Below are 141,118 nucleotides of genomic sequence, written 5' to 3' on the forward strand. Positions count from 1 at the left end.
TCCTTGTTATGAAGAATTTTGTGTATTCCTTTAAAATGATACTTTTAGAAACATAGAAACATAGAAGTCTGACCGCAGAAAAAGACCTCATGGTCCATCTAGTCTGCCCTTATACTATTTTCTGTATTTTATCTTAGGATGGATATATGTTTATCCCAGGCATGTTTAAATTCAGTTACTGTGGATTTATCTACCACGTCTGCTGGATGTTTGTTCCAAGGATCTACTACTCTTTCAGTAAAATAATATTTTCTCATGTTGCTTTTGATCTTTCCCCCAACTAACTTCAGATTGTGTCCCCTTGTTCTTGTGTTTTGCAAAGACCTCCAGCCTTGTGCTTTCCTAAGTGATTCCTTCTCTTCAAATTATTAGAGAAGTAGCTCAGGCTGAACCTTGAACATCAAAATTTATCAGTCATGTGGTAGAAACGAAGTGCTTTTTTTTTTTTTTTAATCCTCTTTACATCAAACCTGCTCATTTATCCGAAAATATGCCGGAAGGAGCATTTATTGCAAACCTCAAATGCTTAAAAAATAATAATTAAAAGACAGCGAGGTAAATCTGCTTTAAGATATTCCTAGAGGAGGAAGCAGCCAAAATATAGAACCATCATAAATATGTTCTTAATGAAGGGTTGGCCTCTCCCTCTATAAGGCGGGCGAATTATGCAGGTTGAAGGATCTTCTCCAAGCCGACCCGACCCTGCAATGTTCGATTGGCTGAGAGGAGAGTTTCATCCAGGAAACGTGGCACGGAGGCATCCCAGAGACCATTTTCATCTCCGGAGCCAAGATCTATTACGACCGTTGCCTTTTTGGGAATTTGGGCTCCTGCGCCTGCAGTTCGCGTTCCAGGCGCAATTCTGTCTCTTGGGAAGGGCGTCTTTGGCTTTGTGACTCCTTGGCCCACCGCTGCAGGGGCAGAATCCAAAAGAACCTGTCCTCTTTCCGAGCCCCCTCATCCTGGATCAAGGCGCAAGGCTCTTCCAAGGCTTGGGAATCCGGCGCGTCTCAACCCCGCGAGGTGAAGGCGAACCGGCCGCGAATCGGCGCAACAGCTGAGAAGCCCCCCACCCCTCGCCTCGGGGCGCGCAGCTGCCTCTGCCAAGCTCTCTTCCCCGCCTCGCGCAAGCGCCCACAAGCCGCGACTCCGACCGGGAGCGCTGCGGGGAGGATGCTCCTCCGCGCCCGGTAGCTGTGCGCCTTGCGGCTCCGCGGGCCGGGGGCGCATTTACGCGCGCCGCCAACGCCATGCGCCAAGCTTTGGCTCCGCCACGGTCCAGCGCCATCCCACTCTCCACCTCGGCCGGTGAGTGGCTGGCAGGGCGGTCAGGGACGGGAAAACAGAAGGGCGGCCGGGCTTGGAGGACGGGGCGAGTCCCGCGGGCCTTCCCCGGCGAGCAGAGCGCGCCCGGGCGTCGTGCGTAATTGGAGAGGTCTGCCTAGGCGCAGCCTTGGGGGTTCCCCGGTCAGCTGGAGAGGTGGGGTGATGGCTGCAGGGGAAGGGTGGCCCCGTTTCAGCCTCTCCCCTTTCTCTTCTCTCCCCCCACCCAATATAGAATTTTTATTTATTTATATATATATATATATATATATTGGCCGTGTGATTGGACACACCAGGTGGTCGTGGTGCATATGCTCTCAGCGTACATAAAAGAAAAAGATACATTTGTCAAGAATCATGTGGTACAACATTTAATGATTGTCAGAGCAATGAAGAAACAATCAATATTCATAAAAATCCAAGAGACCCGCTTCCCTTCTCCCACTCCAAATAGGGAGAGGATTAGATCTCTGGATTCAGAGCAGCCGGCCTGAACTCTGAGTCGGGGTGGCAACGGATCTCTTACACAGTGGAGTAGGGGAGAAAAGATGATGGGGGCAAGCCCCCTCTGTGCCCCTTAGAGCTTTTCCTGGAAATTAAAGGATAGTGCCAAAAAAAATAAGCATTTCAAAGAAAGGGGGGGGCGAAGCTGGCCTGCAAAATTGAAAGCACCATAATAATAATAATAATAATAATAATAATAATAATAATAATAATAATAATAATAATAATTTATTTTAGTTCTTCCCTCTGTGTAAATTTCTAGGGTCTTTCAACAGAAGGAAGCGAAATTCCCTCTACGTCACCGTGAGTCTCCTAATCGTCTCGCTCCTCATTCTGACAGTGGGCCTGGCTGCGACCACGCGGACTCAAAATGTGACTGTTGGGGGCTACTACCCAGGAGCCATTGTGAGTATAGAACTCCTAGGCAGAGGGGGGAAATGCGGATTCTTGCCTTGAAACACTAATATTGTTTCAAGACATAATATTGCTCTCCTATATCGCCTATACCTTTCTTTATTTTCTTTATTTTATTTATTTATTTTGTCCAATACACAATACATATTGAAGAGGATAGACATGAAGTATTATATATAAAGAAAAGATATAAAAGTAGAGGAGAAGATATATGAAAGGAAGGAAAGATATATGAGATATGAGATAAGGAGAGACAATTGGACAGGGGACGAAAGGCAGGCTAGTGCACTGATGTACGCCCCTTACTGACCTCTTAGAATAAGAATAGAAGAAGAGATATAGGAATAGAAGAAAGGAATAGGAGATATAGGAGAGCAATAGGACAGGGGACAGAAGGCACTCTAGTGCACTTGTACTCGCCCCTTACTGACCTCTTAGGAATCTGGAGAGGTCAACTGTAGATAGTCTAAGGGAGAAATGCTGGGGGGTAGGGGTTGACACTACTGAGTCCGGTAATGAGTTCCAAGCTTCGACAACTCGATTGGTAAAGTCATATCTTTTACAGTCAAGCTTGGAGCGATTAATATTAAGTTTGAATTTGTTGCATGCTCTTGTGTTGTTGCGGTTGAAGCTGAAGTAGTCATTGACAGGTAGGACATTGCAGCATATGATTTTGTGGGCAATACTTAGATCGTGTTTTAGGTGTCGTAGTTCTAAGCTTTCTAGGCCTAGGATTGATAGTCTGCTTTCGTAGGGCATTCTGTTTCGAGTGGAGGAGTGAAGGGCTCTTCTGGTGAAGTATCTTTGGACATTTTCTAGGGTGTTGATGTCCGAGATGTGTTATGGGTTCCAGACAGATGGACTGTATTCAAGGATTGGTCTGGCAAAAGTTTTCTATTCCTATGTCTCTTCTTCTATTCTTTCATTGATATATTTTATTCCTATATCTTCTCTTCCATTCTTTCTTAGATATATTTTACTATGAGTATCTCCTCTATAACCTTCATCATGTATTTTATTATGTGTATACCCACTAAAACCCTCGTTGTATAATGGACAAAATCAATTTAAAAAATCAATTAAAAAAATAAAAATAAAATAAAAACTTACAAGCCATTAATGATGGTTTAACCCTGCTGTTCTCTTCGTAAAGACTACAGACTTGTTGTCCTCTGGGTCCTTTTAGACCCGGAGTAAAAAAAGGTTGGTTTGAGCTACTGGAAATGATATATTGACTGCATGGATGAGCAGATTTGAACAGGGTCTGTTCCAGGGTCCCATAACACACATACAGATGCCTCCCTGCAATTCCAAAAATAAAAGATATAATTTGGAACTGGAAGGCTAATCTATATATAAAGTGCAATAATTACACACAGCCGGTATGGGGGGGGGGGGAGGCCCTATTCTGAAAAAAATAAACAAATAAGCATTAATTTTTTTCATTTCATTTTTCATTTCATTGTGTTCAGAAATGTTCAAATTAGTATAGTAGCGAAAAAAGTATTCAAAAAAAACACTTCCAGTAGCTAAATGTTCGGAAACTTCAGATCGTGCAGAATGCAGCTGTGAGAGCAATCATGGACTTCCCTAAATATGCCCATGTCACACCAACACTCCACAGTCTGCATTGGTTGCCGATCAGTTTCCGATCACAATTCAAAGTGTTGGTTATGATCTATAAAGCCCTTCATGGCACCGGACCAATTATCTCAGGGACCGCCTTCTGCTGCACGAATCCCAGCGACCAGTTAGGTCCCACAGAGTGGGTCTTCTCTGGGTCCCATCAACTAAACAATGTCGCTTGGCGGGACCCAGGGGAAGAGCCTTCTCTGTGGTGGCCCCGGCCCTCTGGAACCAACTCCCCCCCAGAGATTAGAATTGCCCCCACCCTCCTTGCCTTTCCTAAGCTACTTAAAACCCACCTCTGCCGTCAGGCATGGGGGAATTGAGATCCTCTTTCCCCCTAGGCCTTTACAATTCTATGCATGGTATATCTGTATGTATGTCTGGTTTTTATATTAATGGGTTTTTAATCGTTTTTAGTATTAGATTACTATGGTACACTGTTTTATTGTTGCTGTTAGCCGCTCCGAGTCTCCGCAGAGGGGCGGCATACAAATCCAATAGATAGATAGATAGATAGATAGATAGATAGATAGATAGATAGATAGATAGATAGATAGATAGATAGATAGATAGATTAGTTTAGATTAGATTAGATTAGATTAAATTAGATTAAATTAAATTAAATTAAATTAAATTAAATTAAATTAAATTAAATTAAATTAAATTAAATTAAATTAAATTAAATTAAATTAAATTAAATTAAATTAAATTAAATTAAATTAATTAAATTAAATTAAATTAAATTAAATTAAATTAAATTATTAAATCAAATCAACCAACCTTTTTTACTCCAGGTCTAAAAGGACCCAGAAGACATCAAGTGTGTAGTCATTTCGCCCAGCAAAAACTAAACCAACCCCCCCCCCCCTTAGAAAGAACCTCTCAAATGAGGCAAAGTTGTGTAATTTCAAGTTTCAGATATGCAGGGAAAATTTTTTACAAGGTCTCAAATTTCTTTTCAGGTCTAAAAGGACCCGAAGAGAAGAGGAGGGGGGAAATCTACTTACTGTCCCTACCAGTTCAGAACTCTGCGATTTTATTTATTTATTTTATTTATTCATTTGTCCAATACATAAATACATAGGAAGAAAAATAGACATGTAGTAATATATATAAGGGTAAAAGTGAACTTATAGGAGAGGATATATGAAAGGAAGAAAATATATATGAAAAGCGAGAGAAAGGAAAGGAAATTGGAGAGGGGACGAAAGGCACACCGGTGCACTTATGTACTAGCCTCTTAGGAACCTGGAGAGGTCAATCGTGGAGAGTCTAAGGGAGAAATGTTGGGGGTTAGGGGTTGAGACGATTGAGTCCGGTAATGAGTTCCACGCTTCGATAACTCGATTGTTGAAATCATATTTTTTACAGTCAAGTTTGGAGCGGTTGGTATTAAGTTTGAATCTGTTGCGTGCTCTTGTGTTGTTGCGGTTGAAGCTGAAGTAGTCATTGACCGGTAGGACATTGCAGCATATGATCTTGTGGGCAATACTCAAGTCGTGTTTTAGGCGTCGTAGTTCTAGGCTTTCTAGGCCCAGGATTGTTAGTCTATTTTCGTAGGATATTCTGTTTCGAGTGGAGGAGTGAAGGGCTCTTCTGGTGAAAAACCTTTGGACATTTTCAAGGGTGTTGATGTCTGAGATGTGGTATGGGTTCCAGACAGATGAGCAGTAGTCCAGGATGGGCCTGGCAAAAGTTTTGTAGGCTCTTGTGAGTAGTGGAACATGCAGTTTTTCATGGTTTGCGCATGCCTACATGAAGATGTGGGCTGCTAAGGTGGAACAGTGACGTGTACTCGCCCCCGTGACTCTGAGTGCTAGCGGAGTCCAGCGCAATTCTGCTACTGCAACTGGGCAGGTTAAATGCTGAGTCATAGGGTGTAACCTGCAACCTGATTGGGCCAGAGCATTATAAAATGCAAAGCAACTTTACAATGGGGGTGGTTTGTTGGTGGTGGTTTTGGTGGTGGTTGTTAGCTGACTGGCTGAAATAGTTTGAGCATGAGTTAAGCAGTGAGTTAGAGCTGTAGTGTTCGATACAGAGAAACCTGGATTGGTTTAGTATCTGCATATAGCTAAAGTTTGTTCCTGTAAATAGAAGACTAATACAGAAGATATTTTGTTCGCGCTGTGTTCTGTCGGGCTCTCTGGTAGAATCCTCCCAAAAATTCAGAGGTACAAATTTCAGACACACACACGTTTGAAAATTCAAAACAATGTTCTTTATAATGAAAATTCACTTAAACTAAGCCCTCTTGTGGTATAGCAAAGAGCACTCGTCTCCAAACAAACTGGTAATTTGTACAAGTCCCTTATCAGTTCTGAGATACTTAGCTTGCAGCTGTGAGGCAATTCACAGTCCTTCTTCTTCCACAAAAGGGAAACACACTTGGCTCTGGTTTAGTTTCAAAGCAGGGAAAAATCAGCACACCAAGGTCAAAGTCAGCAAAGCAGTCACGAAACACAACGATCAGATAATCCTCCACAATGGCCAAACCCACAGGCTGCTATTTATAGCAGCCTCACTAATTACCACAGCCCCACCCAACCACTGGTGGCCTCATTTTCTTTGATAATAATCTCTCAGTTGTTGTTGCCTATGCATCGCTCTCCGCATGCGTGGCTGTATCATTAACTCTTGTTCTGAATCCAAGGAGGAGCTAGATAATTGATCTCCTTCTGAGCTGTCTGCCACACTCTCCTCCTCCCTGCCACTCATGTCTTCTTGGTCAGAGGAGCCTTCATCAGCAGATTCCACTGGGAGCAAAACAGGCCTGCAGCATGTGGATGTCTCCCCCACATCCACAGTCCTTGGGGCAAGAGCTGGGCCAGAGCTAACCACAACACACTGGAGAGTAAAAACTGTTTGCTGCTGTTTTCTACATACGTGTCTTCTTCATTTATCTGCATGGGTTCCTTAATTGGCACAGTATCTTGACAAGTCCTGTGGTGCATCTCAGTGTAGGTTCTCAACCTTTCTAATGCCATAATCCCTTAATACAGTTCCTCATGTGGTGGCCCCCAACCATAAGTCTAGCACCAATTCTCCCAACTGAGCTTTAAGCTGATTGGCAGGAAGGTCAGAGGGATGTCCTCCACTGTAAACGCCTGATTGGTCCGGTTGTAAAAATGTATTCCTAACACCATAGGGAAATTTGTTTTTCCCATGGTCTTAGGTGTCCCCTGTGAAACGGTTGTTCGACCCCCCCCCCATGCATCAGATCATGCAGAACGTGGCCGTGAGAGCCATCGTGGGGCTCCCTAGATTCGCCCACGTTTCTGCAACACTCTGTGGCCTGCACTGGTTGCCGATCGGTTTCCGGTCACAATTCAAAGTGTTGGTAATGACCTTTAAAGCCCTACATGGCATTGGACCAGAATACATCCAGAACCGCCTTCTACCGCACGAATCCCAGCGGCCGATAAGGTCCCACAGAGTTGGCCTTCTCTGGGTCCCGCCGACCGAACAATGTCGTTTGGCGGACCTCAGGGGAAGAGCCTTCTCTGTGGCGGCCCCGGCCTTCTGGAATCAACTCCCCCCAGAGATTAGAACGGCCCCCACCCTCCTTGTCTTTCGCAAATTACTCAAGACCCACCTTTATCGCCAGGCATGGGGGAACTGAGACATCTTCTTCCAGGCTTTTATATTTTATGTTTGGTATTTATGTGTTGTATGGTTTTAAATTGTTGGGGGTTTAAATATGTTTTATTTTAATATTAGATTTGTCTCACTGTTATATTGTTTTTGTATTACTGTTGTGAGCCGTCCCGAGTCTTCGGAGAGGGGCGGCATACAAATCTAATAAATAATAATAATAATAATAATAATAATAATAATTTAGAAATATTTTGTTTCCAAGTTCCTCTTTCTTACTCTTGTTTCCAAATTCGACTATGCAAAAAACCCCCACCAATTGACTGTAAATATTTTAAAATCTTTTCCCTTTTCAGCTCGGCTTTGGATCATTTCTGGGTATTATCGGATCCAATTTGATAGAAAATAAAAGACAAATGGTAAGTCCCTCCACTGGGGAAGTTATTTCTCTATTCGTGTAGGAGGAATTCTTTTTTTAAGTAGAATTTTCTTTCACTTCCCTTGCTCTCGACGCTGACATTTCTGCCTGGTTAGTCTTCCTTTCTTTTTTTGTCACTTAACTTGAAGAGCAGGAAATTCAGTAGCGGTGAGAAAAGTTTCCCCCTGCTCCTCACCACTTAATCAAAGGAATTTATAACTCAGCGGTAGACATCTGTCACAAGCCAGGATTACAGCTTAATCCGCTTGAAAATTAGAATCGTGACCCGCCGGACCATCTCAAAATGGAACTATGTGTGTTGAGTGAAGGTCCTGACATAATAAGGAGAAATTTTCTGACAGGGAGAACAATCAACTGATGGAACAGAAGTTCCCTTCAGAAGTGGTGGGAGCTTCATCCCTGGAAGCTTTCCAGAGACTGGACATGTTCGGAAACACCAGATGGTATAAAATGCAGCCGTGCGAGCAATCATGGGCCTCTCGAGATATTCCCATGTCAGTTCAGCACTCTGCGAACTGCACTGGCTACTGGTTAGTCTCCAAAGTGTTGGTTATGACCTATAAAGCCCTACATGGCATCGGACCAGATTACTTACGGGACCGTCTTCTGCCTCATACCTCCCAGCGGCTGGTCATGTCCCACAGAGTTGGCCTTCTCCAGGTCCCATCAGTCAAACAATGTCATCTGCCAGGGCTTAGGGGAAGAGCCTTATCTGTGGTGGCCCCAGCCCTCTGGAACAAGCTCCCCCCCCCCACTCTCCCTGCCTTCCATAAAGTTTTCAAGACCCATCTCTGCCAGCAGAGGGCCATTTAAATTTTAATACCTTGCCCCACCCAATAAATGAGCTGGGGTGGCGTAGCAGGTAGAATGCAGTACTGCAGGCCCCTGAAGCTGACTGTAGATCTGTAGGTCAGCAGTTCAAATCTTATCACTGGCTCAAGGTTGATTCAGCTTTCCATCCTTCCGAGGTGGGTAAAATGAAGACCCAGATTGTGAGGGCAATATGCTGGCTCTGTTAAAAAAGTGCTATTGCTAACATGCTGTAAGCTGCCCTGAGTCTAAGGAGAAGGGCGGCATAACAATCAAATGAATAGATAGATAGATAGATAGATAGATAGATAGATGGATGGATGGATGGATGGATGGATGGATGGATGGATGGATGGATGGATGGATGGATGGATGGATGGATAGATTAGATAAGATAAGATAGATAAATAGACAGACAGACAGACAGACAGACAGTTAGATAGATAGATTAGATAGATAGATAGATAGATAGATAGATAGATAGATAGATAGATAGATTAGTTAGATAGATAGATAGATAGATAGATAGATAGATAGATAGATTAGATAGATAGATAGATAGATAGATAGATAGAAAGATAGATTAGATAGATAGATAGATAGATAGATAGATAGATAGATAGATAGATAGATAGATAGATAGATAGATAGATAGATGATAGATATGTCTGATATGTTTGGATCTGTTGGTTGCTTTTTACCTATGGGGATTTTTAGTTGTAATTTTATATAGATTTCTACCATGTTTATATTATCTGTTGTAAGTTGCCGGGAGTCTCAGGAGAAGGGCGGCATAAATATCAATCAATCAATCAAATAAATAAATAATGTTGAGACTCTAGGAAGAGTGCAGAGAAGAGCAACCAAGAGGATTTAGGGGACTGGAGGCGCAAACATACGATGAACGGTTGCAGGAACTGGGCTTGGGTAGTCTAGCGAAGAGAAGGACCAGGGGAGAGAGGATGGCAGCCTTCTAATATTTGAGGAGCTACCGCAGAGACGAAGGAGCTCAAGCTATTTTCCAAGGCTAGACAAGGAATAAGGGATGGAAATTGATCAAGGAGAGATTCAATCTGGAAATAAGGAGGATTTTTTTGACAGCGAGAACAAGGTTTATGTATGGTATGATTGGGTTGTGTGGTTATTTTAATGATAAGGGTTTTTAGATAGTGTTTTAAGTATTGGATTTGTTTCTATTGTTCACTATTGTTGTGAGTTGCCCCGAGTCTTCAGAGAGGGGCGGCATACAAATCTAATAAATTATTATTATTATTATGTATAATGTACAACACAGCAAATGAGATCACTATGCTGGATTTCATATTTCATCATCAGTCGGGCGCTTCCCAAGCACTTAGGACTGCGTGATGTAGTGGTGAATTATGTTTGCCGATCCCAGCGGCCTTTTGCAATGGAGATTTTGTCAATTCCGAAGGTTTTCAAATATCCGCTGAGATCCTTTGGCACTGCGCCCAGCGTGCCAAGTACCACTGGGACCACTTTCACGGGCTTATGCCAGAGTCGTTGCAGCTCGATTTTTAGATCTTCGTATTTCACTAATTTCTCTAGCTGCTTCTCCTCAATTCCGCTGTCTCCTGGGATTGCGATGTCGATGATCCATGCTTTCTTTTTCTCCACAATCAGGATGTCTGGTGTGTTATGCTTCAGAATTTGGTCAGTCTGAAGTCGGAAGTCCCACAGTAGTTTTGCTTGCTCATTTTCGACCACTTTTTGGGGCTTATGATCCCACCAGTTCTTTGCCAGTGGTAAATGGTAGTTCCGGCACAAGTTCCAGTGGATCATCTGTGCCACAGCATCATGTCTATGCTTGTAGTCAGTCTGTGCGATCTTTTTGCAGCAGCTGAGTATGTGATCGATTGTTTCATCTGTTTCTTTATAGAGTCTGCACTTTGGATCGTCTGTTGATTTTTCAATTCTGGCTTTGACAGCATTTGTTCTAATGGCCTGTTCTTGTGTCGCCAGTATTAGTCCTTCTGTCTCCTTTTTGAGTGTTCCACTTGTAAGCCATGACCAGGTCTTTTCTTTATCCACTTTGCCTTCAATCTTCTCCAAGAACTGGCCATGCAATGCTTTGTTCCGCCAACTGTCCATATGGCATTGAGTTACAGTTTTTCTGTACTGGTCCTTAGTTTGCTTCACCTTGAGAAGCTTCCTATTGTTGACCTCCAACAATGCTGACTCTTTGCTCCCCTTCACATAGTCATTATTATTATTATTATTATTATTATTATTATTATTATTATTATTATTATTATTCCATTATGGGACCTACATCACTGGAGGCTTCCAATGGAAGATTGGACTGCCATTTGTCGGGGATGTTGCAGGGTCTTCTGCTTGGGCATGGGGTAAGGGTTTGGATTAGATGACCCTCAAGGTCCCTTCCAACTCTAGGAATCACGTGAACTTCAACACGCCTAGCGTGGCCCAAGATTTCAGCCACAGTTCACAGTGTTTGCCCCTGTTCATGCAGAACCCAGAAGTTGGCTTGAGACAGAAGCAAGGAAGTTAAGCGGTTAAGTTAAGCAGGAAGTAAGATTGGGTTACAACAACCCCTCCTTGTTCCATCAGAATTCCCATCTCAGTTGACCAGTGATCTTAGAATGACCCCTTCTCCTTCCCTTCCTTTAAACCTCCCCCCCCCCCTTCAAAACAGAGATTGAGACTGGCTAACCTAATTAAGCAACGATGCAATATGATAACACCTATGGGTTAATACTCTATTTTTAACAAAAACGGAAGCTAACGAGAGGAGTGTTGAACTAATTAATTAACCAGTGCTCATGACGTCTTCCAACTATTTTTTTCACAGAGTAATTATTTTTATTTTTTCTTCCACATCATATAATGCAAAAAGCCATATACTGTACCTTCTCTTTTGTTATAATAAAATAGTTTTGGATTAGTACATCTTATATAGTCAAATTGTACATTCTTAAGTCCCATCTATTTAATTTAGGTTATCATCACACCCCTCTTATTCCTTTAAATAACATTTAAACTGTATATTAAAGGGTTAAATAAGGTCCAGGAGGGAAGTGTTTTTAATAGGAAAGTGAACATAAGAACAAGGGGACACAATCTGAAGTTAGTTGGGGGAAAGATCAAAAGCAACATGAGAAAATATTATTTTACTGAAAGAGTAGTAGATCCTTGGAACAAACTTCCAGCAGACGTGGTAGATAAATCCACAGTAACTGAATTTAAACATGCCTGGGATAAACATATATCCATCCTAAGATAAAATACAGAAAATAGTATAAGGGCAGACTAGATGGACCATGAGGTCTTTTTCTGCCGTCAGACTTCTATCTTTCTATTCCTTTTTTTCTAATTTTATCATCCAGATTAAGTCTCCATTAATGTCTAATTAAGCCCATCATTAATATTCCTTAAACAATTTGTAAAACCAATATCCTTCAGATCTTATAATCTTAATGTCAAAGCTGTAGTGCCTTCTTCCCCCTTAGTAAAAATCTCAAAACAGGCTAAAAATCCTTATATCTAAATTTTATCAGTATAAAAATTATATACTTTATCAATTTAAGAAACAAACAAATACAAACATTTAAATTCATTACTTATTATTATGCCATTATTATATTTCATCAAACCCCTCTTGATAAACTGAAATTAAGCCATAAAAACAAATACTTTGATTTTCAAATCTATTTAAACCCCATTTAACACACTAGTCCAAATTAAACAATCCTTAGAAGTCGTCTTCCAGCTATTTTTGATCTCTATAAGCAGAAGGAGGACCTTTCTTGGCTGACATCAACCCTGGCCAGATATTTCAAACCCTGCCTAGCGAAGCCTATTTTTGAAGGGATGTTCTTCTGAAGAATGCCACCTGATTCCCGACAGAGGAAGAGATGAGTCAGAGAGTTAACCCTAAGCCTTCGGAGGACTTTCTGCCTAATGTCTTTGCTTTGAATCAAAGCCCCTGAGTGCAAAAAACAACACAATGGGCAAACCGGAAGTGCTTTTCCCAAGCTTCCGGTTTGCCCATTGTGCTGTTTTCGACACTCCGAGCTTCAGGAAGCTTCCCTGAACAAAAAACCCCAGCACAACGGCAAACCAGAAGTGTGTTTTCCTGAACGTCTGGTTTGTCCGTTGTGCTGTTTTTTGCCTCCGGGGCTTCAGGAAGTTTCCCTGAACCTCCCGGACAGCAAAAAACAGTATTGTGGTCTTTTGCAACTGACAAATCATGATTTTGTCAATGTTTGTTGTTTTCAAATGCCAGCTGAAGTCTTTTGGCACAGCACTCAATGTGCCGATTATTACAGTGTTCCCTCGATTTTCGCGGGGGATGTGTTCTGAGACTGCCCGCGAAAGTCGAATTTCTGCAAAGTAGAGATGCAGAAGTAAACACACCATTTTGGGCTATGGACAGTATCACAAGCCATCCCTTAACACTTTAAACCCCTAAATTACCATTTCCCACCATTTACTCACCATTATTACTGGTACTCACCATTGAATAAGACACTTAGTGATCCTGATATTTATAAACATAATTATTTATTAACAATAATAATTATTGTTAATAATAATAATAATTATTATTATTATTATTATTATTATTTTTGTTATTTATTTGCAAAAATTATTAGTTTGGCGATGACGTATGATATCATCGGGCAGGAAAAACCGTGGTATAGGGAAAAAACCACGAAGTATTTTTTAATTAATATTTTTTGAAAAACCGTGGTATAGGCTATTCGCGAAGTTTGAACCCGCGAAAATCGAGGGAACACTGTATTGGAACCACCTGTACTAGTTTATGCCAGAGTCGTCGTAGTTCGATTTTAAGATCCTGATATCGGCTAGGTTTTTGTTGTTGTTTTTCATCAATTCGACTGTTCCCTGGTATGGCGACAACAATGATCCACCCTTTTCCCTTTTCCACAGTCGTGAGGTCCGGTGTACAGTGGTACCTCTACTTAAGAACTTAATTCGTTCCGTGACCAGGTTCTTAAGTAGAAAAGTTTGTAAGTAGAAGCCATTTTCCCCATAGGAATCAACATAAAAGCAAATAATGTGTGCAAACCCTCTAGGAAAGAAATAAAAGCTTGGAATTTGGGTGGGAGGAGGAGGAGGAAGAAGAGGAGGAGGACAGTCGCTGCCGAAGGAAGAAGGTGAGGTGAGATGATTTAAAAAAATCCAAAACTTTAAGGCTTAAAAAAAAAAAAGAGGGACTCTGAGGCGGTGAGGAGGAACATGCGCCTCCAATATACCTGGCGCGAGGCTGCCTCCCATACACTGCGCCAGAGAGAGAAACCCAGGGGGAATGGCAGGAAACTGGCTGGGCCTTCGTGCCGCTCTCAAATTTCCTGGGAATTTTTTCCGGGCTCGGGTTCTTAATTAGAAAATGGGTCTTAAGAAGAGGGAAAAAATTCTTGAACACCTGGTTCTTATCTAGAAAAGTTCTTAAGTAGAAGCATTCTTAAGTAGAGGTACCACTGTATTGTGTTTCAAAACCTTGTCAGTTTCAATTCAAAAGTCCCAATGTTTGTTTTCAACTACTTTCTCAGGTTTATGATCCCACCAGTTCTTTACACTAGGTAGATGGTAGTTGTGGCACATCAGCATTATTATTATTACTATTACTATTATTATTGTTATTGTTGTTGTTGTGCAAATAGTATGGTTAGTATCTTTATTACATGTAAAATAATCCAAACCATGCCTTGTTCACTAAACACTTAGGGATATTATAGAAAAAGGTATTTTAAAAAAACTTGAAAAAAAGAAACCTGTAGGCCTGAAAAGTTGGTCCAAATGATCAAAACATGAATCTACTTGGCTCACCAGAAGTTGGGAAACAGGCCGTTTCCGGCTTCCAGAGGACCTCCGCAGGGTTGGGGAAGCTGTTTTCGCCCTCCCCTTGCATTGAATAATGGGTGTAGCCACTCGCGCATGTGGAGTAGTGCACGCCTACACTCTTTCGGCACCCAAGGGAAAAAAGGTTCACTATCACTGATCTAGCCACTTCCCATGGCTCCTCTCCTTGGTCCGGTTTAGGGAGGAACGGGGTGCAGATAGGTCTTGATCTATCAATTCAAGGGTTGCTTCTGTGGATTCACCTCTTTTTAATCAACTGAGTCCTCAACCCACCCATTGACCACCCCCACACCCGTTGGAAGGAACAGCCTAGAATCTGGATTATGTCATCAACTGCCGTGAACGAAGAGAGGCGGCCTGTGTTTGTTTGTTTTTTTACCCAGAGAGAAAGAAAGAAAAACCAGATCCCTGTAAACCTGGATAGACTCCGTCTTTGGGCATCATTTGAATGGCCCAAGCTACATTTTTGGGGGGGAACCTCCCTTTGAGTGGAAAAACGGAGCACCAAGAGATGGCAGTCAACCCCAAACTATTACGCGGCTTTCTTTTTGGCCCCTCTGGACAGTGCTATGGGATAATATCAACGATATCTAATAAACCACCATGAAAACAACAAGCCTCTTCAAAGGGTTTCATTTTCTCTTCTCTTTCTCCCTCTCTTTTCTCTTCCTGGACGCGATACTGAGCTATTCAGTGTTCAAAACCGCGGTTGATCACGGAAAAAGGGAAAAATATAAATGGAAACCGACATACCGTGGGGTGGACCATTAGGGGATAGTAAGACAGGTGGAACGGCTAGTATCCAGGAGGCCAATGAGGGGTGGTCAGGCAGCCAGATTCCCTGAGTGACCAGTTGACCAGGAAGTGATGTTGGGATGAACAGATCGCTATTGTTCTGCCCTGTGTTGCATTCTCAGCTGTTTCTCCAGGATTCTACTCCTTTGTGTTCTGTCTCCGAGTATCAGGACAGGTTGGTAGCATCGCCAAGGGAGGTAGGAACCATTGGAAGTAGGAACTAAAGAAGGTCTAATGATGAAGTTCTTCAAATTGTTAATAGATACTTTCTTGGGGTAAACTAATAGCAGTGATGGGCTCCTACGGGTACGATCAGGTATGCAGAACTGGTAGAAAAAATGTGGTCAGGTACGCAGAAGCTGTAGAAAAATTGTGATTCCCACCCCCCCTTCTGGGCTCTGGGTATGTTTTTCGTATCGCAGTAAATGAGGTTGAATGTGTATATAATTTTAGAAGAGCTGTGCGTGTACATACACCTACAGTATATATAGTAGATAATGTATATTTTTGTGTTCCTGTGTGTAATATGTATATACATAGTATATGGCATATGTACATAGAATTAAATTAAACTGGGCATTTGCCCAGGTTCGCCTGGTGCACCAGTTGCGACCCTATCTGGACCGGGACTCACTGCTCACAGTCACTCATGCCCTCATCACCTCGAGGTTCGACTACTGTAATGCTCTCTACATGGGGCTACCTTTGAAAAGTGTTCGGAAACTTCAGATCGTGCAGAATGCAGCTGCGAGAGCAGTCATGGGCCTACCTAGGTATGCCCATGTTTCACCAACACTCCGCAGTCTGCATTGGTTGCCGATCAACTTCCGGTCACAATTCAAAGTGTTGGTTATGACCTTTAAAGCCCTTCATGGCACTGGACCAGAATATCTCCGAGACCGCCTGCTGCCGCACGAATCCCTGCGACCGATTAGGTCCCACAGAGTGGGCCTTCTCCGGGTCCCGTCAACTAAACAATGTCGGTTGGCGGGCCCCAGGGGAAGAGCCTTCTCTGTGGCGGCCCCGACCCTCTGGAACCAACTCCCTCCGGAGATTAGAACTGCCCCTACTCTCCTTGCCTTTCGTAAGCTCCTTAAGACCCACCTGTGTCATCAGGCATGGGGGAACTGAGACATCTCCCCCGGGCATATACAATTTATGAATGGTATGTGTGTATGTATGTGTGTTTAGAAAATGGGGTTTTTAAAATGTTTTTAGTAGAAATTTAGATTTGTTATAAATTGTTTTTCACTTTGTTGTGAGCCGCCCCGAGTCTGCGGAGAGGGGCGGCATACAAATCTAAATAAATAAATAAAGTATATATTTTGGATGTTCAGTTATAGTAAAGGAAATTCTATCTCTTCAAGGCGAGGAGAGGCCAGGCACCCTAACTCAAACCCTTGACATGAGTGACATCAAGTTGGCTACCTCTAAGCCAGTCACATGACTTTTAAGCCCCCCTGGTTACATGATCGTCAAGCCACTCCCAGCTGGTCACATGGCTGGCAAGCCACACCCACAAACTAAGCCATGCCCAGTTTGGTAGTAAAAAAATTTGCAGCCCTTCACTGACTAATTGCCTTTTCACCCAAATGATAAAGAGACCGTAGGCATGCAAGACGCAAAGTCTACAGAGAGGGGCGGCATACAAATCCAATAAATAATAAATAAATAATAAAGTCCATATCCTGACCCCAAACAGACGTTTCCCTGGTTGCTAGTGATAGCTCTTAGGGTGTGCCAGGAGGCAGAGAACAGGGCTGCCCACTTTGAGATGAGGCACTTTGGAATTGACTACTTTTCTCCTTGTCCTCCCACAGCTGGTCGCCTCCATCGTGTTCATCAGTTTCGGCGTCATCGCTGCCTTCTGCTGTGCGATTGTGGATGGCGTCTTTGCCGCCAGGCATATCGTGAGTAGGGATCCAGAGGGCGGGAAACTTGGTCCAGCCTTCCCTGCTACGGATTCTTGCCTTCACGACTGTTCAAAGTGACAATAGTGTCAGGGGTCCAAATAGCATCTGAAATTAAATCAGAATCCAAGTTCTGGCATTCCTCAATTTATTACCAGAGCCATGTTGACTAAGGTGATCAGACGTCCTGCTTTTTGAGCAATTTGTCCCTCTCGTTCCACGGCATTTGTCCAGATTATTTAAAAGAGATTGCGTTGAGGCCAGAAGGACCGGCTCTTCATCGATGTAAAGTGGGGAAGGGATGAAGAAAAAAATGAAGTGGTGCCCCGAAACTTTGGCACTATTGGCTACGGGTTGCTTTGTGCATGCCCAGTAGCGAGAAAGAGAGAAATCAGCGGGTTGGAGAAGAGACCGAGCGCGCAACTCTCTGGAATGGGGGGGGGGGGGAAGAGTAGGGAAACTGCTTTCTTTGAGGTGAAGCCACACACTAACACTATTATGTGAGAAAACAAACGCTGAGGTAAAATTCTGTAGAAATGTTTCAGTCGTCCGCTCCCCGGCAATGGTGTCCCGCTTTACCGAAGTTACAATCTGGTCACTTTAATGTTGACACATCTGTGAGAAACCCACATCTGAAGTCCCCTGCCCATTTGAAAGTTCATTCCCTTCTTCCCATACCCACAAACTCACCCCAGCAACCGTCATAAGTACATGCCAGTTTCCAAGCCTCCAAATTTTGATCACATGATCACGAAGATGATACAACATTCGGTAAGTGTGAAAAAAAAGGTCGTCGGTTACCTTTTTACCGTTGTAACGTTGAACGGTCACTAAATGAATTGTTGTAAATCAAGGACTGCCTGTATTGGTCGCTACTTTTAATTTTTCAAAGTGGCCGTTTGAACTGTTTTAAAAAGCACTCTTCTTTTTACAGGACCTGAGGCCACTCTACGCAGGACGTTGTCACTACTATGCCAAAAGTACAATCCAGCCCAAAGTAAGTCCGCTTGGTTTCTTTTCCCTTCCAGAGCCAAATCTTCCTCTTCCTTTAAAAATGTAGCTGTGATTTCATTTTATTTATTTTAGTATTTTATTATTATTCTGTTCTATCCTATCCTATCCCTTATACCTTATTCCACTTCCTATTCTGTTCTCTTCTCATTCTATTCTTCATTCCAATATCCTATCCTATCCTGTTCTTATTTCCTATATTCTGTTCTATTCTATTCTATTCCATTCCATTCTACTTATTCTATTCTATTTTATTCCTATATTCTATTTTGTTCTAATTTCCTGTTCTATTCTATTCTATTCTATTCTACGTATTCTATTTTAATCCTATATTCTATTCTGTTCTAATTTCTTATACTGTATTCTATTCCATTGTACTTCTTCTATTTTATTCCAATATTCTATTCTGTTCCGATTTCCTATTTTCTGTTCTGTTCTAATTTCTATACTCTATTCTACTTATTCTATTCTATTCTTATTTCCCATATTCTATTCTGTTCTATTCTATTTTATTCTATTCTATTTTTTTCTTTCATTCCAATATCTCTTCTCTTCTCATCATTTTCTATATTCTATTCTATTCTACTTTTTCTATTCTATTCTTATTTCCTATATTCTGTTCTATTCTATTCTTACTTCCTATATACTGTTCTGTTCTATTCTATTCTAATTTCCTATATTCTAATTTCCTATATTCTATCCTGTTCTGTTCTGTTGTGTTCTGTTCTAATTTCCTATACAGTGTTCCCTCGATTTTTGCGGGTTCGAACTTCGCGAATAGCCTATACCATGGTTTTTCAAAAAATATTAATTAAAAAATACTTTGTGGGTTTTTTTCTATACCACGGTTTTTCCCACCTGATGATGTCATACATCATCGCCAAACTAATAATTTTTGCAAATAAATAACAAAACTAATAATTATTGTTAATAAATAATTATGTTTATAAATATCAGGATCACTAAGTGTCTTATTCAATGGTGAGTACCAGTAATAATGGTGAGTAAATGGTTCTTAAGGGAATGGGAAATGGTAATTTAAGGGATTAAAGTCTTAAGGGAAGGCTTGTGATACTGTCCATAGCCAAAAATGGTGTATTCACTTCCGCATCTGTACTTCGTGGAAATTCGACTTTCGTGGGTGGTCTTGGAACGCATCCCCCGCGAAAATCGAGGGAACACTGTATTCTATTCTGTTCTGTTCTTTTGTCATTGACTGGAGGAACCAAATGCTTTCCCCAGGAGTCCCATCTTACGAAAAGTGCTTTGGATTTTCTGTGAGAAAGGCCCAACACGTTGTCCTCCTTATGCTAGTTTTCTGTGTGCGGGGCTGAAGTTAAATTTCTTTGATGCGTTCCACATCAAGGTCCCCTTTGCATCCAAAAGAGAAATGATGCAAAGCTAGAAAAGGGAATTCTCTTAGTGTCCTTGTTGGGATAATGATTTGGAGGGAGGCTAAAACGTATAAAGGTTGCAAGAATTGGGTTTGTCTTGTCTGGTGAACAGAATCAGGGGAGACATGATAGCAGCCTTCCAATATCTCAGGGGTTGCCACAAAGAAGAGGGAGTCAAGCTATTCTCCAAAGCACCTGAGGGTAAAACAAGAAGCAATGGGTGGAAACTAAACAAGGAGAGAAGCAACTTAGAACTAAGGAGAAATTTCCCGACAGTGGAAAACAATTAAGCAATGGAACTTCTCCAGAAGTTGTGGGTGCTTCACCATTGGAGGTTTTTTTTTAAAAAAAGAGACTGGACAGTCACTTGTCTGAAACGGTATGGGGGTTGGATTAGAAGACCTCCAAGGTCCCATCCAACTCTGTTATTCTACATTCTACATAGTGTTGGTCATGACCTTTAAAGCCCTACATGGCATTGGACCAGATGACCTCCGGAACCGCCTGCTACCGCACGAATCCCAGCGACCGATAAGGTCCCACAGAGTTGGCCTTCTCCGGGTCCCGTCGACTAAACAATGTCGTTTGGTGGGCCCCAGGGGAAGAGCCTTCTCTGTGGCGGCCCCGGCCTTCTGGAACCAACTCCCCCCCGGAGATTAGAACTGCCCCCACCCTCCCTGTCTTTCGTAAACTACTCAAGACTCACTTGTGCCGCCAGGCATGGGGGAGTTGAGATATTCTTTCCCCCTAGGCCATTACAAGTTATGCATGGTATGTTTGTGTGTATGTTTGGTTTTATAATAAGGGTTTTTAGTTGTTTTATTAATTGGATTGTTACATGTTGTTTTTTATCATTGTTGTTAGCCGCCCCGAGTCTACGGAGAGGGGCGGCATACAAATCCAATAGATAGATAGATAGATAGATAGATAGATAGATAGATAGATAGATAGATAGATAGATGATAGATAGATAGATAGATAGATAGAAAGATAGATAGATAGATAGATAGATAGACAGACAGACAGACAGACAGACAGACAGACAGACAGACAGACAGACAGACAGACAGACAGACAGACAGATAGATAGATAGATAGATAGATAGATAGATAGATAGATAAATACCCCCAAAAAGGCCACTTTGGTGCTTCTGTCTTTTCTGCAGACCGTTTGCCACCTGCAACCTCGGAGTTCCTGCGTTCCCAAAATCAGAACCAACACCTGTTTTTGTTGTGACTTGTATCACTGTGGAAGGTGAGTGGGGCAGATGGCGCTTGAATGCCACCAGTGAAGGGCTGCACATTTTTTTTACAACCACACTAGGTAGTAAATAGAGTATTTGTACAATTCTTTCCAAATAGGTGCTCGGACTCTTTTTCAGTTGATTAAGTCACTGTATTTGAATAGCCGCAAAAAGGACAAGTGATAGACATCATTATTCGTTGAGTAGCACAGGAACATTTGAAGGTTTTGTACTGAACCCACAAGGTTCGGTATGATAACAGATTAGGCAAGCAGCTCGGTTTTCTTGAATTGCTATAAAATTCACCTCTAGATAATGATTAATATGATTAAAGCGTGTATGGGTAAAAACATACTGTTTGTTTCCTATTTTAAAAATAATTAAGGATCATACTAAGGTACTAGAGAAGGAATGATAATAAAAAAGCTATTAACTATTCAATAAAAAGTTCATACTTATTATCCCCCACTGGGTGGGGGGACTCCTCCGGTGGGGGCAGCAACCCATTACTGGTCAAGGCTAGTGACTGGATTGTTTCGTTGGTGAATGTGATTGATGACACATTCATTGTGATTGATTGGGGGAAAGGCGGAACAAGGTCAGAGCCAAGGCGTGAATTAAGAAAGGTCAGAGTTGGCTTCACTTGATCTGTGCCGACACGACGCTCCTAATAAATAACTGGATTACATTTGAAGCGTGGCTCGAGGCTCGTGATTTAATTACGGCATCAGTTGGAAGCCTGACATCTTATTTATCTCCTTTCACCAATCTTACGTGTGGTTCTCGAGTTATGACCGTGACGGAGCCTTCCCCTCATGGTTGTAAATCCAGTCACCCACGTCATCACCAGCCCGATTTTACAATCTTTTCTGTCGTAGTTTTTTTTTAAATCTAGGAGGCTGGTTGATTTAGCTTAGATACCGTTGAAAACATTTGCTTCTTTCTGTCCCTCAGGATGGAGATTTCTGGTGGCTATTATGAATTCATCGATGTCAACAGTTGCCAAGATATCGTCCATCTCTACCATCTCTTGTGGTCAGCAACAGTGTTGAATATCTTGGGTTTGGTTCTTGGCATAATCACAGCAGCTGTCCTTGGTGGCTTTAAAGATATGGTAAGTCCGAATGCTGATCGTGGAGAAAAAGAAAGTATGGATCATCAACATCGCAATCCCAGGAGACAGCAGAATTGAGGAGAAGCAGCTAGAGAAATTAGTGAAATACGAAGATCTAAAAATCGAGCTGCAACGACTCTGGCATAAGCCCGTGAAAGTGGTCTCAGTGGTACTTGGCACGCTGGGCGCAGTGCCAAAGGATCTCAGCGGACATTTGAAAACCATTGGAATTGACAAAATCTCCATCTGTCAATTGCAAAAGGCCGCTTTACTGGGATCGGCAAACATAATTCGCCGCTACATCACGCAGTCCTAGGTGCTTGGGAAGCGCCTGACTGGTGATGAAATACGAAATCCAGCATAGTGATCTCGTTTGCTGTGTTGTACTGACATAATAATAATAATAATAATAATAATAATAATAATAATAATAATAATAATAATTTATTACATTTGTATGCCACCCCTCTCCGAGGACTTAACAAGTCAGGGCATTTCAGAGACTGTCAGATAAACCACTGCGCCATGGCAGCGCAGTGGATAGAATGTAGTATTACAAGCTAATTCTGTACACTGCCAGCAGTTTGAAGCGGTCTATAAGTCTAAACACTATTGCTATTCTTCACTCTCCCTTGTTTTCAGATTCCCGCTCACCCGACTCTTACCTGTACGGTTGAAAATACCCGGCCTGCTGTGTCCTATTATTCACGGCCCCAGGTGACCTCGTACAATACCTATCACAGCACGCCTCACCTGCCGCCGTATTCAGCCTATGACTTCCAGGTACAGTACTCTGGGCAAACTTTGGTCTTCATCCCCATCCAACTGGGAGAAAACTCTCCTTCCGTTGAAAGCTTTTTTTTCTATAAGTGCAAGGCCTTTGTTTAGCGATCGCAGGGCAGAACAGAACAGGAACAGAACAGAACAGGAGCAGGACAACAGAACAGAAGAAGGGCAAATCAGGACAGGGCAACAGAACAGAAGCAGAGTGGAGTGGAACAGAGCAGGAACAGAACAGAATAACAGAACGGAAGCAGAACAGCAGAACAGGAGCAGAACAGAGGACAACAGAACAGAAGAAGAGCAAATCAGAACAGGGCAACAGAACAGAAGCAGAGTGGAGTGGAACAGAACAGAATAACAGAACGGAAGTAGAACAGCAGAACAGGAGCAGAGTAGAGCAGGACAACAGAACAGAAGAGGACCAAGGCAAAACAGGGCAACAGAACAGAACAGGAGTAGAGCAGAACAGAAGCAGAGCACAACAGAACAAAACAGAACAGAACACGATTCTTTACTGGCCAAGTATGATTGTACAAAGAAGGAATGTGGTGCCTAAGCTCTCAGTGTACATATAAATGGCACGAGGTTTCCTGCTTGAGCAAAGGGGTGAACTAGAAGACCTCTAAGGTCCCTTCTATCTCTGTTAATGTTTTCTTCTCTCTCTTTCTTTCTCTCCCTCTCCCCCCCAATCTCCCGTTCCCCTTGTAGCATTCCAGCCTCTTCGCAACCTCTAACCCATCCGGCCTACCGGAGGATCCGCTCTCATTACCGCCCTCGCCGAGTTTGGTCTGGTCCCCAACTGGTGCTCCACCTCGTTACTCCCCACCATATTTTCCACCTTCCGAAAAGCCGCCCCCATATTCGCCGTGAAGACTGAGCCAGAAGGGGAGAGGATGCAGCCCCTGGAACTGCTTGAAAATATTTTGTACTGGAAGAAGCAAACCGGCACGCCAAATTTTTCCTTGATTTCCTTTCTGTATTGGAAGACTTGCATCCGTCAGGGATCTCCAAATTTGACAATTTTTAAGGCTTGCAGACTTCCGACACCTGTGGCTGGCTGGGGCATCCTGGGAGTTGAAGTTCTCGCCAACTTTTTGGAGAGCCCTACTCAAGGGTGATCCAAAAGCGCCCTGGATCCTTGTTTGTTTTTAAATGACAGTGGGAGATTTAACTGTGGCCTGTTTTACTTTTTGAGAAGAAGTTGCTTTCTTCTCATCCTCTCTTCGAGCGAATGGCTTGTTTTAAAAAAAGCACTTGGTGATTTGGAAACTCACCTCAGCACTTCAAAAATCGGACTCCTTGGTCAAACTGTCAGATGGACCATTTCCCAATCTGGCACAGGCTCAAGAAAGTCAGGATGCCCCACGACAACCTGTGCGATCCAATCTTTTCCCCTTTTGGGGCAGTTTGTGCCCAAACGTTTTGGGCAGTTTTATGGACATAAAAAAGGAGCAGAACTTGGATCGGCCGATTGGGGCTGCCAGATTTATTTATTTCACCCAGATGACTCTTGAGAATTGGAATCCCTTCTGGTCTCCAACAAGTGTCCGACAAAGCCCATCATTGTTCACCGCGAGAGATGATGGGAACCTCATCCCTGAAGCAGAGGGCACAAAATTTCCCTGCTGTTCATTTAAAGCAGTGCTTCTCAAATAGTGGGGCAGGGCCCCCTGGGGGAGAGGCACAAAGCGATTCCAGGGGGAGCATGTGACCCCTGGGGAATGTGCTTTTTCTCTCTCCAGGGAGTAGGGTTTTTTTTTGCACCGAACAATAGCACACAGCACAGAGCAGGAGATATGAAGTGCAGATAACAAACCATTAAGAGACCCCATGAAAAACTATTTAACAGGGATGAAAAGAAAGGAGGAGAGAGACTGAGATCATGAGACAAACGTTAAGTCTCCTGAAAGCTAAGATGAGGAAATATGACGAAACAAATGTAGCGCTTGGCTTTGCTGTGATTACGGTGGGAGACGAGGAAAGACCGCTATGTTTACTGTGTCGAAAAATGTTGGCGGCGGACTCCATGAAGCCAAATAAATTAAGACATCACTTAAACACGTCGCACCGCAATCACGCTGATAAGTCGCTTGAGTTTTTTCAGTAAAAATGTGCTGAATCTTGCAAACAATCGTCCAAGTTGAGGGGGGGGGCGTGAAATGTTTACTTCTTGCTAGGGGGGGGGGGCGTAAAACAGAAAACAATTGAGAAGCACTGGTTTAAAGGAAGTCCCAGAGTCAGAGTGTATGAAGTTAATTCTGAGGAGAGTGGACAGACAACAAATTTTCAAAATGGCCGAGAATGAATTCAGGGTGGTTGAAGAGGCAGCTGTATCCTGACACGTCATGGTAGATTCATCAGTGATTCGGGGGGGGGGGGGGGAATGGATTTATTTTCTTTGAAATAAAGAAAAAAGCTATCCTGCTGTTATTCAAACTTGGCACCTTTTAAGATATCTGGACTTCAACTCCTAGAATTCCCCAGCCACTGGGAAAAAGTATACACTACTGGTGATCTTTAACTGCATGAAACAGTGTTTCGTAGGGCAACCATTTTTGAACCAAGGTACAGTGGTACCTCTATTTACAAACGCCTCTACTTACAAACTTTTCTACACAAGATTTTTTTGCCTCTTCTCAATAACCATTTTCCATTTACAAACCCAAGCCTCCAAAACTGTAACTGGAAAAGGCAGGGAGAAGCCTCCGTGGGGCCTCTCTAGGAATCTCCTGGAGAAAACAGCGCGGGAAAAGGCAGGGAGAAGCCTCCATGGGGCCTCTCTAGGAATCTCCTGGGAGGAAACAGCACAGGAAAAGGCAGGGAGAAGCCTCTGTGGGGTCTCTCTAGGAATCTCCTCCCTATGGTTTCCCCAATCGCACACATTATTTGCTTTTACATTGATTCCTATGGGAAAAATGGCTTCTTCTTACAAACCTTTCTACTTAAGAACCTGGTCACGGAATGAATTAAGTTCGTAAGTAGAGGTGCCACCCTATGTTGACTTCAACTCCCAGAATTCATCAGCCACTAGGAAAACTACACACTACTGAAATTCCTATTCTGGTGGTCTTTTAACTGGATGGAACAGTGCTTCATAGGGAAACCGTTTTTGAACCAAGGTACCTCAAATGGACTAATTGACAGGAATGTGTCTAAAATCCAGGACCCATCAACTCCTTTAGGGAATGAAATTTGGGGAGATTGCAACTGCTTCGGTTTTATCGATTGTCGCGGTCCTGCAGGGATGCTGCTGCGGTCATACGATCTTCATTTTCAAAGTGCTGTGCCAGTTTCCCAGGCAGTCTAGCAATCCCTTGGTGCCTCTGTCAGCAGCCTGGTACAGGGGGGGGGGGGGGAGAATTGGCCCCATCAACAGCTATAGCCGTTAGATCTAAATCTGAGGTTTCTTTAAAAAACAACAACCTTGGAACAGGTGCCTCTTTTATATGTTGTGTAAGTGTGCGTGTGCACACTTGGAAACTTTGCATGAATAAATGAATATTTCTACTGCTTTGCATATTCAGTTTACTTGCTGCGCACTCAAGAGGAGGGTTTTTGAAAAATTGGCTAGCACAAACTGTAACGTGGGGGGTCCAGCCCCCCTGCTCAAGCAGGAGAACCTATACCAGTGATGGCGAACCTATGGCATGGGTGCCAGAGGTGGTACGCAGAGCCATATCTGCTGGCACATGAGCCGTTGCCCTAGCTCAGATCTAACGTGCGTGTGTGTGCCAGCCAGCTGATTTTTGGCTACAGAGAGGCTCTGGGAGGGCGTTTTTGGCTTCCAGAGAGCCTCCAGGGGGATGGAGGAGGGTGTCTTTACCCTCCTCTGGCTCCAGGGAAGCCTTTGGAGCCTGGGGAGGGGGAAAAACAAGCCTACTGGGCCCAACAGAAGTTGAGAAACAGGCCGTTTCTGGCCTCCAGAGGGTGGGGGGAGGCGGTTTTCGGTCTCCCCAGGCATTGAATTATGGGGGTGGGCACTCACGCATGCGCGATAGTGCGTGCGCACGCTCTTTCTGCACCCAAGAAAGAAAAGGTTCGCCATCACTGACATATACCATTTCAGATAAATGGCTGTCTCGTCTTAAAAACCTCCAGTGATGGAGCGCCCACAATTTCTGGTGGCCAGCAGTTCCACTAGTTAATTGTCCTCACTGTTAGGAAGCTTCTGCTTCATTCCAGGTTGCTTCTCCCTTCAGTCAGTTTCCAACCATCGCTTCTTGTCCTGGGAGGAAACAAGGCCTCCACCCTCCCTCTGGTTTCCCCAATCGAATGCATTATTTGCTTTTACATTTATTCCTATGGGAAAAATTGCTTCTTACAAACTTTTCTACTTAAGAACCTGGTCACGGAACGAATTAAGTTCGTAGGTAGAGGTACCACTGTATTGGAAGACTGCTATCATGTCTCCCCTGGTTGTTTTTTCTAGAACTCACCCATAAAATTAATTAGTGAATTAAATATCTCAAGAAAGGCAACCCTTTAAAAAAGTTTCATTTCCTTCCTTCCTTCCGTGGGGCCTCTCTAGGAATCTCCTGGGAGGAAACAGAGCCGGAAAAGGCAGGGAGAAGCCTCCATGGGGCCTCTCTAGGAATCTCCTGGGAGGAAACAGGGCCTCCACCCTCCCCAATTGCACGCATTATTTGCTTTTACATTGATTCCTATGGGGAATATTGCTTCTTACAAACTTTTCTACTTAAGAACCTGCTCACGGAACGAATTAAGTTCGCAAATAGAGGTACCACTGTATTGGAAGACTGCTATCATGTCTCCCCTGGTTGTTTTTTTCTAGAACTCACCATAACATTAGTGAATTAAATATCTCAAGAAAGGTAACCCTTTATAAAGGTTTCATTTCCTTCCTTCCTTCCGTGGGGCCTCTCTAGGAATCTCCTGGGAGGAAACAGGGCCGGAAAAGGTGGGGAGAAGCCTCCATGGGGCCTCTCTAGGAATCTCTTTGGAGGAAACGGCCTCCACCCTCCCTGTGGTTTCCCCAATCGCACACATTATTTGCTTTTACATTGATTCCTATGGGAAAAATTGCTTCTTACAAACTTAAGAACCTGCTCACAGAACTAATTAAATTCATACCACTATATATCCCAACCAACGCAGTTGATTTAAGCATTGTCGCCTTTCATTTTAGCACGCAGGTCTATGCAAAAGGACAACAGGATTGATTCCAAATGATAGGGTTGTGTTTGTTGTAAAAAAAAAGAAAGAAACATTTGCACCTCCGCAGAATTGAAAGGGTTTTATTTACTTATTTATTTTGCCATACAAAGCTCTAAGGACTAAAAGTCAAGTATTGGTTAATGAAAAGCAGAACAACAAATTCCCGGAAAGGGTAATGTTAAGGGAGGAAAAAGGCTGTACAACTATATACATTACAGTACTGTATTGATAAAATTAAAAAATAATAACACCGCTCTATAAAAACCGCCGTTGAAGTAAAACCACTGCCCACTTTTCCCCCCACATCTTTCGTTTTTGCTAATAAGTGATAACGCTTCGGTAGGAAATAAATTAAACCAAGTAACTGACTTCCCCACCCCTTTATATTATTCTCATTGTCGTATACAGGAATGCACAAACGCACATTTGGCGCAAAGCCACTCTTGAAAAGAAGTTGAGCTCCTGTCCCCAATATAACAAATTCGTAACTCGGAAATATCTGCGCAAAAACACCCCCCTCCAAACGTGGTAAACTATTGGATCTATACAAACTTTAGCCAGGCACGACCATCTGAATTCTCTTGAGATGCAAGATATCTTCTCCACAACGATCCAGCAAACATGACAATGCTAAGTTTTTTTTCATCCTGTTATAGTGCATGCAAAGTTTTAAAAACGGGTGGAGTGGAACTTAAAAGAAGAAGAAAAAATAGGGATTCCTGCAGCGGTATCTCTGTTCAGGACGAGGGAACTGTGTAACACTGATACATCCAAACTCAAAACGATTTGAAAGCCAGCATGGTTGCTCCAAGCATGACATACTTCAAATGATTTAACCCGCTGTTAACTGTTTTTGTTTTAGATTTCTGCTCGAGGCTGTACTTCACATTAATCTTTTTAGTAAATTTTATTTTGGGAGGGGAAGAAGCAAGGGAAAACTTTTTCATTGAGTTATTGTCATTTAGAGGTGTTCTTTCCAGAGCCGAGTCCATGATCTTTACAAAATGGAAAACAGAGAAACTGAAAAAGGAGAGGGCATATTTCTTAAATCAGGAACTGCTAGGTGTTTGTTTTTTTTTAAAAAAATTATAGTGTCAATCAAAAACAAAACCAGATAATATTGGGTTGCTACCGGAAGCAGCGCCATTCCGCTAGTGAAAATGGAGATGTGCCCGCAGCTCCAGCTCACCAGCGGGTGGGCGCGTCAGCGTGAGATTCGGTTTCCGCGCATGCGCCGAAAGCCAAAATTCACACGAGGATGCGCGCATGAGTGAGGGCATGTGCAGAAGCCGAATCTTGCACCAACTCGTGCGGGTGCATGCCGGGGTGGCAGAGCGCCACTGGAAGCACACTGGTAGCAGTGGGGACAAGGCATCCTTGCCTGAAACCAGCATATTTCCAACGCGGTAAAGCAAAAAGACTTTACGGCTACGTGATTAGAACCCCTTAACTTCCCAACACCAAAATAAACACAGAGTGCCTTTCTAACGAGATACACAACTTTGAAACTTCATCTTTCGGTTTGCAATTTTTTTTAAAAAAAGATACTTTCAACAGGCACCGATTTAATTACTAGTTATCGGGATTTTTTGGGGGGGTGGGGAGTAGCACGTTCAAGCTGAAAGTTTGATTGACATGCAGCAACGTAGTGGGGTTTTATTTAGCAAACGTTAACACCCTTTGCTACGGGCAGCTAAATGAAGTTAAGTTTAGTTTAGTTTATAAAATGCTATGATGGACACTGGTGACTCCTGAATATGACAAATATATTGGAGTTTGACTAATAGGGTATTTTTTTTAAGAAAAAATACAGTCCCACAAATTATTCATTTAAGTATGCAATGCCAATTTTAAAAGATCGTTTCCGTTTATATAAAAGAAAAACTTCTAGCCATAATCAAACGTAGTCTCAAAATTCTACAGACAAACCGGGATACAGAATCTCTGCTTTCTCCCATTGCTAGAAACATGATCTGCTCTTGGTATCATGTTTTTCGAACATGATTCTTCTCTTTTTACTCCACAACAGAATTTCATTCAGTTCCCGGCTGAAAACACAATGTTAAAGAAAGAAAAAAGGCAAAAAAACCCAGCGTGAAATTAAGAACTAGGCACGAATACTTGGAATACAAAATAGAGACTTAGGAAAAGGAGGAGAAAAAATATAGTTAAAAGTGATGACAGCTTTTTCATGACATACCACCAATCGCTAACTAGTTTTATTCATCACAGTCCTTTTCGACCTGCTAAAACACCCACTCCAAATATTATAATTTACAAAAAAAGGAGGCAAGAGGTTATTTGACAAAGAAACCAAAACGACATGGCTCTTGACCACTTTGCTTAAATCGAGGCCCTGCACTGGAAAAGTACAGTGATACCTCGTCTTACAAACGCCTCGTCATACAAACTTTTCGAGATACAAACCCAGGGTTTCAGATTTTTTTGCCTCGTCTTACAAACTATTTTCATCTTACAAACCCACCACTACTGCTGGGATTGCCAGCGAAGCGCCCGTTTTTGCGCTGCTGGGATTCCCCTGAGGCTCCCCTCCATGGGAAACCCCACCTCCGGACTTCCATGTTTTTGTGGTGCTGCAAGGGAATCCCAGCAGCGCAAAAACGGGCGCTTCGCTGGCAACGGAAGTCCGGAGGTGGGGTTTCCCAGCGAGGGGAGCCTCAGTGAAATCGCAGCATTGCAAAAACAGAGAGGTCCGGAGGTGGGGTTTCGAGGACATCAGTGTTTTTACGATGCTGCGATTTCACTGATGCTCCCTTCGCTGGGAAACCCAACCTCCAGGCTTCCGTTGCCAGCGAAGCGCTCGTTTTTGCAATGCTGGGATTCCCCTGCAGCATCGCAAAAACACAGAAGTCCGGAGGTGGGATTTCCCATGGAGGGAAGCCTCAGGGGAATCCCAGCAGTGCAAAAACGGGCGCTTCGGCTGGCAAAAGGGGTGAATTTTGGGCTTGCACACATTAATTGCTTTTCCATTGATTCTTATGGGAAACATTGTTTCGGCTTACAAACATTTCACCTTAAGAACCTCGTCCTGGAACCAATTAGGTTTGTAAGACAAGGTATCACTGTATATTCCCAATTTGAAACCAAGGGAAAGCAGGACCACAAAAGAGAAACTTAAAAGACTATCACATCTGCCCCCGACCCAAAAACCCAAACCCCTTTTATCTGTGTGGCTGCTGTAAAAAACAAACTAACTAGTAGGCTCTCTTTTAAAAACTACCGACTCAGTTACAGAGAAACAAGAAAACACATATTATCATCATTTCCAAGGCTGCTTTGGTAGAAAGCTTCTGCTCTGGTTCAGGGCAAAACTCTAAAAAATTTAGATTTCTAAAAAAAAGATTCCCTCGCGGGGAATAAGACAGGGGGGGGGGAAAATTAAAATTCACTGCAAATGTTTAACCTGCTTCTGCTGTAGAAAAAGATCCTGATATTGTCTTCCATCTACCCTACCCAGTCAATTTAAAAAAAAGAAAAGGTGAAAAACAATGGTCCAGCCACTGAGATATCTTAATCCCTGGGATAATAAGAACGAGTGTTAATATTTTTCCTTGGAGGAAGCGTCTCCCTGCCCACACGCATTACCGACAATATACAATTGCTTACCGTGTTTTTCGCACTACAAGACGCACCCAAAAAAGTGGGTGGAAATATCTCTGGGCCTTATAGAGCTAATATTGCAAAGGGGGGGATGTTGGGTGGAGCGGCGCGATTCACTACCGCCTATCACTGCCGCCGTTTTCTGCCGCCAGAGAAAGCTGGAGCCTTTGCTGCCAAGCAGCTGATCGGCGGTTGGATCGGCCTGTCGGAATACCGCCAATCTGCTGTTTCTAGGAGGTGGAGATCACTGCTGATCGCCACTGCCAGCCGCTGCTGCAGCAACAGCAATCCCTGCCGCCTAGAACAGCTGATCGGTGGCATTCCGGGAGGCCGATCCAACCGCCAATCAGCTGTTCTAGGCAGGAGGGATTGCCGCTATAAGATGCACCCAAAAAAGTAGGTGGAAATATCTCTGGGTCTTATAGAGCTAATATTGCAGGGGGGGGATGTTGGGTGGAGCGGTGCGATTCACTACCGCCTATCACTGTCGCAGTTTTCTGCCGCCAGAGAAAGCTGGAGCCTTTGCTGCCAAGCAGCTGATCCACGGTTGGATCGGCCTGTCGGAATACCGCCGATCAGCTGTTTCTAGGAGGTGGAGATCACTGCTGATCGCCACTGCCAGCTGCTGCTGAACAGAAGCGATCGGCGGCGACAGCAATCCCTGCCGCCTAGAACAGCTGATTGGTGGCATTCCGGGAGGCTGATCCAACCACCAATCAGCTGTTCTAGGCAGGAGGGATTGCCGCCGATTGCTGCAGCAAATGCTACAGTGTTTCCCGGCGGCGGCAGCTCAACTCAGTTGACCAGTGATGGGCGCAATGGAGCAGAGCCCCCACGAGCCATATGCTGGGGCTGGGATAATGTGCTGAAGCTGAGCAGGCTATTTACTTTTTGCTGCAAGGATGATAGATGAATACCAGATAAATGCTGGGAGGCAGAGGAACATTTTTTTTGGGGGGGGGGTTATTTTTCTCCTCTAAAGCTAATATGCATCTTATGGGCCGGTGCATCTTATACCTGCGAAAAATACGGTATTTGAAAGCCAGCAAGAAATGGCTATACGGGTCTTTCACCGTACGTTTTGTTGTGCTGAGAACAAGCATGATTTGGACCCTTGTAACGTTCCGTTGCAGGAACGCACTGATTTCTATTTAAAAAGGAAATAAAAACAAAACAGATTCCCCCCCCCCGCAGCCCCCCTCCAAACAACATCTGCAAGAAAATCTAGCTGCGTGCCTGTTTTGTGGTCACAATGGAACCCCTTTTCAGCATTAAAGTGCTAACATGAAAATAAAAAGTAAGTGGTTTAAGGAAGAAATATATATTCCTGTTATTCTACACCTAACGGGGATTGGGGGTGGGTGGGTGAGTCTCAGAACAGGTAACGTTTGAGGTTTTGATCCATACAAATGAACGCCGAAAAGGCTAACTTCCTAAGCATCTTGCCACCTGTATTCAAGTATCATTTTATTTCCTGACCAATTTTTTTTTTGTTCACAAGTTCAAAGGCTATTACACATAAGTATCTAATTTTAAAACACTACCGTAGGCTAAAAGTCGAAGAAGAAGCACGTGGACGTGTTCCGTAATAGGAGAGACACTCCAGATGCTTCCGAGCGGCCCATTAAGAAAGAACTCTGTTTTTTTTTTCTTTAAAACAACCAACAACCACAAAAAACTTTCCTCCCACCTTTTGAAAACGAAACAAAACATTCCCCCCCCCCCTATTTTCGTGACACCTTCAGTAAGATTCCGGTATCACGAACTCAAATTCGGTGGTGCCGTCCGAGGGGTTTTGTTTAAAGAGGGTTTCGTTTGGTTGCGGAACGAAGATGTCATCCCAAGTCATTGGCTTCACAGGTTGGCTCGGGACCGGTTCCTGAGGGGTCTCTTTTGAAGGATTGCCAGTATAAATCAGGATATTGTCATTGACAACCGGGATATTGTTGGAATTCCCTGAAATGATACTGTTGGTATTCCCCGAAATGATATTGTTGGGATTCCCCGAAATGATATTGTTGGGATTCCCCGAAATGATATTGTTGGGATTCCCCGAAATATATGCGTAATTTCTGATCTGCAAAGACCGACACGGATGCAAACGGTACAGCTTGGATTCCCCCGAAGGATCTTGGCTGTGAACCGATCGAAGATGAGTGGCCATCACCTGATAATTGATAAAACATTGGCCGCAAGCCAAGCATTGATACCGCCGCTCCCCTGTGTGATGGATCTCGTGCTTGGTGCGGTATTCCGCCAGAGGGAAAACCTTCTCGCAGTAACGACAGGGGTATTTCTTCTCCCAGGAATGGACGTTGAAGTGTCTCCGTAAACTGGTCAGGCATACATAGGACCTCCGACACACAATGCAGATGTAATAGACTTTCCCGTCCATAATCAGCTCGTAGTGATCGTCGTGTTTGACTTTCAAGCGCTTGCGGTTGGCAGAATCGTTGCCCGAGGTGCGCGGCATGTCATCCAGCCGAATTTCTCCATCCGCCTCATTTTTCACCGGGATGACAATGTCGTAGGTGTCCTCGCCGATGTTCGCGTAGACTTTGCAGCCGGTGGACAAGCTTTCTATCTCCGACGCTTTGTCTAACGTAATGATCTTCTGCCCTTCGGTGATGTGATTCAGCGCAACGTTTGGGGGAGCATCCTTGAGGCCTCCGGAGAGAACGTCGGAGATCTGGATCTTGAATTCGTTGGGTTGGGAGACTGGTTCCGGCGGAAAGTTCACAATTGGCTTCTTCTGGACTGCTGGGCTGTCGGCCACAATGGTAGGCTTTGGAGTCGTGGGCTGCTGGACCAGAGAGCTGCTACTTGCGGAACCGGGACTAGATAAACCCAGGATGTCGTCATCGTCTTCCACATCCTCCTCTTCCTCTTCTTCCTCATCGATGACGTTGGTTTCCATGTCGGTTAAGGAATTGTTGGTGGATGGCTGCTGGTTCTCTTCAGGAATTGGCAACACCTCTATTTCGTGGGACGAACCGACTCCTGGAGCAACACCAACCTGCGATGAATTGATCACAAGGACATTTGGAGTCGTGGTCTTTGGAGCCGGGGGAGGAAGGGGGTCAAGAAGCTTTTGGTTTTCTGCCGGGTTTGGAAGAACAGTCGATGAGTCAAGCCGTGGAGGTGCAGTTGCCGCCGGTTGAGAGAGAGTATGACTGTTGGTAGAGCTGGCTACCTCAGAAGACCCAGTGGCATTCGGGATCTGAGTTATGACTTTGGTCTCCACCGAACGTTCCTTAGAAGGGACCAGCTCAGAGCAGAAAATGACATCGTCATCGTCATCATCATCAGAATCACTAATGGTGATTTTGGAGGAGTCACACGGCTCCCTGTATAGGGAAAAGGATTCCGTAATGATAGGCTTCCCAAATTTTATGGATTGGAACTCAGATGGGACCGTGGTCTTCTGGACTTTGGGCCCGTTTGCCTCCGGGATAGGTAGCTCCGAAGCACTGGCCTCCGAGGACATGTTCTTCACCTGTTCCAGAGGGACGCCCAGCTCAGCAAGGAATTTCACCCCAAGCAACTCTCCGATTTAATCAGTTCGTCGAGCAATTCCGACCGCACCCGGACAATTTTGGAACTGTAGATGTAGTTGAGGATTTCCGCGAAAACCTCCCCCCGGATGAAGTTCAGCTCCACGACTTGTCCCGCCACAGCAAAGAGCTGGTGGAAATAAGTGCTGGAAGCGGAAAGGATATTCCGGTGGGCTCGAATTTGCGGGTCCTCCACGATCACGGTGACGTCGCAGAAAAGCCCCAGGCCTCGCTGCTCGTCCAGCGCTTTCAAAAGCGTGCCGGAATATTGGTTGTCGGTAGCGGTGATAAGCTTCCTGGTCTCCATTCCTGAACCAAGAAATAGAATCAAAATTCCTTTCTATTGTAGTTAAGTTAAGCACCCACCCCTCTCCTAGAAGAATGAAATATCTTGAGAAATATTACAAAAGGTAAAATATTGCATTTCCCTGGATGGGAATCAGAGAAATACAGTTTGTTTGTTTTTCACAGGCAGGAAGCAGACTCAATCTTAATAGCCCCCACCTTTCTTTTTTTAAAAATATTTTTTATTATTTTCAAAGACAAAAGGAGACATACATACATTAAAAAAAAAAAGAACAACAAAACATGTAACACAGAAGGAGGAGATCTGATCGCTCCGCTCTTGGTTGCAGTCTCTGGTAAAAACCTTTTGTTGATTAGATCATATCAAAGAAAAAATAACATATTTCATATCTCTGTTATATACAATTTCAAGATAAAATACCACCTTTCTTAATAGCCCTCAGCAGATGACAGCACCTACGAGGTAGATATATAGATGATGGATGGATGGATGGATAGGTAGGTAGGTAGATAGATACGATAGATAGATAGATAGATAGATAGATAGATAGATAGATAGATAGATAGATAGATAGATAGATAGATCAGTGTTTTTCAACCAGTGTGCCGTGGCACACTAGTGTGCCGCGAGACATGGTCAGGTGTGCCGCGAAGAAGGAAGCTCAGGTTCCGGTCTCGCAACTTTTTCTTGAGAGAGTGAAAGTGAGAAAGAGAGAAAGAAAGAGAAAGAAAGAAAGAGAGAGAGAAAGAGAGAGAAAGCAAAGAGAGAAAGAGAGAAAAAGCAAGAGTGAGAGAGAAAGAAGGCAAGAGAGAGAGAAAGAGAGCAAGAGAGAGAAAAGGAGAGGAAGGGAGAGAGAGAGAAATGAGCAAAAAGGGGAGGAAAAAGAGAAATGAGAAATGATTGATACAGAGAATGAGAGGAAAGAGAGAGAAACAAAAGAGAGAGAGAAGTGACTCTTGATTTAAAGCATATGATAAAAAGCACCTAAAGAATAAGAGAGAAAAAACCCCCAGCCCTCACTTGTTTTTGAAAAGGGTTCAAAGTGTGTATACACACACACACACACACAAGGGTGGGGAGGAGACAGGGATGGATAAAGAGAGGAGAGTGTCTTAGGGTGTCATTTTGTGTCATTTTGGTTGGTGGTGTGCCCCAGGATTTTGTAAATGTAAAAAATGTGCCGCGGCTCAAAAAAGGTTGAAAATCACTGAGATAGATGATAGATCAGGGGTCCCCAAACTTTTTACACTGGGGGCCAGTTCACTGTCCCTCGGACAGTTGGAGGGCCAGACTATAAAAAAAACCTATGAACAAATCCCTATGCACAATGCACATACCTTATTTTAAAGTAAAAAACAAAATGGGAACATACTATTTAGAGGGGGGGGGAAGAAGTCTGAAATTCATATATGTTTATGTTTTGTTTTTAATTTTCTTTTGTTAACATCTGATCGGCTATACAAGGTTTTCTTGGCTTATAGAAAAATGTATAAAGAAAGAAGGAAGCACTTTGGCATAATGGTTAATAAGTTAGAAATATAATTGGTGTGCTTTTTTGAGGAGGGAATTTAATGAAAAGAAAATGAATGTAACTGGATGACAAAATTAGGGGGAAAAACTTTTGCAACTTTTTGGATGATTGATATTAGTTACTAACAAAATACCACATTTTATTCATGGAAAATTAGATGTGCTCCTGTCACTCACCCGCGGGCCGTAGTTTGGGGACCGCTGTGATAGGTAGATCTATTTATTCACAAAAGTCCAGAGGGAAAGCATTTTGAAATTCCCTGATAATTCCCTGAAACTTGCGATCTAGTTAAGACCCAATCGTAGATGAGTCATACCAAACGGCTAAGCAGTGGGGAAATATCGGTAGCTGAGGAAGCGAGTTGTTTCCACAGTTATGCTCATTTTTGCTTGACTATGCCAGGCAGCACGTTACGTTGGGGTTTTTTTACATGATTTTTCCCTGACTATTAAACATTTCAATAAATTTTGGTTTTTTCCCCCTGATTTATTCTGTCCTGTTGTAATTTTACTTACTGTGCAACAAGAAAGGAACCTGGCTGTTTATTGCCACTCTAGCATAAAAGGGCAAGATCTTTATTTATTTCGCCCATTAAAAGTAGGGATTCCTTATGGAACCGAGAGAGGAGAGAATGAGAAAATGCAACTTGGAGGACCCAAAGGTTAGCAAGAGAAATGCAACTTGGAGGACCCAAAGGTTAGCAATATTAAGGCATGATGAAACCACATCCATGGTCACTCGTGCTCTCATCACCTCGAGGCTCGACTCCTGTAACGCTCTCTACATGGGGCTACCTTTGAAAAGTGTTCGGAAACTTCAGATCGTGCAGAATGCAGCTGCGAGAGCAATCATGGGCTCCCCCAGGTATGCCCATGTTACTCCAACACTCCGCCGTCTGCATTGGTTGCCGATCAGTTTCCGCTCACAATTCAAAGTTTTGGTTATGACCTATAAAGCCCTTCATGGCACCGGACCAGAATATCTCCAGGACCGCCTTCTGCTGCACGAATCCCAGCGACCAGTTAGGTCCCACAGAGTGGGTCTTATCCGGGTCCCGTCAACCAAACAATGTCGCTTGGTGGGACCCAGAGGAAGAGCCTTCTCTGTGGTGGCCCCGACCCTCTGGAACCAACTCCCCCCAGAGATTAGAATTGCCCCCACCCTTCTTGCCTTTCGTAAGCTGCTTAAAACCCACCTCTGCCGCCAGGCATGGGGGCACTGAGATACACTTCCCCCTAGGCCTTTACAATTTTATGTATGGTATGTTTGTATGTATGATTGGTTTTTTATATAATGGGTTTTTAACTGTTTTTTAGTATTGGATTTTGTTGTACTGTTTTACTGCTGTTGTTAGCCGCCCCAAGTCTGCAGAGAGGGGCGGCATACAAATCCAATAAATAATAATAATAATAATAATGGATGAACATACTCAAAACGGGGCTAGAAATAGGCTGCACATATTTCTTCGCTGTTATTTCTCAACAGATGCTAATGTCTTGGCCTCACTAGTTGTAGGTGGCGTGTGCCAGGTTGAATTTTGATCATGTGACCATAGGGTGGAGGGGGGCATTAAGTGTGACAGCAATCACGAATCGCTTTTTGGAGGGCTGTAGTAACTTTGAAACAGTCCCTAAACAAACTGTCATAACTCAAGGACCACCGTCAAACGATGCTGAGTTTTTAATCTAGGCATAATCTACGTACGTAAAAGCCAAATACCGCTCACTCCTTGCGAAATCTCTGGAACTTGGCAAAAAAAATACTTGCCTGAAAATATTAAAACTATGTTCAATGATGCTACTCTCTATCTAGCTGATGCTAGGCTGCCTCTCATCTGCCTGTTCCCCTTGGGAACATCCCTTGGCCATGTCTTCCAAGGTGATTCCCATATGGACCATTAGATGATGCAAGAGTTGGTACCTATTCTTTCTGCTTCCGCTCCACTCGGGACTGCAAAAGCTTGGGAATATACACTGCTCAAAAAAAAATAAAGGGAGCACTTAAACATCAGAATATAACTGCAAGTAAATCAAACTTCTGCGAAATCAAACTGTCCCACTAAGGAAGCAACACTGATTGACAATCAATTTCACATGCTGTTGTGCACATTCAACTTTGTACAGAACAAAGTATTCAATGAGAATATTTCATTCATTTAGATCTAGGATGTGTTGAGTGTTCCCTTCATTTTTTTGAGCAGTATGTATGTATGTATGTGTATGTATGTATGTATTTGAAGTCCTCGGAGAGTCCTTGGAGAGGGGGCGGCATACAAATCTAATAAATTATTATTATTATTATTATTAATAATAATAATAATTAGGGTGTTCAGGTTTTTTTCCCCATGTATCGATAGTGTTTTTGCGACGTTTTGATGAGATCACACTCGTCATCATCAGGCTGGTATCCTGGGCTTTGCGCTGTTGCGAACCAAGTGAGGTTGGAGCTGCTGTTTTTTTAAAATAAATAGTGGTGCTGGGTTTTTATAGAAAGAGATGGCAGTCCCAAAATCACTTTGTTCACAACAGCGCAAAGCCCTGGATACCAGCCTGATGATTGGCAAGTGTGATCTCATCGAAACGTCGCAAAAACACTATTGATACACGTAAAAAAAAACCCAAACATACCAAATACATACCTATACATTGGTTGCGGATCAGTTTCCGATCACAATTCAAAGTGTTGGTTATGACCTATAAAGCCCTTCATGGCATCGGGCCAGAATATCTCCGGGACCGCCTTCTGCCGCACGAATCCCAGCGATCGATTAGGTCCCACAGTTGGCCTTCTCCGGGGTCCCGTCAACTAAACAATGCCATTTGGCGGGACCCAGGGGAAGAGCCTTCTCTGTGGCGGCCCCAACCCTCTGGAACCAGCTCCCCCAGAGATTAGAACTGCCCCCACCCTCCTCGCCTTTCGTAAACTCCTTAAAACCCAACTTTGCCGTCAGGCATGGGGGAATTGAAACATCTCCCCCGGGCCTATACAGTTATGTATGGTATGTTTGTGTGTATGTTTGCTTTTAATAATGGGGCTTTTAGTGTTTCTTTTAAATTATTAGATTTGTTATATATTGTTTATTATTGCTTTGAGCCACCCCGAGTCTATGGAGAGGGGCGGCATACAAATCTAATAAATAAATAAATAAAATAAATACCCATGAAAATAATAATAATAATAATAATAATAATAATAATAATAATAATCAAACAAACAAAAACAACAAAGTTGGAAGGGAACTTGGAGGTCTTTCAGTATAACCCCCTGCTTAGGCAGGAAACCCTAACTACTTCAGACAAATGGTTATCCAACATCTGCTTAAAAACCTCCAGTGTTGGGGCATTCACAACTTCTGGAGGCAAGCTGTTCCACTGATCAACCGTTCTGACTATCAGGAAATTTCTCCTTAGTTCTAAGTTGCTTCTCTCCTTGTTTAGTTTCCACCCATTGCTTCTTGTTCTACCTTCAGGTGCTTTGGAGAATAGAACATGGAGGGATAGAATCAAGATCATGTGAAGGCTTAATACCACTTTATAAGGTCTTGGTAAGGCCACATTTGGAATACTGCATTCAGTTTTGGTTGCCACGATGCAAAAAGGATGTTGAGACTCTAGAAAAAGTGCAGAGAAGAGGAACAAAGATAATTAGGGGACCGGAGGCTGAAAATGAAGAACAGTTGCAGGAACTGGGCATGGCTAGTTTAGTGAAAAGAAGGACCAGGGGAGACATGATAGCAGGGTTCCAATATCTCAGGGGTTGCCACAAAGAAGAAGGAGTCACGCTATTCTACTCTACTCTCTAATTTTGATTAAGTGAATCACTGCTGTTGAGATGTTAGTAATCCAGATTGTTAGGTGAATCGGGTTTCCCCTTTGCTTTTGCTTGTCAGAAGGTCACAAAAACAAACCTTGGGACATAGCAACAGTCATAAATATGAACCAGTTGCCCAAGCAACCTCCTCGATCCACAGCTCACATTAGAGAAACACCTTTCAGCTGTGGCGAGGGGGGCGTTTGCCCAGGTTCACCTGGTGCACCAGTTGCGGGCCTATCTGTACTGGGAGTCACTGCTCACAGTCACTCATGCCCTCATCACCTCGAGGCTCAACTACTGCAATGCTCTCTACATGGGGCTACCTTTGAAAAGTGTTCGGAAACTTCAGATCGTGCAGAATGCAGCTGCGAGAGCAGTTATGGGCTTCCCCAGGTATTCCTATGTTACACCAACACTCCGCCGTCTGCATTGGTTGCCGATCAGTTTCTGGTCACAATTCAAAGTGTTGCTTATGACCTATAAAGCCCTTCATGGCACCGGACCAGATTATCTCCGGGACCGCCTTCTGCCTCACGAATCCCAGCGACCAGTTAGGTCCCACAGAGTGGGTCTTCTCCGGGTCCCATCAACCAAACAATGTCGCTTGGCGGGACCCAGAGGAAGAGCCTTCTCTGTGGCGGCCCCGGCCCTCTGGAATCAACTCCCCCCAGAGATTAGAATTGCCCCCATCCTCCTTGCCTTTCGAAAGCTGCTTAAAACCCACCTCTGCCGCCAGGCATGGGGGCACTGAGATACACTTCCCCCTAGGCCTTTACAATTTTATGCATGGTATGTCTGTATGTATGATTGGTTTTTATATAATGGGTTTTTAACTGTTTTTAGTATTGGATTTTGTTATATAATGTTTTATTGCTGTTGTTAGCCGCCCCGAGTCTGCGGAGAGGGGCGGCATACAAATCCAGTAAATAAATAAATAAATAAATGAATGAATCAATAAATAAATAAATAAGCATTTGAATTTAGATCAAGTGATCATCGGGGTGCCGCAAAGGTCATCACTATTAAAAAACCGGTCACATTTTGTAACTCTGAACCGTCACTAAATGAGACGTTGTAACTTGGGGACTATCTGCATTATGGTAATAATAGCAAGGCCAGCATCTGCAGCAGAGAAATAGAAAAGAGGAACAATAAAAGAAGAAATACGGCATTTATAGATCCTGTCAACCAGGAAGAAGAGCCTAGTTCCACAATGAAGGCTCTTAAGTTTGGGGTTATTAAATTCGCCCCCCTAGCCGTTGAATGTATAGTGTGTTTGTTGATTGAATGGTTATGAATGTATTTGGTGTTGGTCATCACCTATAAAGCCCTTCATGGCACTGGACCAGGGTATCTACGAGACCGCCTTCTGCAGCACGAATCCCAGCAACCGATTAGGTCCCACAGAGTTGGTCTCCTCCGGGTCCCGTCGACTAAACAATGTCGTTTGGCGGGCCCCAGGGGAAGAGCCTTCTCTGTGGCGGCTCCGACCCTCTGGAATCAGCCCCCTCCAGAGATTAGAATTGCCCCCACCCTCCTTGCCTTTCGTAAACTTAAAACCCACCTCTGTTGTCAAGCGTGGGGGAACTGAAACATCTCCCCCTGCCTATGTAGTTTTCTGTGTATAATATGACTGTATGTATGTTTTTATATATTGGGGTTTCTTGTTTTTTAGACTTTTTTAATGTATTATTGTTATTTTAGACTCTAACTATTAGATTTGTCATTATATATTGTTTTTATCATTGCTGTAAGCCATCCAGAGTCTACGGAGAGGGGCGGCATACAAATCTAATTAATAATGATAATAATAATAATAATTTTAATTGGTTCTTTAGTTTTTTAAGTTGTAACTGAATTTTAATTATTTGCATTTCGATATACAGTGCTCAACACCCCCCCCTCAAATAACGCATCCTAGATCTGAATGAATGAAATATTGAATACAGTGATCCCTCGATTTTCGCGGCTTCAAACTTCGCGAAACGCTATACCACGGTTTTTCAAAAAATATTAATTAAAAAATACTCCATGGTTTTTTTTTCTATACCACGGTTTTTCCCACCCGATGACATCATACGTCATCACCAAGAATCACTTCTCTGTCTCTTTCTCTTTCTTTCCTATCATTCTCTGCTTCAATCATTTTCTCATTTCTCTTTTTTTCTCCCCTTTTTTCTATCATTTCTCTCTCTCTTCCTTCCACTCTTCTCTCTCTCTCTCTTTCTTCCTCTCTCTCACTCTCTTCCTCCCTCTCTCATCTCTTTCTTTCTTTCCTTCTCTCTTTCTCTATCTCTCCCCCTCTTGCTCTCTCTCTTTTTCTCATTTTCCCTCTCTTGTTTTCTTTCTCTCACTCTTTCTCTCTCTCTTGCTATCTCTTGCTCTCCCCCCTCTTTCTCTCTCACTCTCTTTCTCACTTTCTCTGCCAGCCCGCCCGCCCGGAACATTCAAAATAAGAAAACACTTCGCTCTGTTCCAGGCGGGCGCGCAGGCAGGGAGATGGGAAGAGCGCGCGCCGGCCCGTGCACCCACCAGCCTCCGGAGAATGCCTGTCCCGCCTCTCTTGCAGCAGAGGAGAAAGAGAGGTGGAGCGGGCGGCGAGCAGGCGAGCGGGGCGAACGGCCGGCGGGCGGGCGAACGGCAGGCGGGCGGGTGCCTAAGGGGAACGGTGGCCGCCAGCGCTGCTGCAGGAGGACCCGTGTCTGAAGAAAGCCGGTGAGAGGGGTAGTTTTTGGCTGTCCATAGCCAAAAATGGTGTTTTTACTTCCGCACCGCTACTTCGCGGAAAATCGACTTTCGCGGGAGGTCTTGGAACGTAACCCCTGCGAAAATCGAGGGAACACTGGTATTTCATTTGCACAACTACAGTGTTCCCTCGATTTTTGCGGGTTCAAACTTCGCGAAAAGTCTATACTGTACCACGGTTTTTCAAAAATATTAATTAAAAAATACTTCGCGGGTTTTTCCCCTATACCACGGTTTTTCCCACCCGATGACGTCATATGTCATTGCCAAACTTTCGTCCGCCTTTAATAATTTTTTTTAAAATAAACTTTAATAAATAAACATGGTGAGTAATAATCTAAATGGTTGCTAAGGGAATGGGAAATTGTAATTTAGGGGTTTTAAGTGTTAAGGTAAAGCTTGTGATATTGTTCATAGCCAAAGATAGTGTATTTACTTCCGCATCTCTACTTCGTGGAAATTCGACTTTCGCGGGTGGTCTCGGAACTCATCCCCCGTGAAAATCGAGGGAACACTGTATTCCATTTGCACGACAGCATGTGAAATTGACTGTCAATCAGTGTTGCTTCCCAAGTGGGCGGTTTGTTTTCACAGAAGTTTGACTTACTTGAAGTTATATTCTGTTATTTTAAGTGTTCCTTTTATTTTTTTTTTTGAGCAGTGTATATTTTCTTTTTTTATATGGTGTAAGCCGCCCCGAGTCCTCGGAGAGAGGCGGCATATAAATCCAGTAAACTTAAACTTAATTATGTTAAAATATATGCTAATTTCTGTTTCTTAAGCAAGTGGATATTCAGGCCCAGGTGGCTGGATTTTCCCCTCGAGTTTTGCAAATTCGGGTTATTTCTGCTTGAAATTCCCTGTCCTTGTGGGAAGTTCCAGAAACCGATTGCACTGCAAAGTAAGCCTGGATTGAGTACTGTACTATCTGAGTTCTCAGGGTGTGTGTTTTTTTCAACCTGGGCCTCTCTGAAGCAGCCCCAAAACCCAGGCCAGGTTCTGATACAGTGGTACCTCTACTTACGAACTTAATTCGTTCAATGACCAGGTTCTTAAGTAGAAAAGTTTGTAAGAAAAAGCCATTTTTCCCGTAGGAATCAATGTAAAAGCAAATAATGCGTGCGATTGGGGAAACCACAGGGAGGGTGGAGGCCCTGTTTCCTCCAAGGAGATTCCTGGAGAGGCCCCATTGAGGCTTCCCCCCACCTTTTCCGGCCCTGTTTCTTCACAGGAGATTCCTAGAGAGGCCCCACAGAGGCTTCTTCCTGCCTTTTCCGGTACTGTTTCCTTCCAGATTCCTAGAGAAGCCCCACGGAGGCTTCCCCCCGCTGTTTCCTCCCAGGAGATTCCTGGAGAGGCCCCACGGAGCCTTCTTCCTGCCTTTTCCGGCCCTGTTTCCTCCCAGATTCCTAGAGAAGCCCCACGGAAGCTTCTCCCTGCTTTTTCCGGTCCTGTTTCTTCCCAGGAGATTCCTAGAGAGGCCCCACGGAGGCTTCTCCCCACCTTTGCCGGCCCTGTTTCCTCCCAGGAGATTGCTAGAGAGGCCCCACAGAGGCTTCTTTCCGCTTTTCCAGTTAGTTTCGGAGGCTTGGATTTGTAAGTGGAACATGGTTCTTGAGAAGAGGCAAAAAAAATCTGAAACATCTGGTTCTTATCTAGAAAAGTTCATAAGTAGAGGTGTTTGTAGGTTGAGGTACCACTGTATAAGAATCAGTCCAGATTTTTATCAGTCCAGAGAAGCAAGCTGCGGGCGTGTTTGTTCCTCACGTGACCAAATTCAAGAAAAGACTGCTCGGTCAGGTCTAAACAAGCCAGTTCTTCTCCGATTCAGCTGATTCGGTGCCCTGTCTGTCAGCCCCACCAGTTTTCCAGTTGTGATGGGACTCCAAATCCCATTGCTGGCCGCACAGGATAGAAATCGTAAGCCAAAAGGACTGGGAAGGTTGCAAGTTAAAATACAATGCTCAAAAAAATAAAGGGAACACTTAAACAACACAATATAACTCCAAGTAAATCAAACTTAGAAACATAGAAACATAGAAGACTGACGGCAGAAAAAGACCTCATGGTCCATCTAGTCTGCCCTTATACTATTTCCTGTATTTTATCTTACAATGGATATATGTTTATCCCAGGCATGTTTAAATTCAGTTACTGTGGATTTATCTACCACGTCTGCTGGAAGTTTGTTCCAAGGATTTACTATTCTTTCAGTAAAATAATATTTTCTCATGTTGCTTTTGATCTTTCCCCCAACTAACTTCAGACTGTGTCCCCTTGTTGTTGGGTTCACTTTCCTATTAAAAACACTTCCCTCCTGAACCTTATTTAACCCTTTAACGTATTTAAATGTTTCGATCATGTCCCCCCTTTTCCTTCTGTCCTCCAGACCAGTGATTTTCAACCTTTTTTGAGCTGCGGCACATTTTTTACATGTACAAAACCATGGGGCACATTGAGGGGGGGCTAAAAAAAGTTTGAACAAAAAAATTATCTCTTCCTTTCGCTCTATTTCTCCCTTCCTCTTTCTCTCCCTTCCTCTTTTTCTCTCTCATTCTCTCTCCATCCCTTTCTTTCTCTCTTCCTTCTTTCCTCTTTTTTGCTCTATTTCTCTCTCGCTCCCTACCTCCCTCTATGTCTTTCTCTCTCCCACCTTCCCTCCCTCTTTCTCTCTCTCTCTTGCTTTCTTTCTTGTTCTCTTGCTTTCTCTCTCTTGCTTTCTTTCTTTCTCTGTCTTTCTTTCTCTCTTGTTTTCTTTCTCTCTCTCTTTCTCTTTCTCTCTCTCTCTCTCTTTCTTTCTTTCTCTCTCTGAGCTTCGCGGCACACCTGACCATGTCTCGCGGCACACTAGTGTGCCACGGCACACTGGTTGAAAAACACTGCTCCAGACTATACAGATTGAGTTCATTAAGTCTTTCCTGATACGTTTTATGCTTAGGAAAGACTTAATGAACTCAATCTGTATAGTCTGGAGGATAGAAGGAAAAGGGGGGACACGATCAAAACATTTAAATATGCTAAAGGGTTAAATAAGGTTCAGGAGGGAAGTGTTTGATTTACTAGGTTTACTAGGCTTACAAGAGGAAACTTCTGTTTGATTTACTAGGTTCGCCATCCCTGACCTAGAGTCTAACAGCCGCCATCTTGTTTCTCTTGCCTTTCTCCTCTCAGCCCTTAAAGCTGCTGTCCGCCCATATACAGGGGTAGGCAAAGTTGGCTCTTCTATGACATGTGGACTTCAACTCCCAGAATTCCCGAGCTAGCGTGATTGTGAAATCAAACTTCTGTGAAATCAAACTATCCACTTAGGAAGCAACACTGATTGACAATCAATTTCACGTTCTGTTGTGCACATTCAACTTTGTACAGAATGAAAGTATTCAATGAGAATACAGTGTTCCCTCGATTTTCGCGGGGGATGCGTTCCGAGACCGCCCGCGAAAGTCGAATTTCCGTGAAGTAGAGATGCGGAAGTAAATACACTATTTTTGGCTAGGAACAATATCACAAGCCTTCCCTTAACACTTAAAACCCCTAAATTACAATTTCCCATTCCCTTAGCAACCATTTAGATTATTACTCACCATGTTTATTTATTAAAGTTTATTTAAAAAAATATTTATTAAAGGCAGACGAAAGTTTGGTGATGACATATGACATCATCGGGCGGGAAAAACCGTGGTATAGGGGGGGAACCACAAAGTATTTTTTAATTAATATTTTTGAAAAACCATGGTATAGACTTTTCGCAAAGTCTGAACCCGCAAAAATCGAGGGAACACTGTATTTCATTCATTCAGATCTAGGGTGGGTTCTTTGAGTGTTCCCTTTATTTTTTTTGAGCAGTGTATTTCCTCCCACTAACGTCAGCTCTGATAGAACCAGGCTGTCCAATAAATAATCTTCTGTTGTTTTGGGGATACACCTCCCTAAACCATGCTGGCTGGGGATGATAGGAGTGGGAACCTATCCAGAATCCAGCCAATGGAAGTTAGGGGTGGGGAGGTCAAAAGAGCTGCCAATCCATTTCCTCAACTTTTAAGATGCCAACTTTCCTTCTCTCTATCCCAAGCTAGTCCTTAAAACAATTCCCTTGCCCTGCTGGCAGGGGGTGATGGTTATTGTAGTCACGATGCACCCAAGTTGTCAAGCTGGGAAGAGAAGGGAAACAAGGAGAGATCATTCCGGATCTCCTCCTTTAAATAAGCTTGCCACTTCTCCAATCCTTCCCTTGCTGGGAAGCATGGGAGTCAGAATCCAGGCTGATAACTTTGGGAGAGAGGGGGAGAGAGAAAAGAGAGAGAGAGAGGAGAGAGAGAGAGAAAAGAGAGAGGAGAGAAAATGAGAAAAAGGGAAAGAGAGGAGAAAAGGGGAAAGGGAAAGAAGAGTGAAAGGGGGAGAAAGAAAAGAGAAAACGAAAGGAAAAAGAGGGGAAAGAGAGAAAAAGTAGAAAAGAGAGAGAAGAGAGGAGAGAGAGAAAAGAGAAAAGAAAGGAGAAAAAGAAAAGTTGGGGAGATAAAAGGGAAAGTGAAAAAGAGAGAGAATAGAGAAGAGGATGAAGAGAAAGAGGAGAGAGAGAGAAGAGGAGAGATAAAGAGACGAAAGAGAGAGCAGAGAAAAGAAGGGAGAAAAAGAGGAGGAAAGAGAGGGGGCAGAGAAAAGGGGAAAAGGAGAGAAAGAAGAAAGAGGGTGAAGACAGAGAGAGAGAGAAAAGAGAAAAAGAGAAGACGGGAGAAAAAAGGGAGAGAAAGTGACAAGGGAGAGAGAAAGAGAAGAAAGGGTGGAGGGAGAAAGAGAAGAGTGAGAGACGAGAGAAAAAAGGGAAGAAAGAGAAGAAAAAAAGAAAGAGGGTAAGAAAAGTCTCTTGGGGCAGCCAACAGAAGGCGAACTCAGCCCGTGTCGATGGGTGAGGATTCAATGGGGGGGGGCTCCTCCCAAGAGGTCAGAGGATGGGTATTGTAGTCCCCATGCAACTGCAGGATCAGCTCACCCACCGAGGAGGGAGGGGCCCGGCTGACCCCAAAGCCTGGTCCTCTCCGACACCGGTTAAAAAAACCCCAATCAGGCCGGCTCTCCGTACCTCCGCTCCGCCCCGCGTCGCCGGCTCTCTCCTCCCGCAGCCAACCAGCCCCGCGTCCTTCCGCTCGCCGCTCGTCGCAACGCTTCCCAGCCCCTGCGCGGCCCTCGGCTCTTTCCGGAGCCGCTCGCCTCGCCCTCGTGCTCGGCCCGAACGCCGCTCGGAGGGACCTTCGCGCCTGCCCGAACGCCGGCGAGGAGCCATGGGGGCGGAGTCGCGAGCCCGAAGGCGCTCGGCCCCCGGGAAGGGAGGGGGTGAAAAAAGGCTTCGGGGATTTTCGGCTTCGGAGCGCTCCCGGGCTGAAAGCCGAGCGGCGTAGCAAAGGCTTATTCTCTTCCCCCACACGCACGCACGCACGCCGCCCCGCGCGCGCCTATTCTTGCGGCTGGGTGGCATCCCGTGCAAAAAGCATCTTCGTGCAAATGCCCCAGACACGTCGACCTCGGGGCTGGCTGGGCTCCAGGCCGACCTCCGGGGTCTCTTTCGGAGGAATGGGGTGGGGGGTGGCTGCAATAAGTTTGCCCCGAGGTGCCCGGTGAAAACCTGCAAAACTCTCTTGCAAGAGTCAACACCCCTGCAGCCCGATAGGTAGCTAGCCAGGGAAAATAGGTAGATGATATACAGTACATACATTATATACGTGTTTGTGTGTATGTGTATGGATGATAGGTAGGTAGGTAGGTAGGAGTCTACGGAGAGGGGCGGCATACAAATCTAATAAATAATAATAATAATAATAATAATAATAATAATAATAGGTAGGTAGGTAAGTAGATAATATACAGTACATACATTATATACATGTGTCCATGTGTGTTTGTATAGATAGATAGATACATACAGATAGGTAGGAAGGTAGATGAGATACATTATATACATGTGTATGCGTGTTTGTGGATACATACATATATACAGGTAGGTAGGTAGATGATATACATACATTATATACGTGTGTATGTGTGTGAATGGATAGATAGATAGATAGATAGATAGACAGACAGACAGACAGACATAGATATACATATATAGATGTATATGAATAAATAAAATGGGAGGTTGGATGTTTCTTGCTCTAAGCGCCAGCTCTGCTACTGAACAATCGGAGGAAATTCCTTTAAGATCCAGGCCAAAAGAGGATTTAGCTCCTAGGGGAGGTCCAAAGGAACCCAATTCCTGAATCTGTGATCTTTAGAGATCCCAAAAATATATATTTTAATTAACCCAAGCGTCTAAATTTGCACCCTCTGAACCCTAAATTTAAAAAAAAAAGTTTCTTTGAGCAAATCAACATCCACCTATCCAAACAACCAGATTGTGTCTTAAGGGAGAGTTAAAAAGGAAAGTTCATTAAAGCCAATTGTGTGAATTGCTTTTGGTATTCTTGAGGCCCAGAGGGCTTAGCATATCAAAAGTAAGCAAGGAACTAATCTTTAAAAGCAGCTACTGTTTGTTAAAGTACTGCAAGAGTTCTGACCTCCCTATCATGATCTATAGAAGTTTTATCAGTAGTAGTTTTATCAATACAGTACAGTAGTTTTTATCAGAAGAGGTGATGGGCATTTTTCCCCCATTTTAAAGGCTTTCTTGGTGTTTGTGTGGCCACTTCACTTTTTCAGCTTAAGCTCGCCACTAAAATTGTGATGCTTCCCCCAGAATGCGTAAGCAATATATTCTCTCCCCCTCCCAAAAGAAACTGTTTTAAACAGTTATTCTTAACCACAAACCAGCCAAGCCCTCTATTGTGTACCAACCTATGTGGATTACAACCTCAAAGAATTAGGCTAAATAATTCTACTTATATAGCACGAGACTGTGCTCTGACTTGCATTATTATTTAATACCTTCCCTCTGGGGAGGGTTAATTCATTTATGCCCCTTGCTTTTAAACTGCTTTCACAAAACGTTTTAATTGCTAGTTATATTCATGCCCAAAAACTCCTTTGGTGGTGGTGATGGGGAGATGGACAGTTATAGAAATCTGACCAATAAATAAATATAAGGTAAGCCCCCTTTTTATCTATAGGCAGTCCTCCACTTACAACCTCAACTGAGCCCAATTATTGAGACATTTGTTAAATGAGTTTCCCCCCCCCCCCCCATTTTATGACCTGGCCACTTTTTTTTAAGCAAATCCTTGCAAGTTGATCATTTTTGCAATGTAGTAGTTAGGTAAATCTTGCTTCCTTGTTGATTTTGCTTGCCGAAAGGTCACATAGGGGGAATCGCACGACCTTGAGACAAAGCAACTGTCGTTAAGCATAAACCAGCATCTGACTGTTGATCACATGATCACAGGGATGCTATGGTTGTTAATGGCCATAGGTTGTGTTTTTTCAATGCGGTTGCAACTTCAAACAGGCATTAAAGAAACTGTTGTATATTGAAGACGATCTGTATTACAGCAAAGTTTCTATCCACATATAATTATTTTAGGTTAGCATCCTGCACTCCTCTTTTGAAAACAAAAAACAAAAAACCCGCTCCCCAGATAGGTCAACCTTCTCTATGGCCCCAGCAGGTGTCAAAGGTGGAATTTCATCCCTGCTACGGATCTCCAAACCAAAGTTGATAGGATCCATCCTCTTAAGATGTTGGATAACTATTTGTCTGAAGTGGTGTAGGGTTTTCTGCCTAAGCAGGCGGTTGGGCCAGAAGACCTCCAAAGTCCCTTCCAACTTATTATTATTATTATTATTATTATTATTATTATTATTATTATTTCAACAATACAACATAGCAAATGAGATCACTATGCTGGATTTCGTATTTCATCACCAGTCGGGTGTTTCCTAAGCACTTAGGACTGCGTGATATAGCGGCGAATTATTTGTGCTGATCCCAAAAAAACAGTAATACACAGCAAACGAGATTGATATGATGATGACTAAGATGAGCAACTGGACTTTCTTGTCTTTTTTTTCCTTTTGAAGATGTTTTGCCTCCCACCCAAGAAACTTTGCAGCTCTGACTGGGGAATGGAAGGGTTGATACTCCTGGCAGAAAGAGCTGGATGTTCGCAGCCTTTTGGATGGGAAGCGAAAGATCTTCTCCCCCCCACTCCAAAAAAGACATGAAAATCCAGTTGCCTTCTGAAAACAAAAGAAAAGAAAAAGCAAATATGGAACTACCGTCATCCAGGTTCATGGTTGCAACCAGTGTTCCCTCTAATTTTTTTGGGGGGTGGGCGGAAAAGTATAGTGTCTGAGCGGCAGTCCCTTCGGGACTGGGCTGCACAGAAATAATAAATAAATAAATAAATAAATAAATAAATAAATAAGCAAACAAACAAATAAAAAACCCACCCTGTTTTGCCTCAGAGAATTTCAAAATAAAATACTGTACTGTGTGTCTATAACAGTGAGCTCATAATAGGGCAACTCTATCAATATCAAAATGCCACTTAAATAGTTGAGCTAGTTTCAAACTAGATTTTGATTTTCTTTCTCTCTTCCTTACTCCCATTCTTTTTCTTTCTCTTTTCCTTCCTCTCTTTTTTCTATCTGTTTCTCTCTCTTCCTCTCTTCCTCTCTCTCTCCTTCCCTCTCACTCTTTCCCTCTCGGCTTCTGGGCAGGTTTGGAAAACTCTGAGTTGATGATGATTTTTAAGTGAGCGATTGCTCACTGCTCAGCTTAGAGGGAACTATGGTTGCAACTGGACTTTCTGGGTTTTTTTAAATTTCTTTTGGAGTTGTTTCACTTCTCCTTCAAGAATATTCCTCTGCTCTAACTGGATGATGTGGAATGGAAAGATTGATACTCCTTGCAGATTCATTTTGCATCCTTTTTGAGGGTCCCTGATCCTGAAGACATAGAAAAACCTCCCAAGTTGCTTCAACAATGCTCTCCAAGGATGCAAATGACCTGCTCTCTGCAAGGAATATAAATCCTTCCATTCCCCACCATTCGGTCAGAACTGAAGAAGCTTCTTGGATGAGAAGGAAAACGTCTTCAAGGGGGGGGGGGGAACCTCAAGAAAATCCAGTTGCCTCCTGAGAAAAAAAAAGCAGCTTTGGGACAACCATGACCTGGAAAGTCTCTACAGACTTTTAAAAACTTGTAGTGCTGGAGCATTCCCAACTTCTGGAGGCAAGTCGTTCCACTGATTAATTGTTCTAACTATCAGTAAATTCTTCTTTAGTTCTAAGTTGCTTCTCTCCTTGTTTAGTTTCCACCTTTTGGACTTTTTTGGAAGAATATATATATTTTTAAAAAGCACCTTTGGGAACCCCATCCTACAGGATCTTATGGCGATCCATTCGGAAGAAAAGAGGGAGGGGGTGTTTGAAATAAACGCTGCTTTTGATCCGATCTTCCAAAGGTGCCTCGGAAAAGGGTCGAGCCAGCCTTCTTCCCACCGAGGAGCCGCCGGTTGCAAGGCGCTGCACAGCAGCACCGGGGGACCGTAAGCCTTGCATGCAACCCGGGGGGAAAAAGGCCCCAAGCAAAGCAGCTTCTTTGGGATCGGCCGCCTTCTTCGGCCGCTTGGCTGCACGGAGGAACCAGGCATCCCCGGGCCGAACGGAGCTAAAGCGGGAAGCCGCGAGCCAAGCCCGGGCCCGGCCACGCGTCCGCCGCCTTCCCGCGAACAAGGCCGGGCGGACATCGACTTAGCCCAGCCGGGTCCCCCGCCCCACCGGCCTTCTCCCGTTCCCGTGCTCCGGCTCGAAGGCCGAGGACGGCGGTTCTTACCCGCAGCCATGCCGCCCGCCTCGTTCATGGCGCCCGGCTCCATCGCGTCTCTCACCGGCGGCAGCAGCAGCCCATCCGAGCACAAAGGAACCGCCTTGCGGAACCCTAGCCGAGCCGCTGACGGGAGCCGGACGGACGGGAAGAGGGAGCGCACCGACCGGAAGTGGCGGGCGGGAGCGGGGTTTCTCCCGCGGACGGAGGCTCCGGGAGGTCGCCAAGGCGTCTGCACGGCTTTGTGAGGAAGATTTCGAAAGGGCTGATGGGAAGGTCGAACGGCGGGGCGCGGATCACGGGGCCGGAAGTGAGGCACGGGGGAAGGAGAAACGGACGGATCGTTTCTTTTGTTGTTGTTGTTCCCTGACGTGTGCTGGTTCCGAAGTGCTCCGGACGGCCCTTGTAAAGAGATCCTGGCTACAGTCAACCGGGTCTCCCTCAGAAAAGCTGCCCGACAGCGCTTAAGCACTACCCGAGATCAAATCGAAGCGGCGCAGGAAGTCAAGGGTGCGCGCGCCTCTTCTACTTTCGTGCCTCTAGGGCCAGAAGTGACTCTTCCTTTAATAAAAAATAATAAAAAATAAATCGGCGCATATGGCGCTTTCCGGACATGACGTCAGAACACCGGAACTCGCGATGTTGGGGCCTAGAGGAGCCGCCGCGGCCTGGTGGCCTCAGCAGCCATGGGTCCGGTGTCGCGTTCGCGGAGCCCCCAGGGCTCCCCGGGGCCCCGCCGGGGACGTGAAAGCGGCTCGGCCAGCCCTTCTCCGTCCAGGCACAGCCGCAGCCGCCGTTCTCGCTCTCGGGAGCGCAACGGCTTCCGGCGCCCGCATCACTTCGGTTACCGGCACGACCCGGAGCACTACGGCAAGGAGCAAGAGGAGTCGCTGCGGCAGAGGTGAGAGACAGCGGCGGCCCGCGGGGAGGCCGGACTCGGCTCCGGGGCTTGTGGAAAACTCTGGTTCTGCTTGCTTACGGTTGGCCTCGCTGTCAGCCAGATGTTTTACTATTGCTGTCATTACTATTAATAGTATTTATTTATTTATTAATTTACTAGTAATTTATTATTAGTAAGGCATGTATGTTAGATCGATTGGATTGATTCGTAAGTTTGTACAATGGGATTTTATTGTTTATAATTTTAGTGAGTTGAATTTTAATATTGACTACTTCCTATTACATTGTATTGTTTTATATTGTTGTAAGCCGCTTTGAGTCCTAAGGGATTGGGTGGTATAGAAGTCAAACAAGGAAGTAAGGGGAGGGAAGGAAAGGAGGGAGAGGAGGAGGGAGGAAGGAGAGGGGGGTAGGAGGGAAGGAAAGGGAGGGAGGGAAGGAAGGAGAGGGAGTGGGAAGGAGAGAGGAAGGGAGGGAGGGAGGAAGAAGGGAACGAAGGGAGAGGAGAGGGAGGAAGGAGAAGGGGTAGGGAGGGAGGGAAGGAAGGAGAGGGAGGGAGTGGGAAGGAGAGAGGAAGGGAGGGAGGAAGAAGGGAATGAAGGAAGGGGAGAGGAGGAGGCAGGGTGGGAAGGAGAGAGGGAAAGAGGGAAGGAAAGGGAGGGAGGAGAGGAGAACGGAAGGAGAGAGGAAAGGAGGGAGGGTGGAAGGAGGGAAGGAAGATTTATCTGCCGCCCACTCCAATTGGACTCTGGGCGGTTCACAATAAGAATTAAAACAATCTAATAAATATGAATTGCAGTTACAGCAACAATAAAACGATATAAAAAATACATCAGCAACCCTTAAAAAAAACCATGCAATCTGTCAATCATTCCATGACTTAAAATAAAATCTTAGTAATAAGTCATCCAAACATTTTCTAAATTGGGGCAAGGCGCTTTTGGCATGCGCTTTTCAATAATTTCAATAGTAATAATAGTAACAATTACAATAATAGAATAGAATATAGAATAGAATAAAATTCTTTATTGGCCAAGTGTGATTGGACACACAAGGACTTTGTCTTGGTGCATATGCTCCAAGAACCCCTCGATGTTATTATTAGCCTCCTTCATGGTTACCTTGTGGGTAATAATAGTGAAATAGCAACAAAAATAATAATACTGTAATGGTAATAATATTATTAATAGTAGTACCCTGTTTTCCCCAAAGTAAGACCTCCTCTGATAATAAGCCCAATTGGGCTTTTGAGTGCATGGCAATAATGCCGCCCCGCGTCTACGGAGAGGGGCGGCATACAAATCTAATTAAACATAATAATAATAATAATAATAATAATAATAATAATACTGTAATGCCAAGCGCTTATTTCAGGGTTCAAAAAGAATAAAAGACAGAGTCTTATTTTGGGGAAAACACGGTACTAGCAATAAATAATTAAGCTTGGCTGTTTTCTTGCAAATGTTTCATTACCCAATTACCATAGGTAAGATCATCAAATGTTAGAAGGGTAGGTTACTCTCATTTTATTAGTCAGAGCAATGATATAAACAGCCAGCCGCGTACTCTACTAGCACTTATGGCATTACCTAGTTGCATAATGAAAAGTCTGCAAGAAAACACCCAAGCTCAGAGACCATCAAAGGACCCCACCATTCAACCCTGAGCTACAAATATTCTCCTCTTTCCATATTATTATTATTATTGTTGTTGGACATGTGGTTTTTCATAGCTGCTGGAGGGGAAGGGTGATCGCTCTGTTCCGGACAGAGAGGAAAGCAATATTGAGTCAAAGATGAAGCGACATATGTTACTACAGTGAAGGATTTTGTGATCCTTTGTAACTCTTTTGTATGTATTGTATTGTAGGAATCTGTTGATTAATAAAAGGGGAGGGGTGTTTGATAAGTAGGAAACACAAGGCAGATTTTTAATGCCATTTATTTTTAGTGTAAGTGAGGTTTTATTTTATTTGTAAAATTTGTAAAAAAAAAAATTGATAGTGATTTGATCACATTTTCTGCTCATCTCCCTAAAGAGGGAGTCGGCAATGATCAAATAAAATACTAAAATTCAAAAATAGGATATAAAATTTAAGAAGACAGTCCTATTGATTTAATTTATCGATTAAAATTCAGTGTGAAAAGTTATTTAAAAGCTAAGCAGAAGGCTTTCAGAATGCTAACCAGCCCTAGGAGGATAATTGGGTGACGATTTGCAGTCCTTTTCTTGAAAAAATATCAGGGCTTCATGCACCACTTTTCTGATTGTGTCTTTAACATTTAGGTTTGAAATGTACATGATTTCATTTTCCGGCAGTTCTGACTATTATATATACTGTGTATATTACAGACGGCTAAACGAAAGAGAACGAATAGGCGAACTTGGAGCACCTGAAATCTGGGGACTCTCACCAAAACTTCCTGAGCCAGAGTAAAAACTTGCATTTAATTTAAGTTACATTTGTATTTCATCTTGGGCACTTTAATTGATAGATTTTAAGATGATGTTCTGCTTTTAAATCTAGCTCTGATGAACATACTCCCGCAGAAGACGAAGATGGCTCTTCTAAGAAAAGCAGCACCACCAAGTCCAGTTCAGAAGGTATACCAATATGTTTAAGATGAAGCTTGACAGTAATATCTGCGGGGAACCTGTTTTACTTCCAGTTGTAAATGGCATTTCCGCAATTGTCCAAAATAATAATTTTCACCCTTATGACTGTTGCAGCATCTCCACAGTCAAGGGATCAAAATCCAGATGTTTGGCAATGAGTTCCTATTTACGACACTTGGGGTTATGTGATCTTGTTTTGCAACCTTCTGACAAGGAAATTGGGTAGTGGGAATCACTTAACAACCAGGTTGCTAACTTAATAACTGCAGAGATTCACCTAACTGTGGCAAAAGGTCATAAAATGCATTAAAAACTCGCTTAACGAATGTCTTGCTTAGCCACAGAAATGTTGGGTTCAATTGTGATCGTGTCTTGAGGACTGCCTCGAACTGGAACTGAAAAATTGGATCATATTCCATTGGAATGAATTGTTTGGAAATTGAGTCGTGGCAACGATTCAATGATTAAACAATAAATCTGTCCATTTTATTTAAAAAAATTAATCCATTCGACTTCCAGAGAATTCTGTCTGGATGACTTTAAGATTAATCTTCATCGGCATGTTAGAATGAATTCGGTTTATCTGATTACAAAGCAGACACTTTTCAAATATTTTTTTTTCCAGAGGAAGAGAAGAAAAGGAAGAAAAAGAAAAAGAAGAAAAAGGCTGCAGCACGTAAGTATCAAATTGCATGATTCTTGGGAATAATGTTCTTCCTTGATTTGGGTTACATACAGAAGAAAAATCCATATTTTTGGTGAAATGAAAAATGAATACGATGAGTTAGGTTCAATTTCACATTTGTGTCATTTTGCCTTTCTGTTTGGCTCAAAGAGTATGTCACTTGTACTTTCAAGAGTTTTACTTAATAGAGAATCAGCATATCATGCCAGCAATTCTTTATCATTACACTAATAGGGAATTAAATATTGGGGGGGAAATTATCAGAAGTACAGTGGTCCCTCTACTTACGAACTTAATTTGTTCCGTGACCAGGTTCTTAAGTAGAAAAGTTTGTAACAAGAAGCAATTTTTTCCCATAGGAATCAATGTAAAAGCAAATAATGTGTGCGATTGGGGAAACCACAGGGAGGGTGGAGGCCTAGAGAGGCCCCATGGAGGCTTCTCCCTGCCTTTTCCGGCACTGCTTCCTCCCAGGAGATTCCTAGAGAGGCCCCATGGAGGCTTCTCCCTGCCTTTTCCGGTTACAGTTTCGGAGTCTCAAGTTTGTAAGTGGAAAACGGTTCTTGAGAAGAGGCAAAAAAATCTTGAACACCCGGTCCTTATCTAGAAAAGTTCATAAGGTACCACTGTATATGTATCATATTTACTTACATAGCATGTCCATATGATTCGCTGACTACTGAAACAGCATTACTGCTCCACAGTTCCCTCTGCTTTAGAAAAAGAGATTGATTTAAGGTCATCCTTTAAGATTTGCAACAGGATTAGAGATTTGCATCTTAATCTTTTTGATTCAGTCCCCATAGTCTGATTACTCCTGTGTGCTAGTTTTTATCTCTCTTGGAAACATAATCAGGTTTTAAGATTTCCTTCTTGTGTAGCATCTCCTCCCCACCCCTTATTTTTTTCTATTTAATATTTCAGGTGAGGAGGAGAAGAAAAGAGCCAAGAAGAAGAGAAAGAAGCATAGAAAGTAAGCACCCTTTTTAGAATAACCTGAATACTTCCTGTATTGAATCTATATAGATATATAAAAGCCAACTACCAATCACTCATGAACTCTCCAGAACCATAAAGCCTACAAACTTGAAACTTGGCACGTATGTTCCTCTTAGGATTTTTTGAAATGACCATCAGATCACTAGTTATTTCTTATATTATTATTGACATGCTCTGATGCTAAGGAGTTAGACGTTCTACTCCCCCTCCCCACCTGAAAAGAACTCTGTTCCAACTGCTAGTCACCTTATATTAACACACACTGATGCTAAAGAGTTACACATTCTACATAAATTTTCAAACTTTAAGTGTCAGTGTATCAAACCTGATCATAACTACTCGTTAATTTTCAAGCTTTATCTGTCAATTTATCAAGCCCGATCACATAGTTTTGTAGCAAAGCATGGGTATCCACCTACTAGTACTACATAATTCTTCCCTTAACTGCCTAAGGACAAGTTTTCTTACTGAGATAACTCCTAAAACGTTGGTTTAACTCTCAGATTTTGTTATTGTTTAAAGAAAACAAATTCTTTAAATTAGTTTTCCTTTTCTTGACTCAAGAATTCAGTTCTTGAATTCTTTTGGTTCTTGAAATTGTTAATATCAGCAGTTAACGTTTTGGGGTAACTGTAAAGAAAAGGAATATGTACGGTCTGTTGCAGAGGTCTTCAAACATGGCAACTTTAAGCCTTGTGGTCTTCAACCTCCACAATTTCAGCATAGCTGGCGGGAGAATTCCAGCAGTTCAAGTCCACAATTCTTAAAGTGGCCAAGTTTGAAGACCTGGTCTGTTGCCTCAGCCTAAACCCCAAAGTTAAGTTCCTTTTAAATATCGTGGTGGTTTACTTCCAGATATCTCCAAGGCTGCCCAATTACAAGATTACAAAAGAAAGAAATCACATGGGATTCGCTGGATTTTGTTTAAGCTGCATGCCACATTACTCATTCTAGGCTGGTATTTTTATATTGGTACCTGGAATAAATTCCTTGTGTGTCTAATCACACTTGGCCCAAATAAAATATTTAGTTCCATTTTTTTCAAACTTTGCACCTTTAAGATGTGTGGTTTCTCAGCCCTCAGAATTCTCCAGCTGCCGTGTTGGAAGTCCACCCATCCTAAAATTGCCAAGCTTGAAAACCACCATTCTCCATGAACAAATAAAACGTAAAACCATCTGTAAGTCAGCTAGAAAGAAGACATGAAAAGCTAGCGATGCTAACTTGCTGTTGCCAATTTGCAGAGGGCTCTGTAGCCAAAGTACTTTATTCTTGGTTGTAACCTTTGGTTTGTCTCTCCCCGACCGTGGCTGTCCCAATCAATCTGCTCCCTCTTGTAATGACCAGGAAAAAGAGCAAGAAAAAGAAGAGTAAGAAGAGCAGGAAGGATTCTAGTGACTCGAGCAGCGAAGATTCTGATGAGGGAACTCTACATGGGGACGATCTGTGGATTGAAAGATCAAGTAGGTGGTCACGATTGAGGATGGGGGAACTAAAATCAAATTTATTTATTTATTTATTTGACCGTCCACCCAACGAGGCAGTGTACAAACACAGACACACAGGAGCTTGCAAAAAACAAAAGTTATTTTTCTGTACAAAAGTGGCTTAGAGCCTCAGCCACCGCAAAGGAATGTTAGTTTATGATCCGGAGGTCAGAGTTAACAGCTCAAGCCGGCAATAAAAAGTCTCTCTGGCTTGATTCTGCCAATTGCTCACTTGGCTTGAATGTCAGAATTCCAAAGCTGTCCAAAGTAAAATCTAGAAGCGTCACTGTCTCTGTTTCTCTCTCAAAACTGAACGATAATTTCCCACACCGCCTTTCGCAGCCCTTCCCTTTTTAACCCTGCTGCGGCTTCCTTGATTTCTAACAGCTGTGCCTTAGAATCTCTGTCTGCATCTGCGCAGCTGCTCCTGGTGTCCCAGCATTCTACGCACCCTGACATTTAGGATGGGATCATCCATCACCCCTTCCTCGTCTGACTCAGAGGAGGCTCTGACTACAGGTTCTTCAGGTCTCTCTGTCTCACCTTCCACATCAACCTCTCCATCCCCTTCTCTGACCTCTCATGAAGCCAGATAGGTCTTCTCTGATCTGAAGGACCCGGCTCCTCTGAGTCAAAATCAGTGTCCAAAGGAGCTGTCCGTGAGCCAACCACAACAGATATAAATACAAATAGAACAACAGGAAGAAGTCGAATGTAATATCTAAAACTATAAAACCCCTAATAAAACTCCCATTTGTTATAAAAACAGTCATAATCACTTACATATACACCATTCATACAGCTTGTCCTCATGCACTCGTCTCAGAATGTTTTAAAACTCAAGCTCTTTTTATTGGGAAGTTACTAGTTGCTTTAAAGATATTCTTGTTGTGTTTACATCCTTTTTTTTTCAGTCGTCTGGATTGTGGTTTTTTTTTATGCTTTTCATTGCATACAATTTATTTATTATTTATTTATTATTTAGATTTGTATGCCGCCCCTCTCCGCGGACTCAGGGCGGCTCACAGCAAAATATAACAATCGTAACAAATCCAAATAAATTTAAAATATTTTAAAAAGTTTTTTTTAAAAGAACCCCATTTACTAACAAGCACACACACAAACATACCATGCATAAATTGTACATGCCCGGGGGAGGTGTTTCAGTTCCCCCATGCCTGACGGCAAAGGTGGGTTTTAAGGAGTTTACGGAAGGCAGGGAGAGTAGGGGAAGTTCTAATCTCTGGGGGGAGCTGGTTCCAGAGAGTCGGGGCCGCCACAGAGAAGGTTCTTCCCCTGGGGCCCGCCAAACGACATTGTTTAGTTGACGGGACCCGGAGAAGGCCCACTCTGTGGGACCTAATCGGTCGCTGGGATTGTTTATCAGCCTTTATGGGTAAGGAATTCCCCCCCCCCTTTATTTATTGCAGAAAACACAGACGCCGTGGATTTTATTGGCCCAGAGGCTCCCATCACTCACGCTTCTCAAGACGACCGCCCTTTGAAGTGAGTGCTGTCCCCCGTGGCTGATCACAGACTAGGCGGGAGTAGAAAGGTTGTAGATACAGATCCTACATAGAGAGTGAGCTGCAACACCAGGCTGGGGGAAGCAACCTTTACTTTCTCTTTTTTTTTGTACTTGCTGTGGTTGACACCGGCATTCTCTTTCTCCCCTGAAGCTACGGTCACGCTTTGCTGCCCGGTGAAGGTGCCGCCATGGCCGAATACGTCAAGGCGGGCAAGCGGATCCCCAGGAGAGGCGAGATCGGCCTTACCAGCGAAGAAATCGCTTCCTTTGAGAAATCCGGCTATGTTATGAGTGGCAGCAGGTAAGCGACCTGGTTAAAAATGGCTGTGAGGGCCAAGAGCTAGCATATTTATTTATTTTATTATTATTTATTTATTTATTAGATTTGTATGCCGCCCCTCTCCGCAGACCCGGGGCGGCTAACAGCAGTAAAAAAGACAAATATAACAAATCTAATATAAAAAGTAATTGAAGAAACCCCAATTTAAGAGACCAATCATACATACTAGCATACCATGCATAAATTTTATAAGCCTAGGGGGAAGGGAATATCTCAATTCCCCCATGCCTGACGACAGAGGTGGGTTTTAAGGAGCTTACGAAAGGCGAGGAGGGTGGGGGCAACCCTGATATCTGGGGGGAGTTGGTTCCAGAGGGTCGGGGCCCCCACAGAGAAGGCTCTTCCACTGGGTCCCGCCAAACGACATTGTTTAGTCGATGGGACCTGGAGAAGGCCAACTCTGTGGGACCTAACCGGTCGCTGGGATTCATGCGGCAGAAGGCGGTCCCGGAGATAATCTGGTCCGATGCCATGAAGGGCTTTATAGGTCATAACCAACACTTTGAATTGTGACCGGAAACCGATCGGCAACCAATGCAGGCTGCGGAGTGTTGGTGTGACATGGGCATATTTAGGAAAGCCCATGATAGCTCTTGCAGCTGCATTCTGCATGATCTGAAGTTTCCGAACACTTTTCAAAGGTAGCCCCATGTAGAGAGCGTTACAGTAGTCGAGCCTCGAGGGGATGAGTGACTGTGAGCAATGAGTCCCGGTCCAGATATGCTTTGATTGGCCCACCCAAAAGTACCAGGGCAATCTTGGATCGAAAAAAACAGATTGGATCTTGCTTCTATTTTATACCTAATTGTCATGAAGAATACTGAATTGTATTGAATTGCACTTCATCATGATTCTTCTTTCATCTATTGAATGCCTTTGTTTCTGTCTAATCAAAAATGATTTGGCAGTAACATGTCAACCAAGAATTTCAGCCTGCGCATCTATCCTATAAGCCAGTGATGACGAACCATTTTGTCCTCGGAAGCCAAAAGAGCACGTTCACATGCTATTGCATATGTGCAACTGCCCACCACCCATAGTTCAATGCCTGGGGAGGGTGAAAACATTTTCCCCCACCGCCCAGAGGCCCTCTGGAGGCCAGGAACAGCCTGTTGCCCAACTCCTGGTGGGCCCAGGAGGCTTGTGTTTCACCCTCCCAGGTTCCAAAGGCTTCCCGGAAGCTGGGGGTGGGTAAAAACGCCCTCCCCTGTGTCCCGGAGGATCTCTGGAAGCCAAAAATGTCGTTTGGCGGGGCCCAGGGGGAATTGGAGGAAATGGAAATGGCTGAAATGTAATGAAAATTCTCTTGGCAAGAGTTGATGCCTTGAGTGTTGATATTTCACTAATGGGCACCATCTCTCTCTCTCTCTCTCTCTCTCTCTCTCTCTCTCTCTCTCTCTCTCTCTCTCTCCGCTCTCTCTCCGCTCTCTACCTCTCTCTCTCCGCTCTCTCTCTTCTCTCTCTCTTCTCTCTCTCTTCTCTCTCTCCTCTCTCTCTCCTCTCTCTCTCTCCTCCCCCCCTCTCTCTCCTCCCTCTCTCTCTCTCTCCTCTCTCTCTGTCTCTCCTCCCTCTCTCTCCTCTCTGTCTCTCCTCCGTCTCTCTCCTCTCTCTCTCCTCCCTCCCTCTCTCTCTCTCCTCCCTCTCTCTCCTCTCTCTCTCCTCTCTCTCTCTCCTCCCTCTCTCTCTCTCTCCCCTCCCTTAGGCATCGGCGAATGGAAGCGGTACGTCTGCGGAAAGAGAACCAGATCTACAGCGCGGATGAGAAGAGGGCCCTGGCGTCTTTCAACCAGGAAGAAAGGCGAAAGAGAGAAAACAAGATCCTAGCCAGCTTCCGGGAAATGGTCTACCGAAAAACAAAGGGCAAAGACGAGAAATGAACGCCACGTCCTCCCTTAGTGACAGGCAAATGGGTGGAGCCCTGACACTGGCTTGTGCTACAGGAATTCGGGGAAACAGTTCATAGGTATCCAGCTTAAGAACCCTAAATTGGTCTGGTGAGGCCTTGGAATAATTTACAGGGCCTTTCCAACTTGCAATCCAAGTCAGATTAACCAAAGCGGGCCAATCGGTTCCACCGTAATGGCAAGAAGCTACTGAGAATATTCTTGCTTCTTTGTGATTGAGAAAGTAGCACTTTAAAAAAAAAATCAGTTGGAGCAAAAATTTCCATTTTAGACTCTTTTCTGTCGACTTTGACGAGAAGAAACTATTAAGTCCTGAATGGAAAAACAAGATCTCTTATAGGATGAGTGTGTTTTGTGAAAGACAGCCACAACATACTCTGGGTCTAACTCTGTGCACCCAAAACTCAGAAATGGCTTTAATGTTGATGATTGTCCTGCCTCAAACAGACCCACAAATATGAGTGGAAAAATGTTGAAATTATGATCTTGTTTTGTGGTACAGACCGTCAAGCATTGATCCTTGTAAATAAGAATACAAAATATTCTTTCATTTTGAGGTTTGTTTGGTTTTTTTGCAAATTTAAGTCAGTTTTCATCATTTTGCAAGCAAGAATGCTTTGAGGATCGGTGAATACATTTTCTGCTCGACTAAGTATAAATTGTTTTCTTTTTTTAGCAATGCAGAGGGGAAGAATATCCGCCTGAATAAGTTTTTTAATCCTTTAGTTCCTTTAATGGCTTTATCTAAGGATAAAATATGTGGGTTGGAATTCAAAGTCCATGTGCCAACTGCCACATATTGGGAGGTTTTGAGTTTCTGTTCCCTTTTGTAAATTTTGAGTGCACCCTAAACTTCAGAAGCAAAGCTGGAGACACATTTTGAAACAAAACAGAAAAAAAATCCCAATGTGAATACACCCCAGTATTAAGGACAGTTTTATTTAATGCATTCTGGATATTACTTTTTTGCACAGTTCTGGTATGGTGCACCACTTCTAAACTGTATTTTTAAAATAAAATGCATTCCTCCCCAAGTACAAATGGCTGTGTATTTTTTCCCCCCCAGCTTTGCCTCTTTCTTATTTATTCAAGAAAGGTCTCTGTCCGGTTATATATATGCAGAGTAACGCAGGAAGACTAGATAAAGTATCAGAATATATTGTGGCAATTTAATGAACCAGATAAATAAGGACTTTTGGTTGGTAAAAAGTCAGTTTGTTTATGTCGCATTAAATAACATTTGACACGTGTAATCGCCCATCTTCTGCTGAAAATGTCCAACTTAGGAGCTTTAAACTGTTTATACCTTCAACTTGGTTAAACACAAAGATGCTTTTTTCAAAAAAAAAGGCAACTGGACTGCGTTTTTCCTTGAAGACGTTTTACTTCTCATTCAGGAAGCTTCTTCAGTTCTGACTGAATGGTGCAGGATGGAAGGATTTGCATTCCACCCTTCAGTCAAAACTGAAGAAGCTGCTTGGATGAGAAGCGAAACCTCTTCAAGGAAAAACGAAGTCCAGTTGCCTTTTGAAAAAAGCAAATTGTGGGTTTTTTGGGACTGAGAATCTCCATGAATCATTTGGTTAAAAGTTTTTCTTCCTCCACTTCATTGACATGAATGACACCGATCAAAACAAAGGTTTGATTATGGCAACTCTTGAATTTTATTACCATAAAAATAAAAGCAGGGTACCTGTAGAGATTTTAATTTCTAGCCGTTCCAGCAAAATTAAAAATCCACAGTCTCCATCATGACAATCTTACTTTCAATTACATCTTTGAGCCACTTCTCCTTAAAACGAGTTTTTCCTGGCCTGTAAATAGAAAACAGCCCTGAGTATTTTACACTCACATTTTTTTGTTTTAGCTAAACGGTAATACAAATACAACACTAATACACTGCTCAAAAAAAATAAAGGGAACCCTCAAAGAACACACCCTAAATCTGAATGAATGAAATATTCTCATTGAATACAAAGTTGGATGTGCTGACAGCAAAATGAAATTGATTGTGAATCAGTGTTGCTTCCTAAGTGGACAGTTTGATTTCACAGAAGTTTGATTTACTTGGAGTTATATTCTGTTGTTTTAAGTGTTCCCTTTATTTTTTTGAGTAGTATACACATAGCTCTTGGGTCAAAGTGGGAACCCTGAGGTATAAACCAGTCGATTGGGGTGTGTGAACTTACCTATGAATCAGCCTGTTGGTTTCCACCACAAAGAATACTTCAATTGGTAGGTTCTGTATCAGATAGAAAACCAAAAGTTAGTTTTATGAGCGAGAAGCTTCTACGCATGTGCAGAATGTCCGTGATGACGTCCAGGCAAGTGGGCGGTGTCTCCCAATGCCACTGCTACCAGTTTACCCGAACTGGGGCGAACCAGTAGAAACTATTGTAGTGACCTAGTTCCCTTCTTTTAGTGGGGAAAAATGTATTTCTTATACTCCAAAAAATACAGTATCTGTACAGGTAGCCAATAGTTTCTCTTCTCTCTGTGTGATCAGATTCTGAGAAGCAACTGATACACCAGATCAAAGAAAATATTTGTAGCTCAGGGTTGAATTGGCGGGGGTCCCCGGCGCCCTCCGAGCATCTTGTAGACGTCGCTTTACCAAGCTAGGTGACATCATCAATCCTAAAAGGCTGTGAGGTTTGCTCCCAGCAGCTTGCTTGCTCTGTTTTGGTGGGAGCGGTCTTGATGGAACCACAGTTCATGGGTTTTGGAGAGCATCCCTAACACGACTTCATCCCAGTTGAGCTTCATTGCCTGCTGTGGTTGGATTGCAGCCAGGTCCTCTGACAACAGACTTCAAGCCAGATGAATCGGGTCTGTCTGGGTATGGCCGGCCTGTGTGGCTGTCAGAGGAGTCAGACAGTGAGGAGGAGGGAGAGATTGAGTGTGGTGGGGCTTTGCCTGGGTCTGCGGAGGAAGAGGAGATGAGGGATCCTATCCTAGACGCAAGCGTGAGAAGGATGCAGGGGAGGCAAGAGCAGTTAAGCAGACTCAGAAGGAGGACTTGAGCACAGCTGTGCGCAGTCTATAATCCCAGGGTGTATACTAAGGGGAGGAATTGGGAGGTTCCCTTTGCAGAAAATCAACACTTGATCAAGAGTTTTTGCCTGTTGTTCAGACATACAGTGGTACTTCTACCTAAGAACGCCTCTACTTACAAACTTTTCTAGATAAGAACTGGGTGTTCAAGATTTTTTTGCCTCTTCTCAAGAACCATTTTCCACTTACAAACCCGAGTCTCCGAAACTGTAACCGGAAAAGGCGGGGAGAAGCCTCCGTGGGGCCTCTCTAGGAATCTCCTGGAAGGAAACAGGGCCAGAAAAGGCAGGGGGAAGCCTCCGTGGGGCCTCTCTAGGAATCTCCTGGGAGGAAACAGGGCCTCCACCCTCCCTGTGGTTTCCCAAATCGCACACATTTGCTTTAACATTGATTCCTATGGGAAAAATTGCTTCTTCTTACAAACTTTTTTACTTAAGAACCTGGACATGCAATGAATTAAATTCCCAAGTAGAGGTACCACTGTACCTTGCAGCAGTTCAGGATAATTCTAGGGTTAAAGAATCCTGTGAGTAATTTTTGGCTTTGAAACCATTTGTTTGTAAATCTAGCTTATCAGCTCTGCCTCCCCTTTGAACTTTGGCAGCGGAAAGACATTCCTTGGTTCTAATTTGTGCTTCTCAACAAACCTTATCATAAAGAGACTCTTTCGTTTCAAAACCTTGTATCTGAGCCTTAATTGGAAGTTAATTGCTGGCCGGTTGCCATGTGAGACCGAACATTGTCTCCCGAGAGGACTTCAAAATACTCACTTTGGGTTTGATTTTGGAAATCTCGATGACGAAATAGACACAGGCCGTGGCTCGAGGGATGGGTTTCCTGCATGTCGGGATGCTCCAGCGGACTCGGTAATAGTACCGGGTGCTATACTTGAGTTCCTCGTTGTTGAGATAGTTGCTCCAGTGTAGCCAACTTTCGTGAAGCTCCCATGTCTGCAATGATGAATACACTGCAAATCAGAGAGCATTCCTGTTACAAGCACTTCTTTGAAGGAAAATTAAGAATACAAGAATTAGGGAAATGAGAAGGAAAATATTACATAAGTGGTATTATACTCCTGCTCAACTCGCACACTTTCAGCAGAATGTCAGGGGGAATTGTTGGCACGGGTGTCAAGATAAAGGAGTGTTTATGCATATGTTTTGGGAATGCCTGATAGTGCAGGAATTTTGGCAAAAAGTGCAAGAGGACATTAATAGAATGTTAAACATACAATGGACAATCACTAAGGAAATGGCAGTATTGCATTTGCAAAGCAATGCAATGGGAGGATTTAGAGAAATAAAACAAGCAGCAATGGAAAGCGCTCAGGCGGTAATAGTTTTGGGTTGGAAGGATGTGACAAAATGGACAACGCAAAATTGGTACTGGTACATGGTGGACCATATTCAATTTGAAATTATGGATGAAAGGATAAATTTGGATAATGAAACTGAATTGAAACAACTGATGGAACAGTGGGACAATGTATGACAATATATGACGAGTAGAATCCAAGACCAAGCTACAAGAAATAAATTGGAATCACTCTATAATATGTAAATAGATATATTGCTCTTGGGTCAAAGTGGATTATATAAGAAACACCCCTGATTGGTGGTGGGGTATGTGTGTGTGTCGGGGTGGTGGGCACTGTTTTATGTTGTGTGTATATTAAACTTGTAAAAAATCAATTTAATTTTTTTTTTTTAAGTACCTCTTTGAAGGAAAAGAAAAAGTAGGCTGTTTTATTTCATTTTACTATTCTGGAGCTTACAGCAGTGGCGGCCAGGTGCTCCGTCCTGGTAGGAAATTGAGGAAGGCGCATGAATCTGTGCCAGATTTGGCTTCTGCACATGCACAGCAACTGAAATCTTGTGTGAGGACATGCACAGGAGCAAGATTTTGACGATTTTCGGCAATTTTTTGCTGTTGTGCAAGCAAAAATATCGTCAAAAATCAGCGAAATCTCGCTCGCATGCACTTCCTCACCAATTTAGCTTGCCAAATCTCGCACCGACAGGTGTGCCTGCATGTGCTAGATACATGCGCGCCCACAATAGCCTTGGAGGGCGCATTGGTAACGGTGAAGATGAGTGGCCTTTCACTGGCTTACAGGTAGTCTTTAACAGAATAAGAGAATATCAGTGCGTAACTGCTAGGTACATAAGTGAACGACATCAATAATGTTCAAATATTTTTTATAATTTACAACTGTAGACTCGTTTAGTGTTGTGGTTAACTCTGGCCCAGCTCCTGCCCCAAGGACTGTGGATGTGGGGGAGACATCCACATGGTACAGGCCTGTTTTGCCCCCAGTGGAATCTGCTGATGAAGGCTCCTCTGACCAAGAAAACATGAGTGACAGGGAGGAGGAGAGTATGGCAGACAGCTCAGAAGGAGATCAATTATCTAGCTCCTCCTTGGATTCAGAACAAGAGTTAATGATACAGCCACGCATGTGGAGAGCGATGCATAGGCAGCAACAACTGAGAGATTATTATCAAAGAAAATGAGGCCACCTGTGGTTGGGTGGGGCTGTGGTCATTAGTGAGGATGCTATAAATAGCAGTCTGTGGGTTTGGCCATTGTGGAGGATTGTCTGATTGTTGTGTTTCGTGACTGCTTTGCTGACTTTGACCTTTGTGTGCTGATTTTTCCCCGCTTTGAAACTAAACCAGAGCAAGGTGTGTTTCACTTTGTGAAAAAAGAAGGACTGTAAATTGCCTCACAGCTGCAAGCTAAGTATCACAGAACTGATAAGGGACTTGTACAAATTACCAGTTTGTTTGGAGACCAGTGCTCTTTGCTCTACCAAAAGAGGGCTTGGTTTAAGTGACTTTTCATTATAAAGAACATTGTTTTGAATTTTCAAACGTGTGTGTGTCTGAAATTGTATCTGTGCATTTTTGGGAGGAGTCTACCAGAGAGCTCGACAGAACAGTTTAGTATGCTGATTTCACCCTCTTAGGGCGAATTAGTAAAGAAGCACATGATTTAGTAGACCAAGAATTAGAATCTCTAACCCTAATCCAATTTCAAGAAATTTAGGCTGGCTCTGCGTTCTTGATCAAATATAGGGTGATCAGTTCCTTATTTCTCATGGACTAGAATGGTACACAGTTTGCTAATTTCACTGCACCTCTGGTATTTTCTTTTTTAAATTGTTGCAAAAGAAAACATACGCACATAAAAAACAAATTTGTTTCCCTGTTTCTATCCGAAGCTCTACCGACGATATGTACATTTTTAGATTATTTTGTTAATGTTTATGCTTGCACTTATTTATTTATTTTATTTCTTTATTTATTGGATTTGTATGCAGCCCCTCTCCAGAGACTCGGGGCAGCTAACAGCGACAATAAAACAGTGTACAATAGTAATCTGATATTAGAAATGATTAAAAATCCATTAATATAAAAACCAAACATACATACATACATACCATGCATAGAATTGTAAAAGCCTAGGGGGAAAGAGTATCTCAGTTCCACCATGCCTGGCAGCAGAGGTGGGTTTTAAGTTGCTTACGAAAGGCAAGGAGGGTGGGGGCAGTTCTAATCTCTGGGGGGAGTTGGTTCCAGAGGGCCGGTGCCGCCACAGAGAAGGCTCTTCCCCTGGGTCCCGCCAGGCGACATTGCTTAGTTGACAAGGCCCGGAGAAGATCCACTCTGTGGGACCTAACTGGTCTCTGGGATTCGTGCAGCAGAAGGCACTCCCGGAGATATTCTGGTCCGATGCCACGAAGGGCTTTATAGGTCATAACCAACACTTTGAATTGTGACCAGAAACTGATCGGCAACCAATGCAGACTGCGGAGTGTTGGTGTAACATGGGCATATTTGGGAAAGCCCATGACTGCTCTCGCAGCTGCATTCTGCATGATCTGAAGTTTCCGAACACTTTTCAAAGGTAGCCCCGTGTAGAGAGTGTTACAATAGTCAAGCCTCGAGGTGATGAGGGCATGAGTGACTGTGAGCAGCGACTCCCGGTCCAAGTAGGGTCGCAACTAGTGCACAAGGCGAACCTGGGCGAACGCCCCCCTCGCCACAGCTGAAAGATGTTTCTCTAATGTGAGCTGTGGATCGAGGAGGACGCTCAAGTTGCGAACCTTCTCTGAGGGGGCCAGTGATTCAGCCTTGTTCCAGGCCTCAGCCAGAGACTCTCCAGAGACTGTGGACGAGTGCATCTGGAAGAGCCCCAAGCGCCTTCTGAAAGCCTTCTGGATCCATCACTGCACTTAAAGTTGTTTCTGTCTGTTGTTAATCTTTTAGGCTATATTTCTATTTACAAAGGAACATGAAACTTACTTTCATATAGTCCTCGATCTGCAACAGACCTCTTCCGATGGAGAAATCGCTGCACCTCATCCAAGGAATATTTTGTATTGTGTATATGGCAGCTAAACGTGGATGAGAAGAGTACGAATCAGGGCCTAGTCGAAATCGGACGCCAGTGCCCTGACATTTTCACATCCACCTTGGAGTTACCTGCCTCTTCCTTCTTCAGGGCTATGATTTTGTCCACAGCATCTTTGATCACCCCATCAACGAACGAGGCCGCTGCCTCCTGGATGTCTTCCTCTTCCTCCTTATCCTCATCGTCCTCATCCATAATTGCTATGTATTTATCTTCCAACGACATGGTCCTTTAGGTCTTCAGCTTGTAGGAAATGGGGATAGGGAGAAGAATGGATGGAATCTGAAGAAACAGTCTTGAAAAAATTTTATATCTGGGTTGTAGGCAAAATCCTTGACCCACATGGGCTTGATTCAACCAGAGGTGGCATACAAATCCAATAAATAATAATAATAATGATTATTATTATTATTTATTGGATTTGAATAATAATAATAATAATAATAATAATTCTTATTCTTATTCTTATTATTTCTGCCAACAGTTTGCTCAAACTGATGCGAATGGGCTGAATATTATTATTATTATTATTATTATTATTATTATTATTATTATTATTATTATTCAGCCGGTTCGCATCGGTTCGAGCAAACTGTTGGCGGAAATTTGGTCAAGGTCGCCGAACTGGTAGCGATGGCCATCTGGTCACGCCCCCAAACCGATCCACCAATCACCAGTTGTCCCGCCCACCATGTTCATCACCGCCACGTTCTTTGCACAGATCCATTCCACTGCCTTGCAAGTCCAACGGGCTGGGCATATGCAAAGGACATGGCATTGCCAGTATGGCAACAGCTTTTCCCACAACTTCCGGTACTTTTCGGCAGCCTGGGAAGCTTCTCTGCCAGCCGCTTTCCTGCGGCAACTGGCTGGAGGCCACCGAAAATTCCGACCAACTGGGTGTGAGTGACGTCAAGTTGGCCCCGCCCACTCAGTCACCTGAAGGCAGAACAGGAAGCAATTGGTGGAAACTAATCAAGGAGAGAAGCAACCTAAGATGTTTCACTTCTCATCCAAGCAGCTTCTTCAGTTTTGACTGAATAGTTGAATGCAAATCCTTCCGCCCTGCACTGTCCTTGGGGAGGGGCGGCATACAAATCTAATAAATTATTATTATTATTATTATTATTATTATTATTATTATTATTAACCTAGAACTAAAGAGATATTTCCTTTTTATATATATAATATTTTTATTAAATTTTTATTACAACAAACAAACAAAAAAAAAAATCTTAAAGAAAAAGTGCCCAACACCAATAAACCCCACCACAATTTAGGGGGTTGAATTATTTACAATAAATTTCAATTTCTTCCTTGGCTCCGGTTTACATTTCTTTACATACAAAAAGTGATTGGAATTTATTTTTCACATTGTCGTCATAAATTCTACTTAAGATATAATTTTTCACCTTATTCCATCGTGCCATCAGCTTCTCCAATTTATTTTCATCAAAGTTATTTAATCTTATTTCCATAATTTCGAAGTGGATGTGGTCCACCATGTACCAGTACCAATTCTGGATTGTCCAATTATTACTATCCTTCCACCCTAGTACCACTACTGCTTGAGCGCTTTCCAAAGCTGCTGTTTTGATTTCTTTAAATTCTCGTATTTCCCCATGTTTAACTAGAGATTTCCTGACAGAACCATTAATCGGTGGAAGAACTTGCCTCCAGAATTTGTGGGTGCTCCATCATGGAGGTTTTTAAGAAAGGATTGGACAACCATTTGGCTGAAATGGTATAAAGTTTCCTGCTTGACCAGGAGGTTGGACTAGAAGACCTCCAAGGTCCCTTTCAACTCTGTTATTTTGCATGCAAACCGTGTCTTGTATCACTCTTCCATACTTCCTACATGGCAGAAATGCTGCAAAAACAACAACAATCTAAAACCTTTCCTTATTCCCACTTTCCATTTTGCAATACTTGCAATGCAACAATGCAAGGCCACTTTTTGTGTTGTCCTGGAGAAATAGCAATGCGTGGAAGGAAAACGCAACGTTGTGAACCGTTGTGTTCCTGGACCTCCCTAATTCCCTGCTTGATCCACAGCTATGAAAAGCAAGCCGCTGTTTGTAATAAATTACTCACGGACATCAAATCTGTCAGCCCGTCAAGAAGCTTTGGAATTTGGCTACCTGCCTTAAAGGAAAAAAAAATCCACGTTCTGGTTGCTTCAAAATTATCAACCCTTTTTTTTTTTTCTTCCTAGGATTCAAGTTTTAAAAGTTGAACAAGCTTCTGGTGGCAGGCTTGCAAATTGTTTGCTCACAAGTGTCACTTAGGCAACCGATGTCCAGCCAATAATTCCGTGGCATTGATGTCCAAGACATTCCATCAGGCTTAAAGGAAAAGTTGCAAAACAAGCGGGATCTCTTTGGGGACTGATCAGGGGGTGTGGAACTGTTAACAAGACAAGATTACGAGATAAATTAGGGTGGTGCTTTTCACAAAACCGAGCTGGCAGCCTCCTTAGGGGCTTCTCAATCTTCTGATAACAAATCAAGGAACATTTTTCTTACATGGCTTCTTATGTAATATCTTACTTAGCTAATCTTACGTAGCTTCTTCTCCAAAAACATTGAACTCCTAACCAGAGCTTACAAAACTTTTGTCAGACCAATTCTAGAATACAGCTCACCTGTATGGAACCCGCATTGCATATCAGACATAAATACAACCGAGAGACTCCAGAAAGATTTCAGAAGAAGAGTCCTCCACTCTTCCTCTTGCAACAAAACACCTTAATCTACCAGACTTGAAATACTGAATGATTAGGGGACTGGAGGATAAAACATATGAAGAATGGTTGCAGGAACTGGGCATGGCTAGTTTAATGAAAAGAAGGACCAGGGGAGACATGATAGCAGTGTTCCAGTAATGTTGGTAATGACATTTAAAGCCCTTCATGGCATTGGACTCTGGAACCGCCTTCTACCGCATGAATCCCAGCGGCCGATAAGGTCCCACAGAGTTGGCCTTCTCCGGGTCCCGTCGACCAAACAATGTCATTTGGTGGGCCCCAGGGGAAGAGCCTTCTCTGTGGTGGCCCCAGCCCTCTGGAATCAACTCCCCCCGGAGATTAGAACAGCCCCCACTCTCCTTGTATTTTGCAAGTTACTCAAGACCCACCTATATCGCCAGACACGGGGGAACTAAGACATCTCCCTCAGGCTTTCTCATATTTTATGTTTGGTATGTATGCGTTGTATGGTTTTTAACAGTTGGGGTTTTTTATATAATTTATAAAATTAGATTTGTTCCATTGTTATACTATTTTTATTACTGTTGTGAGCCGCCCCGAGTCTTCTGAGAGGGGCGGCATACAAATCTAATAAATTGAATTGAATTGAATCTCCTGGATTGCCACAAAGAAGTAGGAGTCAAGCTCTTCTCCAAAGCACCTGAGGGTAGAACAAGAAGCAATGGGTGGAAACTAAACAAGGAGAGAAGCAACTTAGAACTAAGGAGAAATGTCCTGACAGTTAAAACAATCAGTAGAACAGCTTGCCTCCAGAGGTTGTGAATGCTCCAATACTGGACGTTTTAAAGATATTGGATAACCATCTGTCTGAAGTAGTGTAGGGTTTCCTGCCTAAGCAGAGGTTGGACTAGAAGACCTTCAAGGTCCCTTGCAACTCTGTTGTTTGTTAAGTTGTTTCCACATTAGGAGAGAAGTCGATAACAAGTCTTAGGACAAAATGAAAGATAAAGCCAAAGGTGATTTTTTTCAAGAGGCAACTGGACTTTCTGGGGGTGGGGATGGTTCCCTTTGAAGATATTTTGCTTCTCTTCCAAGACATTTCTTCAGCTTTGAAGAAGCTCCTTGGATGAGAAGCAAAGAAGACCCAAAAAGTGCAGTTGCCTCTTGAAAAAAGCACCTTTGGGACCACCATGACACTGGATGACTGAGAATCTCCACAGATAACTCTAAAAGTTTTGTGGGATGGGTTGACGACAAAGTAAAAGTATAACTCAATAAATATAGAAGTCATCAAATTCTCAAGAAAGTAGCTAGCAAGTTCTTTTCTGTATGAAAGGACATATCTCACTTTAAGTCTGACACTAAGATTTTACCTCAGAAATTTTGGAAAATACAATGATTGTCTCTTTTTCCAAATCATTCTCTTTCAATTGCGTGAGTTGCTTAATTGTGTGTATTTTTGTGGCTGTTTTCTTCTACATTTGCCCCGAGTCACATTAAATAGGACAGCCATAAAAAAAATTAAAAACAGAATACTCATTTACCACCATTTTCCTTTTCACTCTTTCTCTCTTTTTGATTCTTGTGACAGGAAATCCAACTTTCAGATTTAATCAGTTTCCAAGCTTAAGTATGTTTTGCACTGCTTGACTGATTTTTTGAAAAAGGATATTATTTCTTCCTCTTGATTTATGCAAAAAGAAAAGAAAAAAAATGGTTCAAATCTTCTCAACAACCAACCAATTGTCTTGGGGAGACAAGCCAGATTTTATGGTGGTATTTACAAAATCAATAAAAATATTTTTTTTTAAAAAAAAAAAGCCAGATTTTAAACAGTGTGACTATTTCCACAGTTTTCTCAAGCCGTATCTCCTATAATTTCCATCTGAAACACTGCATGAATCTAGACCCCTCAGTTAGTTAATTTACTAGTGTGTGTGTGTGTTTCATCTTCATTTATTCACATTTATTTATGTATTTATGTATTTATGTATTTATGTATGTATGTATGTATGTATGTATGTATGTATTTATTTATTTATTTATTAGATTTGTATGCCGCCCCTCTCCGTAGACTCGGGGTGGCTCACAACAAAATAAAACAGTTCATGACAAATAATTTACAATTTAAAATATTTTAAAAACCCCATTATTAAGCAGACGTACATACAAACATACCATGCATAAATTATATAGGCCCGGGGGAAATATCTCAGTTCCCCCATGCCTGACGACAAAGGTGGGTTTTCAGGAGTTTACGAAAGGCAAGGAGGGTAGGGGCAGTTCTAATCTCTGGGGGGAGCTGGTTCCAGAGAGTCGGGGCCGCCACAAAGAAGGCTCTTCCCCTGGGGCCCGCCAACCGAGATTGTTTAGTAGAGGGGACCCGGAGAAGGCCCACTCTGTGGGACCTAATCGGTCGCTGGGATTCATGCAGCAGAAGGCGGTCTCGGAGATATTCTGGTCCGATGCCATGAAGGGCTTTATAGGTCATAACCAACACTTTGAATTGTGACCGGAAATTGATCGGCAACCAATGCAGACTGCGGAGTGTTGGTGTAACATGGGCATACCTGGGGAAGCCCATGACTGCCCTCGCAGCTGCGTTCTGCACGATTTGAAGTTTCCGAACACTTTTCAAAGGTAGCCCCATGTAGAGAGCGTTACAGTGTCGAACCTCGAGGTGATGAGGGCATGAGTGACTGTGAGCAGTGAGTCCCGGTCCAAATATATCTCCTATTAACACTCCATTCCATTCCAAACCAGTAGTTCCCAATGTTGGGCCCTTTCCCCATGGGGGGGGGGGGGTGCAATTTGGTTTTTAATGGTGGCAGTTCGAAAACGTGTGGTGTCTAGAGTCTCTAGACCTTAGCAACATATTTGGGGAAGGGCATCAGGTTTTTAGAGATGCTTACATGGTCATGGCCAAGAAAAGGTTGGGAAAAGACCTCGACTTTGTCTCAGATTGGTCTAACACCTGGCAACTTCAAATATCAAACAACAAATGTTCTACCCTCCACATCGGCAAAAAGAATCCTAACCTCATATATAAACTGAATAAACAAATTCTCACAGCCAACCCACACTCAGTAAAAGACCTTGGAATACTAATATCAAATGACCTAAGCGCCAAAGCCCACTGCAAACCCCGGAGAGGGGCGGCATACAAATCTAAGTAATAAAAATAAATAAAACAATATCACCAAAAAGGCTTCTAGAGTTGTTAACCTGATCCTACGTAGCTTCTCCTCTCGCAATCTCACACTACTCACAAGAGCCTACAAAACTTTTGCCAGACCCATCGTAGAATACAGCTCATCTGTCTGGAACCCATACCACATCTCGGACATCAACCCCCTTGAAAATGTCCAAAAATATTTCACCAGAAGAGCCCTTCACTCCTCCACTCAAAACAGAATACCCTACGAAAGCAGACTATCAATCCTGGGTCTAGAAAGCTTAGAACTACGATGCCTAAAACACGATTTAAATATTGCCCACAAGATCATATGCTGCAACGTCCTACCTGTCAATGACTACTTCAGTTTCAACCACAACAACACAAGAGCATGCAACAGATTCAAACTTAATATTAACCGCTACAAACTTGACTGTAAAAAATATGACATTAACAATCGAGTTGTCGAAGCGTGGAAATTACCAGACTCAATAGTGTCAACCCCTAACCACCAACATTTCTCCCTTAGACTATCCACGATTGACCTCTCCAGGTTCCTAAGTGCACTAGTGTGCCTTTCGTCCCCTGTCCGATTGTCTTTCCTTTATCTCATATATCATATATATTTTCTTCCTTTCATATATCTTCTCCTCTATTTTATATTTTTCTTTATATATATTACCTCATGTCTATTCTCTTCTTTATGTATTGTGTATTGGACAAAATAAACAAATAAAAATAAACCACTGATCTAAACTAATGGTAACCCATTTCTATCATCTATCTAGATGAAAACTCCGTTCTTCTCAGCAGACAGAGACATGTGAGTATTTCATCCTTCATGGGTAGAAAATGAATCTGTTCTGGAATTAGTGACTCACCCAAAACTCTTTTTTTCCTTTTTTAAAAATAAAAGCTTTCTTTATGAGCTTTGGAGAATTCATACTTGCTTCCGAAGACAAGAAACTGCTTTTTTCTAAACATGGCTTGTTGGAATTGCCTTTGGGGGGCCATTTTCTGGACCATACTACGTTCAAATGATGCCTTTCCAGATGGAGTTCCCATATCTGCCTGTGAGACTATGCTGCCTGTCCATACTGGAGTACAGCCTCAAAAGATTCCTAGTCCTTATGAAGTTTCGGTTAGTGCACCTTCCTTCCAAAACGGGCAGCTGCTTTATGGTAAGTTTTTATTTTGTTCATTTCAATGGAAAGGAAGGTACAGTGATACCTTGTCTTACAAACTTAATTGGTTCCGGGATGAGGTTCTTAAGGTGAAAAGTTTGTAAGACAAAACAATGTTTCCCATAGGAATCAATGGAAAAGTGATTAATGCGTGCAAGCCCAAAATTCACCCCTTTTGCCAGCCGAAGCGCCCGTTTTGGCACTGCTGGGATTCCCATGAGGCTCCCATCCACGGGAAACCCCACCTCCGGACTTCTGTGTTTTTGCAATGCTGCAGGGAAATCCCAGTAGGGGAATCCCAGCATCGCAAAAACGAGCGCTTCGCTGGCAATAGAAGTCCGTGAAATCGCAGCATCACAAAAACACCGAAGTCCTCGAAAACCCACCTCCGGACCTCTGTGTTTTTGTGATGCTGTGATTTCACTGAGGCTCCCCTCGCTGGGAAACCCCACCTCCGGACTTCCGTTGCCAGTGAAGCGCCCGTTTTTGCGCTGCTGGGATTCCTCTGCAGCATCACAAAAACACGGAAGTCTGGAGATGGGGTTTCCCATGGAGGGGAGCCTCAGGGGAATCCCAGCAGCACAAAAACGGGCACTTTGCTGTCCACGGAAGTCCGGAGTGGGGCATCCCAGCGGCGGTGGTAGGTTTGTAAGGTGAAAATAGTTTGTAAGAGGAAGCAAAAAAATCTTAAACCCCGGGTTTGTATCTCAAAAAGTTTGTATGACGAGGCGTTTGTAAGGCGAGGTATCACTGTATTGTTAAAGCTGCTAGACTACAAATCTTTCTTTTCTCTCTGTCTCTCTCTCTCTCTTTTCCAAGTAGAGTTAATGTCCATATGTTTTCTCAGCATTAATAAACCACTAGATTATTGTTACCAAGAATCAGCAGTAGCTGGATTTTGGAAGAAGCTCAGAAGCACTAAACTGAGCGAGATTAAATGAGATTATCATCAACAAATGTCAGGATTGTAAGCAATGAGAAGTGGATAAATTCCCAGAAACAAAAGATAATAATTTACTTCTACAATACTGTCAGAAAACCCCCAAAGATGTGTATCATTGAAGTCAGCAGTTGTCCTGATCATCCAAAATCCATTTTATCAAGTTTTGGCTGTGTGAATCCACTTTTGAGTTTCAGGCTTAGCAAAGTGGATGAATCCAGCCAACTTTGATCAATTCACCAGTGAAGACAATTATTGTTAACACGATACATCCATCCATTTTTTTTAGTGCTTGAGAAACAAGGTTTGCTGATTTACAGTAAAGGAAAAGAAACATTATAAGGGGATTGCCAAAAAGTAGTTTGTTTTTTCCAGTTCAGCTCCTAGGTGCTGCTTATCGGGGATTGTTGTTGGAGGCACGTTCGTTCCAGTCGGCCGCTGCCCTGGGATTTTGGCAAACTCCCCCAAACAATACCAGATATTTAAAGGTAAACACAAATACCGTATTTTTCAGAGTATAAGACGCACCGGAATATAAGATGCACCTTAGTTTTTGGGGAGGAAAATAGGGAAAAGAATCTGTTTATCAGGTATTCATCTGGCTAGCATCTTTAGTCTGGTCAGCTACAACACATTATTTTATCCCCTGGTTAAGGGCTTAATATTTTTTTTTATTCAGAGAGAGTAACAATGAAAGAGCTTGCAAGCCAGTAAGAGCTGGGAACATTGTTAGCACCTGGTTAGGGCTGGAAAGAAACTTACTCAGAGCAATTTAGAGTAATGAAAAAACTCTGCAAAGACTTGGAAAACATTCTTTGCAGAGAGAAACAATGAAAGAGCCTGCAAGGTAAGAGCTGGGAAGATCATTAGTTAGGTCTGGGGGAAAAAGTTAGAATATTTTGGACCTGTAAAACCTGTCCACATCCGGCTCAGCTGTCATGGATTTCGAAGACCAGGAAACAAATGTGAATTTGTATCCAGGGTCTGTGTTCTTGGCAACTGAGTCTGAGAGTGAGGGGGAGTTAGAGACTGGGGAACCACCAAAGACTGTAGCACCCCCAGTTATGGTATTGAGTCAGAGGAAGATGATGGAGAATCAGATAAGGCCCCCCTGTTAGATGCCAGAGTTAGGAGGACAGTGTCTAGACATGAGTTTCTGAAAAGAAGGGGTTCTTGGTGTGAATAGCTCTATGGGACACCTGGCCATGCCTTGTCAATATATAAGGGACTGTCTGAGGGAAAGTGGGTGTGGTGAACATTTGCACCATGGCGGTCGGAGAACCGAAGCCGAGAGGACTTTCTGTTTCCAGATCTTTGTCATCCCTGCCAGTTTCCTGTTTTGTAAAGCTTTATTGGTCAAACTCCCAGAAATATTTCAATAGACTGAGATTAATGACTTATTTATTTACGTTGGTACTTATTTAGTTCCTTCCTTGTTTATTTGACAGTGCTCTGGACATCCTCAAGGAGCCATTACTCATTCCAACACCAACTTAAAAATGCAACAGATCTACTCCTGGTTCCCACCTCCCTTAGGCTGTCCTTCAGTAGTTTACTTTGTGTAAGTATTCTGGGCTGTCTCAAATCCTGGCTGCTTTTCTTTTCAAATGGTCTTATTTCACGAGAACAGAAATCAGGTGAGCCAAGAAGCGGCGATTCCTGGAAAATATCTTCCCAATGTGCCTGCTTTCCACATGGGGCTACCTTCTACATGGGGCTACCTTTGAAAAGTGTTCGGAAACTCCAGATCGTGCAGAACACAGCCGCGAGAGCCATCGTGGGGCTTCCAAAATTCGGCCATGTTTCCTCAACACTCCGTGGCTTGCATTGGCTGCCAATCAGTTTCCGGTCACAATTCAAAGTGTTGGTCATGACCTTTAAAGCTCTACATGGCATTGGACCAGATTACCTCCGGAACTGCCTGCTACCGCATGAATCCCAGCAACCGATAAGGTCCCACAGAGTTGGCCTTCTCCGGGTCCCGTCGACTAAACAATGTCGTTTGGCGGGCTCCAGGGGAAGAGCCTTCTCTGTGGTGGCCCCGGACCTCTGGAACCAACTCACCCCGGAGATTAGAATTGCCCCCACCCTCCCCGTCTTTCATAAACTACTCAAGACTCATTTATACCGCCAGGCATGGGGGAGTTGAGATATTCTTTCCCCTAGGCCATTACAAGTTATGCATGGCATGTTTGTCTGTATGTTTGGTTTTATAATAAGGATTTTTAGTTGTTTTATTACTGGATTGTCACATGCTGTTTTTATTATTGTTAGCCGGAGAGGGGCGGCATAAAAATCCAATAAATTATTATTATTATTATTATTATTATTATTATTATTATTATTATTATTAATTCTGCCAGGGGAAAGGGTAGGATTTTAAAAGCATTATGGAAAATTATTGATTTCATTTCCCTCGGAAGTTAATCCGGACCTCCTCTTAACCCTTCCCATTGTGTAAACCGGAACTGTTTTATACTGTAACTTTTAGCTGATATTACAACACCAAGGAATTAACGTTCCTGGCTGGGGAATTCTGGGTAAGATGAAGTCCACACACCTTAAGAAATGACAAATGTATATTTTCTTTTATGTACACTGAGAGCATATGCACCAGAGACAAATTCCTTGTGTGTCTTATCAAATTTGGCCCATAAAGAATTCCATTCTATTCTACTCTATTCAAATGGCCCTGACTGAGAAACACTGGATTAAACCCATGGGGAGACTCTCAGCCTTACTAGGACATCCTCAAAAATTCTAACTCTAATTATTTCTCTTGCTGCTGAATCAGGGCAACCGTGGCCCAATCACACGACATCTACTGGACCCAGGTCAAATCCAAAGTGATCTGGAGAAGTGAGTATCGCCAGATTCCCTCTCTGAAGCCACTGCCCTCTTCTGAATGCCAACCCCAGGTATTCCTGCAAGATAAACTCTTTTTCTATCACTGTAGATCCTCAAGCTACATGTGGAGTGGAAACATCTGGGAGACAATTTTCCGCTGCTACAGGGATGGCCTGTTTGCTCCTAATGATTTTGCTTCTCTGATGGTTTTTAAAAAGGCGTAAACTGAAGCAATTGTGTTATCTATTTTTTACTGCCTCAAGAGTAGTGAAGTGATAAATACTTGAATAATAATTGATTATGATTTGGAATGAAATATAATTATAATATTAAGATGATTAGTGATTGAAAATTTGAAATAATGGGTTGGTTAATTTTTATATTGTTTTAAAATTGTTATAATAATAAAGTTTTGTTTTCTTTTTCTTTCTTTTTTTCTTTTCTCTTTTCTTTCCCTTGCTTTTTCGAGTTACAATTTTCCTTTTTTTTATTGTTTTAGATTGATAAAGTCTTTTTTCTTGTAAAGGTTTTGGAGAATGCATAAGAAGGCGGAGTAGGCACTATGGCATATCTGAAGTACTAAAGGAAAAGGATATTAATTTAATAAGGTTTAAAGGAAATTAAGCTTGAATTCAATTAGAAAAAAATTAGATATCTAGGTGACAAAATTACAGGTCAAGTTTGGGGGGGTTGGATTGGCACCGAAAGTAATTAAGAACTAATATTTTTTGAGAGATTAATTATAAATAATGTAGTAACTCGATACTGTTTTTGTTATAATATGAAAATATTCTAAAATGTATTGAAGACGTTTGTATGAAGAAAAGAAAAAAATTAACACCCCACCCCCCCAAAAAAGAGTAGCCTTGCTTAGAATCCTATTTTTCTTCTCCCAAGTATGTAACACAGTCACCACATGCTTGTTTTAGAAGTTGTTTTATTAACATTAAATGCTTTGATGAAATAACGGAATATCACGCCATGGCTTTAGTCGATGTTCTCCAGACCCTGAAAAATAAAACACAAGGAAAAACAAAGTTAGAGGTGTCTATGTCACAATCCAAGAAATTGAAAACTCCATCGGGTTTATTTGTCAGACTTTCTACTAAATCTGCACTTCTATTCTACTAGTTTTTCTCATCATTCCTTTCACCCATTTCCTCCCATGTTGACTGTATGACTGTAACATGTTGCCTGTATCCTAAGATTTTTATTAATATTGATTGTTTCTTCATTGCTTATTTGACCCCTATGACAATCATTAAGTGTTGTACAATATGATTCTTGACAAATGTATATTTTATTTTATGTACGCTGAGAGCATATGCACCAAGACAAATTCCTTGTGTGTCCAATCACACTTGGCCAATAAAAAATCTATTCTATTCTATTCTATTAGACAGTTATCTCATGCCATAATCCCATCAGGAAAACTGTTTCCTGAACTAAGGCAAACCGTACAATTTTTATACTTCCACACACTTTTAAGGATTACAAACCCTCTTTACAATTACAAAATTAAAAAATAGAGTTTATTATTGGCTTTGCTGATAACAGGTAATTAAGGAAGTCATAACTTTCAATTCTGAGTCTTCACGATCAATTTTTTAAAAAGAAAAGCTCCCCCATCTCCCCGTAAAAGAGGGACAGATATGAGATCCCTCAGGATTTGCCCCTTTTTACAAAGATGATACACGCCTTCTTTCAAACTAACCTTCGGTCCCTTTCCACAGACGTATTTCTCTCTTAGCAATGCTTTGTAGTCGTTTGCTGTTTTTATTATTTTTTTATTCTAAAATGGTAAGGCAGAAGTCATGTGAGAACAATGGGGGTGGGAGAAGGAAGAGATAAAAAAAAAGATACAGTCAGATGTAAAGCAAAATTGCTACAAAGAGACACTGAATTAATTAATTAATTATTATTATTATTATTTATTGGATTTGTATACCGCCCCTCTCCGTAGACTCGGGGCGGCTAACAACAATAATAAACACAACATGTACAATCCAATAATAAAAAACAACTAAAAACCCCTATTATAAAACCAAACATACACACAAACATACCATGCATAACTTGTAATGGCCTAGGGGGAAGAGCTATCTCAACTCCCCCACGCCTAGCGGTATAAATGAGTCTTGAGTAGTTTACGAAAGACAGGGAGGGTGCGAGCAGTTCTAATCTCCGGGGGGAGTTGGTTCCAGAGGGCCAGGGCTGCCACAGAGAAGGCTCTTCCCCTGGGGCCCGCCAAACAACATTGTTTAGTCGACGGGACCCGGAGAAGGCCAACTCTGTGGGACCTTATCAGTCGCTGGGATTCGTGCGGTAGCAGGCGGTTCCGGAGGTAGTCTGGTCCATTGCCATGTAGGGCTTTAAAGGTCATGACCAACACTTTGAATTGTGACCGGAAATTGATTGGCAGCCAATGCAAGCCACGGAGTGTTGAAGAAACGTGGGCGAATCTAATTTAATTAATTAGATTTCTATGCTGCCCTATTCCTCAGATTTAGGGAGGCTCACAACAAAAGTGAATACATATCACATAGAAATCTAAAATTAAAATATACTAAAAAACCCATTCCTTTAAAAAAAAATCAATCGCTCATATTCAGTCAATCACTTCATTCACTGGCTGGGTCAAGATGATGAAGTTAATGGTCCCAGAGATGGGCGAGAAGGGTGGGGGGCACTGTGAATCTCTGGAGGGATTTGATTCCAGAGGGCTGGGGTCACCACAAAAAAGGCCAAGTGACATTGTCTAGTTGGTGGGACCTAGAGAAGGCTGACTCTGTGGGACCTTACGGGACCGCCTCCTCTGTGCAGCAGAAGACAGTCCCGTAAGTAATCTAGTCCGATGCCATGTAGGGCTTTATAGGTCATAACCAACACTTTGAATTATGTCCAGAGACCAATCAGCAACCAATCAGCTCAAGAAGTGCTGGAGAGACATAGGCCCATGATTGCTCGCGCAGTTGCATTTTACACCATCTGGAGTTTCTGAACATTCTTCAAAGGTAGCCCCATGTAGAGACCATTGCAGTAGTCGAACCTCGAGGTGATAAGGGTGTGAGTGACCGTGAGAAGAAACTCCTGGTCCAAATAGGGCTGCAATTAATGCCACCATATGCTGGTTCACCTCTACTTATTCCCCAAATTAGAAACACATCCTAGATCTGAATGAATAAAATATTCTCATTGAATGCTTTGGTTTGTACAAAGTTGAATGTGCACAACAGAATGTGAAATTGAGCGTCAATCAGTGTTGCTTCCTAAATGGACAGTTTGATTTCACAGAAGTTTGATTTACTTGGAGTTATATTGTGTTGTTTAAGTGCTCCCTTTATTTTTTTTTGAGCAATGTGTATGTGTATTTATATGTGTATGTATGTATTCATGCACAAACACAGGTGTGTGTATACACAGGTATGTATGTATGTATATGTGTGGGCTTGTGTATGTGTATTATATATATGTGTGTGTATTATATATATATAATACAGCTTGAATATACAGTATATATATATATATATATATATATATATATATATATATATATATATATATATATATATATATATATATATATATAAATATGCCACCAACCCCACCGGCTCAGCTATATGGGGACTGTAGTCCAGAGGGAGTAGGATTTGTAGTCCCCCTCCTCCGCACCGCGTCCACAGCTCCTCACCTTGCCGTTGTTTTCCAATCGCTGGATGTAGAAGGTGGAGATTCCCGGGATTAGCAGTGCCACGTACATAATAGCCGCCGAGGGCAGAATTTCGTACCACATCCTGAAATATTCGGGCTTCTATTGAACTTCTGCAGCAAGACACCACCACGCATGCGCCTCGCCTCCCCAATCTGACCTTCCCGTCCTCGAGACCCCAGAATGCACCGCGCGGCGGGCTACTTCCGCTCGCCGTTGCTGTGGCAACGCCCTTCCAACGGCGGAAGGAAGAGGTTGCTTTTTTTTTTTTTAAGGGAAATACTATTATTTATTTGTTTTTAGTTTTGGGGGCCTGGGTCTCACGCTGGAGGATTATTGTAGACAGGTAATGCCGAGGTAGCTCGGGGATATTTTGGTAAGGCTTACGAAAGTATCCCGGGCCTACACCGGCATTACGTCAATAACGTGTCGCGTCAGGTTGACATTTAGCGATGTCCCGGAGCTGGGGTGGACGCGGCCTGCGCGTGACGCTTGTTGTTTTCCTTCCCCTCAGCCCCGAAGAGTTGAAAACGCACGGCATGCTGGGAAGTGGAGTCCCTGCGTGGTCGCCCTGGCAACGCGCGGCCTGGTCGAGTCGCGCCGCCTGCCTGGTCGTGAGGAGGGCGCTGTGGCGTCGCGGCTTCCCTTCGGCTCTTCCCGCGAGAGGAGCGGGCCGACTCCGCGGCCCAGGAGGCAGGGAGGCCCGCGTACGCCACCCCAACCCCACCCCCGACTCCCCAGCGCGGCGCCTGCCATGAAGGAGGACAAGGAGAACGCCAGGCCGAAGGAGAAGCGCGGAGGGCCCCTCACTCCCACCGGCCTCGGAGCAGCCATGGCCGGGGCGGACGCCAAGGCGGGCGGGGAGCCTGACCGCCTCGAGAGGCCCAAAGACAAGAAAGAGACGCTCAGCAAGGTGCGTCCGCGGGCCGGGAGGGGAGAATTGGGCGCCCCACCCCCATCCGGACCCCCGCTGGAAGGGTTAGGACTACAACTCCCATCAGCCCCAGCTCGCTGATGCCGATGGATGGGAGAAGACGTGATGCCTTTGGCAAGAGTAGCTCCTCTTTAGGCTGCTGTGCTTTTGGGGTGCTTGTCCTGTATATTAATAATTATTAAAAGGGATAATACTGATGATGATAATGAATAATGCTGCCCAAAATAATAATAATAATAATAATAATAATAATAATAATAATAATAATGATAAGTTAATAATAACAATTAGTAGCAGTAATACTAGTATTAATAAGTGATAATAATATTGATAATAAGTAAAAATATTGATAATAAGTAAAAATATTGATAATATAATATATCGATAGTAAATAGTAATGTGATAATGATAATAAATAGTAATGTGATGATGATAATAAGTAGTAATGTGATAATGATAATACAGTATTGATGAGGATAATAGAGATAATGATAACTAGTAGCAGTAATACTAGTATTAATAAATTATAATATTGATAACGATAATTGTGATTATTGATAATAAGTAAAATATTGATAATAAATAGTAATGTGATAATGATAATGAAGAGATGATAGAAGAGATAATGATAATTAGTAGCAGTAATACTAGTATTAATAATATTGGTAATAGTAATAGGATAATGATAATATTCATAATGATTGATGATGGGAATAGAAGAGATAATGATAATTGTAGTAACAATAGTATTAATAAGTGATAATATTGATAATGATAATAGTGATAAGTAATATTGATAATAAATAGTAATGTGATGGTAATATTGATAATGATAATAATAGAAGAGATCATTATAATTTTTATTTTATTTCTTATTACTCTATTAATTACATTTGTATGCCGCCCACTCACAAAGGACTCTGGTAGGCTTACAACTAAAAAACATTATAAAAACAATTTAAAACTCCATTTAATATAATCATAAATCTTCTTGTGGCCGGATCTAAAGGTGTGTAGATTGATCATTAAGTAGTAGTAAATAGTAGTAGTGGTAATGTGATAATAATATTGATAATGATAGTAGTAATAAGTAATAATATTGATAATAGTAATGTGATGATAATATTGATAATTGATGATAATAATAGAAGAGATAATGATAATTAGTGGTAGTAATAGTAGTAGTAATAAGTGATAATGATAGTAATAATAATAATTATAATAGTAATAACTGATAACAATAATGATAAAGGATAATAACAGTAGCAGCGTTTATTCTACTTCGGTTATGTCATGAGCCCAAATCTTCTTGCCCCAGCACTCCAGCCTGATGTAGCATAACTATTTATAATGATGATTCAAGCTGCACCCACTTTTAGCGAGCTGAGGATGTCAACATTGAGGGCTCCTTGGTGTTCTCTGAGCTTGGTGATTTTCTTACAGACATTTCATGACCCAACTAGGTAACATCATCAGTGCTGGAAGGAAGGGGTTATACAGAAGATATACATAGATTAAGCTATTAGATCCAGGAAGGATTCCACAGTACCCTTCTAAATAAAATGAAGAACACAACACCTCTGGATGAATATTTTTATTCAGTGGCATGTTGGCATAGAAACATAGAAGATTGACGGCAGAAAAAGACCTCATGGTCCATCTAGTCTGCCCTTATACTATTTCCTGTATTTTTTCTTAGGATGGATACATGTTTATCCCAGTCATGTTTAAATTCAGTTACTGTGTTAACTTAATTTCAGGCATCTGAAATTAATTTTTGTTGTAAATAATAGGGGGGGGGGAGGAAATAATATTTTAATTAAACTACTTGATAGTTCACTGTAATGTTTTTATTGTTATTATTTCATTTTAAAATTGCCTTTTTAAAAAAATGCTTTCTGATGTTTCACCTGTCGTGAAGGATGAAACATTTTTCTTTAAGGTAGTGATTCGACGCCTTCCTCCCAGCTTGACCAAGGAACAGCTTGAAGAACATCTCCAGCCGCTGCCAGAGCACGATTATTTTGAATTCTTTTCAAATGACTCTAGGTAATAATAATTTTTTTAAAAAAACTAGACTGTGTTGCAAGCAATGGTGGCATGTCACGTCTGTCTTTCAGTTTTTACACCCTTCTGTGTTGTGTATATTTATAATCACCACTCAGCAACGTTTTCTTAAACATTGCCATTTTTTGTCCTTCTGCAGTTTGTACCCTCACATGTTTTCCAGAGCATACATCAACTTTAAAAACCAAGAAGACATAGTTCTGTTCAGGGATCGCTTTGATGGTTATGTTTTTATTGATCACAAAGGCAAGTAAGCCTACAATTATCATATCTCTGTTGTTCATATATATCGGCAAACTTTTGTACAATAAGCATACTGTAATTCTGGAACCATCTATTTGCTTCCATGCCATAACCAAGTTAAGATTTTTAACATGTAGTTCAGAATGTGAATACAGTGATACCTCGTCTTACAAACCCCTTGTCATACAAACTTTTCAAGATACAAACCCGGGGTTTAAGATTTTTTTTGCCTCTTCTTCCAAACTATTTTCACCTTACAAACCCAAGTCGCCGCCACTGGGATGTCCCGCCTCCGGACTTCTGTTGCCAGCGAAGCGCCCATTTTTGTGCTGCTGGGATTCCCCTGAGGCTCCCCTCCATGGGAAACACCACCTCTGGACTTCCATGTTTTTGCGATGCTGTAGGGGAATCCCAGCAGCGCAAAAACGGGCGCTTCGCTGGCAACAGAAGTCCGGAAGTGGAGTTTCCCAGCGAGGGGAGCCTCAGTGAAATCGCAGCATCACAAAAACATGGAAGTCTGGAGGTGGGGTTTCGAGGACTTCCGTGTTTTTGCGATGCTGCAATTTCGCTGAGGCTTCCCTTACTGGGAAACTCCACCTCCGGACTTCCGTTGCCAGTGAAGCGTCTGTTTTTGCGATACTGGGATTACCCTGCTGGGATTCTCCTGCAGCATCATAAAAACAAGGAAGTCCGGAGGTGGGGTTTCCCATGGAAGGGAGCCTCAGGGGAATCCCAGCAGTGTAAAAACAGGTGGTGCGGCCTGCAAAAGGGGTGAGTTTTGGGCTTGCACGCATTAATCACTTTTCCATTGATTCCTATGGGAAACATTGTTTCATCTTACAAGCTTTTCACCTTACAGACCTCGTCCCAGAACCAATTAAGTTCGTAAGATGAGGTATCACTGTAGTTAACACGCCCACAACTTCATTAATCTGAGGTAGTAGAGGTTTATTTGCAGGGAAGAGCCCTTAGAATTATTAATACCTCAGTGCTCAGCACGTTTTTTTCTGAAAATATTGTATCAGATTTGGTTTCAAATAAGTAATTTTAGAATTGCAGCGTAAACTAAAATTGGATGCTTGGTTGTATAAAATGTCAATTCTAATTTGGATTAATTGTATTTTTGGAACATATAAGCTGCACAAGTGAGTATGGATTTTAGGAAGAGGTTTAAGTTGTGCTAACGTCTTATTAGGGATCCGGACTAGCCTAAAATCCCATCTGTTTAGAGACGATTTGGGGATTAATAGAGAAGTTTACAGAGTCAAATTAGTGCCCCAATTCCTTGCTCAGGATTCTATTTCAGCTTCTTTTGGTTTTAAAGGTAGATCAAGCTGACTGGCTTTACCAGTCTAGATCCTGGTGCAAAAATATAAAAAAATAAAAATTAAGGCATCATTTCAGTAATTTTGTTTTAAGATCCATACTATATGGTATTCATAGCCTTTCTGCATCTAATATAGTGGAATTGGCATAGTGGGAATATTTTTTCCTGCAATAGTTATACAGTTGAATGTCAGAAATAGTTTAGGGATTACTGTAGATCTTGAAGAAATTCTGGTGGGAGAATTACATCCGCTGCCACTGACTGGCCCTGTAGGATCATGCTACTTTTTAATTTTTTTAATTTTGCTTATTTATCATTTTTCATGCAGCCAAAATTAATTTACGAATCATTTATGTTAGGTTATAGTCATTGTTGTTCAAAAGCATTTTATTCAGTAAGCCCAAACACCCATCTATTATAAATGTATGCATTTGTATTATCTCACCACTGGCCTTTATTATATTATGAAACCATCATAAAGTAACTGGAAACATACCCGGGGGTTTTAAAGCTACTTTGCACAACATAATTCCTACCCATCTGAATTTAAGCAATCGTGCTCTGTACGATGCATTTCAGCCAGTGGAGGAGAATGGTGGATAAGATCGCTCACAGAATAAGGAATATCTAATGAGAAGTCAACTTTTATTCAACTTCCTTCGTAGCCTTCAATTCTGCAGTCACCATTCAAAGTTACAGCAGTTCTGATTGAATGTGGGTAATTAACAGCCAGTTCTCAAAATTAATAGCTGGTGCTATACCCCTTCAGGTCATGTGATCAAAATTCAGGCTTTTGGCATTTTGCACACATGACCAGAGGGGTGCTTCCTCTGCCTCTCCTCCATTTCTGCCCTTTTGCCACCAAGCACCGGGGCACTCCTTGGTGGTGGCAACGCCAGCGTTGCTGGGACTGAAGAAGAGGCCCAAGGCATTCAGGAGTCTCAGCAAGCAACTACCATAGTTCTCCAAAAATAAGACCCTGTCTTATAATTTTTTTGAACCCAGAAATAAGCATTTGGTCTTATTTTTGGGGAGGTCTTATTATTTTAGGGTGCATGAAGCGAGACGAGGCTCTTCCAGCCATCTTACCTGATTTCCAGCTCTGTCTCCCTAACCAGAGAAAATGATGGGGACTGGCTGTGCATGCGCTTAAATATTTTCGGGGAGGGTTTATTTTCAGGGGAGGGCTTACTTTGGGAGTAAGCCCTCCTAGCCCTGGTCTTGCAAAAAAGTTCCATTTCAAGCCCTGCACCACATCTAGTACCCCAGTGCAAAGGCCCAGCTGTGTTCCACAGGCCCTGCTACACCTCCCCCCCAGCTGACCTTCAATAATCTTCCTCCTATTGGTGACCAGGTGTGTCCAGCCCCTGGCCCTATGCCAGGCAGCTGTGCCAGCCCTTCGTCAGAAATCTGTTTTAACGCAACTAACAACCATTGTTTCCCTCCCTGACACAGTTCTTTTTTTTAAAAAAAAAACAAGTATTTGTACGTATAAACAGGTCTCGAATATCCCGCCATCGTGGAATTTGCTCCGTTTCAAAAAGCTGCCAAAAAGAAGAATAAGAAAAAGGATGCCAAAGCTGGAACTATCGATGATGGTTAGTAGCGATCATGCTGGCTTGTTCCTTAAAATTAATTTCAACCAAGGGAGGTTGAGAATTTCTGGTTGTACAGCCAGGTTCAAACTTTCCAGATAAGGGAATTCTCACCATCCCTTCATGGCCATGATTACTTTGATTATGTTGGTGTGTAGCAGTGATGGCGAATCTATGGCACGTATGCCTGAAATGGCGTGCGGAGCCATATCTGAGGGCACACAAGGCATTGCCCTGCGTCAGTTCCGGCGCATATACAGGCCCTGCCCAATTGATTTCCGGCTGCCTTTTTGGCTATTTTCACTCTCCTCAAGCTTCAGGAAAGCCCCCTGAATCCTGGGGATGGCGAAAAACGGCCCAATGGGCCTACCAGAAGTCCGGATGTTTCAGGGAAGAATGGGGTGCAGTGTGGGGGTTTTGCACATGCATGGGGGTGAGGCATTGCATTGTGGTGTAGGCACGGCATGCACACTATTATGCACGCATGCTCCCTTTTGGCATCTGTGCCAAAAAAAGTTTCGCCATCACTGGTGTATAGTCTTATTTATTATTTATTTATTAATCAGATTTGTATGCTGCCCCTCTCCGCAGACTCGGGGTGGCTCACAGCAATAATAATACAATGTAAACAAATCTAATATTTAAGTTAATTTAAAACCCCAATTTAGAAACCATACATACTAGCATACCATGCATAAATTTTATAAGCCTAGGGGGAGGGAAAGTATCAATTCCCCCATGCCTGACGACAGAGGTGGGTTTTAAGGAGCTTACGAAAGGCTAGGAGGGTGGGGGCAACTCTGATATCTGGGGGGAGTTGGTTCCAAAGGGTCGGGGCCGCCACAGAGAAGGCTCTTCCCCTGGGTCCCGCCAAACGACATTGTTTACTTGACGGGACCTCGAGAAGGCCAACTCTGTGGGACCTAACTGGTCGCTGGGATTCGTGCGGCAGAAGGCGGTCCCGGAGATATTCTGGTCCGGTGCCATGAAGGGCTTTATAGGTCATAACCAACACTTTGAATTGTGACCGGAAACTGATCGGCAACCAATGCAGACTGCGGAGTGTTGGTGTGACGTGGGCGTATTTAGGAAAGCCCGTGATAGCTCTCGCAGCTGCATTCTGCATGATCTGAAGTTTCCGAACACTTTTCAAAGGTAGCCCCATGTAGTCCGCTGGAAATCACCCAGAAAGGCTGTGCCCCTTTTGCTATCTACAAATTTCAGTCTCTCGCTCGTTAACCAGCAAATGAATAAATATTATCCTCCTGGAATTGCCTGATCTTGTTTCAGGAAAAGAACATTTTGCCATTGAACATTGGTAAAGGAAGCTTCGCCACATAAATTGTTTCCATGGATTATAAAACACCAAATTGTGTGACCCCAAGACAATAGAGGTCATATATCTAACATGACTGCGGGCTGGCTATTATCGTAGGCTTTATAATTTTCAATTTAAAAAAAAACAAAAACACCTGTGTCTTTATAATCTCTATGTGATGATCGTTCCTTAGATCCAGAATATAAGAAGTTTTTAGAAAGCTACAGTGCTGATGATGAAAAATTAACATCTACTCCCGAGACTTTATTAGAAGAAATAGAGGCAAGAAATAAAGAATTAATAGGTAGGTTCTTAACATATTCAACACATCTGTAACTGCTGTTCATCTTACATTCGTGGCAGTTAATCTAATATGGAAAATTAAGTTTCTAAAATCATCTTTGCAGCCACATTACAGGGACAAATGCCTTACATGCATTTATTTTGCTCACATTTTTTTGCAGTAATTTCAATTGATGCCTTTTAAAAATACAAACACCAACACTTTATTTTTCTTAACTCTAGCCAAAAAGACAACTCCTCTGTTGAACTTCCTGAAGAATAAGCAGGTGATTCCTTAGTTATAACTACTTTATGATCTATTGCTCAGTATATTTAAAGAAATGGTATCAAACCTGACTTAGTCAGGAGTGAATACTACTAATAATATTTCTTATCTTGTTTGAGGAGTTATGCTCAAGTTTTCTTTGGCTAGAAAATCCACCTCCCCACCACCACCAAAAAAAAATGTTTTGAAATTATCTTTCCTATACATGTCTGGGTTTAATCCCTCCAAATTCCTCCTTGTGCGTGTATGTTTTAAAGATAATTATTTTAGTGTTTAGGTACAATTAATGTTTCTTAATTTAGAAACAAAATACTTGTGATTAACATCAGGTGATGCTTTTGGCTGAAAAAACCTAACTTCAGGTTCTTTTGCAGAGGCTTAGAGAAGAGAAACGAGAGGAAAGGAGGAGGCGAGAACTAGAGAGGAAGAGACAAAGGGAAGAAGAAAGAAGGAAGTGGAAAGAAGAAGAAAGAAGAAAGCGAAAAGAAGCTGAAAAAACAAAGAAAGTAGAAAGGTGTCCCGAGAAGGAAAGGGACAAATCAAAGGATGAACCAAAGATTAAGGTATAACTTCTTTCCTGTTGGATAAATAACTTACAAACACCTTGTGCCTTGTGTATACCTGTAAAATATGCTAGCTAATCCTATGTAATTCAGGAGCACTATGGAACTCAATGGAGAATATCGCTTAAGTTAAAAGGCATGCTACATTTAAGTCCTTTGTAATTCATAGATATTGAAATGTCGTTAAGATTGCTATACCACATATTGCCGACTCCGAGTACTATCCATTTTTTTTAGACTAGGATCCAATCTTGATTATAGCAACTAGGTTGGCAAGTAGTGCTAAATTCTAGTGTGGTTGATTGGGTTTTAGCTTAACGTGATCCATTAGCCCAGGGGTAGGCAAAGTTGGCTCTTCTATGACATGTGGACTTCAACTCCCAGAATTCCTGAACTAACAATTGGGTCAGGAATTCTGGGAGTTGAAGTCCACATGTTATAGAAGAGCCAACTTTGCCTACCCCTGCATTGGCCAGTTATTCTAGATCTAGCTGATTTTACAAAAAAGGGATTAAGGAAAAACTGTAGTGTAGCACTGTATATGTGTCCAGCCATTGCCTTGTGGATGTAAGCAATTTAGAAGATGGGTATGAAGTGACTCAATCAAAGCCTTAAATCTCACACTGACTTGACCCGAGGAACGAGTTGTAAGGATTACACCTTCAATTGTTTTTAAGATTTCACATATGTCCTTGAGGAAGAACAGTCTATTATGGAAAGAACCGACAATTGCTCATATTCTATTTAAGAAGTCAGCCAAATTGCTAGCCTAACTTAGCGTAGAAAATCCATTTAGTAAGGAGGACTAAATTTGTTTTTTTCCTAGCTACTTAAGAAGCCAGAAAGGGATGAAAGAGATTTTGAAAAAAAGGAAAAGGCCAAGAGACCGGAGAAAGAGAATCTCAGAGAGGACAAGACCGCCAGCCCAATTGGCAACGTGCCAGCCAAGCGCTCTGATGGCGAAGCTAAAGAGGAAAAGACCAAAAAAGTCATCTACCCCCTGCAGTATGTATTCTCATTTCTCAGACCATCCACCCCCACTCCCTTAAAATGCACCTTCTGCTACTAAAACGTTTTCACTCTTTGATCTGCTTCACCATTTCAAAGTAACTTTGAAGATTGTCGAGTTAACTTACAGTGTCTGGTGATTCTCAGCCATCCAGGTCATGGTTGTCCCATATTAATATTATATATTTTTCAGAGTATAAGACACACCTTAGTTTTGGGGGAGGAAAATAGGGAAAAGAATCTGCTTACCAGGTATTCATCTGGCTAGCATCTTTAGTCTGGTCAGTTTCAGCACATTATTTTATCCCCTGGTTAGGCCTTTAAAAAAACTTTATTTGGAGAGAGTAACAATGAAAGAGCTTGCAAGCGAGTAAGAGCTGGGGACATCGTTAATACCTGGTTATGGCTGGAAAGAAACATTTGGAGCAAGCTAGACCAATGGGAAAACAAACAAACAAATATTTAGGGCTTGGAAAACATTCTTTGCAGAGAGTAACAATGAAAGAACCTGCAAGGTAAGAGCTGGGAAGATCGTTAGCAGCTAGTTAGGGCTGGGGGTGGGGAAAGCTACATTCAGAGTATAAGACGCACCCAAATTATCAGCCTCTGTTAGGGAGGAAAAGGTGTGTCTTATACTCTGAAAAATACGGTAAATCCTTCCATTCCTCACCATCCAGTCAGAGCTGAAGAAGCTTCCTGGATGAGAAAAGAAACATCTTCAAAGAAAAAACAAAGTCCAGGTGCCCCATGAAAATAGCACCTTTGGATTAATTTACAATGTGAACTTTACAGTGTGAAATTCCAAAATATAAAATCTGGATAGGAAATACACATAAATCTCATACATCGTTTTAACTTGGAAACCCATGCTGGGGGAAGCTACATAATATACGAAACTTTCAGTTAATGTCTTTTTGCATTAATCAAGAAAATTGTTGTAGAAATAGAAATATTCAGAATTCCGTGCAAAATCCAGAATGTTGAATGTAGTATTCCTTGTGTAGGTCTAAGGTCACATGGTTGGGCAAGCCCAGGTGGGATCCTAGCCATATATGGATGCTCTGTTCACGTTATGCCGTTGGCATAAGTTAGCATGAGTTTTGAACTCTAGGCTTTGCAAACACGGAGCTCTAGGAATAAAATTTTGGCTTCTTTCACTCCTACGATGGTCTCTGCTTACCTTTGAACCCTTCCCCATTCTACTACAGTTGTATGAACAAGTAAGGAGGAGGAGGCTGTCCCTCTTAATCCTCCCCCTTTATGTCTTTGTGTCAGATTCGAAGACGAGTGCGGGAAAGATTACCGCGACAGAGACTACGACCGCGACAGAGACTACGAGAGGATTCAGCGGGATAAACTCCGGCGCCAAGAGGAAGACCGTCGGCGCCAGAAAGAACGCTTTGAGAAAGAGAAAGTGTTCCGGAGGAAAGAGGACGAGGTGAAACGGGAACGAGACTCCTTGCGAGAGAAAGGGAAAAGAGCCGACTTCCTGGAGTACGTGAGCAACGCAGAGAAAACTGAGAAGGGGACCAAGGAGGACAAAAGAGACGATTTGGCCAAGAAAGACCGGATTCGGAACAAGGTGCTAGTCCTAGTTGTTCTTGTTGGTGTTGTTTAATGTATTTATTCCATTTCTTTTAGCCGTCCGTCTCAGGCAGAAGATTGATAACACCTCATTACTTCCCTGGTGTGACAAAGGTAGAAACAGCAGATAGATCATAATCTCTGTTTCTAATCAAGGGCATAGACATGCTGGGCTTCATTTATTACCATTCAGAAGAAAACGTGAATTTAACCTTCCAAAAGGTCCGTTTCATATGACCTCTTGGCGAGAATGCTAAAACTTCAAGTTGGCCATAAGGATTTCTGATTGGGTTATTTAGTACTGTAGCGTATTTCCCTGCTTTTTCTAAACCATTCCAGGCTTTAAAGAAAGAAGCTGTTAGTATTCGGACCAGAATATCTCCGAGACCGCCTTCTGCTGCACGAATCCCAGCGACTGATTAGGTCCCACAGAGTGGGCCTTCTCCGGGTCCCGTCAACTAAACAATGTTGGTTGGCGGGCCCCAGGGGAAGAGCCTTCTCTGTGGCGGCCCCGACTCTCTGGAACCAGCTCCCCCCAGAAATTAGGACTGCCCCTACCCTCCTTGCCTTTTGTAAACTCCTCAAAACCCACCTCTGTCGTCAGGCATGGGGGAACTGAGATATTTCCCCCAGGCCTATATAATTTATGTATGGTATGTTTGTATGTATGTCTGCTTAATAATGGGGTTTTTAAATTGTAAATTATTAGATTTACCATGAACTGTTTTATTGTGTTGTGAGCCGCCCCGAATCTATGGAGAGGGGCGGCATACAAATCTAGTAAATAAATAAAAAATAAATAAATAAATTCCACACTGGGCTTAAAACCAATGTTAGAATTCTAAACTTTGAAACAGAATACAGTATATATGTCAGAGGTGGTTGCTCAGCCAATAACACACACTACTAAGTGGAGTATAAATATTATTTACAATGTATAAAATAGATTAATCAGTAAACAGCTACATACATATCCAAGTCAAGCTTTCATATACAGTTCTATACATACAGCAGCTAACCATTAATATTACACAGTTCTACATAATACCATAAGTATAATACATAGACCAATATTTAGCACACAGCAATAATTTATCACACAGCAATAGCAAGCATTAGCAAGACTAACCACAATAGCCACTAACAACCAATGGAGCAACACATCAGACTCCCTTTTACATTATACTACTTCTCTTAACTGTACATTGTTGGCTTAAGTTATATATTGGCAAAACCAACTAGTCAAGTACACAGTGCTGACAGAAGCCTTAATTAAATCCATGTTCACCTAATCTACTTCATGGCTAGGTTGGGCTGCTTGAATTCAGGAACTCACTAGCACTGTTACCTAGTTTGAGTAATGAATCTTCTGCAAGAAAAGAACAAATTAGGACTATCGAGGACCCCATAGTTGTTCTCCTCCTCCTCCCTTCCTTTCCTAACCCCCACTCCTTTCTAACATTGATGATATTAACCTGGTTAATACCTTAGCTCAGAGAGCACCAAGGATACCATCAATCTGAGCATTGAGCTACAAACCTCCTGCTTTATTGAACTCTAGTGCAGCAGTTAATAATAATAATAATTTATTGGATTCTCCGCAGACTTGGGATGGCTAACAGCAATAATAAACACAACATGTACAATCCAATGATAAAAAAGAACTAAAAACCCCTATTATAAAACCAAACATACACACAAACATACCATGCATAACTTGTAATGGCCTAGGGGGAAGAGCTATCTCAACTCCCCCATGCCTGGCGGTATAAATGAGTCTTGAGTAGTTTACGAAAGACAGGGAGGGTGGGGGCAGTTCTAATCTCCGGGGGGAGTTGGTTCCAGAGGGCCGGGGCCACCACAGAGAAGGCTCTTCCCCTGGGGCCCGCCAAACAACATTGTTTAGTCGACGGGACCCGGAGAAGGCCAACTCTGTAGGACCTTATCGGTCGCTGGGATTCGTGCGATAGCAGGCGGTTCCGGAGGTAATCTGGTCCAATGCCATGTAGGGCTTTAAAGTTAATTCTTAAGTGTTGCCTCATCCCCTCAGCTGGAAGCAGACCACCCGGTCCAAATTTCTCCTTGTCGTTTCAGGACCGGCCGGCCATGCAGCTCTACCAACCTGGAGCCCGGAGTCGAAGCCGCTTATCCGCGTACGACGAGAGCTCTCCCAAGCCATACGACCAAGGAGCAGATAAAAAGCCAGAGTGCGAGGCTAGTAACTTGAAAGAAGAGGTGTGACAGCCTCACCTGTTCTCACTGAAATAGCAGCCAAAGAGGACGAACTGTACAGCCCAGAAGTGCCTTGGGGAAGAGGAGGAGGAGGAGGAGGAAGAGAGAGCAGAGAAAACTATGCTTTGGGACGTATCTGGTTTCCAAGCCATGTGCAGAGTCAAAACCCAACCTTGTGTTCGGCTGGCGCATTCTCCGTTAAGAGACCGCAGCAGTAGCCTCAGAAAAGGAAGGTGGGCTGCCCGCAGCCCAGTAACAAGTGCTGTTTTGAAATAATAAAAGCCACCAAAACAGTGTTTTGCACTTCAAATCCAGTCCTTGGGATCCGCCCCAGGGGTTATTAAGGTTGGATCGCGGCGGTCCACGAATCTGCATGATTGACTGGAGCGGGAGCAAAATGTCATAAACATTAAGTCGAGAGAGAGCCGGTCCTTTTTTATTTTCTTTTTTTTCCTTGCGCGTCTAACAAGCAAATGGCAAAAATAATATTTCTTTTTCCCCAGAGGGTAGCTTTGTGTTTTCTCCGCTTCACAGGAGGCTCGTTCAGCCTGAACGAAAGCGCTGACATTAGACGCGGGTTTTGTTTTTCGAATAGCTTTTTTTTTTTTTTAAGGCAGCCGTATCCCATCTTAATTTACCCTCGGCTTTTCCAAAAGCCACCTAGGAAAACATTTCCTTTCTGTTCCGGTTCAGATTTTCCTTTTTCAGTGCACTAAGATAGCCATCCCAGCCTTTCCCTGTCCATCTCTGTCGGGTTGCTTTTCCTGGGAAATCTGGGGAGAACAGGCTGGACGGGGAAACTGAGGAAGAACTCCTAGCAACAGACAGGGATTCTTCTTTATGCTAACCCTAAACACAGTTATTTTATATTTAATAAAACCCTGTCCGTTTATAAACGTTTTAAAGTATTGTTTTGTATGTAATGACTCCGCGAAGAAAGTGAAGTCTCCAGGATGTCCAGCAAACCTGGAAATCAGGGAATTATCAGGGAAATCGGCGGTTTGGGAAATATTAGGGAACTCGTGAAAAAAACTGAATAAATCAGTGTGGGGGAACTATTAAAATATTTAAAAGTCATATTAAAAAAAAAAGGATCGCGCTGCCTGGCAGAGTCAAGCAAAAATGAGCATAACTGTGGCAACAACTTGCTTCCTCAGCTCTCGATATTTCTCCACGGCTTAGCCGTTTGGTATGACGTCATCTACGACAGCACCTTAACTAGATCGCAAGTTACAGGGAAATGTCAGGGAAATTTATCATTCATTTATTCATTCATTCATTCATTCATTCATTCATTCATTCATTTATTGGATTTGTATGCCGCCCCTCTCTGTGGACTCGGTGCGGCTAACAACAGTGCTAAAAACAGTATGTAGCAATCCAATAATAAAACAACTAAAAAACCCTTATTATAAAAACCGGACATACATACAAACATACCATGCATAAACTATAGAGGCCCAGGGGGAAAGAATATCTCAGTTCCCCCATGCCTGACGGCAGAGGTGGGTTTTAAGGAGCTTATGAAAGGCGAGGAGGGTGGTGGCAATTCTGATCTCTGGGGGGAGTTGGTTCCAGGTTGACGGGACCCGGAGAAGGCCCACTCTGTGGGACCTAATCGGTTGCTGGGATTCGTGCGGCAGAAGGTAGTCCCGGAGATAATCTGGTCCGGTGCCATGAAGGGCTTTAACAAGGAATTTCAAAATGCTTTCCCCTGGACACCCTGAATGCCACATAAAAGGTGCACAGGCATTTGCCAGCATAACATTGCAGTCTGGTGTCAAATACCAGGATCAGAAGTTTAGTCTTACGAGCTTTCGGGATTCCTACTGGATCCCCATCCTCAGGGAACTTCTCTCTACCGGAATGTGTGCTTTGGGCTATTCCACGCTTCATATTTATGTGGTACATTCCTACTGGTTGATTGGCGTATTGATGGCTGGCGATTGGCTGTCATTTCCCCGCGCCGCCAAGCCCTTGGCTCCTAAGTACTTGATATGCTGGTGGTATATCAGCACTACTTTTGACTGAAAAGGGGCCGGTTTCCCAGGCTTCACTCGCTTTCCTGGCTGTTTTTGTCCTTTCTTGTCCAACAATCTTAGTAGCTGCAAAATTGAATGTAGACATGTCCTTGCTCGTTGCAAAGTGCAGTTGGTTTTTCTCCAGAAATGGTTTGTGAAAGGAAAATGGGAAGGGCCTGGTCTTTTTCGCCAAATGATGGTGCATACACAAAAAAAAATGCCTCGCTTTTGGCTGGTGGCATTTTTCTTTTTTCTCCACCTTAAGATAAAACATATATGAATAAAAATACAACATCAATACCTAACAGTATACATATATAAAATTTCCTTATCTAGCAAAAACGGAGCATCTTAAATTTTTATTTTCATTTAAACTCTCATAATTTCATCACTCCAACAATTAAACTAATTGATAAATAAGAATGCAAATTTTATATTTAAAATAGTATAACTCGGAAAATTACTTTAAATTTGTGTTACATCATTTGCATTTTTCAACTTGCCATTTTCGTGTTTTGTTTCTCCCACCCACTAAAGTCATTGTTCCCATCCCATATTTTTGCACTTTGCATAAAAAGACGATTTGTTTTTAAAACTGTCACCAGAAATCAACACATCTTAGATCTGAATGAATTAAATATTCTCATTGAATACTTAGTTCTGTATCCAGTTGAATGTGCACAACAGTATGTGAAATTGATCATCAATCAGTGTTGCTTCCCAAATGGACAGTTTGATTTCACAGAAGTTTGATTTACTTGGAGTTATATTGTGTTGTTTGTGTTCCCTTTATTTTTTTGAGCAGTGTATATTCCACAAGCCGTGGCATAAAACAAGGTTGCCAGCTCAGAATTATTTTGCAAAACAAAAAGTATTTTTAAAAATTGGGAGAAAGATAGCAGATTTCTTCCATGAATGGCCTTCAAATCCATTGGATTTTTGTGGCTGTTCCGTCCAAAGTACTTTGGAATAAATGGGAAATGATTTTTTTTTTTAAAATGGGAATTAACAAGAGGAGAACCAACGAAATCTTGCTCAAGCAAAGGCCTACTTCACAGACATTCTCTGTCTAATTGTGATGACAACAACAACAAAAGGTTTGATTGCACTCCTTTGATCCTGAGATGAGTGACCATATAAATATGGTACATAAATAAAATCCCTGGGGAATTTTAGGAATGGAAGCCTGCCAAATCTTCAACTTGCAAAGTCAGAAACTATGGATTACTGAGTAAAATTGAATTGGCCAAGCGTGATTGGACACACAAGGAATTTGTCTTTGGTGCATATGTTCTTGGTGTATATAAAAGAAAAGATAAATTTGTCAAGGTACAATACGGTACTTAATGATAGTTTGGGTTGCAAATACACCTGATGATCACATCCAAATGGGCTGCATGCACATGGAATAAAATAAAACAAAAACCCATGAACACGCCAGGATCCCGGCTTAATTCAATAAGGTTTTTTTTATTATTATTCTTTGCACACACAAAAATATCCTGCTATAAACCGCTTTGACCTTCGCGGCGTTGAAAATCTTGCAGCACCACCTCGGAGACGCTGAGCGGGCGGCGCTGTCGCCAAGTCGACTTTCTAGCCCTCGCAGGAAAACGACTCGCTTGTTTTTCTTTTCCCGTCATCCCATGCGCCGCTTCCCCTTGCCTTCCTCTTCGTTTGTTGCCGTGGTGGTAACCGGTAGCCGCGTCGGACGATGGTGAGTCTATCCGTCGCAATCCTCCCTCGGGGAGTCGCTTGGAAAGCCGATTCCTCGGGCCTGTTCTTCTGGGGGGCCTCCCGCGAAAAGGCCCCCGGTTCAATTTCGAAAATTGGGAACCGTAGATAAAAGCTCGGCGGAAGCCCGGTGAGAGGCCTGGCCGCCATTCGCCGCTTGAAATGGGGGACCTTGTTTGTAGGCCTCTCATTAACCATAGAGTTGCCCTTCTCTATGGCGAGTCGAAGCCTAGGAAGGGACTGAATGGGATTTAAGCAAGTCCGAGAAAAGGTTACCAGGATTCCGCCTCCCGGCTCAATTTTACGTATGAAGAGCCGGTTTGGTGTCGTGGGGAAGGTGCTGCCTTGAGAAAAAGCTGTGTGTTTCTCTCCACACACCCCGAATTGAAGAATTGCTGGCTGGGGAATTCTGGGAGTTGAAGTCCACAAGTCTTACATTCGCCAGGTATGACGCTTTAGAAGACCACATTGAGTTTTGTCTAAAAAGGTTCTCAGATAAACTCTTTTGGGAGTCCAATTGGTTTGGGGTTAGACTAGAAGACCTCCAAGGTCCCTTCCAACTCTTGTTCTCTATTCTGAATATTTTTTATTTATTTATTGGGCTTGTATGCTGCCGCTCTGCGTGGACGCAGGGCGGCTCACAACACATCAATAAAAACAATATGCAATAATATAATAATAATAATAATTTATTAGATTTGTATGCCGCCCCTCTCCGCAGACTCTGATCCAATCAGATGATGATGATTATTATTATTATTACAGTATTTATTAGATTTGTATGCCGCCTCTCTCCGAAGACTCGGGGTGGCTCACAACAGTAATAAAAACAATATAGTAGTGGAACAAATCTAATATTAAAAAACATATAAAACCCTATCATTATTTTAAAAAACCAAACAGCACATTCATATCAAACATAAAGTATAAAAAAAGCCTGGGGGAAAGGTGTCTCAACTCCCCCATGCCTGGCGGTATAAGTGAGTCTTGAGTAGTTTACGAAAGACAAGGAGGGTGAGGGCAGTTCTAATCTCTGGGGGGGGGAGTTGGTTCCAGAGGGCCGGGGCCGCCACAGAGAAGGCTCTTCCCCTGGGGCCCACCAAACGACACTGTTTAGTCGACGGGACCCGGAGAAGGCCAACTCTGTGGGACCTTATCGGCCGCTGGGATTTGTGCGGTAGTGGTAGATCCAATATCTGATCCAATTAATACAAATAGCCAGGCTAAATTAAAACATTAAAAATCATTCTTCCAGATTCAAACCACAGACATACCACACATTCATTGGCCAGAGGCTAGGATCTAGTGACCCCAAGCCTGGCGACGGAATATCCTGTGGCTATGAGTTCTAGTCCTGCATTAGCTATGAAAAACTGGGTGGTTTTGGGTCAGTACCTACCTCTCTGTGGGTCGAACCAACCTCACATGGTTGTTGTGGCAAAAAAAAAAAAAAAGGCAGGTAGGCACATTAGGCATGTTCCTTGAGCAATGGTTCTCAGCCTTTCTAGTGTCGCGGCCCCTTAATACAGTTCCTCATATTGGGGTGACCCCCAACCATAAGTCTAGCGCCAATTCTCTCAACAGAGCTTTAAGCTGATTGGCAGGAAGGTCAGAGGGACGCCCCCACTGTAAACACCTGATTGGTCGGATTGTAAAAATATGTTCCAAGGTGCCAGAATAGAAGCTTTAGTTCCTAACACCATGGGAAATTTGTCTTTTCTCATGGTCTTTGGTGACCCCTGTGAAATGGTCGCTCGACCCCCAAAGGGGTCCCGACCCACAGGTTGACAACCACTGTTCCTTGAGTGAAGTACTTTAAAAAAGGGAGTTAAAATATTAATATTAACATATTAATATTGCCTTGCAAACCTGTTGAATCCTTTTCTGGTGCCACCTGCAACTTGTGTATCTCAACAGGCTGAAATCCGTGCAGTTAGGCTTGGCGTTTTCAGATTTCACACAAAATGCAGTGGCGAGAGGTGTGTTTGTGTAACACATTTCCGTGCCAAGCAATAAGGAGTTTGGAGTTTTAAAAATCTGGAGTAACCGTTAAGTAAATGGCAATTAGACATTCTAAATTTATACTTCTACGTAACTCAGAAGGTAATTTGTTGATTCATTGGTTTATGTATCTTTTGTATGTAATGGCCCACTGGTCTCAAAACATAACTATGGTCAGCTCACAAAAAATAATAAAAACCTAAACAATGTTTTGTTTTGCTGCTTTGATGTTGCAGTGTGTATGGAGGGAGACCACACTTCCCTAGAGGGGCAAAACCAGTTTGCCCAGTTTACTTTCCTCTTTTAGCTGGGAAGCTTCAATGGGGTTCTATTCCCTGTTGTGCACAATCCAGCCACGTAGCCGTAGGTTATATGGCCTGCATCTAAATAGGTTAAATAGGAGCCAGCAATTAACAGGATCATGAGCTGGAAAAGGGATAGAGTGGTGCAGTGGCCCAGAGCTGCGAGCTCTCGTCTCACAACCAGGAGGCTGTGAGTTCGATCCTAGGTAAGAGGCAGGTATTTCTCTCTCTGGGCACAATGAGAATAGATCTGCTGAACAAAACTCCGCATTGGCGACGGGAAAGGCAATGGGCCAGTAAAATACTGCTCCGTCCAGTTGCCCAGATTCCACCCCTGTAAGTGATTATGGGGTCATTAAAAGATGGTGATGAATTGGAAAGGGACCTTGGGAGGTCCATCACCTCCCAAGTCCAGCAGCCATTGTTGGAAGCCTCTCTGTGATATTTTTGAACGCTTTATCTCAGCCACCCCTTCAGTTTTTCAATGTTCTTTCTCTTCCCTCTCTCCAGTCGTCTCACAAGACTTTCAAGATCAAGCGGTTCCTCGCTAAGAAACAGAAGCAGAACCGACCCATTCCCCAGTGGATTCGCATGAAAACTGGCAATAAGATCAGGTAAAGTTCTCACGAGTGGACTTCGGATTCCTTGACAGCTGTCTGCCTGCTATCAGATCCCGCCGGCCATTCCATTGGGATTTTTATATCTTGGAAGAAAAACTTAAAACTAGCTCAGTTGCTTCTTTTAAAGCAGCCTCTTCTTGAAGTTTCAGATGGTTTGTTGTCCCCCAAATATTTATTATGTGTGAATATTTAAGAAATACTATATAACCGATTCCACTACGGATAATAACATTGAGATGGCTGTGTATGAGCCTTTGTTTATAATTGGCCTGTGTACTATGCTGCATATGCTACCGAGTATCAAAAGACTTTAACAAATCTTCTCTCTTCCCCACCTGTTCTGTCGGGCTCTCTGGTAGACTTCTCCCAAAAATTCACAGGTACAAATTTCAGACACACACACGTTTGAAAATTCAAAACAATGTTCTTTATAATGAAAAGTCACTTAAACCAAGCCCTCTTTTGGTAGAGCAAAGAGCACTGGTCTCCAAACAAACTGGTCATTTGTACAAGTCCCTTATCAGTTCTGTGATACTTAGCTTGCAGCTGAGAGGCAATTCACAGTCCTCCTTCTTTCACCAAGTGAAACACACTTTGCTCTGGTTTAGTTTCAAAGCAGGGAAAAATCAGCACACAAAGGTCAAAGTCAGTAAAGCAGCCACGAAACACACCAATCAGACAATCCTCCACAATGGCCAAACCCACAGGCTGCTCTTTATAGCAGCCTCACTAATGACCACAGCCCCACCCAACCACAGGTGGCCTCATTTTCTTTGATAATAATCTCTCAGTTGTTGTTGCCTATGCATCGCTCTCCGCATGCGTGGCTGTATCATTAACTCTTGTTCCGAATCCAAGGAGGAGCTAGATAATTGATCTCCTTCTGAGCTGTCTGCCACACTCTCCTCCCTGTCACTCATGTCTTCTTGGTCAGAGGAGCCTTCATCAGCAGATTCCACCGGGGGGCAAAACAGGCCTGCAGCATGTGGATGTCTCCCCCACATCCACGGTCCTTGGGGCAGGAGCTGGGCCAGAGCTAACCACAACACCACCATTTTATCACCTGAAATGGTTTTCCTGATTTTCCTTGCTGTGCTCTTCTGCTTCTTTTCACATAAATTCCCTTCTCTGTACAAAACAAAACACATTTTGACATTTGAAATCATCCCGTATTCTGTTTCTCTCTGGCACTGAAATTTTGAGACATGTTCCCAGGTCTGATGAGTGAAGGAAAGAAATTCTACTTTTTAAAGGGAAATTAACTGAAGCAGGTTGCAATTGCAGGGTTCCTTTATGTGGAAATACTGCCATACCCCTGCTGAGAGCAATTCTGTTTCATAGGATTTGATTTCTCCTCCATCCTGGCGAAATTAACCTCCTTTTAACAGTGACAAGCATTAACGTGGAAAACACAGCCCATCTTTTTTGACAGGAAACTGAAATGGTAACTTTGGCGTAATATCTAAGGAAGGAGGGTTTTTTTGTGATGTGACCCGTGGGAATTTAGATTTATTGCTCCCTTTATATGTCAGGGCCGCTCCAGTCTCTTAAACAAAGTTTGCAGATAATACAGCATGAATTTTAAAAAAATAACATGTTGGGGAAAAGAAAAAAGAATTGTTTGAGAAGGTAACTGGATAATTAGGAAGCCTATTAAATGTGTATCTTCACTACTAAATGAAATTAATGTGTAGATTTTTTAAAAAGCAATCGCCTGGATCAATCTCTGGGTAAATAACTGAATTTTTAATCTAAAAATTCTGCTGCACGAATCCCAGCGACCAGTTAGGTCCCACAGAGTGGGTCTTCTCCTGGTCCCGTTAACCAAACAATGTCGCTTGGCGGGACCCAGGGGAAGAGCCTTCTCTGTGGCGGCCCCGGCCCTCTGGAACCAACTCTCCCCAGAGATTAGAATTGCCCCCACCCTCCTTGCCTTTCGAAAGCTGCTTAAAACCCACCTCTGCCGCCAGGCATGGGGGCACTGAGATACACTTCCCCCTAGGCCTTTACAATTTTATGCATGGTATGTCTGTATGTATGATTGGTTTTTATATAATGGGTTTCTAACTGTTTTTAGTATTGGATTTTGTTATATACTGTTTTATTGCTGTTGTTAGCCGCCCCGAGTCTGCAGAGAGGGGCGGTATACAAATCCAATAAATAAATAAATAAATAAATAAATAAAAAATAAAAGACCTGATTAGTTGATCGGGTCAACTCAAGCCTAGTAACATGCCCATCTCTTAATGCTTTAATTGTGGGCTTAATTTTTTTAGGAGGTAGGGGACATTTTGGAATGCTAGACCTTGCAGTGGGCCCTGTCCCTGTGCTTATATTTCATAAGGGTATTTATAGTTGTGTGTGTTGAAAAACTAACACGCACACATGTTTTTTTTCCTTTTTTGTTGCATTTAAATGAGGGAAGGGGTTTACAAATTGACGTGGGAAAACTGTTCTCTTTCTGCTTTGTAAAAAGGACTCACAAGATTAAAACCCCCAGTGTAGCTGCTTGCTATTGGCTTCTTGCAAATCAGGTTTTAGTCTGTTAGACGCTCAGAGCTGTGTCTCGCTTACTAATTACTTACTCTTTTGTTCTAGATACAATTCCAAAAGGCGTCACTGGAGAAGGACCAAGCTGGGCCTGTAAAGGGAAACAGCTGCAATTCTCATCATGTCTGTCTGACAGCCATCTCTTGTGCCCCAGGATGGCTTCCTTCTTAACAAAGCCCTGTTTTCAAGACTGAATCTCCATATATATTTTTTCTCTCCTCCTTTCGAATTTTTATTTCCACCAAGAGGTTTCCAAAGGAATTAAAACCAAATAATCTGGCGGGGTTTTTTTTGTGTGTACGTGTTTGGTATTCTTTAACTCTCAGAGTAGCTACGTTGCTTGAATTCTTACTGCCATTAATAATCAGGAGACTAGTTCATTTCAAATTCTGGTTGGATTTATTACTTGTACCCACTTGGCCCTAAAGGGAAGCATTGTCAGAATATAAAAGATTCTTGCTGCCAGAATCACTAGCCTGAAACAAGCAAGCAGGGAACTCGGATTCCTAGCAAATAATGTGAGAATATTTATCAGCTGCCCAGAGTTGCATGTTGAGATGGGTAGCCATATAAATCAAATAACTCTCAGAGTAACTAGTTGTAGGCTGAGAAAGGGAAAAATAGCATAGAGAATGATGAGATGGAAAAATTAAATAGCAAAGCATAAAGAATTACAGAAGAGGGATGTTGGGGAAATGTTTGTGCTGAACTATGTATGCAAAATATCTTGGGAGCCTTTCCTTTTTTCTTTTTAATTCTAGTCAGTAAATATACTTTTTACAAAGTGTACACACTGTTACAGAACGTGAAAATTGTTTTTTTTTTTTGTTTTTGTTTTAGTGTTTAAAGAAAGAAAATGCTTCTTAATAGCAGATTCTTTAAACTAAATGCAGGTTTAACCAGAACCAAGGATGAAGCGTTTGGGAAATAATTTCCCGAAGAGTTGCATATAATAGAGATTAACCATATTAAGAAAGCAATAATACAGTATATAAAATACCAGAACTATATAAGAAAGTAGCTGCAATAGACATAAACTCGGTGAGCTGATGGGCTAATAATGATTTAAAGGACTTTATTTTATTTATTTTATTTATTAGATTTGTATGCCGCCCGTAGACTCGGGGCGGCTCACTACCTACAATGAAGATGGAATGATTCAATGAGAGACAGATTTATTTCAAAGAAATAAATATAACCAGGTATATTTGTGGGATAAACTCCTTGTCCCTCTCAAGAGACTACATGTTAAAACATGGTTTGGTTAACCACTATTTGTACTGAAGGATTAAATTGGGTTTTAGGTCTAAAAAATGTAATGCAGCTGATTACTGCTGCATATTCCTTTTGTGAAGGAAATCCTTCACAAAAAATTATGAGAATATTCTCTCTCCCGTTGGTTTTGTGGAAAGGACAGGATTTCAAAAACCCGTGGAATTAATGTTGACAAGCTTTGTCATCAGAAGCTAAGTGAATATAGATGTCTTTCTACACCGAGGTCTCCCACCTTGGCAACTTTAAGACTTTGTGGACTTTTAACTCCCAGAATTTCTCAGCTAGCTTTGCTTGAAGTCCACAAGTCTTAAAAGTTGCCAAGGTTGGAGATTTCTGTTCTAAACTGCCTTTATATTGGAAAATAACAATTTTTCCTCTTTTACTAATATAGTCCATTTAAAAAGTCTCCGATTTTTAAAGCAGCCATCTTTTACACCATTGCCTTTTGCTATTGCTTAAATTCAGCCCTGCCTAAAGAATTAGCTGGCTCCACCCTGTAGGGGGAAGTAGATAGGATCAGATAAAAGGACTGTCTATTTTGGTTTGTTATTTCCACAGATACCTTTGAGAAATTTACAAATAGGAGCTAAGTGTCGGTGCAGCCTCCTTTGCAAACATCAGATGTCACTCAAAATTGTTTTTTTTCTTCTGCCTTCTTATTTCCTGAAGATATGCCCCCTTCCTGTTGTGAACCTTGTGGTTCCTCCAACTACCAGTTGCAACAATATCATCAAAACTCCCAAGAATTTGAGTCTGCCTGCCTTGATCCCCATAGCACATGGGGTGAGCATTTCATTGTCCCCCCCAATCCTTCTCCAACCATGGTTCTCTTGGTACAAATCATGATTAGCTTATCCAAAGCTTTTGATTCACCCAGTTTGGGGCATACATGAAACACACGATTCTCATCGCTGCTAAAAGTTTTAAAGAAACATTTAAATATGTTAAAGGGTTAAATAAGGTCCAGGAGGGGAGTGTTTTTAATAGGAAAGTGAACACAAGAACAATGGGACACAATCTGAGGTTAGTTGGGAGAAACATCAGAAGCAATGTAAGAATTTTTTTTACTGAAAGTGTAGTAGATGCTTGGAACAAACTTCCAGCAGACATGGTAAATCCACAGTAACTGAATTTAAACATGCCTGGGATAAACCTATCCGCCCTAAGATAAAATACAGGAAATAAGGGCAGACTATTTAGACCATGAGATCTTTTTCTGCCGTCAATCTTCTATGTTTCTATGTTTCATTTGGAGACCCGCTTTAAAGTTACAATGGCGCTGTGGTGACCAGTCCTTGCAACTACAACAGTAGTACATCCTCCAAGGTTACGTGGGAAGAACAGAAGTGATTTTGGGAAAAGCTGCAACCAGCTCACAATTAGGGTTGCGGTATCCTGAGATCACACACTTCTGACAAGCCAAGTCAACAGCCGGATTCACTAAAGCAGTGATTTTCAACCTTTTTTGAGCCATGGCACATTTTTTACATTTACAAAACCATGGGGCACATTGAGGGGGGGGGGGGCTAAAAAAAGATTGGGCAAAAAAATTCTCTCTTACTCCCTTTCGTTCTCTTTCCCTCTTTTCTCTCCATCCCTCTTTCCTCTTTTTTGCTCTTTCTCTCTCACTACCTCCCTCTGCCTTTCTCCCACCTTCCCTCCCTCTTTCTCTTGCTTTCTCTCTTGTTTTCTTTCTCTCTTGCTTGCTTTCTCTTTTTCTTTCTTTCTCTCTTGCTTTCTTTCTCTTGCTTTCTCTCTTGTTTTCTTTCTCTCTTGCTTTCTCTTTTTCTTGCTTTCTCTCTTGTTTTCTTTCTCTCTTGCTTGCTTTCTCTCTCTTGTTCTCTTTCTCTCTGAGCTTCGCGGTACACCTGACCATGTCTCAGGGCACACTAGTTGAAAAACACTGCACTAATGGACCACTTGATTCACTTAAGAGCTACAGCAATTTGCCTAACAACTGTAACAAGGGGCGAAGTAAAATTGGGCGAGACTCAATATCCGCCTTGTTTAGCGATGGAATTTCTGGTGCCGATTATGGTCCTAAGCAGAGAATCATCTATATATTTTTGCCCTTACTGCCTGAACTCTAATCCTGCAAATTAAAACTTAAAAGCTTTCTGATCCACTCTTAGTGGCCTTTTTTTGTTGATTCAGGGGACCAGGAATGAGGAATTAAACCAGGTAGACATTTTAAAAAATATTTTTTTTACTGATCAAACAAGGCGACTCTCAAACAGTATCCTAGCGCAGAAGTGTTCAACCTTGGTAGACTTTTAAGAGATGCTGGATGGGCAATTCGTGCAATTGCCAAATTTGGAGATCCTTCTAATTTGCTGCTGAATTTTTTTTTTTCCTTTGCAAAGATTGCAAGACTCAACAGGAAGGGCTTGGTCTAACTGAAGTTTACTTCCTTATGTTCTTTCGAAACTCACAAAAAAGTGCATTCCAACTCTCTTATCTTCTCTTAAAACCCCACATATATGCAGACGAACCCAAGCCTTCAGTATTCGCGTAATTAAATTGCACAGCTGCTCTTAGCCCTTGAATTACACCATGGCTTAGGCAAACAAAATCCAATGTTGAAAATACTATTTCTAAAACAATTAGCCCCCCTTTAATCATTTAAAGAGTACAATTAAAAGCCGAACAGTGGTAGAGGCAGGCATTTCGTATTGACTCTGATACCAAATTTACAGAATAAATCAGAATAAAATGTAGTTTCTTAATACATTATTAATATAAGAGCCCATATTTTATTCCAATTTTAACCGTGTTTGGTACTGAGGAGTCAATATGAAATGCCTGCACCAACCACCGTTGGGCTCTTAATTGTACATTTAAAATATTATTTCTGACTCTTCCAAAAAGATTGGGCAGCCAGTATTATATTCTGTTTCCTTTTAAGCATTTCACCTCTGATTCAATCCAGTTGGTTGCCAAATTGTATTGTATTGTTCAGCTGTCAGAAGCAAGCCGATTTAGAGGCTTCTTCCAGTGGCCAAAAGTGGAGCCGTCCAAACTCAACGTAGTTCTTTTGCTGGTCCTTCAGCCTAGCGTAATATGAATACGTTAAGCAAAGATAGGCGTGTGCTTTTCGTAATGTGACGTCCTGCAATTCGCACAGGAGAAGGCGAGACATTTTTTACAGTTGCTGAATTTCAAGTTCAACATCATACATCGACAGCCCTCTAGGAAACAAATGCTAAGGACAACCCCCCCCCCCCCGTTTCATTAGATTTCTTCCCACTTCCTCCCTGTATCCACTTCCTTAAGCCGAAAAAATATATACAGTGGTACCTCTACCTAAGAACGTCTCTGCTTACGAACTTTTCTAGATAAGAACCGGGGGTTCAATATATTTTTTTGCCTCTTCTCAAGAACCATTTTCCACTTATAAACCCAAGCCTCCTAAACTGTAACCGGAAAAGGCAGGGAGAAGCCTCTGTGGGGCCTCTCTAAGAATCTCCTGGGAGGAAATAGGGCTGGAAAAGGTGGGGAGAAGCCTCTGTGGGGCCTCTCTAGGAATCTCCTGGGAGGAAATAGGGCTGGAAAAGGTGGGGAGAAGCCTCTGTGGGGCCTCTCTAGGAATCTCCTGGGAGGAAATAGGGCCGGAAAAGGTGGGGAGAAACTTCCCTGGGGCCTCTCTAGGAATCTCCTGGGAGGAAACAAGGCAGGGAGAAGCCTCTGTGGGGCCTCTCTAGGAATCTCCTGGGAGGAAACAAGGCAGGGAGAAGCCTCTGTGGGGCCTCTCTAGGAATCTCTGGGAAGAAACAAAGCCGGAAAAGGAAGGGAGAAGCCTCTGTGGGGCCTCTCTAGGAATCTCCTAGAACCTGGTCATAGAACGAATTAAGTTCGTAAGCAGAGGTACCACCGTATATTTTCTTATCCCAAGGTTTGTTAAAATTCGAGAGATAAACCTCTTATCCCATAGTCCTCTGCCTTCTTAACTGCTTTTTTGTCTAATGGCCATGGGGATCAATCCAAGGCAAGAAACCAGGCGCCCTTAACCACCCAGGAGACCTCTAAGGGTCTTGGAAGAATGCCACAGCTTGTCTGAAGATGTTCCTGAAATACCCCACTGGACTGTTCCTCTGGCCTTGCCTTGCAGCCTCAGCATTTGGGTGTTCCGTCCTAAAGCTCCCGATCCAACTCCACCTTGAAGGGGCACAGTTGTTGTTGGTGTTACCTACTCCAGGGATGACCAAGTCTTCTTCTGTTGCTCCCAGGAGTTCCTTCAACTCCCTGGGAGCATTAGCGTGGAGGTATTGCCAAGCTTTGCGGCCGTTGTGATCCCTGAGGTTGGTGTTGGCCCCGAAGGCACCGACAAGGATCTTGATGGTCATCGTGTGACCCTGAAGGGCGGCCAAGTGGAGAGGGGTCAGCCTCCCACTGGCCGTGAGCACGTTGATGTTGGTTGGGTAGCCGTTCCTCTCTGCAAATGACATCACCCGGATCAAATCTTCGTGGCGGCCGTGTTTGGCCAACCAGTGGAGGACGGTAAAACCGGTCACAAAGTCTCTCCTGGAAAGCAAGGTGGGCTCCTTGGCTAAGAGGTTGAGGATGCTTTCCGCCTCCCCTTGGGCTACAGTCAACATCCACTCGTGTTCCAAGGGGTCCAGAGCTAAACATAACTCTTCTGAATTCACCTCTGAGAAGGGATCCTGGGTCTCCACCGAGACGGACTCTCTGGAAGAAGGTGTGAGCCAGGTGTGGCTAGCTTGACTGCTCTGCATCAGGAGCTCCTTTAACCCTTTCCTCCTGGTGCTGCCCCAGGACATGGAAAGGCGGGATGAGCCCATTTCAGGCCCCCACTTGGCCGAGTTCCTCTTCGTCCAGCTCCTGTTGGTCGACTGACCTCGGACAAGGCTCAAGGCTTCAGCCCGGGTGATAAGACGAGGGGATTGGGTGCCATCAGAAACTTGTCTTTGTTCCTGGAGGTTCCTTGCCAGGACAGGACCTTCTCCTCCTCCTCTTCCTCCTCCTCCTCCTCCTCCTTTCTGGTTGTTCTCCTTTTGCTTCTCCATCATGTCCCTGCCTTCAGAGTCCAGTATCTCCTCAAAGTTCCTGCTGCATTCTCCACATCTTATTCTGAAGCCTTGGTCACTCTTGTGTGCAGCTGCTACTTGGAGTCATCATTTTCCTGCTCAGAAGAGGAAGCGAGGGAGGTCTTTGCTGCTCCTCGGTGTTGCCTGCGTATAGAAAGAGGGAACCAACACGGACCATCAACACTTCGTAAGGGGAACTGATCACCCGCCGAGAAAGAGATAGAAACATAGAAGATTGACCGCAGAAAAAGACCTCCTGATCCATGTAGTCTGCCCTTATACTATTTCCTGTATTTTATCTTAGGATGGATGTGTGTTTATTCCAGGCATGCTTAAATTCTGTTACTGTGGATTTACCAACCACATTGACTGGAAGTTTGTTCCAGGCATCTACTACTCTTTCAGCGAAATAATATTTTCTCACTTTGCTTCTGCTCTTTTCCCCCAACTAACCTTAGATTGGGCCCCCTTGTTCTTATGTTCACTTTCCTATTAAAAACGCTTCCATCCTGAACCTTATTTAACCCTTTGACATATTTAAATGTTTCGATCCTGTCCCCCCTTTCCCTTCTGTTCTCCCGACTATACAGATGGAGTTCATGAAGTCTTTCCTGATAGGTTTTACGCTTAGGACCTTCCACCATTTTTTGTAGGTTTTGTAGATCATGAATAACAACACTCATCCAAGAAAGTTTCAGAACAGAAGTTCTCTTGGGACAACTCTCCAAACTGGGGTGATTGGTGTTCTCAGAGCTTCAAAGTGGTGTTCTACGAGCTCATAGAGCACCAATCCTAGACCCTTCAACCCTGAGCTACAAATTCAACTGCAGCAATATGCAGGCGCGTGATAGATTCAAACTCAATGTAAACCTTTCCAAACTCGACTGCAGAAAATACGACTTCAGCAATAGAGTGATCAAGGCCTGGAATGTACCACCTGACTGTGGTTTCTTCCCCAAACCCCAAAAACTTTAACCTCAGATTGTCTGTAGTTGACCTCTCCCCCTTTCTAAGAGGTCTGTAAGGGGCGTGCATAAGCACACCATTGTTCCTACCATCCCTGTCCCCTGCCCATTGTCCTCTTTTATTGTTACTTTTTACTTATATTTTTACAAATTACTACTACCCTATATGTTGTGGTTAGCTCTGGCCCTGCTCCTGCCCCAAGGACTGTGGATGTGGGGGAGACATCCACATGCTGCAGGCCTGTTTTGCCCCCGGTGGAATCTGCTGATGAAGGCTCCTCTGACCAAGAAGACATGAGTGATAAATAGCAGCCTGTGGGTTTGGCCATTGTGGAGGATTATCTGATCGTTGTGTTTCGTGACTGATTTACTGACTTTGACTTTTTGTGTGCTGATTTTCCCCCGCTTTGAAACTAAACCAGAGCAAAGTGTGTTTCACTTTGTGAAAGAAGAAGGACTGTGAATTGCCTCACAGCTGCAAGCTAAGTATCACAGAACTGATAAGGGACTTGTACAAATTACCAGTTTGTTTGGAGACGAGTGCTCTTTGCTATACCAAAAGAGGGCATGGTTTAAGTGAATTTTCATTATAAAGAACATTGTTTTGAATTTTCTAATGTGCGTGTGTCTGAAATTTGTACCTGTGAATTTTTGAGAGGATTCTACCAAAGAGCCCGACAGAACACCTATACATGTTTGAAAAATAAATAAGTACTCTCTTCCCTCCAAAGCTTTGGAGAAACTCAAAGAGCTTTCATGGTTGATAAATGCTCTGGACTTCCCCTTTCAAGCCAACTGAGGCTTTCACTAACATGTCTTCTGATGCAAGCAAAAATATATTATGCAAGAACAAAACAACAACCTTCTATTTGCAGTCTTCCCGTTTTCTTTATGCTTCAATTTGTTTTTGATTTTCTTTTTTAAAAAAAAGCCACTTAGAAGAACAGCCGTGGATAGGCAACTTTGAGAAATCTTCGTCTTAAAGTGTTACAACTCTATAATATTTTAATAGCTCAAAAACACAAGGTCTGGATATATCCGCTTGCACAGATCAGTTAAAACTTAAAGCTAGAGCAAGTGCATGCCATGTTAACCAGGGTAACTTTTAATCTTGGTTGGGCTAACATGTGTGTATGCAGCTTAGCATGTAATTGAGTAAAACATTTGAAATTCACTATGGTCTGAATCCACAGAGCTAATTCATTCATTCAGGGACCATCTTAAGTGCCTTCTGCCGTACGAATCCCAGTGACCGGTTAGGTCCCACAGAGTTGGCCTTCTCTGTTGTTTGGCAGGACCCAGGAGAAGAGTCTTCTCTCTGACGGCCCCGACCCTCTGGAACCAGCTCCCCCCGGAGATTAGAACTGCCCACACCCTCCTTGCCTTTCGTAAAGTTCTTAAGACCCATCTCTGCCGTCAGGCATGAGGGAACTGAGACATCTCCCCCAGGCCTATACAGTTTATGCATGGTATGTTTGTGTGTATATTTGCTTTTAATAATGGGGTTTTTAGCGTTTTTTAAATTATTAGATTTGTTCTTACATTGTTCTTGTTATTGTTGTGAGCCGCCCTGAGTCTACGGAGAGGGGCGGCATACAAATCTAATAAATAATAATAATAATAATAATAATAATAATAATAATAATAATAATAATAATAATATTGTTGTGGGCAAGATCTTCGCTTTGTAAACTGCTTAGACAGGGCTGTAAAGCACTGTGAAGCAGTATATGTATTTAAAAACAGTGGCTGTTACGTGACAAGTCAGTTTACATTTCTCATGATATTCATTAATACTTATTCATACTTATATAGCTAATATTAACGATTCATTTACCGTTTCTATACATCCTTTCAAATAGGGCTTTCCTTCTTTCTCCCTTTTTTCTTTCCCCTGATATTTAAATTTCTATTTCTTTCTCCTTAATTGTTACGTCTTTTATTTGAACTATCTATTTTGAACTTTTCAATTTTTCCATCCCACAGTAAAATCTATCCCAGCATTTATAATAGTCTGAATCATCCTTATTTTTAAGTTCATATGTTAATTTATCCATTTCAGCGCAGACTATTATTTTTTCAATTACCTCTTCTTCTTTCGGTATATCATCATTTTTCCATGCTTGTGCAAAAGTTGCCCTGGCGGCTGTAGTTATGTGTAATGTCAAGTATAATTGACTTTTTTTATAGCTTGTGCTATTGTGCTATTCCCAATAGAAAAAGTTCTGGGTTTTTTTCTATTTTTTTAATCTAGCATCTCTTCTAATGATTCTGTTGAGTGTTGCCAAAATGATTTATTTCTTAAACAGTTGATTGGATGCATTGACTTTTTCACAATCTCACCAAATATGAAAATAATTCAGTATTGCAGGCTACAAGTGCACTAGAGTGCCTTCCGTCCCGTCCTATTGCTCTCCTATACATCTCCTATACCTTTATTCCTATATCTCTTCTTCTATTCTTTCATTGATATGTTCTATTACTTTATCTTCTTTTCTATTATTTCTTAGATATATTTTACTATGAGTATCTCCTCTATAACCTTCATCATGTATTTTATTATGTGTATATAGATATATACCCACTAAAACCCTCATTGTGTATTGGGCAAAATAAATAAATAAAATAAAATAAATAATATTTCACTGGTACTGAAATATCTTTTGAATGTTTGGACACTGCCCTTTCCACCAGCTTTAAATACATTCCCAAACCCATTATGCTGACCCTTGTCCCTCCCCCCCAGATGACATAAAACAGGATACAGTATTTGGGAGTTCTGCTCCCCCCACCATCTGATAATACCACATCAACAGATGTTTCAAGGGAAAGAAAAGAGAGAGAGTGCTGGAGGGAAGCTGTTCCTGGAAATACGCTAAATTCCACCTCATTTTTTCCCCCTGGCCTAAGAGATTCCAGGGTAATCCAGGGCAAAAGCCAGTCAGCTTCCCAGATACCTCTTTCACCTAGGGACACACCCCGTTATTTGAAGATTTATTCAATTCCCTTGCGGTTGCAAAACAGAAGCCGAGCAGCCTTAGTCATTGCTCCAAATAAACAAATAGCGGCACCATTTCTGAAGTTGCAAGGCAGGGCTGTCCAACCTTTGGTAGCATTTAAAACTTGTGGACTTCAGCTCCCAGAATGACGTGACTGGGGAATTCTGGGAGTTGAAGTCCGGAAGTCTTAAAGTTGCCAAGGTCGGACACACCTGGCCTAAGGGATCAGCAGCTCAACAAAGAACTTGGGATTTTTTTTGTATTTCTTTTTTTTTCTGTGTTATTTTTTTATTTTTTATTGATTTTCATATTTTCCATTTTTTTTATTTCAAATTTTTATTGATTTCCACATTTTCTGACAATACTGTAGTTTCATATTGTCAAAATTGACAATGAGGAAAAGAAATGTATTGTATACTCTGATCATCTCGCTACACAAAGTGACTCTAGAGGCTTTTGATTTGAGGGAGGGGGGCATTCATTTTATTTTTTTGCACTTTTCTTACCCTCTTGTGATATAAGTAGGGGCAGCAAGGGAGAAGGCATCCGAAAATCTCAAACTCTTACATTGAATTTGTCTTTTAAAAAATTATATTCACTTTCTATCGCGTATAGTTTTTGTAAAATTTTACCATATGTATATGTATACAAATATAATATATAGTATAATAATATAATAAATATAATAAATATAATATAATATAATACACGGCATTGGACCAGATTACCTCCGGAACCGCCTGCTACCGCACGAATCCCAGCAACTGAGAAGGTCCCACAGAGTTGGCCTTTTCCGGGTCCCGTCAACAAAACAATGTTGTTTGGCAGGCCCCAGGGGAAGAGCCTTCTCTGTGGTGGCCCCAGCCCTCTGGAACCAACTCCCCCCGGAGATTAGAACTGCCCCCACCCTCCCTGTCTTTCGTAAACTACTCAAGACTCATTTATACCGCCAGGCATGGGGGAGTTGAGATATTCCTTCCCCCTAGGCCATTATAAGTTATGCATGGTATGTTTGTGTGTATGTTTGCTTTTATAATAAGGGTTTTTAGTTGTTTTTTATTATTGCATTGTTACATGTTGTTTTTATCCTTGTTGTTAGCCGCCCTGAGTCTACGGAGAGGGGCGGCATACAAATTCAATAAATTATTATTATTATTATTATTATTATTATTATTATTATTATTTAATATAATATAATATAATAGTATAATATAATATAATATAATATAAATATAATAATATATTGTAAGCGAATCAGAGCTACCTTTTGGTAAGACAGGCAGCCAATACATTAAAAAAGAAAGAAAGAAAGAAAGAAAGAAAGAAAGAAAGAAAGAAAGAAAGAAAGAAAGAAAGAAAGAAAGAAAGAAAGTTGATCTGGGAATTTCCACCTGTTCCACTGACACTTCCTTTTTTTTCTTCCTAATGATTCAAAACCAAAACCAAAACCTTTCCTCCACCTTACAAAAGCGTGCAGGGCTGTCCAGTTTTCCCCCACCCTGCTGTCAAAACAACAACCCTGCAAGGTAGGCTGTCCCCCACGAAATCCGGATTGTAGGACTGGGAAGCAAGCAAGCTGCCGGCTTTGGCTGGCTCCCTTCGTATGCTCAAGCCCTACCCAACTCCTTAACAGATGCTCATAATAAACCACCCCGCCAAAACCAACCACCATCGACCGTGGAGACCGCGCGCAAAGAGAACGTGGTCATTTCTGAGCTCACCTACGGCTTGATCCAGATTACAACGCCTTCCGTATCAAAGGTTTTCCTCCTCGCCGGGTTAGGGTCGCTCCTTCCTTTTTTTTTTCTTTTCTTTTTTCTCCCTCCTGGAGTTTCTGGATCGTCAATCCAGGGGTCGCGCAAGGAACGCGGAACGGAGAGACCTCTTGCGCGCTCCTGCGCCGGGAATCGTGCGCCTTTTCTCTCCAGGTGGATAGGAAAATGGGCTGTTACTCCAGTTTGGAAGGTGGGAACGGGGGTTCCCTCTACTCCGGGTTTCCACCCGGTAGTCTGGCGCTTACTCTAGCCTGGCCACCTTGCAAGACCCCGTAGCAGCTGGAGTTCATCCGAAGCAACCCTAGTAGGGTTCTCTTTGCTTCCGCATCTGGATTGAGCCCAACCTCCCCGGTACGAAGTTTGCTTTCTTGCCTGCTTCGGAAGAGAGCCAAGAAGAAAGAAGTGGCGGGCGGGGGTGGGGTGGGGGAGAGAAATAAAGGAAGAAAGGAAGAAAAAAAAGAACGAGAAAGGAGGAAGAAAAGAGCACGTGAGCTGCGCTCTCTTCCCCCCCGAAACGCTTCTACCGCCTGCCTGGAGGGTGCGTAAACGCCCCTCTTGGAGACAAGGGAGCCCACCCACCCAATTCCTCCACCCACCCACCCATTTTGCATCCACGCGAGGAAAAAAACCACAAACACACACATTCCTCTTCCGTTTGCCAGGTGCTGGGAAAGACTCAGGTCGGTCCCCCCCCCCACCCGTTCACAAGACCCTCACCCAAACCTTGGCGAGCCCCCCACCAGGTAAGCGGCTTGCCCAGGTGAGAAGCCCCCTCTCTATAAGTCCAGCCTCTGCGCATTGGGCTCTATTGAACGGTGGGAAACCAGACAGACTTCAGAGCTTTAAGCCCCGATGAGTGGGTGGGTGGGTGGGTGGGTATCCAAGGTGGGCTTGGCAGCCTACGCAAGACCCGAGCAAACCAAGATTGGCTTGGTGCGTTGGGAGATTTTTGAGTCACGCCGCTCTTGGGAAGCTGCGCCTCGGCTCCACCTGTCGGCAAGGTGAGAGAATTGTTTGCCCTTGGAAAAATAAGATGCATTGATTGATAGCTAAAAAAGACTTTAAAAAAAAGATATTTATTAGTTATATACATTAAAAGAGAAATGGAAACAACAACTAACAGAAAAAACAAACATAACACTAAATAAAGCAAAACATAATAAAAGACAAAAAAAAAAGAAGACCCATAGTGCATTATAAAGGGTATCATAGCAAAACATGATAAAGAAAATTTAAGTAATATACTCAATACATAGTAGTAAAAAAGACTCCCCCCCCCATTAGAGTGGGAGTCCTGTGGACTGGATCCAAGCAGTTTTTGTAGCAACAATAGGAACATCTTGTTACTATTGTTTCTTAGTCAAGTGTTTTGATTGTATAGTATATAAAATGGCAAATGTAGAAAGAAAGGGGGGAATGATAAGATAAAGAGGGGAGGGGTGGAGAAAGAGGGGAGGATAAAGGAGAAGAGAAGGAGGGGAGGAGGAGGAGGGGAGAGAAATGAAGAGAAGGAGAAAAGAAGGAGAAGAGGAGGAGAAGAGAAAGAGAAGGAGAGGAGGAGGAAAGAAAAAGGAGGAAGAGGAGGAAAAGAAGAAGAGGAGAAAAGGAAGGAGGAGAAGGAGGAAAAGAGAAAAACGAGGAGGAGAAGGAGAAAAAGGAGAGGAGGAGGAGGAAAGAGGAGAAGGAAAAGAAGATGATTGACTTCCAATTCCTTTTCGGGTAGTAGAATAAGGTAATATAAAATAATAGGAAATATTACTATTATTTCATCTTCGCCGATGTGCCAACAATTGTGCTATTGCTTAGTAGTCTGGCACCGAAGTAGCAGCTTGATAGATTTCTTCTTGGCTTCTGGGATCTGCCAGGTCAGCTTACATGCTTCTCCTTCGGTGCTTCAACAACATTCTGGTCTGGTAGTAAAGTAATAGTATTAATAGTTATGATTGAATAGCTGTATTCCAAAAAAGTCATATATATTAATGGTCCTTTTCCTGCCAAGACTTTATGGCTGCAATGTTTATTTGTATTTGTATTTATTTACTTATTAAATTTGTATGCTGCCCTTCTCCGTAAACTCTTGGTGGAATAGCTGAGCCTCCAAGACAGGAGCTTACGTAAACTGACTCAGAGACTTTCCAATGGAATGAGTCTGATGTTCTTGGAAGGATAAATTGGTCTCGGGGCTATTGGATATCAAAAAGGATGGGTCAGAAAGTCCTTCAAAATTGGTTTCCTCTGCAGCTCCACCAATCAGCTCTTTGCAAAATTGAACTTGCCAATGAAAGGATGAAGAATGGCTTAGAGGCTGTTTCTTCTGGTCCTTTCAGCATACGTCAAATTACTTTCCCAGGAAACTTATCTGGATTTTCAAACTTGGGTTCCCAGATTAGAAAGATGGGACATTGTCCTTGAACAAGACCGGAGCAAAGGTTTCCTCACCACTCACTGATATAGCTGGATGTCCCTGGACAGCTATAGTAATAATAACAGAGTTGGAAGTGTCCTTGGAGGTCTTCTAGTCCAACCCCCTGCTTAGCCAAAAAACCCTACACCACTTCAAACAAATGGTTATCCAACATCTTCTTAAAAACTCCCAGTGTTGGAGCTTTCACAATCTCTGGAGGCAAGCTGTTCCACTGATTGATTGTTCTGTCACAAAATATCTATAAGTTACTTCTCTCCTTGTTTAGTTTCCACCCATTGCTTCTTGTTCTACCCTCAGGTGTTTTGGAGAATAGTTTAACTCAAACTCACTTAGCAACAGATATGCTGGATTCAACTGAGGCCGTAAGGCGAGGCCGACCTGTTAGTTGTCTGGAAATGTACTTTTCTGCAGCGGTCTTTTCACACACCAATTCACACCCTCAAAGACTATGTGTGTATGTGTGTAAATGAAGAGGCAACAGCTATCACAATCTCTGGAACATTTAAAATTTATTAAAAACTACTAAAATTACTAAGCTTTTGTTAGTCCTCTCCTAACGTTGTCAGAGTATTAAATTCCCCATTGACGACGTTACTTTGGAGTAACAGAGTATTAAAATCCCCATTACTCTGACGATGTTAGTAGAGGACTAATGAAAGCTTAGTAATTTTAGGCAGTTTTTAATAAATTTTAAATGTTCTGGAGATCCTGATGTCTGTTGCCTCTTCATTTATAAATACACCTGGAACTCACATTTTTAGAATAATTCTTATATATATACAGTGGTATCTCTACTTAAGAACTTAATTCGTTCCGTGCCCAGGTTCTTAAGTAGAAAAGTTTGTAAGTAGAAGCAATTTTTCCCATAGGAATCCATGTAAAAGCAAATAATGTGTGCAAACCCATTAGGAAAGAAATAAAAGCTCAGAATTTGGGTGGGAGGAGGAGGAGAAGGAAGAAGAGGAGGAGGACAGTCACTGCCGAAGGAAGAAGGTGAGGGGAATTTTAAAAAAATCTAAAACTTTAAGGCTTTAAAAAAAATAGGGACTCCGAGGCGGCGAGGAGGAGCATGCGCCTCCCATACACCCGGCGCAAGGCTGCCTCCCATACACTGCGCCAGAGAGAGAAACCCAGGGGGAATGGCCGGAAACTGGTTGGGCCTTCGTGTTGCTCTCAAATTTCCTGGGAAATTTTTCTGGGCTCGGGTTCTTAAGTAGAAAATGGTTCTTGAGAAGAGGCAAAAAAATCTTGAACACCCGGTTCTTATCTTATCTAGAAAAGTTCTTAAGTAGAGGCATTCTTAAGTAGAGGTACCACTGTATATATATCCCCATTTGTCAATTTCATATAAGCTTCCCAGAATACATTTCTGGATAATTACAAGGAACAGAGTCATTTCCCCTGAAATTTATAATTAGTTAATTATTAGCCACAGCTTCTGGGTTTCACAGGAGAAAATTACTAATTGTGGAGGGACGGGAGGAAGAGAAAAATTAAAAAATGTATCAGCCCCTTCTTTTATACCAAGAAGATGCTTATTTCGGTGTTCCTTTACTCTTGAGGGATAGAACAAGCCACCTTTGGGGCAGATTCACACATCACACTAAGCCACAAGAGACAAGCTTTGCAAGGTTCATCAGCGCAACACAGTGCCTGAGATGCGAACCAAACAATATACACAAAGTAAAGATGCTGAATTGTCTGTTTTTTCGTTAGGCTCCATCCACAGTGCTCTCTAGTGGCTGAGCCAATTCACAGTGAAGAAAGATGATTTCCGTTGTGAAACAATATTTGACAAACACTGTTGTCAAAATATTTGACAAACTGAAGGCAATGGGAACAAGCTAGCATTCTTGTTCCAAATATCAGTGTTGGGGGAGAGTTTTGCGCATGCGGAAGTTAATCCACCAAGTAGCCACAATTAACTACTATGACTAATTGAAGTCTTCAATGAAAAACACAGCAGCAGGCTTTCTTGTAAAATATATATTTTCCTTCTCTAAATAAACCATCACCTTTACATTTAACCACTATAATAAACTACCCACAATACAAGTATATAACTCTTATTACATCCACCACTGCAACCACTAAGCACTAACCACTAACTATAAACCACCCAGCACAAAACGCTCTATAACAAACCACTCTCTACTATAACAAACCACACCCATGCAAGGGTGTTCCTCCTTCTCTCTGCCTTTTCCGGTTACAGTTTCAGAGGCTTGGGTTTGTAAGTGAAAAATGGTTCTTGAGAAGAGGAAATAAAAATCTTGAACACCCGGTTGTTATCTAGAAAAGTTCGTAAGTGTTGTGGTTAGCTCTGGCCCAGCTCCTGCCCCAAGGACTGTGGATGTGGGGGAGACATCCACATGCTGCAGGCCTGTTTTGCTCCCGGTGGAATCTGCTGATGAAGGCTCCTCTGACCAAGAAGACATGAGTGACAGGGAGGAGGAGAGTATGGCAGACAGCTCAGAAGGAGATCAATTATCTAGCTCCTCCTTGGATTCAGAACAAGAGTTAATGATACAGCCACGCATGCGGAGAGCGATGCATAGGCAGCAACAACTGAGAGATTATTATCAAAGAAAATGAGGCCACCTGTGGTTGGGTGGGGCTGTGGTCATTAGTGAGGCTGCTATAAATAGCAGCCTGTGGGTTTGGCCATTGTGGAGGATTATCTGATCCTTGTGTTTCGTGACTGCTTTACTGACTTTGACTTTTTGTGTGCTGATTTTTCCCCGCTTGGAAACTAAACCAGAGCAAAGTGTGTTTCACTTTATGAAAGAAGAAGGACTGTGAAGTATCACAGAACTGATAAAGGACTTGTACAAATTACCAGTTTGTTTGGAGACAAGTGCTCTTTGCTATACCAAAAGAGCGCTTAGTTTAAGTGACTTTTCATTATAAAGAACATTGTTTTGAATTTTCAAACGTGTGTGTGTCTGAAATTTGTACCTGTGAATTTTTGGGAGAAGTCTACCAGAGAGCCTGACAGAACAGTAAATAGAGGCATTCTTAGGTAGAGGTAACAGTGTACTTCATACACATAGCAAATGTATGGAAATAAACTATAAGATGCTTTTCAAAACAAAGTAAGAAGCATCTTCAAGAAAACAAGTTCAGAGAGCATCAAGGACTAACCCCATAATCCTTCTCCTCCTCTTCCTCCTGTCTACAAATCCCATTCCCATCTATGACTGATGATGTTACATAGTTGGATAATGAAATGTCTTCAATGGAAATAACCAAGCTACAGAAATGGATAGGATGGCCATTAAGATAAAGGGAACTAGCAACTCAGAGTATTATAAGATCTGGAAAAATTGGTACGATTGGATAGGTAACAAAAAATAAAGACAGGAATACAATGTGAAAGGATGTATCAAAAAGGAATATACTGTAGAAACATGTAACCTAATAGATGTATCTATAAAGAGGTGATACAAGAAATGTAACAAATATAAGATATCAGGTTTAAATCTGTATTAAATCATTGAAAAGTCATTTTTTTTCTTTTAAAAAAATTTGGAAAATGAATAAACATTGTTTTAAACAAGAAAATAACCATGCTCTGAGAGCACCAAGGACCTCACAGGCCTTTGCCTCCTATTTTATTTGTTTATTTTATTTATTTATTTTGTCCAATACACAATGAGGGTTTTAGTGGGTATATATATATATATACACACATAGTGAAATAGATGATGAAGGTTATAGAGAAGATACTCATAGTAAAATATATCTAAGAAAGAATAGAAAAGAAGATATAGGAATAGAACATATCAATGAAAGAATAGAAGAAGAGATATAGGAATAGAAGAAAGGTATAGGAGATATAGGAGAGCAATAGGACAGGGGACGGAAGGCACTCTAGTGCACTTGTACTCGCCCCTTACTGACCTCTTAGGAATCTGTATAGGTCAACCATAGATAATCTAAGGGTAAAGTGTTGGGGGTTTGGGGATGACACTATGGAGTCCGGTAATGAGTTCCACGCTTAGTTTTCCATCTCTCTCAACTTCTCCTACACAAACACATTTCCTTCTAGCACTGATTGTATTACCTAGTTGGGTGATGAAACTCTGCAACAAAGGAAAGCAAGTTCAGAAAGCAGCAAGGACTAACCCCATAGTTCCTCTTCTTCCTCCTGCTTCTCCCTCCTCCTATCTCCGAGACCGCCTTCTGCCGCACGAATCCCAGCGTCCAGTGAGGTCCCACAGAGTTAGTCTCCTTAGGGCCCCTTTGACCAAACAATACTGGGTGGTGGGACCTAGGGGAAGAGCCTTCTCTGTGGGGTCCCCAGCCCTCTGGAATCAGCTGCCCCCGGAGATTTGCACTGCCCCCATCCTCCTTGCCTTCCGAAAGAGTAAAAACTCATCTTTGCCGCCAGGCCTGGGGTTCCTTATTATTATTATTATTATTATTTATTGGATTTGTATGCTGCCCCTCTCCGCAGACTCCTTAGATCTCCCCCCCTGACCAATGAATGTTTTTAGCACGATTGTCGAATGAATGGTTATGATAGCTTTTTAAATTAGAATTTTTAAAAAGAATTGTTTAAATGTATTATTAATTGGATTGCTTATTACTGTTATTCAGTTTTTTGTATATGCTGTGAGCCATCCCGAGTCCCCGCAGAGGGGCGGCATACAAATCCAATTTTTAAATCTTAAATCTCCTCTTCACAAACCCATCTCCCTCCTACCGCTGATGACGCTACCTAATTGGGTCATGAAAGGTCTAGAAGAAAACGATCAATCTCAGAAACCACCAAGGACCCCACCGGAAAAAGTCCATCTTGATTCCGGTCACCCGCTAAGCAATACTTTGGTTCTGCACCCCCTTTAAGTCAAAATGTACCATTAACAGTCACACATGTTCTTCTAGCTTACACACCCACAACCCATCTTGTGCACAGTTCGTTAACAATGCCGAGGCATCCTCCAAACTTATTTGCAATGTTGAATATGCATCAACTCCTTCGAAACTGGTGTTTGTGGTTGCTTTTTAAATGCCATGTTAACATAAATCCAAGGTTTGGGGCTCTTGTAGGGACACAAGCAAATCCAGGCAATAGATAGGGGATGAAAGTTGATGGGTCAGGAGTGAAATCCAGCAGGTTCTGACAAGTTCTAATAGGTTCTGGAGAACTGTTAGTGGAAATTTTGAGTATCGTATTTTTCGGAGTATAAGACGCACCTTAGTTTCGGGGGAGGAATAGAGGGAAAAGAATCTGCTTAGCAGGTATTAATCTGGCTAGCATCCTTAGCCAGCACATTATTCTATCCCCTGGGCTTTTAAAAAACTTTATTCGGAGAGTAACATTGGAAGAGCTTGCAAGCCAGTAAGAGATGAGAGCATCATTTGCACCTGGAAAGAAACATTCAAAGCAAGTAGAGAATGAAATGTTGGAAAACATTATTTGCAAAGAGAAACAATGAAAGAGCCTGTAAAGTAAGAGCTGAGAAGATCGGTAGCAGCTAGTTAGGGCTGGGGGGGGGGGGAAGCTAGTTAGCTGACAGAGAGATGATAGATAGCTAGATGGATGGATGGATGGATGGATAGATACTCAATGGATGGATAGATAGATAGATAGATAGATAAGGTAGATGATAGGTAGAGAGGAGATAGATGGATGGATAAATAATTTTTTGGGTTGTGAGCTGCCCAGATAGATATAGATATATAGAAAGATAGATGATAGTTAGCTGAGAGACAGAGATGATAGGTATAAAGATAGGCAGGCAGGCAGGCAGGCAGGCAGACAGACAGACAGACAGACAGACAGACAGACAGACAAGATGATAGAGACTGGATGGATTGGATGGATAAATAATTTTTGGGGTTGTGAGTCACCCAGAGTCCCCAGAGAGTTGAGCGGCCTACAAATTGAATGAATAAATAAAACAAACCCCCTTGGGAGGGAGGGAGGCGGCTCCGGGCCAGAGCAGAGGCCCCCCAGGACCCTCTTCCATCCCCCGGGAGTCCCCCTCCCCTGGCCCTCCTCCCTCCGCTTCCTGCGCCCCAAAGCCGGGCTGGCCATCGGGGGCTTCGCAGCCCAACCGGACGAATCCCTGCCTGCTTGGCCTTGCAGCAGCGCCGGCGGGGCGAGGGAGCGCCAGAAGCAAGCGGCGGGTGGGGGGGCAGAGAGAGAAAAAGCCGGCCAGCCCATTCCCGCCCCTACTCGGGGGGGGGGGAGAGAAAGAGAGAGGAGGGGCAGAGTTAGCAAAGGAGGAGGAGGGAGCCGCGGTCGGCGGGGGCTGGGGAGTGGGAGGGGTGGGGAGGGGTCTCCGCGTTGTGTCCACGCCCCTCTCCTCGCCCGCTCGGCTCTCCGCCCCCCCCCCGCCTCCTGCCGCAGTGGCCGCGTCCTGCCAGCTCCCCGCCCCGCCCGCCAGGCTCCCCTCGGCGCGTCGGGGCTGAGCCAGCCGGAGGTGGCGGCGCGCTCGGCGGCTGCTGGGGGTTGTGCTCTTGCCGGGGCTGAGCAGGGGGAGGAAGAAATAGAAAAGGAGGAGGAAGAGGAGGAGGAGGAGGAAGCAATAGAGGAGGAGGAAGAGGAGGAGGGAAAAGACGAGAAGGGAGAAGAGGAAGAGGAGGGAAAAGAAAAAGAGGAAGAAGAGGAGGAAGAAGAAATAGAGGAAGAAGAGGAAGAAGAGGAAGACAAGGAGGAAAAAGAGGTGGAGGAGGAAGAAAAAGAAAAAGAAGAGAAGGAGGAACAGGGGGAAGAAGAAGAAAAGGGAAAAAAGGAAGAGGAGGAGGAAGAAGAAAAAGAAGAGAAAGGAAGAAGAGAAGGAAGAGAAGGAAAAAGAGGAGGAAGAGGAGGAGGAGGAGGCCGAGAGGGGGACCATGGCGGCCACGGAGCTCGCTCGCCAGGCGGTGAGTGCGGGGCGCGGGCTGCAGGGGTAGCATCGCGGGGAGGGGGCGCGCCGGGGCTGCCTCGCTCCAAAGGCCGGCCAGGGAAGCAGGGATGCTTGGCTGGATGGATGGAGGGAAGGAGGGAGGGAGGGGGGTATCCGTAGTCGGAGTCCCCGCTGCCTCTCCTGCGGTTCCGAAGCTGTTCCGAATGCAGAGCCTCCCGTTTGCGCGGGCCAGCAGAAGAAAGGAGGGCCGGCTGCAGGGGGGGGGGGGGGCAGAGAGAAGCGGGCGGGGGTTGCAGAGGAGCCAGATGTGGATGTCTTCTTTTTTGGGGGGGTGGGTGGGGGACTCAGATCTCCTCCTGCGCTCCCCCCACGGTGCAGGACCGACGGGGGGGGCGAATTGCCTTCCACACCCCTCGTGGGGGCTGGTTGGGGGTCCCTTGGGGCTTCCCAGGCCTTGCAAAGCACGTTGGAGGAGAAAGGACCAACCTGGACCCAGCAGGGCTCAGTCTGCTTTGGACCAAGGAGAGATTTCCAAGCCGATGAGAAACTGGACCGGGCCAGAACCGGGCCAATTTGCAGGCATCGATGGCTGGGTGGGGTGGGATGTGTGTATTGGGGGGGAGGGAGAGACGAGGAAAGCTCGCCCCTTCCCATTCTATCTTCCACCCAGGCCCTTCGACCCATGCTTCCCTTCCTAGGTCCCATCATCCCCAGCTTAGCTTGAGGAACGGGGAGGGGGGATTGCGTAATTTGCCCGCCGTTGAACCGCTAGCGCTGGCAAGACAAAGAGGAAGGTGGGCTGACTCCCTCTCCCCCCCCTTTAAAAAAACACCCCTCCCCAAAATAGTGAAAGGATGCTAGCTTTTGTCTTCCACGCAGGGCAGTAAGATGGGGTGGGAAGACACCTGCGCCTGATCGTGAACCTCCTCTTTCGGCCGGGGGTGATTCAAAAAGAAAAAAAAACCCCAACCGAATCTGCCAATTTTATTTTTTTTAAAAATTGCTTCCCTTTGTGTTCCGGAAGGAAACGAACCCGGGGCTGGTGGCAGAGTCGGTTTTGAATTCAGTAGAAAGGAAAATGGACGATGGCTGATGTGCAGCTGACAGCCAGGAGGCTGTGTTAGAAATGGTTTCTTCTTCTTCTTCTTCTTCTTCTTCTTCTTCTTCTTCTTCTTCTTCTTCTTCTTCTTCTTTTTCTTCTTCTTCCTTCTTCTTCTTCTTCTTCTTCTCCTCCTTCTATTTCTCCTCCTTCCTCTTTCTTCCTCTTCCTTCCACTTCTTTCTTCTTCCTCTTCCTCTTCCTCTTCCTCTTCTTCTTCTTCTTCTTCTTCTTCTTCTTCTTCTTCTTCTCCTTCTCCTCCTTCTTCTCCTTCTTCTCCTTCTTCTTCTATTCCTCCTCCTCCTTCCTCTTTCTTCCTCTTTCTTCCTCTTCCTTCCTTCTTCCCTCTTCTTTCTTCTTCCCTCTTCTTCCTCTTCTTCCCTTTCTTCTCCTTCTCCTTCTTGTCCTCCTCCTCCTTCTTCTAAAGAGAGAGAGAGTCGGTTTATGGGGGCTCTGCTGGGCTGAGGCTACCCCAATTGAGGGGAGGGCGAAGCAGGTACTCCCCAAGTGTCCCAAAATGGACAGCCTTGTTGGTTAAAAAAATAAAAAAATTCTGCTCTGTGGATCTTTAGGATCAGAGGTTGCCTTGTGACTCTGTTAGCGACCTTGATTTGGGTTTAATTAGTCCCCCTGTGCTGGTGTGACTTTTTACGACCGGAATAAAAGTGGTGGTTTTGTTGTGGTTTTTTTTTAAATATTTGGGACATCGGCGAAGGCTGAGCAGCTTCATTGATTTTAGTTATTGATTAGGGTTTTTTTTTAAAAAAAAATCTCATCTTTGTTACCTTTTAAGTAACTCGAGGGAGTTGAATAAACCTTGAGTTGAGAGAATGGAGGATTGGCCCAAAGTCACGCAGCTGGCATTCGTGCCTAAAGTGGGACTAGAAGTCACAGTCTCCTGGTAATTGGCCCGAAGTCACTCAATTGGCTTTCATTCCTAAAGTGGGACTATAACTCACCATCTCCTGATTATTGTCCCATAGTTGCATAGCTGTTTTTCATGCTTAAGGTAGGAGGACTAGAACTTCCAATCTCCTGGTAATTGGCCCATAGTCATCTAGCCATCTAAGGTGGGACTAGAATTCACCATCTCCTGGATATTGGCCCAAAGCCAATCCTCCCCATGAAGCCCAGGTGGCTTTCGTGCCCAAGGCGAGACTAGAACTCCCAGGTTCCTGGTTTCTAGCCCAGCACCTTAACCACTGAGACTAAACTAGCTGTAGGAATGAGCAGCCCTCAATCTCTCCCATTGGCGGTATAGAAAACCCATTTTGTTCCCTGCAGTGTTGAAGTTCTACCAGTTAGTAGAAGTCAAGCTGGGCTTGATTGGCAGATCATCGGTTTTGCTCGGCATGTACTAAAAGCGGTGATTTGTGCATTTGTGACTTCTCCCCTGGCTTGTGTCCGTCTCCTGGCCACGCTCCATGATGGCTTGCTCAACAAACTTGGATTTAGAAACTTTAGAACGCAAAGAAGCCCATTGGATTCAGCAAATTTGGAACATAAAGAGCCCGTTGGTTTCGCAACAGTTTCTGTAGTGATCTGGCTAGTTACAAGGAAGGAAGGAAGGAAGGAAGGAAGGAAGGAAGGAAGGAAGGAAGGAAGGAAGGAAGGAAGGAAGGAAGGAAGGAGCAAATTTTCTATTTGCTTCTCTTTGTCGTCTGTGAAAATGCTACTCTCCTATTGTAAGGGGACCTTTGTCCATTTTTTCTAGGTAGGTAGATAGCATTCCAGAGGGGGGAAAAATCTCAAACCTTCTACTGTTTGTTTACGAAAGCCTCTGGAATCACGCCACCGATTCTTTTCTTAATTTTTTTTTTACGTATCTTTTAAAAAAAACATTTTTACCCAGATTTACACTTTTAATTCTTGCCCAGTTTAGATGGCAGTGCTTATTCTGATATTGGAAACTAAACAGGATTGGGAGTTGAATAACATTACCAAATCCTTGGATTGGAGGCTAGGCAGGGAAGTCAAACACAGGTAGAAGATAATTAAAAATAAATAAATAAAGTCCTGCGTGAATGTGTCCATTAAAGATTAGCAGAACTTGAGTTTGAATTCAAGAGGGTTTTGGTGTGTATGTATGTACGTACGTATGTATGTATCTACGGAGCCTACGGAGAGGGGTGGCAAACAAATATAATAAATAATAATAATAATTTATTCATTCATTCATTCATTTATTGGATTTGTATGCCGCCCCTTTCTGGAGACTCGGGGCGGCTAACAGCAATAATAAGACAGTATACAATAATAATCCAATACTAAAAACGATTTAAAAACCCATTAATATAAAAACCAAACATACATACAGACATACCATGCATAAAATTGTAAATAATAATAATAATAATAATAATAATAATAATAATAATAATAATAATAATGTATGTATGTATGTATCTACGGAGTCTATGGAGAGGGGTGGCATACAAATCTAATAAATAATAATGATGATGATGATGATGATGTATGTACCGTATGTATGTATGTATGTATGTATGTATGTATGTATGTATGTATGTATGTCCTCTTTTTCACTCGTGCAGTATACAGGTCCTCAATGGAAGGCAGGTTGGCAACAATTGATTTTTTCTGCAGTTCTGATTTATCCTCTGAAGTCTGTGTCGGTCTTGTTGGGTTGCAGAACCAAACCAGACAGTTATAGAGGTGCAGATGACAGACTCAGTGATTCCTCTGTAGAACTGTATCATCAGCTCCTTGGGCCGTTTGAGCTTCCTGAGTTGGCGCGGAAAGAACATTCTCCGTTGTGCTTTTTTTGATGATGTTTTTGATGTGAGGTGACCATTTTAGGTCTTGAGATATGATAAAACCTAAAAATTGGAAGGTCTCTACAGTTGATACTGTGCTTGGAATTTTGAAATTTGGAGGTTTGGACTTCGTCTTTCTGGGTGATGCCAAAGGGTGTAACACATTTAAGATTGAAGAAGGGTGTTAAATTGGATGGAGATCTGAATTCAGTCATTGAGGTCACGGTCTTTTCTCGGGTTAAAAAAAATAAAGTTTGGCAGACGGCACACGGCCCGTTATGCCAAAAAAGGCATCACCAAGCATGCACTATCCGTAGCCTGCCAGCCTTCCATCAAGATGGCTTATGTAACGTTCCAAAGTTTTAGCAGCCAACAATAGATAATTATGAGGTTTGAGGCTCTGCCTTGCAGGCAGAGGAGCCTCCAGTCGACGGCCTTGATTGATGGAGCTTTTCGACAGGCGACAAGCAGATGCCTGGCGCACAGAGGAGGCTTTCATCCTTGAGCATGACTCATGGAAGTCCAGGGCTAGGATGGATTTTGCACAAGTAAAGAAGCAGCCAGCAAAGGAAGGAGCTCATTTTCCATCCAGAAGGGTCTTTCCTGAGTGGTAAACCCATCCTGGTCTTATCTATCATAGAAACATAGAAGATTGACGGCAGAAAAAGACCTCATGGTCCATCTAGTCTGCCCTTATACTCTTTCCTGTACTTTATCTTAGGATGGATATATGTTTATCCCAGGCATGTTTAAATTCAGTTCCTGTGGACTTACCAACCACGTCTGCTAGACGTTTGTTCCAAGCATCTGCTACTCTTTCAGTAAAATAATATTTTCTCTGTTGCTTTTGATCTTTCCCCCAACTAACTTCAGATTGTGCCCCCTTGTCCTTGTGTTCACTTTCCTATTAAAAACACTTCCCTCCTGAACCTTCTTTAACCCTTTAACATATTTAAATGTTTCGGTCATGTCCCCGCTTTCTCTTCTGTCTACCACACTATAAAGATGGGGTTCATGATGTTTTTCCTGATAAGTTTTATGCTTAAGGTCTTCCACCATTTTTGTAGCCCGTCTTTGGACCCATTCAATTTTATCAATCTCTTTTTGTAGGTGAGGTCTCCAGAATTGGATAGACCCTGGCTCTTATACCCCAGGTTTGATCCATCCTTGAAATAATGGGCTGGTCCATTTTGTCAGAAATAAGTTTATTTCTTGAGGTAATATTACAATGCAGGAAAATGGTCTTTAACCATAGGAAAGACTGATGTAAGCCATAATCAGTATGTAATCATGGGTTTGCTAATCGTGCTGCAATCTGATTGGCTGTAATCTATATATAAGGAGTAGCACCCTTGCATGGGTGTGGTTTGTGCTGGTGCTTTGTTATAGTGGTTTTGTGAGTTGGTGGGCTTAGTGCTTTGTGGGTGGTTGCAGTGGTGGATGTAATAGTAGTGTATGATAGGATTGTGATAGTTTATTTAGAGAAACATTTTGCTAAGAAGAAAAGTAAAAGATATTTTTACAAGAAAGCCTGTTGCAGTGTTTTTCATTGAAGACTTCAATTAGGTATACTGGTGAACTGTGGCTAGTTGTTGTTGTTGTTGTTGTTGTTATTATTATTATTATTATTATTACCGTGTTTCCCCGATAGTAAGGCAGTGTCTTACTTTCTTTTTACCCCCAAAAGCCCCCCTATGTCTTACTTTCGGGGTATGTCTTATATTGGAAAAAATAAGACACACCCGGCCAACCCACCTACCCGAACCCGCAACACCCGTGTCCGGTAAAAAGTAGTAGCACCCTCCCCCCCACACACAAACACATGGAGACACATCCGCATCCCCGCCTGCCCGCCCCGTCCGGAGCTGCCGGAAAGGAGGCGGGCGAAGGAGGGCGCAGCTCCGGCCGCTCGCCTCGCCCGCCCACCTGGTGTCTCCAAAGCTTACCGGTCTCTGGCAGGCGCCTTTCGGCAGGAGAAGCCTTTGCCGGGCTGCTTCGCTGCTTTTTGCTGTTCCTGCTGCTCCCGCTGCTCCCGCCGTGTTGCCCGTCCCGGCCGGTAAGCTTCGGAGACGCCGGGTGGGCGGGCGAGGTGAGCGGCCGGAGCTGTGCCCTTCGCCTCGAGCTCCCTCCGGAGCCTGCCGCCGCCGCGCTTCCTCTGCCGGCCGAGGAGTCCTCCTTATCCGCGCCGGGTTTGGAGTAAGGCTTGAAGCTGGACTTGTCCTTGGCGCCGATGTCGCTGAGCTTCAAGGGTCCGCCTTTGGACGTCTCTTTGTCGGCGTTGGGCTTGCACAGGAAGCGCAGTCGGAGCTCCCGCTCGTGCCGCAGCCAGAGCCACGGCGCTTCGGCCAGGGCCGCCGCCTCGCCCGCTGGGTGGCCCAAGCTCTGGGCGCAGCGCGCCACCGCGCACAGCTCCCTCGCTTTTAGTACCGTGTTTCCCCGAAAGTAAGACATATGTCTTACTTTCGGGGTATGGCTTATATTAGCCGACCCCCCTGAAACCCCCCATATGTCTTACAATCAGGGGGGTCTTACTATCGGGGAAACACGGTATTATTATTATTATTATTATTATTATTATTATTATTATTATTATTAATTGGATTTGTATGCCGCCCTTCTCCGGAGACTCGGGGTGGCTAACAGAAATAACAAGACAGCATACAATAATAATAGTTGGTGGGGTTACCGTCCACCCACGCAAAACTCTCCCCCGACACATTATACAGCCTTGGCCACTAAAGATCTGAACATGGATGGTATGATTTCGGACAAATTGAGTGAGTCAACGGAGAGTGGTAAATCCTGTTTTGCAGAGGGATCTTTTTCTGTCGTTGTGAATTCTTTGGATACCGGTTTTCGAGCTATTTACAAAAAGTCTTGATAACACACCTTGGCTTTTGAAGATAACCAGCAAAAATTATTGCCCTCAACCAAGGCTTTGGCTTGGCTGGTCCTCTCTTTTTTTTAAGGGTTACCTTGGTGAAAGCGATAAGAATATTTGGTTTTCCTTTTAACCCAGGCAAATAAGTCATTTATGAATTGGGCAGAGGGGAGGGTGCGGGGGAAACAACCCTGACTCATGTAAGGTTTGTAGTTGGTCACAAAAGGAATGGTGGAGGCTCACTTAGTAGTAGCAGGAGACAAACCCATGCCAATAATTTTCCTCTCCTCTCTTTTGTGGGGGTTTCTGCATTCCAAGAAGAAGGTTCATACCCTGCGTCCCCGAAAACAAGTCACCCCTGAATGTAAGACATAGGAGAGGTTTCGTAGAATTACCTAATATAAGGGCATCCCCCAAAAGTAAGGCATAGGAGATGTTTCGCAGCATTTCCAAACAGAACATATATAACATATATTTGAAGAAAGTGTAAGTTAGTTGGGGGAAAGATCAAAAGCAACATGAGAAAATATTATTTCACTGAAAGAGTAGTAGATCCTTGGGACAAACTTCCAGCAGACGTGGTCGGTAAATCCACAGTACCTGAATTTAAACATACCTGGGATAAACATATATCCATTGTAAGATAAAATACAGGAAATAGTATACGGGCAGACTAGATGGACCATGAAGTCTTTTTCTGCCGTCAGTCTTCTATGTTTCTATGTAATTGTTGTACGTGGAAATAATGGTACGGTAGTAGTGAGAAATTCTTGATACGATTCACAATTTGTCTGGTTATTTTATTTATTTATTTTATTAATTAGATTTGTATGCCCCCCCTCTCCATAGACTCGTTATGCTGGTTTGTGATGACAACTACTGTACAGTCCATAATAAATGTTCATTTTTTTTGTTCAGCAATAAATGTGAATTCATTGGAAAAAAAATAAGACATCCCCTGAAAATAAGACGTAGCACATCTTTGGGAGCAAAAATTAATATAAGACGCCGTCTTATTTTCGGGGAAACAGGGTAGCTACCAGGAGGTTCTCCAACTTGGTGTTTACAGATCTGTGTAAGAAAACCAGATTCTCTGTTGGAAAGATTGGTGCAAGAACCTCTTAATCCTTGACACCCAATAAGATGAGCTTTCGGCAACAGAATATGCCCTCCATAGCAGGGGTGGAATGCTGCCAGTTTGGCTGTATTGGTAGTGGTGGCCACTGATGGTTTGTGAATTTCTACCTACCCATCATTCTTTGATTTAACCCTCTGCACAAAGCATGCACTTCCAAACCGATAGGGAAGGGAAGTAGATTTCACTGCTACTCCATAGCAATCTTTCTACATTTTGTGCCGTTGAAGAGGTATGGACTTCAACTCCTAGGAATAATAATAATAATAATAATAATAATAATAATAATAATAATAATAATAATTTATTGGATTTGTATACCGCCCCTCTCCGCAGACTCGGGGCGGCTGACAACAATAATAAACACAACATATACAATCCTATAATAAAAAACAACTAAAAACCCCTATTATAAAACCAAACATACACACAAACATACCGTGCATAACTTGTAATGGCCTAGGGGGAAGAGCTATCTCAACTCCCCCATGCCTGGCGGTATAAATGAGTCTTGAGTAGTTTACAAAAGACAGGGAGGGTGGGGGCCGTTCTAATCTCCAGGGGGAGTTGGTTCCAGAGGGCTGGAGCCGCCACAGAGAAGGCTCTTCCCCTGGGGCCTGCCAAACGACATTGTTTAGTCGACGGGACCCGGAGAAGGCCAACTCTGTAGGACCTTATCAGTCTCTGGGATTTGTGCGGTAGCAGGCAGTTCTGGAGGTAATCTGGTCCATTGCCATGTAGGGCTTTAAAGGTCATGGATTCCCAAACCGGCCATGGAAATGGAATGGAATAGAATTGCAGTAGTCAAGACGAGAGGTGATGAGGGCGTGAGTGACTGTGCGGAGTGCCTCCTGGTCAAGGTAGGGCCCCAACTGGTGGACAAGTCAAACCTGTGCGAAGGGTCTAGGAGGACACCCAAGTTGCAAGCCCTATCTGACGGGGAGCTACAGTGGTACCTCTACCTAAGAACACCTCTATTTAAGAACTTTTCTAAATAAGAACCGGGTGTTCAAGACTTTTTTGCTTCTTCTTAAGAACCATTTTCTATTTAAGAGCCCAAGCCTGGAAAAATTTCCCAGGAAATTTGAGAGCGGCACAAAGGCCTGGCCAGTTTCCTGCCATTCTCCCTTTAATCCCGGCCATTTCGGGCTGCCTCAGAGTCCCTATTTTTTTTAAGCCTGAAAGTTTTGGATTTTTTAAAAATTCTCTTCACTTCACCTTCTTCCTTCGGCAGTGACTGTCCTCCTCCTCTTCCTCCTCTTCCTCCCCCCCCCAAATTCTGAGCTTTTATTTCTTTCCTAATGGGTTTGCAAGCATTATTTGCTTTTGCATTGATTCCTATGGGAAAAATTGCTTCTACTTACTGTTGTGGTTAGCTCTGGCCCTGCTCCTGCACCAAGGACTGTGGATGTGGGGGAGACATCCACATGCTGCAGACCTGTTTTGCCCCCGGTGGAATCTGATGATGAAGGCTCCTCTGACCAAGAAGACATGAGTGAGAGATTATTATCAAAGAAAATGAGGCCACCTGTGGTTGGGTGGGGCTGGGGTAATTAGTGAGGATGCTATAAATAGCAGCCTGTAGGTTTGGCCATTGTGGAGGATTATCTGATCCTTGTGTTTCGTGACTGCTTTACTGACTTTGACTTTTTGGGTGCTGATTTTTCCCCGCTTTGAAACTAAACCAGAGCAAAGTGTGTTTCACTTTGTGAAAGAAGAAGGACTGTGAATTGTCTCACAGCTGCAAGCTAAGTATCACAGAACTGATAAGGGACTTGTACAAATTACCAGTTTGTTTGGAGACAAGTGCTCTTGGCTATACCAAAAGAGGGCTTAAGTTAAGTGAATTTTCATTATAAAGAACAGTGTTTTGAATTTTCAAACGTGTGTGTCTGAAATTTGTACCTGTGCATTTTTGGGAGGATTCTACCAGGGAGCCAACAGAACACTTACAAACCTTTGTACTTAAGAACCTGGTCACAGAACGAATTAGGTTCTTAAGTAGAGGTACCACTGTATTTTCCTTTTACAGTACAGCCACACTGCCAAATTAAAAAGCGTTTCATGGAAGAATTTATTATGATCTGCTTCTTTTTCTCTCTAGTATAATTTTTATTGAACCCAAAGTTAACACAGTGAAAGAAGAATAGGAAGAATAGTGACAAAGAAATGGAAACAGAAATAGAATCGGTGTGACAATGGTTATGAATGCATTTGTACATTCATAAAATTAACACACAATTCTCTCTTTCCACAAGTTATGTTTTCTAATGATCAGCCCCAAAAGATCAACTCGTAAGTTCTTTTTCTTTTTTCCCCCCAGCAAAAAAGTCGATAAAGAAATTCCATTCCAGTCACCCATAAATGTATTTGATCCTCCTCTAAATAAACTAGGTAGATCTGCTACTTCTATCATCTTCATCAAGTCTTAATGCTATATGGATTAACATTCCTCAACCTTGGCAAGGTTAAGAGGTATGGTGGACTTTGATTCCCAGAATTCCCCAGCTTGACTCTTCCCCACCTCTTAACTTTGCCAAGTTTGAGAAATGTTACAATAGATAATAAAACACGCAATCAAAACGATAACAGGGAATAAAAATGCAGTACTTAAAAATTAAAAATACCCCAGCAAAATTAACCAGCTTATGAAAAAGATCCAAGAATAGAATGGAGTGGCGTGGAGTAGAATGGAGTAGAGCAGAGGTAGAGTAGAGGTAGAGGTTGGGTTGGGTTGAGTTGGATTGGGTTGGATTGGGTTGGGTTGGGTTGAGTTGAGTTGAGTTGGGTTGAGTTGGGTTGGGTTGAGTTGGATTGGGTTGGGTTGAATTCTTGATTGGCCAAATGTGACTGGGCACAAGGAATTTGTCTTTGGTGCATATGATCTCAGTGTAATAGAAAGACAAGATGCCTTCTTCACATAGGTCAAGATTTCAACAATATTCTGGAGTAAATAAGGAGAATTTGATGTAATATGTATTGCAAAAAATATGACAGTAACCCTTTCCCAAATTGAAAGAAAGCTTTCTAGCATATATCCCATGTTTTATACATCAATTCTCCCATAGCAACAATCTCACCATTGACTTAGTGCAGGGGTTCCCAAACTTTTTACACAGGGGGCCAGTTCACTGTCCCTCGGACTGTTGGAGGGCTGGACTATTAAAAAAAATATGAACAAATCCCTATGCACACTGCACATACCTTGTTTTAAAGTAAAAAACAAAATGGGAACGTACTATTTAGAGGGGGGAGAAGATCTAAAATTCATATATGTTTATGTTTTGTTTTTAATTTTCTTTTGTTAACATCTGATTGGCTATACAAGGTTTTCTTGGCTTATGAAAAATGTATAAAGAAAGAAGGAAGCACTTTGGCATAATGGTTAATAAG

The 141,118-nt window shown here is 42.8% G+C and overlaps 10 protein-coding genes and 1 non-coding gene across 20 annotated transcripts in view; 7 read left to right on the top strand and 4 right to left on the bottom strand.

The window, feature by feature from the left end:
* ATP1B4 (ATPase Na+/K+ transporting family member beta 4) overlaps positions 1–15,364 on the bottom strand; it is a 41,428-nt gene extending 26,064 nt beyond the window's left edge. Inside the window, exon 1 of the mRNA XM_070759900.1 lies at positions 15,335–15,364. Coding sequence (XP_070616001.1) covers positions 15,335–15,349 — 15 coding nt within the window. The 5' untranslated portion in view covers positions 15,350–15,364. The remainder of the gene's footprint in view (positions 1–15,334) is intronic.
* Positions 1,180–24,002, top strand: TMEM255A (transmembrane protein 255A). Its single transcript, XM_070759901.1, has 9 exons — positions 1,180–1,308; positions 2,090–2,232; positions 7,821–7,883; positions 17,197–17,286; positions 18,221–18,283; positions 20,858–20,946; positions 21,890–22,049; positions 22,692–22,832; positions 23,541–24,002. Exons 1-9 carry the CDS (start codon positions 1,251–1,253, stop codon positions 23,700–23,702), a joined length of 969 nt encoding a protein of 322 aa, XP_070616002.1. The 5' UTR covers positions 1,180–1,250; the 3' UTR covers positions 23,703–24,002.
* A 9,052-nt stretch (positions 24,003–33,054) lies between these two features.
* On the bottom strand, positions 33,055–53,787 carry ZBTB33 (zinc finger and BTB domain containing 33). The gene is given in 3 exon segments (XM_070759897.1): positions 33,055–35,180; positions 35,183–35,491; positions 53,345–53,787. Coding segments are annotated over 3 exon segments (2,163 nt in total). The 5' UTR covers positions 53,388–53,787; the 3' UTR covers positions 33,055–33,369.
* On the top strand, positions 53,513–64,835 carry NKAP (NFKB activating protein). The gene is made up of 9 exons (XM_070759899.1): positions 53,513–54,236; positions 56,588–56,668; positions 56,763–56,839; positions 57,477–57,527; positions 58,461–58,509; positions 59,883–59,998; positions 61,453–61,528; positions 61,702–61,851; positions 63,593–64,835. Exons 1-9 carry the CDS (start codon positions 54,022–54,024, stop codon positions 63,765–63,767), a joined length of 990 nt encoding a protein of 329 aa, XP_070616000.1. The 5' UTR covers positions 53,513–54,021; the 3' UTR covers positions 63,768–64,835.
* Positions 64,836–65,434: 599 nt separating this feature from the next.
* Positions 65,435–73,537, bottom strand: AKAP14 (A-kinase anchoring protein 14). Of its 2 annotated transcripts, none has more exons than XM_070758331.1 (6): positions 72,677–73,537; positions 71,336–71,507; positions 71,156–71,247; positions 67,619–67,798; positions 65,984–66,036; positions 65,435–65,608 (listed from the first exon to the last, which is right to left on the bottom strand). In XM_070758331.1, the coding sequence occupies exons 2-6, from the start codon at positions 71,487–71,489 to the stop codon at positions 65,524–65,526; spliced, it is 564 nt and encodes a 187-aa protein (XP_070614432.1). In that variant the 5' UTR covers positions 71,490–71,507; positions 72,677–73,537; the 3' UTR covers positions 65,435–65,523. The 2 variants fall into 2 exon arrangements, with proteins under 2 accessions (XP_070614432.1, XP_070614431.1); XM_070758330.1 differs by having other exon boundaries at positions 73,359–73,442.
* A 4,591-nt stretch (positions 73,538–78,128) lies between these two features.
* LOC139171569 (putative defense protein 3) lies at positions 78,129–82,321 on the top strand. Its single transcript, XM_070759907.1, has 5 exons — positions 78,129–78,327; positions 79,646–79,758; positions 80,719–80,831; positions 82,065–82,129; positions 82,227–82,321. The coding sequence occupies exons 1-5, from the start codon at positions 78,129–78,131 to the stop codon at positions 82,319–82,321; spliced, it is 585 nt and encodes a 194-aa protein (XP_070616008.1).
* Positions 82,322–86,085: 3,764 nt separating this feature from the next.
* UPF3B (UPF3B regulator of nonsense mediated mRNA decay) lies at positions 86,086–100,161 on the top strand. 4 transcript variants are annotated; one of them, XM_070759902.1, is made up of 10 exons: positions 86,086–86,739; positions 88,682–88,809; positions 88,967–89,073; positions 91,897–91,995; positions 93,504–93,614; positions 93,836–93,879; positions 94,253–94,441; positions 95,268–95,446; positions 96,725–97,031; positions 99,128–100,161. In XM_070759902.1, the coding sequence occupies exons 1-10, from the start codon at positions 86,581–86,583 to the stop codon at positions 99,272–99,274; spliced, it is 1,470 nt and encodes a 489-aa protein (XP_070616003.1). In that variant the 5' UTR covers positions 86,086–86,580; the 3' UTR covers positions 99,275–100,161. The 4 variants fall into 4 exon arrangements, with proteins under 4 accessions (XP_070616003.1, XP_070616004.1, XP_070616005.1 ...); XM_070759903.1 differs by having other exon boundaries at positions 95,277–95,446; XM_070759904.1 differs by having other exon boundaries at positions 86,449–86,739; positions 88,703–88,809.
* Positions 100,162–102,912: 2,751 nt separating this feature from the next.
* On the top strand, positions 102,913–108,773 carry RPL39 (ribosomal protein L39). Its single transcript, XM_070759908.1, has 3 exons — positions 102,913–103,003; positions 105,834–105,937; positions 108,542–108,773. Exons 1-3 carry the CDS (start codon positions 103,001–103,003, stop codon positions 108,588–108,590), a joined length of 156 nt encoding a protein of 51 aa, XP_070616009.1. The 5' UTR covers positions 102,913–103,000; the 3' UTR covers positions 108,591–108,773.
* Positions 107,208–107,339, top strand: LOC139171732 (small nucleolar RNA SNORA69). The gene has a single exon (XR_011559789.1). It is a non-coding gene; the product is annotated as a small nucleolar RNA SNORA69 (small nucleolar RNA).
* Positions 108,774–111,956: 3,183 nt separating the features above from the next.
* SOWAHD (sosondowah ankyrin repeat domain family member D) lies at positions 111,957–121,404 on the bottom strand. Of its 4 annotated transcripts, none has more exons than XM_070758334.1 (3): positions 121,293–121,404; positions 120,499–120,924; positions 111,957–114,957 (listed from the first exon to the last, which is right to left on the bottom strand). In XM_070758334.1, the coding sequence occupies exon 3, from the start codon at positions 114,793–114,795 to the stop codon at positions 113,791–113,793; it is 1,005 nt and encodes a 334-aa protein (XP_070614435.1). In that variant the 5' UTR covers positions 114,796–114,957; positions 120,499–120,924; positions 121,293–121,404; the 3' UTR covers positions 111,957–113,790. The 4 variants fall into 4 exon arrangements, with proteins under 4 accessions (XP_070614435.1, XP_070614433.1, XP_070614436.1 ...); XM_070758332.1 differs by having other exon boundaries at positions 121,270–121,404; XM_070758335.1 differs by lacking the exon at positions 121,293–121,404 and adding an exon at positions 121,153–121,175.
* Positions 121,405–129,184: 7,780 nt separating this feature from the next.
* Positions 129,185–141,118, top strand: part of SEPTIN6 (septin 6) — a 55,909-nt gene continuing 43,975 nt past the window's right edge. For 2 of the 3 annotated variants that reach the window (XM_070759941.1, XM_070759940.1), the window contains exon 1: positions 129,383–129,853. In XM_070759941.1, the coding sequence (XP_070616042.1) occupies positions 129,824–129,853 (30 nt within the window). In that variant the 5' untranslated portion in view covers positions 129,383–129,823. Of the gene's footprint in view, positions 129,854–141,118 lie in introns of all 3 variants that reach the window. The other variant, XM_070759942.1, reaches the window with a different exon arrangement.

The sequence above is a fragment of the Erythrolamprus reginae genome, chromosome 8 (genome assembly GCF_031021105.1).
Source record: "Erythrolamprus reginae isolate rEryReg1 chromosome 8, rEryReg1.hap1, whole genome shotgun sequence".
Lineage (NCBI taxonomy): Eukaryota > Metazoa > Chordata > Lepidosauria > Squamata > Dipsadidae > Erythrolamprus > Erythrolamprus reginae.

Bases quoted from the DNA above. Each gene is read 5' to 3' on its own strand.
- TMEM255A (XM_070759901.1), top strand. From the start codon at position 1,251: ATGCGCCAAGCTTTGGCTCCGCCACGGTCCAGCGCCATCCCACTCTCC. The intron at 7,884-17,196 runs GTAAGTCCCTCC...GTCCTCCCACAG, and splicing joins TAGAAAATAAAAGACAAATG to CTGGTCGCCTCCATCGTGTT. The intron at 17,287-18,220 runs GTGAGTAGGGAT...TTCTTTTTACAG, and splicing joins TCTTTGCCGCCAGGCATATC to GACCTGAGGCCACTCTACGC.
- NKAP (XM_070759899.1), top strand. From the start codon at position 54,022: ATGGGTCCGGTGTCGCGTTCGCGGAGCCCCCAGGGCTCCCCGGGGCCC. The intron at 54,237-56,587 runs GTGAGAGACAGC...TGTATATTACAG, and splicing joins GAGGAGTCGCTGCGGCAGAG to ACGGCTAAACGAAAGAGAAC. The intron at 59,999-61,452 runs GTAGGTGGTCAC...TATTTATTGCAG, and splicing joins TCTGTGGATTGAAAGATCAA to AAAACACAGACGCCGTGGAT.
- AKAP14 (XM_070758331.1), bottom strand. From the start codon at position 71,489: ATGTCGTTGGAAGATAAATACATAGCAATTATGGATGAGGACGATGAG. The intron at 67,799-71,155 runs GTAAGTTTCATG...TCATCATTGCAG, and splicing joins AGATCGAGGACTATATGAAA to ACATGGGAGCTTCACGAAAG. The intron at 66,037-67,618 runs GTGAGTATTTTG...TATCTGATACAG, and splicing joins TTTCCAAAATCAAACCCAAA to AACCTACCAATTGAAGTATT.
- LOC139171569 (XM_070759907.1), top strand. From the start codon at position 78,129: ATGGCTTGTTGGAATTGCCTTTGGGGGGCCATTTTCTGGACCATACTA. The intron at 80,832-82,064 runs GTAAGTATTCTG...CTGCTGAATCAG, and splicing joins CCTTCAGTAGTTTACTTTGT to GGCAACCGTGGCCCAATCAC. The intron at 82,130-82,226 runs GTGAGTATCGCC...CTATCACTGTAG, and splicing joins ATCCAAAGTGATCTGGAGAA to ATCCTCAAGCTACATGTGGA.
- UPF3B (XM_070759902.1), top strand. From the start codon at position 86,581: ATGAAGGAGGACAAGGAGAACGCCAGGCCGAAGGAGAAGCGCGGAGGG. The intron at 86,740-88,681 runs GTGCGTCCGCGG...CCTGTCGTGAAG, and splicing joins AGAAAGAGACGCTCAGCAAG to GATGAAACATTTTTCTTTAA. The intron at 95,447-96,724 runs GTATGTATTCTC...TCTTTGTGTCAG, and splicing joins AAAGTCATCTACCCCCTGCA to ATTCGAAGACGAGTGCGGGA.
- RPL39 (XM_070759908.1), top strand. The intron at 105,938-108,541 runs GTAAAGTTCTCA...CTTTTGTTCTAG, and splicing joins AAAACTGGCAATAAGATCAG to ATACAATTCCAAAAGGCGTC.
- SOWAHD (XM_070758334.1), bottom strand. From the start codon at position 114,795: ATGATGGAGAAGCAAAAGGAGAACAACCAGAAAGGAGGAGGAGGAGGA.